Source organism: Oncorhynchus tshawytscha, linkage group LG01, assembly GCF_018296145.1.
Source record: "Oncorhynchus tshawytscha isolate Ot180627B linkage group LG01, Otsh_v2.0, whole genome shotgun sequence".
NCBI lineage: Eukaryota > Metazoa > Chordata > Actinopteri > Salmoniformes > Salmonidae > Oncorhynchus > Oncorhynchus tshawytscha.
In genome coordinates, this window is record NC_056429.1 from 85,729,926 (window position 1) to 85,853,522 (window position 123,597).

At 42.4% G+C, this 123,597-nt stretch overlaps 1 protein-coding gene across 1 annotated transcript; it reads right to left on the reverse strand.

Annotated features, from left to right (window-relative positions):
- Positions 1–10,022: 10,022 nt before the first annotated feature.
- On the reverse strand, positions 10,023–121,167 carry LOC112261244 (protein shisa-9B-like). The gene is made up of 4 exons (XM_042328436.1): positions 120,111–121,167; positions 119,172–119,278; positions 40,816–40,941; positions 10,023–12,510 (listed from the first exon to the last, which is right to left on the reverse strand). The coding sequence occupies exons 1-4, from the start codon at positions 120,626–120,628 to the stop codon at positions 11,066–11,068; spliced, it is 2,196 nt and encodes a 731-aa protein (XP_042184370.1). The 5' UTR covers positions 120,629–121,167; the 3' UTR covers positions 10,023–11,065.
- Positions 121,168–123,597: the final 2,430 nt, after the last annotated feature.

Below are 123,597 nucleotides of genomic sequence, written 5' to 3' on the forward strand. Positions count from 1 at the left end.
GATGGCAGGGACGGACTATCTCCAGACTGTCTAGAATGCTATCTACACTGACTGACCTTGGCTTTAGGCGAGGAGGGAAGGCTCGAGAACTATAGGGCCTCTCTACCAGTGTCAAGAAGAGATAGAACATTTAGGAAACGCTGATGTCATTTTCAGTTTATAACCTGTGGAAAAATGTGTATGAAGCAGTACTCTCTTGAATTAAACTCTGTTACCTGACTTTTAAGACCGGGGCTCTGTCCTTTCTTATAAAAATATAGGGTCTTACAAGCCCTTCGAATGCATTGACAGAGTAATGAATTCTGATTGTGAAATAATACAGAGGAATTTAGAATTCCTTTAACAACCGGTCAATCCAAAACTAAACAACTCAAGTCAAAACATAAACTAAACAACTCCAGTCAATCTATAAACTAAACAACTCCAGTCAATCCATAAACTAAACAACTCCAGTCAATCTATAAACTAAACCGTTCCAGTCAATACATAAACTAAACAACTCCAGTCAATCTATAAACTAAACAACTCCAGTTAATCCATAAACTAAACAACTCCAGTCAATCAAAAAACTAAACCAACTCCAGTCAATCCAAAAACTAAACAACTCCAGTCAATCTATAAACTAAACAACTCCAGTCAATCTATAAACTAAACAACTCCAGTTAATCCAAAAACTAAACAACTCCAGTCAATCAAAAAACTAAACCAACTCCAGTCAATCCAAAAACTAAACAACTCCAGTCAATACATAAACTAAACAACTCCAGTCAATCCATAAACTAAACAACTCCAGTCAATCCATAAACTAAACAACTCCAGTCAATCTATAAACTAAACAACTCCAGTCAATCCATAAACTGAACAACTCCAGTCAATACATAAACTAAACAACTCCAGTCAATACATAAACTAAACAATTCCATTCAATACATTAATTCAACAACTCCAGTCAATCCATAAACTAAACAACTCCAGTCAATCCATAAACTAAACAACTCCAGTCAATCCATAAACTGAACAACTCCAGTCAATCCATAAACTGAACAACTCCAGTCAATACATAAACTAAACAACTCCAGTCAATCCAAAAACTAAACAACTCCAGTCAATACATAAACTAAACAACTCCAGTCAATCTATAAACTAAACAATTCCATTCAATACATTAATTCAACAACTCCAGTCAATCCATAAACTAAACAACTCCAGTCAATCCATAAACTAAACAACTCCAGTCAATCCATAAACTAAACAACTCCAGTCAGTCCATAGCCTGAACAACTCCAGTCAATCCATTAACTAAACAACTCAGGTCAATCCAAAAACTAAACAAGACAAATTCATAGCAACACAATGTAATATATTATCAGACAAAACTTTGCTATATTTATTTTTTACATCTATATATAATGAACTAGTACCCATAAATACAGGTATCCAATAACCGAATCTCACAAATCATATGTCAGGACCGAAAACAGTGGGACAACACTGTATTCTTATAGCTACTGCACAAACAAGAGTAGGGGATAGGGTCTACAATCAAATATGCTTGACTAATAATCACTCATACTATGCAGTGTTCAGTCAAATGTATAAATATACACATAATTAGTTGGACATCATTTTTATGATTGCATGATTACACTTCAGCTGATCTAATCAATGGAGAATCAACATTAGTATTTTAGAAAGCATATTGATCCATCCATGGGAACTGTATCCATTGGCCCTTGATAGAGTTCAACCCCCAGAAAAAGAACACACACAGATTGTATGGGTTTGATATTATTCCATTGATTCTGATATCAGATAAGAACTTTTATTAAAACACACCTTAATCAGATGGAAGAGAAACTGCAGATGTTTGATATCTTCACCCTCGTCATGTGTATGTACAAGATTTAGTTGAGTTTTTAATAGAAGGTCAAATAACACAAAATCAACAGGGTGACATAGTAGACAAAAACATGATTCAATGTTCCATAGTTTCAATGACAGGGTGGAACAGAATGGTTTCACAATAATTGCTAACATCCTCGCCTGGTATGATTATTTACAGATAAACTATAGTTGTGTGAACAAGAGCAATACAGAAGGGGATACACTTCCCATTTCTGAGTATAAGACCTGGATTCAACCCCTATCGCTGAAGTTCCGTGTTGTAGCCCAATTGACATTTAAAGGCAATGGTCTCGCATTAGCAGAGACTGCATTCATGGAAAACACTGCATATGTCGGCTCAATTGGAAATTACTTAAACATTTCTAGCGCCATACACTGCTGTTATGTTTTAGGCTGGGTCGATGTGGCCGCCTATACAAACTGTACAACCAAAGCATACAAACATAACTTTATAATCAGATCAGGTTTAATCTCATCAGGTTTGTATAACTTATTGATTGAATAGGAAAGTCCTCATCCCCCTATACCGGGTTTCCAAGATTAGCTTTTGAGTTTCTCCCTGTTACAGCAGGCAGCTTTCACCAGTTCTCTCTCTCTCTCTCTCTCTCTCTCTTTCTCTCTCTCTCTCTCTCTCTCTCTCTCTCTCTCTCTCTCTCTCTCTCTCTCTCTCTCTCGACAGTCATCTCGACAGTCATCTGAGAGATGTAGGCTCTCTCTCTCCCTCCCTACCCTTCTTGTTCTCTCTCCCTCTCTCTCGCAGTCCCTCTCCCCCTAATTCTTTCCATCCCTCTCTCTAGAAAACACAGATTCCTTTCAGTCATTTCCTCTCTGAAATGATAAGTGCCAGTGCTACACGCGTCACACTGCTTGCATAGCGAGTACCACCTCCCGCCGATTCAGCTCATACATGGTTCTCACTTGGGACCTCTGCTTTGCTGACACACGTGACCACCCTCCTTGACAACGTTCCAACTGGTTGAGCCACCCAAAGGTACCAAGTGGATATCTCCATCCACAACATTTCAAGCTAGCTGTGGAGTGAGCTTACGGTACGTTCTTAACTCTGTTACACCAGATTGTAATTATATGTGTAAATAAAATCAAACCACAGAGTTAAGTTTGCCAGAGAGAGAGAGGAGAAAGGTAATTTAGCTGTAGTGTAGTTTAAGAAGAAAAGGCTTGAGATTTGACTGATATACTGTACATTATATATATATAACAAAAATCAAATATATTATACACACAAAAATGTCCAGGTTTGTCAGACAGTTCCTTAATGCAGCCTCTTTGAGTGAAAATCGATATTGTGCAGTTTTCCTCAATTGCTCCCTCAATCAGGGGTAGTTAATGTTGTGAAACCCCCTGTAACAGGATGTTGTTGTTATTAATGAGCAACACAATACTACACAATACTAAACCCTATTCATCCAGGCAGTTAATACAAGACTTCAGCTGCATGCCTGGCTGCCCTGATTGAATCTGCCAACCGGATCCTTCGATCCATTTGCCCACGTGAGGCAAGAGCAGGGCCAGGGAACCAGAGGGTCTGATTCTACTAATTAGGCCACTCACACTTTCCAGTCTTAATTTTGCTCCTTTGCAGCCTCTTTGAGTGAAAATCGATATTGTGCAGTTTTCCTCAATTGCTCCCTCAATCAGGGGTAGTTAATGTTGTGAAACCCCCTGTAACAGGATGTTGTTGTTATTAATGAGCAACACAATACTACACAATACTAAACCCTATTCATCCAGGCAGTTAATACAAGACTTCAGCTGCATGCCTGGCTGCCCTGATTGAATCTGCCAACCGGATCCTTCGATCCATTTGCCCACGTGAGGCAAGAGCAGGGCCAGGGAACCAGAGGGTCTGATTCTACTAATTAGGCCACTCACACTTTCCAGTCTTAATTTTGCTCCTTTCAGCCGAGCAGAAAACATAGATTTTTGTCAGAAGGTTAATCAGGAACTAGGCTGGGTAGGTAGGAGCTGGCTGGCTCGGTGCTCTGCTAATTTCAGATACCTGGTTTTAGAGGGGAAGAAAGGGTCAGATATGAAGACGGAGAATTAGGCTCCATTCCAATATTCGAACTGGCACACTAAGAATGAGGGAATGTATAGGTATGACCATGGATTGAAAAATGGTATGCTAGTGTGGAATGGAGTCGTGGAGTAAGGACACTCTGGCTCTCTCTACTATAATGACAATCCTGAGAAAGCAATCATTGACAAAGTAGCAGTAGCAGCAGCAGCAGCAGCAGCAGCAGCAGCAGCAGCAGCAGCAGCAGCAGCAGCAGCAGCAGTAGCAGCAGTAGTAGCAGTAGCAGTAGCAGCAGCAGCAGTAGCAGTAGCAGCAGCAGCAGTAGCAGCAGCAGCAGTAGTAGCAGTAGCAGTAGTAGTAGTGGTATACTACACTAGTAGCAGTCCAGTATCTCCTGCCCTCTCACTCTAGGAGCAGCATCAGACTGCTACATCAGAGTGAGGCCCGCTGACTGTGCTCTCATCTAACTGTGCTCTAACTGTGCTCTCATCTAACTGTGCTCTCATCTAACTGTGCTCCAACTGTGCTCTCATCTAACTGTGCTTTTGTCTAACTGTACTCTCATCTAACTGTGCTTTTGTCTAACTGTGCTCTCATCTAACTGTGCTTTTGTCTAACTGTGCTCCAACTGTGCTCTCATCTAACTGTGCTCCAACTGTGCTCTCATCTAACTGTGCTCTCATCTACCTGCCCTCTCATTAACTACAGTTCAGCATTCATAGCCCTGGGTCTGGACGCTACCCTCTCTAACTGGATTCTGGACTTCCTGACAGGCAGACCACATGCTGTGAAGATTGGCAACAACACCTGAGTCTCTATTTCCTAAAACTCCGGGGTCCGCCATGGGTGTGTCCACAGCCCTCTGCTGTACTCCCTGTTCACCCACAACTGCGTGGCTTTGCACAACACCAACTCCATCATCAGGTTTGCTGACGACACCACGGTTGTAGGCCTAACCAACAATGATGAGTCAGCCTACAGGGAGGAGGTAAGTAGACTGGCATTGTGAACAACCTCTCCTTCAACGTCAGCAAAACAAAGGAGTTGATTGTTGACTTCAGGAAGCAGAGGAGGGAAAACGCCCCGATCCACATCAAACCAACTGCAGTAGAGAGTCAGCAGTTTTAAGTTCCTCTGCGTCCACATCACCGAGGACTTGACATGTATAGGGTTCCATATCGACTGTTTTGTATAATGCTGTCTATTGTGTTTGCTATTCACCAACATGGACCACTCTTGACAAAAGTGCGCAACAGCGACTCTACTTCCTAAGGTAGCTGAATACTGCTGCACCATCGAGAGCATCACGGCCTGCATACGGTTGCATCACGGCCTGGTACGGGAATTGCTCCGTCCACGACCTCAAGGCCCTCCAGAGGGTGGTGAAGATGACCCAGTACATCATAATAATATATATAGTATTGGATTATATATTCTGCCTTCCTGTATTATACTTATAATAACATGTTTATTGTATTCTACTGAGCCATTTATATTATGTTCGTATTCTTATCTTTTAATATCTCTTATTATTGTTGCATTGTCCAGAAGGAACCTGCCAGTAAGCATTTGGTATACCATGTGTATCCCGTACAAACGACTAAAAAGAATTGATGCTGGGGAGTCAGGAAGGATGACTCTTCTCTATTAGGTTATGTTGAGTGTAGAATGCGGCTCAGACAACATACAATGAGCTCCAAAAGTATTGGAACAATGACACATTTGTTGTTGTTTTGGCTCTGTACTTCAGCACTTTGGATTTGAAATGATGCAATGACTATGAGGTTAAAGTGCAGACTGTCAACTTTAATTTTAGGGCATTTTTGAAATTGTTTAGAAATTACAGCACTTTTGTTCATAGTCCCCCCATTTTAGGGGACTAAAAGTATAGGGCCAAATCGACTTATGTGTATTAAAATAGTAACAAATTAAGCATTTGGTCCCATATTCATAGCACACAATGAGTACAGCAAGCTTGTGACTCTACATTCTTGACAAACTATAAATGAATGGTAAATAACGTATTGTGTCATTTTGGAGTCAGTTTTATTGTAAACATGAAAATAATATGTTTCTAAACACTTCTATATTAATGTGGATGCTACCATGATTACAGATAATACTGAATTAATCATAAATAATGATGAGTGATAAAGTTACAGATGCACAAATAGAGTCACATCCTTGCTGTAGTCATTGCATGCATTAAAGAATATATTTTTTACTACTTTAATATGCACTACATGACCAAACGTATGTGGACACCTGCTCGTTAAACATCTCATTCCAAAATCATGGCCATTACTAAGGGGGGAGTTGGTCCCCCCTTTGCTGCTATAACAGCCTCTACTCTTCTGGGAAGGCTTTCCATTAGATGGAATGTTGCTGTTGGGACTTGGTTCCATTCAGCCACAAGAGCATAAGTGAGGTCGGGCACTGATGTTGGGCGACTAGGCCGGGCTAGCAGTCAGCGTTCCAATTCATCCCAAAGGTGTTTGATGGGGTTGAGGTCAGGGCTCTGTGCAGGCCAGTCAATTTCTTCCACAACAAACTTGACAAACCATTTCTGTATGGACATCTCTTTGTGCACAGGGGCATTGAAACAGGAAAGGGTCTTTGTTGCCACAAAGTTGGAAGTACAGAATCGTCTAGAATGTCATTGTATGCTGTAGCGTTACGATTTCCCTTCACTGGAGCTAAGGGGCCTAGTCCGAACCATGAAAAACAACCCCAGACCATTATTTCTTTTCCACCAAACTGTACAATTGGAACTATGCATTGGGGCAGGTAGCGTTCTCCTGGCATCCGCCAAGCCCAGATTCGTCCGTCGGACTGCCAGAGGGTGAAGCGTGATTCATCACTCCAGAGAACACGTTTCCACCACTCCAGAGTCCAATGGAGGCGAGCTTTACACTCCTCCAGCCGACGCTTGGCATTGTGCATGGTGATCTTAGCCTTGTGTGTGGCTGCTCAGCCATGGAAACCCCTTTCTTGAAGCTCCCGACGAACAGTTCTTATGCTGAAATTGCTTTCAGAGGCCGATCAATTTACAGATAGTGTACTGACCTGTTGCACCCTCTACAACCACTGATATTTATTATTTTTTGACCCTGCTGGTCACCTATGAACATTTGAATATCTTGGCAATGTACTGTTATAATCTCCACCCAGCACCGCCAGAAGAGAACTGGCCACCCCTCAGAGCCTGGTTCCTCTCTAGGTTTCTTCCTATGTTCCGGCCTTTCTAGGGAGTTTTTCCTAGCCAACGTGCTTCTACATCTACATTGCTTGCTGTTTGGGGTTTTAGGCTGGGTTTCTATATAGCACTTTGTGACATCGGCTGATGTAAAAGGGCTTTATAAATACATTTGATTGATTGATCAATTGAGAGGCAGTTTGGAACTCGGTAGTGAGTGTTGCAACCGAGGACAGACGATTTTTACGCGCAACGCGCTTCAGCACCTGGCTGTCCCGTTCTACCACTTCGCGGCTGAGCCATTGTTGCTCCTAGATGTTTCCACTTCACAATAACAGCACTTACAGTTGACCTGGGCATCTCTAGCAGGACAGAAATTTGATGAACTGACTTGTTGGAATGGTGCCATCCTATGATGGTGCCACGTTGAAAGTCACTGAGCTCTTCAGTAAGGCCATTCTACTGCCAATGTTTGTCTATGGAGATTGCATGAGTGTGTACTCGATTTTATACACCTGCCAGCAACGGGTGTGGCTAAAATAGCCAAATCCATTCATTTGAATGGGTGTCCACATACTTTTGTATGTATACAGTGCCTTCGGAAAGTATTCAGACCCCTTGACTTTTTCCACACTTTGTTACATTACAGCCTTATTCAAAATGTATTAAATAAAACAAAACTCCTCAGCAATCTACACACAATATCCCATAAAGACAAAGCTTAAACAGGTTTTTAGATAGTTTTTCTAATTTATATAAAAATAAAAATAATGAAATACCTTATTTACCTAAGATTTCAGACCCTTTGCTATGAGACTAAAAACTGAGCTCAAGTGCATCCTGTTTCCATTGATCATCCTTGACATGTTCTTACAACTTGATTGGAGTCCACCTGTGGTAAATTCAATTGACTGGACATGATTTGGAAAGGTACACAACTATCTATAAAAGGTCCCACAGTTGACAGTGCATGTCACAGCAAAAACCAAGCCTTGAGGTCGAAAGAATTGTCCGTAGAGCTCAGAGGATTGTGTCGAGGCACAGATCTGGGGAAGGGTACCAAAAAATGTCTGCAGCACTGAAGGTCCCCAAGAATACAGTGCCCTCCATCATTCTTAAATGGAAGAAGTTTGGAACCACCAAGACTCTTCCTAGAGCTGGCCACCGGCCAAACTGAGCAATCACCGGGAGAAGGGCCTTGGTCAGGGAGGTTACCAAGAACCCAATGAGCTCTAGAGTTCCTCTGTGGAGATGGGAGATCCTTCCAGAATGACAATCATCTCTGCAGCACTCCACCAATCAGGCCTTTATGGTGGAGTGGCCAGACGGATTTCTTTTCTCAGTAAAAATATGCATGACAGCCTGCTTGGAGTTTTCCAAAAGGCACCTAAAGGATTCTCAGACCATGAGAAACAAGATTCTCTGGTCTGATGAAACAAACATTGAACTCTTTGGCCTGAATGCCAAGCATCACGTCTGGAGGAAACCTGGCACCAAGGTGAAGCATGGTGGTGGCAGCATCATGCTGTGGGGAAGTAGGGCTGGGAGACTAGTCAGGATCGAGGGAAAGATGAATGGAGCACAGTACTGGGAGATCCTTGATGAAAGCCTGCTCCAGAGCGCTCAGGACTTAAGACTGGGGCGAAGGTTCACCTTCCAACAGGACATATGATCCTAAGCACACAGACAAAACAATGCAGGAGTGGCTTCAGGACAAGTCTCTGAACTTGAACCTGATCGAACATCTCTGGAGAGTCCTGAAAATAGCTGTGCAGCAACCCTCCCCATCCAACCTGACAGAGCTTGAGAGGATCTGCAGAGAAGAATGAGAGAAACTCCCCAAATACAGGTGTGCCAAGCTTGTAGCGTCATACCCAAGAAGACTCAAGGCTGTAATCACTGCCAAAGGTGCTTCAACAAAGTACTGAGTAAAGAGTCTGAATACTTATGAAAAGTATTTCTAACATTTCTATAAACCTGTTTTTTTTGTCATTATGGGGTATTGGTGTAGATTGATGAGGAAAATATTTCCGAAGGCACTGTATATAGTGCACATATAAGTAGATTTGGCACAATACTCTTGGTTCCCTAAAATGAAGGGACTATGTACAAAAAGTGCTGTAATTTCTAAACGGTTCACCTGAAAATACCCTCAAATTAAAGCTGACAGTCTGCACTTTAACCTCATAGTCATTGTATCACTTCAAATCCTAAGTGCAGAGCCAAAACAACAACAATTGTGTCACTGTTCCAATACTTTTGGAGCTCACTGTATGTTCTGCTTTTTCTGCCTGGTTTCTTTGCCTACCTGCATCCCTGCCTGCTTTCTCTGCCTACCTGCATCCCTGCCTGCCCGCCTGCTTGCCTTCCAGCCTTTCTGTCCACCTACCTGCCTCCCTGCCTGCCTGCCTCCCTGCCTACCTGCCTGCCTCCCTACCTCCCTATCTGCCTGTCTCCCTGCTGCCATGAGATCAGTGTGAACTTTAAGGATGACAGTATGGGGTTCAAATTTCTGCATGACTGGATTAATTCAACTGAGTGTTGTGATAATGCACATCCTGAAAACATTTACCTGTTTTTTTATCCTGTCTTTCACAGTGGAACCACGAGCTGAGCAAAAAGGAGGAAATGAGAAAGAAAACCAACTCCCGGGATGTTTACAACCAGTACAGAGTGCTTTCTATAGGCTGCAGACTGACTATACATTCAGGTTGTATAGATTTTACTGTTCAATTTGCTTGAAGATGTCTTGTCTTCTACTTTTAGACCATTTCATATTTGGATGCCCTAGCAACAGTATTTTCCACAAACACCAGAGTGAAGTGGTCGCCAAAGTTCAAGAGGACACAGTCATACAAAAATACAAAAAGAAATAAATGTTTTTGGCACATTGTATTAATCACAATATTCTGTAGCAATAATACACATGAGGGATGACACTTCAGGGCCTCGCCAAACACCGTAGAACAGAATTGATTCAGAACCACATTTAGCTCTCTCTTTACATTTTCTTTACCTGAAGTTTGTCTTTTCTAAGAGGGATAGATAGAATGAAAGAGAGAGAAAAAGGGACATGTAAAAAGATGGCTGTATCACTACAACTGGCCATGGTCTGTAGTCACATTTTTAAATATTGGATCACAGATTCTCTGTGATTCTCTGTGTGAACAGCATTAGGACGGATGCGTTTTTCAGGAGTACAGTACTATCCTCCAGATGATGCTTTTGCCTCCTTGCCTTCGGGCCAGCAGTGATCAAGTACTGTTCTTCAAATATACAGGACAATAATCTCCAGAATGTGTTGACGACCGAGTGAGTTTCAAGGTTACAAGAGCAGAAGAAAGCCCATAATGTTCGTAGTCCAAAGCCCATAACCCATAGCCCTAAAACTGTGACCAATTAAATGGCTTTGTAAGAGAGAGCCGCTTTAATGAATGTCCTTTCCTTCCCCACAGTTTGATGTTTCCCTGCTCAATGTTTTAGCCCCAGCCATTGCGGTGTCCATAGATCTCATATTGCTTGTCGGATTTGGTAACGCAATCCATGGCAATCTCATGCTTTCTTTTGCTGTTGCTGTATTCACGGTTCACTGTAATTGGTTGATTATGTTACCATTACACAGGAGATATTATAACACACACAATGAATTGGATACTTCTGTTCGACGTTGTCATGGATATACCATCCCGCCCCCCTCTCCTGACTGAGGGTCTGTGTAGGATTGACTGACAGTCACTTGTGCAGGGATCCACTCATACTGGACGACAAATGCAAGCACACTGCCACACCACCAGGGTGCTCTGTTCTGGCCCCCACTACCAGGACACACCACAACCAGGGCCTTACACACCACCATCTCTGTCCTCTCCCGCTCTGCCTAATAGGTGACTCTGCTTTGGAGACTATCGTCCCCCTCTCCCACTCTCTCACACAGTCACCTCCGTCTTACTGTTGGTCACAAAGTAAGGCTGAGTGGGCAGGAAGTGCTGACTGTGGCTCTGGGAGCGGGACTGACTGAGCAGCTCATTGGTCTGCTCCACCGTGCACTGGGGCCTCTTGGAGCCGTAACCCTTCCTCCTACCCATCGTTTCAGTCCCGTCCCAGCCCTTCGGCCCCCTGGGGGCTGCGATGGTGTGGGAGCTGTAGGCCAGTGAGTGGTGTTGTTGCTGCTGATATTGGTGGTGTTGTTGGTGGTGAGGACCAGGAACCGTCCCGGTGTGGTGGTGAGGCCCCGGGAAAGTCCCCGTTCTAGTCATGCTGGACATGGTCATGGCTCCTGGACCTTTATTACTGAGCCTGTCACCACTGTTGCTGAGTCTTTGGGTCTTCTGTCCGTTCTGCTTGGGTGCGGTCAGCATGGTGGAGCCCTGGTAGGTGCTGGATAGGATGGGCAAACTGCTGGGCATCTCTGTGATGTAGGTGGCCACTGGCTTGGGGCCCAGGGAACCCAGGGTGCTGATGGGACTCAAAGGGTTGTTGTGCGCCATGGGGTTGTTGTGGGCCATGGGGTTGTTGTGGGCCATGGGGTTGTTGTGGGCCACGGGGTTGTTGTGGGCCATGGGGTTGTTGTGGGCCATGGAGTTGTTGTGGGCCATGGAGTTGTTGTGAGCCATGGGGTTGTTGTGGGCCATGGAGTTGTTTTGGGCCATGGGGTTGTTGTGGGCCATGGGGTTATTGTGGGCCATGGGGTTGTTGTGCGCCATGGGGTTGTTGTGGGCCATGGGGTTGTTGTGGGCCATGGGGTTGATGTGGGACATCGGCTTGATGTGGGACATAGTTTTGTTGTGGGACATGGGTTTGGTGTGGGACATGGGTTTGATGTGGGGCATGGGGTTGTTGTGGGGCATGGGGTTGTTGTGGAGCATGGAGCTGTTGTGGGGCATGGGGTTGTTGTGGGCCATAGGGTTGTTGTGGACCATGGGATTGATGTGGGGCATGGGGTTGATGTGGGGCATGGGGTTGATGTGGGGCATGGGGTTGATGTGGGGCATGGGGTTGATGTGGGGCATGGGGTTGTTGTGGGGCATGGGGTTGTTGTGGGGCATGGGGTTGTTGTGGGCCATGGGGTTGTTGTGGGCCATGGGGTTGTTGTGGGCCATGGGGTTGTTGTGGGCCATGGGGTTGTTGTGGGCCATGGGGTTATTGTAGGCCATGGGCTTGTTGTGGGCCATGGGGTTGTTGTGGGCCATGGGGTTGTTCATTGGATTGTGGGTCATGGTGGGGTTATTCATTAGGTTGTGGGACATAGCGTTGTTGGTCATGGGGTTAAGAGGTCGCATAGGGTTCATGTGTTGGAGGGGGAGGCCTCCTTTGGATGGCAGCTCCATCATCAGACGCGGTTTGTTGTAGAAGTCACCGTTGGACTTGGCCGCTGCATGGGGGTAGAGGCAGAAGCACAGGTTAGGGAAAGATGTTTCCCAGTTTATAACACAGATGGGCAACTACGGTCCTCAAGCACTTTTGGTATCCTATATACTGTAAAAGTAGAAAAAAGTATTATCTTTATTTACAAGGACAACATTATCAGTTATTTTTCAGGTTGTGCACTCACAATTACCTTCAACTCTGGTTCTTACTTGTCACGCCCTGACCTTAGAGATCCTTTAAATTCTCTGTTTGGTAGGTCAGGGTGTGACTAGGGTGGGAAATCTATGTTTATATTTCTTTGTTGGCCGAGTATGGTTCCCAATCAGAGGCAGCTGTCTATCGTTGTCTCTGATTGGGGAACATACTTAGACAGCCCTTTTCCACACCGTATCATACCGATAACAAACATATAGCATTGTTCAGATAATAAGGAATTCACATCCTTCAGCCATGTCATTCAGGTTACATTCATCACACCCACACTCTCTCTCATGCTGCATCTCAGATTATCAATAGCAAATTTTATTATGAACATTAGTTTCCTTTATCGAGTCTAAAAGAAAATATGTTTTCACTTTCACCCTGTGGGAGGAGAAACTTATATTATATTTCGATCAACCTTTCCAACGGACCTGGATTCATCCAGAAAGACTCCCCTCACGGAAAAACACATGAATTTCACGTGATCACATATGATTTTATGTGAAGTTAATGTGATAACATGTGCAAGACGTGATAACACGAACCGACACGTGACAACATTTGAGCACATGTGATAACCCAGGTGTCAAATGCAATTGAGATATTTTATCTTAAAAGGCATAATTGACATGATTCAAATTAAACAGTCATGGTCCCTGCAGGTTTTGCCTTGTTCCTGGTTTGTTCAAGGAACATCCCAATAAAGTTTTTAGGATGTTCTTAGAATGTTGTGTCATGGTCAGCTGGAAGTTTTTGTCTAGTTGCTGTGAAAATACAGTAAATACACTAGTTACTGTATCTTTACAGCTAAATTAAGGTATGAATGTTAAATGACTGTATGCTGCTGTATGCTGATTACTTGGAACTCAATCTCAGCTGGGAATTTGAATTCACAAACTCTTGGTTGCTAGATACCTGAAGTTCCTGCTGCACCACCAGATCTCTGGACATAACGGAGATTGCCTATACATAAACTACTCTTCAAAAGTTTGGGTTCACTTAGAAATGTCCTTGCTTTTGAAATAAAGCCATTTTTTGTCCATTAAAATAACATCAAATTGATCAGAAATACAGTGTAGACATTATTAATGTTGTAAATTACTATTGTAGCTGGAAACTCCTGATTTTTTCATGGAATATCTACATAAACGTACAGAGGCCCATTAACAGCAACCATCACTCCTGTGTTCCAATGTCACGTTGTGTTAGCTAATCCAAGTTTATAATTTTAAAAGCCTAATTGATCATTAGCAAACCCTTTTGCAATTATGTTAGCAGAGCTGGAAACTGTTGTCCTGATTATCGAAGCAATAAAACTATGCTTTTTTAGACTAGTTGAGTATCTGGAGCATCGGCATTTGTGTGTTCGATTACAGGCTCAAAATGGCCAGAAACAAATAACTTTTTTCTGAAACTAGTCAGTCTATTCTTGTCCTGAGAAATGCGAGAAATTGCCAAGAAACTGAAGATCTTGTACAACACTGTGTACTACACCCTTCACAGAACAGTGCGAACTGAGCAAGAGGAAAAGTACATTAGAGTGTCTAGTTTGAGAAACAGACTCCTCACAAGTCCTCAACGGGCAGCTTCATTAAATAGTACCCACAAAACATCAGTCTCAACGTCAACAGTGAAGAGGCAACTCCGGGATGCTGGCCGTTTTATATATGGAAAAACAGATAGTAAAAAATACATAAAAAGGAAGTTTGTTTTAAAGTTTTTGCCCTATATCTGAGATGTATGTATGTATTTTTATATATAGATTTTTACTTTGGCAATTTGGCAATAAACTACTTCCATATATACTTCCATTAACTTTTTAAACGGGCACCTTGCTACCTTCAGACGAGTCTTGTGAGGCTTGTGGGCATCCTAGACCAAAACAACCTCTCCATAGAGGTTGTCTTGGTGTATAGACCAAACTATTTGGACGCTACAGACAGAAGATGGCAGATCGACGGTACTGACTTCAGACGAGTCCCGTGACGCTTGGGGGGTTGTAGACGGAGAACACCATCGTGTTTGTGAGAGTCCATAGAGGGATCATAGAGGGATCATATTAGCTTGTAGGCTAATCCGTTCAGCCGCAACACACGTTTTTGTGAAAAGACCGATTTTCTCATGGTCTGACAAACAAATCAAATCAAATCAATGTTTATTTGTCACGTGCGCCGAATACAAGAGGTGTAGACCTTACAGTGAAATGCTTACTTACAGGCTCTAACCAATAGTGCAATAAGGTATTAGGTGAACAATAGGTAAGTAAAGAAATAAAACAACAGTAAAAAGACTGGATATATACAGTAGCGAGGCTTTAAAAGTAGCGAGGCTACATACAGACACCGGTTAGTCAGGCTGATTGAGGTAGTATGTACATGTAGATATGGTTAAAGTGACTATGATGAATATATGATGAACAGAGAGTAGCAGTAGCGTAAAAGAGGGGTTGGCGGGTGATGGGTGGGACACAATGCAGATAGCCCGGTTAGCCAATGTGCAGGAGCACTGGTTGGTCGGCCCAATTGAGCTAGTATGTACATGAATGTATAGTTAAAGTGACTACACATATCTGATAAACAGAGCGTAGCAGCAGTGTAAAAAGAGGGGTGGGAGGAGGCACACAATGCAAATAGTTTGGGTAGCCATTTGAGTACCTGTTCAGGGGTGTAATGGCTTGGGGGTAAAAAACTGTTGAGAAGCCTTTTTGTCCTAGACTTGGCCCTCTGGTACCGCTTGCCATGTGATAATAGAGAGAACAGTCTATGATTGGGGTGGCTGGGGTCTTTGACAATTTTTAGGGCCTTCCTCTGACACCGCCTGGTGTAGAGGTCCTGGATGGCAGGCAGCTTAGCCCCAGTGATGTACTGGGCCATACGCACTACCCTCTGTAGTGCCTTGCGGTCAGAGGCCCAGCAATTGCCGTACCAGGCAGTGACGCAACCAGTCTGGATGCTCTCGACGTTGCAGCTGTAGAACCTTTTGAGGATCTCAGGACCCATGCCAAATCATTTTAGTTTCCTGAGGGGGAATAGGCTTTGTCGTGCCCTCTTCACAACTGTCTTGGTGTGTTTGGACCATTCTAGTTTGTTGTTGATGTGGAAACCAAGGAACTTCAAGCTCAACCTGCTCCACTACAGCCCCGTTGATGAGAATGCAGGCGTGCTTGGTCCTCATTTTCCTGTAGTCCACAATCATCTCCTTAGTCTTGGTTAGGTTGAGGGATAGGTTGTTATTCTGGCACCACCTGGCCAGGTCTCTGACTTCCTCCCTATAGGCTGTCTCGTCGTTGTCGGTGATCAGGCCTACCACTGTTGTGTTGTCTGCAAACTTAATGATGGTGTTGGAGTCGTGCCTAGCCATGCAGTCGTGGGTGAACAGGGAGTACCTGAGGGGACTGAGCACGCACCCCTGGGCAGCTTCATTGATGAGGATCAACGTGGCAGATGTGTTGATACCTACCCTCACCACCTGGGGGTGGCCCGTCAGGAAGTCCAGGATCCAGTTGCAGAGGGAGGTGTTTAGTCCCAGGATCCTTAGCTTAGTGATGAGCTTTGAGGGTACAATGGTGTTGAACGCTGAGCTGTAGTCAATGAATAGCATTCTCACATAAGTGTTCCTTTTTTCCAGGTGGGAAAGGGCAGTGTGGAGTGCAATAGAGATTGCGTCATCTGTGGATCTGTTTAGACGGTATGCAAATTGGAGTGGGTCTAGGGTTTCTGGGATAATGTTTTTGATGTGAGCCATTACCGACCTTTCATAGCACTTCATGGCTACGGACGTTTGTGCTACGGGTCTGTAGTCATTTATACAGGTTGCCTTTGTGTTCTTAGGCACAGGGACTATGGTGGTCTGCTTGAAACATGTTGGTATTACAGACTCATGTTGAAAATGTCAGTGAAGACACCTGCCAGTTGGTCAGCACATGCCCGGAGAACATGTCCTGGTAATCCGTTTGGCCCCGCAGACTTGTGTATGTTGACCTGATTAAAGGTCTTACTCACGTCGGCTACGGAGAGCGTGATCACACAGTCGTCCGAAACAGTTGATGCTCTCATTGCATGCCTCAGTGTTGCTTGCCTCGAAGCGAGCATAGAAGTGATTTAGCTCATCTGGTAGGTTTGTGTCACTGGGCAGCTAGCGGCTGTGCTTCCCTTTGTAGTCTGTAATAGTTTGCAAGCCCTGCCACATAACACGAGTGTCGGAGCCGGTGTAGTATGCTTCAATATTAGCCCTGTATTGACGCTTTGCCTGTTTAATGGTTCGTCGCAGGGCATAGCAGGATTTCTTGTAAGCTTCCGGGTTAGAGTCTCGCACCCTGAAATCGGAAGCTCTACCCTTTAGCTCAGTGCGAATGTTGCCTGTAATCCATGGCTTCTGGTTGGGGTATGTACGTACAGTCACTGTGGGGACGACATCCTCAATGCACTTATTGATAAATCCAGTGACTGATGTGGTGTACTCCTCAATGCCATCGGAAGAATCCTGGAACATGTTCCAGTCTGTGATAGCAAAGCAGTCCTGTAGTTTAGCATCTGCTTCATCTGACCACTTTTTTATAGACCGGGTCACTGGTGCTTCCTGCTTTAATTTTTGCTTGTAAGCCGGAATCAGGAGGATAGAGTTGTGGTCGGATTTACCAAATGGAGGGTGAGGGAGAGCTTCGTACGCGTCTCTGTGTGTGGAGTACAGGTGATCTAGAATTTTTTTCCCTCTGGTTGCACATTTAACATGTTGATGGAAATTTGGTAGAACTGATTTAAGTTTCCCTGCATTAAAGTCTCCGACCACTAGGAGCACCGCCTCTGGGTGAGTGGTTTCCTATTTGCTCATTTCCTTTTACAGCTGACTGAGTGCGGTCTTAGTGCCAGCATCTGTCTGTGGTGGTAAATAAACAGCCACGAAAAGTATAGCTGAAAACTCTCTAAGCAAGTAGTGTGGCCTGCAATTTATCACAATATACTCTACTTCAGGCGAGCAAAATCTAGATACTTCCTTAGATTTCGTGCTGTTCTTTCTTGCCGTTGCAGCTTGTATCCCGCTAGCTGAATATCCATGTTGTCATTCAGCCACGATTCCATGAAACATAGGATATTACAGTTTTTGATGTCCCTTTGGTAGGATATTTGTGATCGTACCTCATGTAGTTTATTATCCAAGGATTGCACGTTGGCGAGTAGTATTGACAGTAATAGCAGCTTTCCCACTCGCCTTTTCCGGGTCTTGACCAGGCATCCGGCTCTTTGTCCTCTGTACCTGTGTCGCTTCCTCTTGCAAGTAATGGGGATGTCGGCCCTGTCGGGTGTTTGAAGAATGTTTTGTGCGTCTTACTTGTTGAAGAATTTTTTTTTTTCTGATCAGAGGTGAGTGATCACTCCTGATATCCTGAAGCTCTTTTTTTGCCATAAGATACAGTTGCAGAAACATTCTGTACAAAATAAGTTACAAATAACGCGAAAAAAACACATTAGCACAATTCTTCCAAGATGGCGTAGCAGTAAGTCGTCCTGTCTCGTCGTGTCCCTTGTATATATCGTATATTTTTTGTTTTTTACATATTTTTCTTCGCATATCTCTTCAAAAACATTTTGCTAAACCTAAGCTTCCAAATACTCTCCTGCAACCCGCCTCACCCAATGTAGCTATTTTTCCTAAAGTATTTATATTTACTTCGGAACCGGAACCCCTCAACTGAAGCTAGCCAGCTAACCACCAGCTATGCTAGCGGTCTTCAGCTAACCGGTCATCAGCTAAGCTAACCTTTAGCTCGGAAAGCTCTCGCCAGCTCGAACAACGCGACTCTAACCAGAGCATAACGGACCTATTTATTTTTCATCCCCGGATTCATCCCCGGATTCCCACCGCAAACGGAACATTTTTCAGCTGGATCTTCACAACTAGCTATCTAGCTAAACCGCAACCCCGGATGATTACTCCTGGCTAGCGCTTCCACCCACTTAGCGTGAAGCTAGCCCGGCCAGCGCACCTGTACTACCACCGTAGCATACTCCTGGGCTACAATACCCGGGCCCACGACAGGTCTATCGATGTCACCGCATGAAGAGGAATAAACAGACTCACCCCATCGCGACGTCCCCCAAAGGCTAACTCTCTAGCCCTCGCTATCTCCCCTGCTAATTTGGCCTGCTAAAGCTTGTCTAGCCCCGGTCCGCTAACTGCCACCTTGTTTAGCCCGGGCCTACGAACTGTTAGCTTGTTAGCACAGGCCTGCTAACCGTCTGAATCGCCGCGTCCCAAACACGCACCGGACCCATACTCACTTTCTATCTCTTTTTGATTTTTAATCTGTTTATACCTTTCCGGAAACCTGCCTCACCCAATGTGACACGGAATCGCTATTATTTTTAATTTTTAGAACACACTCAAGAACCTCCAGAAGCCAACCAGCTAACTAGCTACAAGCTATTTAGTCATTGTTAACTTTTTTTCAACCTGGATAACACTCGCCAGTCCAGCTCCCCTGCCCCATCCACCGCTGCCCCCTGGACACTGATCTCTTGGCTACATAGCTGATGCACGCTGGACTGTCCATTAATCACGGTACTCCATTCTGCTTCTTTATGTTTTATCTGTCGGCCCGTTGTCTAGTCAACGCCATTTTACCTGCTGTTGTTGTGCTAGCTGATTAGCTGTTGTCTCAGCTACTGTTTTAGCTAGCTTTCCCAATTCAACACCTGTGATTACTATATGCCTCGCTGTATGTCTCAAATGTCAATATGCCTTGTATACTGTTGCTCAGGTTAGTTATCATTGTTTTAGTTCACAATGGAGCCCCTAGTTCTACTCTTCATACCCCTGATACCTCCTTTGTCCCACCTCCCACACATGCGGTGACCTCACCCATTACAACCAGCATGTCCAGAGATACAACCTCTCTCATCATCACCCAGTGCCTGGGCTTACCTCTGCTGTACCCGCACCCCACCATACCCCTGTCTGCGCATTATGCCCTGAATATATTCTACCATGCCCAGAAACCTGCTCCTCTTATTCTCTGTCCCCAACGCTCTAGGCGACCAGTTCTGATAGCCTTTAGCCGCACCCTCATACTACTCCTTCTCTGTTCCGCGGGTGATGTGGAGGTAAACCCAGGCCCTGCATGTCCCCAGGCACCCTCATTTGTTGACTTCTGTGATCGTAAAAGCCTTGGTTTCATGCATGTCAACATCAGAAGCCTCCTCCCTAAGTTTGTTTTACTCACTGCTCTAGCACACTCTGCTAACCCTGATGTCCTTGCTGTGTCTGAATCCTGGCTCAGGAAGGCCACCAAAAATTCAGAGATTTCCATACCCAACTATAACATCTTCCGTCAAGATAGATCTGCCAAAGGGGAGGAGTTGCAGTCTACTGCAGAGATAGCCTGCAAAGTAATGTCATACTTTCCAGGTCCATACCCAAACAGTTCGAACTACTAATTTTGAAAATTACTCTCTCCAGAAATAAGTCTCTCACTGTTGCCGCCTGCTACCGACCCCCTCAGCTCCCAGCTGTGCCCTGGACACCATTTGTGAATTGATCGCCCCCATCTAGCCTCAGAGTTTGTTCTGTTAGGTGACCTAAACTGGGATATGCTTAACACCCCGCCAGTCCTACAATCTAAGCTAGATGCCCTCAATCTCACACAAATCATCAAGGAACCCACCAGGTACAACCCTAACTCTGTAAACAAGGGCACCCTCATAGACGTCATCCTGACCAACTGGCCCTCCAAATACACCTCCGCTGTCTTCAACCAGGATCTCAGCGATCACTGCCTCATTGCCTGTATCCGCTACAGAGCCGCAGTCAAACGACCACCCCTCATCACGGTCAAACGCTCCCTAAAACACTTCTGTGAGCAGGCCTTTCTAATCGACCTGGCCCGGGTATCCTGGAAGGACATTGACCTCATCCCGTCAGTTGAGGATGCCTGGTCATTCTTTAAAAGTAACTTCCTCACCATTTTAGCATTTTAGCATAAGCATGCTCCGTTCAAAAAATGCAGAACTAAGAACAGATACAGTCCTTGGTTCACCCCAGACCTGACTGCCCTCGACCAGCACAAAAACATCCTGTGGCGGACTGCAATAGTATCGAATAGTCCCCGTGATATGCAACTGTTCAGGGAAGTCCGGAACCAATACACGCAGTCAGTCAGGAAAGCTAAGGCCAGCTTCTTCAGGCAGAAGTTTGCATCCTGTAGCTCCAACTCCAAAAAGTTCTGGGACACTGAAGTCCATGGAGAACAAGAGCACCTCCTCCCAGCTGCCCACTGCACTGAGGCTAGGTAACACGGTCACCACCGATAAATCCATGATTATCGAAAACTTCAATAAGCATTTCTCAACGGCTGGCCATGCCTTCCGCCTGGCTACTCCAACCTCGGCCAAGCCTCTCCAAGTTCTCCTTTACCCAAATCCAGATAGCAGATGTTCTGAAAGAGCTGCAAAACCTGGACCCGTACAAATCAGCTGGGCTTGACAATCTGGACCCCCTATTTCTGAAACTATCCGCCGCCATTGTCGCAACCCCTATTACCAGCCTGTTCAACCTCTCTTTCATATCGTCTGAGATCCCCAAGGATTGGAAAGCTGCCGCAGTCATCCCCCTCTTCAAAGGGGGAGACACCCTGGACCCAAACTGTTACAGACCTATATCCATCCTGCCCTGCCTATCTAAGGTCTTCGAAAGCCAAGTCAACAAACAGGTCACTGACCATCTCGAATCCCACCGTACCTTCTCCGCTGTGCAATCTGGCTTCCGAGCCGGTCACGGGTGCACCTCAGCCACACTCAAGGTACTAAACAAAATCATAACCGCCATCGATAAAAGACAGTACTGTGCAGCCGTCTTCATCGACCTTGCCAAGGCTTTCGACTCTGTCAATCACCATATTCTCATCGGCAGACTCAGTAGCCTCGGTTTTTCGGATGACTGCCTTGCCTGGTTCACCAATTACTTTGCAGACAGAGTTCAGTGTGTCAAATCGGAGGGCATGCTGTCTGGTCCTCTGGCAGTCTCTATGGGGGTGCCACAGGGTTCAATTCTCGGGCTGACTCTTTTCTCTGTGTATATCAATGATGTTGCTCTTGCTGCGGGCGATTCCCTGATCCACCTCTACGCAGACGACACCGTTCTATATACTTTCGGCCCGTCATTGGACACTGTGCTATCTAACCTCCAAACAAGCTTCAATGCCATACAACACTCCTTCCGTGGCCTCCAACTGCTCTTAAACGCTAGTAAAACCAAATGCATGCTTTTCAACCGATCGCTGCCTGCACCCGCATGCCCGACTAGCATCACCACCCTGGATGGTTCCGACCTTGAATATGTGGACATCTATAAGTACCTAGGTGTCTGGCTAGACTGCAAACTCTCCTTCCAGACTCATATCAAACATCTCCAATCAAAAATCAAATCAAGAGTCGGCTTTCTATTCCGCAACAAAGCCTCCTTCACTCACGCCGCCAAGCTTACCCTAGTAAAACTGACTATCCTACCAATCCTCGACTTCGGCGATGTCATCTACAAAATGGCTTCCAACACTCTACTCAGCAAACTGGATGCAGTATATCACAGTGCCATCCGTTTTGTCACTAAAGCACCTTATACCACCCACCACTGCGACTTGTATGCTCTAGCCGGCTGGCCCTCGCTACATATTCGTCGCCAGACCCACTGGCTCCAGGTCATCTACAAGTCCATGCTAGGTAAAGCTCCGCCTTATCTCAGTTCACTGGTCACGATGGCAACACCCATCCGTAGCACGCGCTCCAGCAGGTGTATCTCACTGATCATCCCTAAAGCCAACACCTCATTTGGCCGCCTTTCGTTCCAGTACTCTGCTGCCTGTGACTGGAACGAATTGCAAAAATCGCTGAAGTTGGAGACTCTTATCTCCCTCACCAACTTCAAACATCAGCTATCTGAGCAGCTAACCGATCGCTGCAGCTGTACATAGTCTATTGGTAAATAGCCCACCCATTTTCACCTACCTCATCCCCATACTGTTTTTATTTATTTACTTTTCTGCTCTTTTGCACACCAATATCTCTACCTGTACATGACCATCTGATCATTTATCACTCCAGTGTTAATCTGCAAAATTGTAACTATTCGTCTACCTCCTCATGCCTTTTGCACACATTGTATATAGACTCCCCCTTTGTTTTCTACTGTGTTATTGGCTTGTTAATTGTTTATTCCATGTGTAACTCTGTGTTGTCTGCTCACACTGCTATGCTTTATCTTGGCCAGGTCGCAGTTGTAAATGAGAACTTGTTCTCAACTAGCCTACCTGGTTAAATAAAGGTGAAATAAAAAATTAAAAAATTAAAAAATTGGTTGGGCACCCGTAAAACTGCTGCCATTTCTTCCGGCGCCATTTTCACTGTAGTTTGGCCACCTTCCGACGTACAAGCCGCCAATGCCGGATGAGGTGGATTGAGACGCAGCCAATGCAAAAAAACAGATGTCTCTAGCTTAAAGAGACAGAATTTGATCTGGAATTTTTTATTAGGCTAACATCAACTATAGGGGTTTAAATAATACACATTGGTATTTAAGCCAATTATATTATATGACTGAGAGACTGAAAAACAGCTCTCAAGGCCATCAGCCTGTTAAACAGCCATCACTAGCACATTAGAGGCTGCTGTCTAATAACATAGAATAGGAATCACTGGCCACTTTAAGGAATGGAACACTAGTCACTTTAATAATGTTTACATATCTGGCATTACTCATCTCATATGTATATACTGTTTTCTATACTATTCTATGGTATCTTAGTCACTTAATAATGCTTACATATCTTGTATTACTCATCTCATATGTATATACTGTTTTTCTATACTATTCTACTGTATCTTAGTTCGTTCCGCTCTGACATCGCTCGTCCATATGTATATAGTCTTAATTCATTCCTACTGTACTGGGTGTATGTTGTGTAATTTGTTAGATATTACTTGTTAGATATTACTGCACTGTCGGAGCTAGAAGCACAAGCATTTCGCTACACCCGCAATAACATATGCTAATCACGTGGATGTGACCAATAACATTTGATTTGATTTGACATTTGATTTGTTGCCTCCTGTTTAAGTTTATTGTGTTGGTAATGACCTTTTTTAAAATTATAATTATTTGTTGTTAGCTACAGTATCGTCAGCATAGCCTAGCTTGACTTGCTAGAAAGTTATAGAAACAAGTTGAGGAAAAAGTAACTAAACAAAACAGATTTATTATCAAATTAAACAAAATGTCTCTCCTGGTTGCCTGGAACATACTAGTATGATTTGGCACCAGATCCAAACAGCTAAGAAGGACAAGAGAGACCTCTATGTCATCTTTCTCGACCTGGCCAATGCCTTTGGCTCAGTTCCCCATGAACTCCTCTGGGAATCCTTCAACATTTTCCACGTACCAGAACCCATCCCTACACTGGTAAAGGCCTATTTCCAAGACCTGCAATTGTGTTTCACAACACCTGACTTCACAACAACATGGCAGCGCTTGGAAGTAGGCATAATGGCAGTCTGTACAATTTCACCTCTGGCCTTCACTATGGCCATGGAAGTCATCATCAGGGCATCGAGATGGTTGGTCGGCGGTGAGAGAACTAAGGAAGGGCTCCGTCTCCCACCTATCCGAGCATACATGGATGACATGACTACACTGATCACCACTGCAGCATGCACCAGGCGGGCCCAGATGAAAATCAAGCCAAGCAAATCTCGAAACATCTCCATAGTCAAGGGACAGCTTAAAGATGTGAGGTTCTGCATTGGAGATGAACCGATACCAACGGTGTCTGAGCAACCCGTCAAGAGCCTGGGTAGATGGTACAACGAAAGCCTCCGGGATAAAGATCAAGTGCAGCAAGTAAGGCAGGACATCGCCGACGGTCTTGAGAACATCAACAAGACCCTACTGACTGGGAAGCTCAAGCTTTGGTGCCTACAGTTTGGACTTCTCCCCCGGGTAATGGGGCCACTCACTGTCTATGAGGTCCCAATAACAACAGTGGAGAAGATGGAGCGAACCATTACCTCATACGTGAAGAAATGGCTGGGTGTCCCACGATGCCTGAGTAACATCGGCCTCTATGGCAAAGGGGTCGTTGAACTACCTCTTACAACTCTAACGGATGAGTACAAGTGCTCTAAAGTAAGACTTCAGATGACATTGAAGGACTCCAAAGACCAGACCATTAGCAAGGCTGCACCTCCCCTACAAACTGGACGGAAATGGACATCATCCAAGGCTGTGCAGCAAGCAACATCAGCCCTGAGACACCAAGACATTGTGGGGAATATCCAGCATGGAAGAGGAGGCTTTGGCCTGGCAGCAAGCAAACCAACGTTCCATAAGGCAACAACATCTGAACGCAGGAAGCTGGTGGTCGAGGAGGTGCGCAGACAGGAGGAGACTGCAAGAAGTGCAAAGGCTGTCTCTCTTGCTAAACAAGGGCAATGGACACGGTGGGAAGGCCTGGAGAGGAGAAAGATCAACTGGAGTGAGCTTTGGCAAATGGAGGCAAGCAACATCAGCTTCATCATAAGAGCTGTTTATGATGTGCTTCCATCACCAAAAAACCTACATCAATGGTATGGCGAGGACCCGACCTGCCCCCTCTGCCCAGCTCCAGCGACTCTCAGGCATATAATGACAGGTTGCAAGACCAGCCTCTCACAAGGCTTCACCTGGAGTCACAATCAGGTCCGCAAGAGCCTGGCTGCAGCACTTGAGACCAAGAGGAGTGCAACCAATTCATTACCTCCAAAAACAAGCAATCCCGTCAAAACAACAACATTCATCCGTGAGGGACAGAAAAGCTCCAAGTATCCTCCTACGAAACCAGAAACTGGACACCTAGCCATGGCCCGGGACTGGGAGATGCTTGTCGATATTGGCCAGCAACTCATTTTCCCACCTGAGATGGGATTTTCCCACCTGCTTCTACCAACCTAAGGTACTCTGGTCCCCTTCACGAAAGGCTGTGTACATCATAGAGCTCACAGTCCCGTGGGAAAACTACTGTTGAAGAGGCCTATGAGCGTAAGAAACTGCATTACTGTTAGAAATATTATGAATAAATGAATAAACAATATTCTAATTTGAAATAGAACTGTAACTAAGTAAACTTATTTTATTTTATTATATCTGATTAACAATATGAGTTCATAAGAAGGGATTGTGCGACACTGACAAGGAGTAATTAAAGTTAATGAACACCATTCCAACTAGGAAGAAAGGAATGGTTTGTGGATTAAGTAAACAGATAAGGTAGTTAACCTATGGTTGAACCGACGAAACTGTGCTCTGGGGTGTTTTAGATAAGGCAGTGAGTGCATTCCTAGGTTTTCTGTTAATTAGAACTGTCAGCTAAGTGGTGACTGATAATGGTGAGGAGTCAAAAGTCAATTCAGTTGTGTTGTGTGTCCTGTGTATGTGCTAGGGGGGTCTGAATGAACTTTTAACTTTGTCCCGGTCGAGAGGAGGCGATTCTGTTCAGCAATGAAATGATGTCATGTTATTGTATATAAACTGTTGCTCGTGGTAACGTGGCAGCGCGCTCCGAGAATAAATTATGTTACCTATTATAAGACTGGTCTCCGTCTATTCTATGCAAACAAGAATCTTACAAATTCTCATAAAATAGATTAAGGGAATTCAATGAATGAAAACACATTGGTATAATTAAATTACAGTAACAGTTACACAGAGTTGGCAGCAGACACAACTCAGCGTGGCTGGAATGCAAAAGTCTGGTCAGTTGAAGTGGGATGCAGAGGATTCGTGGCTTCTTCCACCATCAGGTTGCTGAAAGAACTTGGAATCCATGGACAGGCTCTGTGGCAGACCGTCAGAGCAGTTTCTCAAGCAGCTGAAAGTGGCAGCCAGTGGATCTGGATCAAAAGGAAGGACCCTTGCCGGGCTATAACTTCATATAACTTCCCACCCCCATCTGAGAACCCAATTCAGATCCCTCCAACTTGAGGAGGGCATATGAGGTATGCGGTCAGCTGTAGGGCTGGCTCAGGGAATAGGGCGCCCCTGCCTTGCATAGTCCCGTGGGAAATCTTAATTGGGCATAGGACACAAGCTAAGGCTTGATCACCCTTTAGCTGGCCACCTTTGATGAGGGTGTTTAGTGATTAAAGGCCAAAACACCCACTGATTCGAAGGCTCACTACTGAGGATGTGTCCCAAAATTGACATCTTAACCCAGTCTAAGAAATAAACCTCCCATGCCACTCTGTCAACATCACGGCAAATCTCATGTGAGTGCATACCATCTATTGGCACAATGGACGGTTTTTAACATCTCGTCCCGTTGTTTTATGATTCTGTTTTGAATGAAAATGTCATATTTTTCAATCTCCCAACATAAATGTGATATCTGACAAGAGACTATGCTCTCCTCCATCTTGTCTTGCGTTGTGAAACCAAGGGGCTAGGATTCTGGTCTAGAAGCACAGCTTTGACTGCTCCTACAGTTTTGCGTCGGTACTGCAGTTTTAACTGACGCCTGGCCCAGAAAGACAATTTCCATACACAGCCACATAGAGAAGTCAGATTAGAAAATTCCTTACAAGACACTTTAATCATCACCTTTGTGCACAAAACATCCATTGAATTAGTCAAATAATTGTTGCTGAGGCCAATCCTATTTTGCATCCCTCACAGCCAAAGTTAGTTTTAGCATTTTATAGTCATCCAATGTCTGCCATGTTTTTGGACCTTGTGATGACGTAGTCGCTGCTTGCGCTGCTTCCTGTGTGCACTGAGTGCTAGTCCACATGTGATTTTAATATTTTTCAAATCAAATCAAATTTGAATTGTACATGCTTCCTAAACAACAGGTGTAGACTAACCTAGCGCTCCGGTACCACTTGCCATGAGGTAGTAGAGAGAACAGTCCATGACCTGGGCGGCTGGATTCCTTGACAATCTCCAGGGCCTTCCCCTGCCTGGTACAGAGGTCCTGGATGTCAGGGATGTTGGTCCCTATAAACCGTATGCAACACGGATATAGACGGACCATGAATCGGCGTATGGGAACGTAAGTAGATTGGAAAACAAAGGAAAATGCCTCACACTGCTGCTCATGCTCCCAGGTGATATTTATTTACAACGTTTCCACCTTTAGATCTTCATTAGGCAACGTGAGTAGATTACCTTGACAACAACAGGCGGACATCTAAGATACAGTCCACAGTTGTTATTATACCTCAGTGTGTGTAACCCTATCCTATGCTCTCCATCCAGTAGCGGAACAAGACTGAATGAAATTGACGAACTGTGTAATGGAATATGTCACGATGTAAATGGGGCATCATGATGAAGTCTCTCCTGCTCATGGTGTTGTTCATGCACTGCTTGATAGCAGCCAAGTCAAGCATGTTGTAGAACACAGCAACAGGTTCCTCCTTCCACTGAGTACAGACTTGCCATCTGATCCAAAACAGCCGATACTCGCTCACCTGCTGCCCGTAATGGATCCTTTCCTAGATATGGAAAGCCGTTCAGCATGAATCTGAATAATACTCATCAGAGATGTCTTGATCCATTTCTTTCCTGCTGAGTATTTTTCATTCAGATCTTGTAGCAACACTAACACAACATGTGCATCCATTCCTCTTGGTCTAGCAGATGGAAATGATGCACGCTCTCACTGTGTAGCCTACTCTCCTACTCTCTAAATTAGACTGATAAAGAACTTTTGGATTCGGTGGACTGATACAGGGGACACCGTTTTGAGATTATAATTAGAATAGATACACTAGAATGGTCCACCCTGTTAAATAATTCTGCATTGTTCGTTTCCCTTCTGTAATCAACTCACCCATTCTCCCCCATCATACTATACTTCATTTATTTCATCTGTTGTTATATGTGTGAAACTGTGGCGGTTGGTGCCATTTAAGATGAGAGAGGATGATATATTTTTTCAATGAGCATGGCCTTATTTCTATTACACCATATTGGATGACTGTCATTTATATTCCATTCACCTAGCCCAATGTAACATCGATAGGTTTAGGCTACTAAATGATGCAACATTTTTCCCTGTACCCATCATGAGGTTGCTACATCCTAGCCTACGAATGAAAGTTTATAACGTACAGTAGGTGCACAGGTTGAAAGAATTTTGAGTAATCAAGGTGACAGACAGTGACACATTCGATACCGCTTTGCACACTCATGCCTTCATCTAGCTGATCTAGGGTGTAATCATTAGTCCAACAGTTGCAAACGAGAGTCTCTATTGAACAAATTCAGGCACGTTAATCCCCGTTTTCATTCCGTTTGCTTCCGTTTAAATGTTTTTTTTCAACAGAATCGGCGCAATGAATAAACTGATCATAAGCAATGAGGCGGCAGGTGCCCTAGTGGCTACCTAACCACTAGGCTAGCTGGGGCGGCAGGTATCCTAGTGGTTAGAGCGTTGGGCCAGTAACTGAAAGGTTGCTAGATCAAATCCCTGAGCTGATAAGGTAAAGATCTGTTGTTCTCCCCCTGAACAAGGCAGTTAACCCACTGTTCCTAGGCTGTCATTGTAAAAAAGAATTTGTTCTTAACTTACTTGCCTGGATAAATAAAGGTTTAAAAAAACCAGTGTACTTTCAAACAGCCTGTTTGCATGTGTCTTGGTTGTGTGCTTAGTCTGAGGTCCTGAGCGCACTGGAGCAGGTTTTCATCAAGGATCTCTCCCTGTGTGTGCCTTCGGGAACTATTCAGACCCTTTGTTTGTTTCAACATTTTGTTAGGTTACAGCATTATTCTAAAATTGATTAAAATAATTGTTTTCCTCATCAATCTACACACAATAATTCATAATGAAAAAGGAAAAAATGGGTTTTTAGAAATACTTTACATAAGTATTTAGATGAATTACTCAGTACTTTGTTGAAGCACCTTTGGCAGTGATTACTGCCTCGAGTCTTCTTGGGTATGACGCTACAAGCTTGGCACACCTGTATTTGGGGAGTTTCTCTCATTCTTCTCTGCAGATCATCTCAAGCTCTGTCAGGTTGGATGGGGAGTGTTGCTGCACAGCTATTTTCAGGTCTTTCCAGAGATGTTCAATCAGGTTAAATTCCAGGCTCTGGCTGGGCCACTCAAGGACATTTAGAGACTTGTCCTGAAGCCACTCCTGCGTTGTCTTGGTTGTGTGCTTAGGGTCATTGTCCTGTTGGAAGGTGAACCTTCGCCCCCAGTCTGAGGTCCTGAGCGCTCTGGAGCAGGCTTTCATCAAGGATCTATCTGTATTTGCTCCATTCATCTTTGCCTCGATCCTGACTAGTCTCCCAGTCCCTGCCGCTGAAAAACATCAACACAGCATGATGCTGCCACCACCATGCTTCACCTTGGTGCCAGGTTTCTTCCAGACGTGACGCTTGGTATTCAAGCCAAAGAGTTCAATCTTGGTTTCATCAGACCAGAGAATCTTGTTTCTCATGTGCCTATTACTGACGAGTGGCTTCCATCTGGCCACTCTACCATAAAGCTCTAATTGGTGGAGTGCTGCAGAGATGGTTGTCTTTTTGGAAGGTTCTCCCATCTCCACAGAGGAACTCTAGAGCTCTGTCAGAGTGACAATCGGGTTTTTGGTCACCTCCCTGACCAAGGCCCTTCTCCCCCAGTTTGCTCAGTTTTCCCTGGCGGCCAGCTCTAGGAAGAGTCTTGGTGGTTCCAAACTTCTTCCATTTAAGAATGATGGAGGCCACTGTGTTCTTGGGGAGCTTCAATGCTGCAGAAATGTTTTGGTACCCTTCCCCATATCTCTGTCTCAGCACAATCCAGTCTCAGAGCTCTACGGACAATTCCTTCAACCTCATGGCTTGGTTTTTGCTTTTCCTTCATTCCAGGTGAAGCTGGTTGAGAGACTGCCAAGAGTGTCCAAATCAAGGCAAAGGGTGGCTACTTTGAAGAATCTCAAAATAAATATATTTTGATTTGTTTAACATTTCTTTGGTCACTACATGATTCCATATGTGGTATTTCATAGTTTTGATGTCTTCACTATTATTCTACAATGTAGAAAAATAGTAGAAATAAAGAAAAATCCTGAAATGTGTAGGTGTGTCCACATTTTTGACTGGTACTGTACAGTATGTTCTTGATTAAAAAATAAGCATCTGGTGGCCCTGCTGAGACATTAATGCACTCCAGACCAAAAGGTTTCAGGTACTACTCCCCAGAGCATTTATGCACACTTAATGTCAAGTGTCCCTGAGCTCCGCTACTTTTACGTTGGTGTTGTCAGATAATCACACAATTACTGACTTGAGTCTGGGCAACTTTCAGCAGTGCAGAAATGTATCCATGCCAATAAACATGTGTCCGATCTCTGTCTTGGCGACAAACCCGGTGGTGTAGCAAGAAATTCAGATTGCTGGAATCCCTCTTATGGAAATATCACATGATTTCACATGTGGAAGATCACATGATTTCACAGTAATGTCAAATCATGTTATAATGTGTTTTTGGAACATGTCAGATGTGATGGCGGCAGGTAGCCAATGCCCTTAAGAGCGTTAGTCCAGGAACTGAAAGATTGATGGTTCGAACCCCCAAGGTGAAAAAAATCGGTTGATGTGCCCTAAAGGACAAGGCACATAACCCAGAGTAAGTTGCTCTGGATAAGAGCATCTAGTAAAATGTGAAAAAATATTTTTGGAACACTTCACATGTGACAGTGGTACGCTGTTTAGTTAAAATATGACCCCATCTGGGATTTTAACTCATAACCACTGGATGTGAGGGAGGCTGACCTTTCTGCTGCACCACAAAGTCTGTAACATTCCTTACCTATAATTCATCTCTGCACTTAGCAACAGAGTGCTGTTTTACTCATCAGTTAATCTGATTATTCACTCAACATTGATATAATTGACTTATCTCATCAATTTGAGGGTTTTCGGTACAGTTGTCTAATGTTGGTGGGAAATATATTATTCTGTTTTAATGATACTCCTGAATCACTGTGATAAATACAATGGTTTTTCTTGAGTGTATTTTTTACTTTGAAGTCCGAAGTGTAGGAATACAGGTGACATCAGTCATTGACACAGACGTGGTGGTCTGAGTACCAGTTAGCTAACATTCCACTCTTTGCCACTCCTTGTTATTACCTTTTATACAGACATGGAGTGCAGGGAGCGGATTATCTAAAGAGACTGGTACCCAGGCTATAGACTTGGACACTGTGCTATCTAACCTCCAAACGAGCTTCAATGCCATACAACACTCCTTCCGTGGCGTCCAACTACTCTTAAACGCTAGTAAAACCAAATGCATGCTTTTCAACCGTTCGCTGCCTGCACCCGCACGCCTGACCAGCATCACCACCCTGGATGGTTCCGACCTTGAATATGTGGACATCTATAAGTACCTAGGTGTCTGGCTAGACTGTAAACTCTCCTTCCAGACTCATATCAAACATCTCCAATCGAAAATCAAATCTAGAGTCGGCTTTCTATTCCGCAACAAAGCCTCCTTCACTCACGCAGCCAAACTTACCCTAGTAAAACTGCCTATCCTACCGATCCTCGACTTCGGCGATGTCATCTACAAAATTGCCTCCAACACTCTACTCAGCAAACTGGATGCAGTTTATCACAGTGCCATCCGTTTTGTCACTAAAGCACCTTATACCAACCACCACTGCGACCTGTATGCTCTAGTCGGCTGGCCCTCGCTACATATTCGTCGCCAGACCCACTGGCTCCAGGTCATCTACAAGTCCATGCTAGGTAAAGCTCCGCCTTATCTCAGTTCACTGGTCACGATGGCAACACCCATCCGTAGCACGCGCTCCAGCAGGTGTATCTCACTGATCATCCCTAAAGCCAACACCTCATTTGGCCGCCTTTCGTTCCAGTTCTCTGCTGCCTGTGACTGGAACAAGTGGATGCAAAAATCGCTGAAGTTGGAGACTTTTATCTCCCTCACCAACTTCAAACATCTGCTATCTGAGCAGCTAACCGATCGCTGCAGCTGTACATAGTCTATCGGTAAATAGCCCACCCATTTTTACCTACCTCATCCCCATACTGTTTTTATTTATTTACTTTTCTGCTCTTTTGCACACCAATATCTCTACCTGTACATGACCATCTGATCATTTATCACTCCAGTGTTAATCTGCAAAATTGTAATTATTCGCCTACCTCCTCATGCCTTTTGCACACAATGTATATAGACTCCCCTTTTTTTTCTACTGTTACTTCCGGCGCCGACAGAGATGGCCGCCTCGCTTCGCGTTCCTAGGAAACTATGCAGTTTTTTGTTTTTTTACGTGTTATTTCTTACATTAGTACCCCAGGTCATCTTAGGTTTCATTACATACAGTCGAGAAGAACTACTGAATATAAGATCAGCGTCAACTCACCATCAGTACGACCAAGAATATGTTTTTCGCGACGCGGATCCTGTGTTCTGCCTTACAAACAGGACAACGGAGTGGATTCCATGCAGCGACCCAAAAAAACGACTCAGAAAAAGAGGGAAACGAGGCGGTCTTCTGGTCAGACTCCGGAGACGGGCACACCGTGCACCACTCCCTAGCATTCTTCCTGCCAATGTCCAGTCTCTTGACAACAAGGTTGATGAAATCCGAGCAAGGGTAGCATTCCAGAGGGACATCAGAGACTGTAACGTTCTATGCTTCACGGAAACATGGCTCACTGGAGAGACGCTATCCGAGGTGGTGCAGCCAACGGGTTTCTCCACGCATCGCGCCGACAGAAACAAACATCTTTCTGGTAAGAAGAGGGGTGGGGGCGTATGCCTTATGACTAACGTGACATGGTGTGATGAAAGAAACATACAGGAACTCAAATCCTTCTGTTCACCTGATTTAGAATTCCTCACAATCAAATGTAGACCGCATTATCTACCAAGAGAATTCTCTTCGATTATAATCACAGCCGTATATATCCCCCCAAGCAGACACATCGATGGCTCTGAACGAACTTTATTTAACTCTCTGTAAACTGGAAAGGGATTTATCCGGAGGCTGCATTCATTGTAGCTGGGGATTTTAACAAGGCTAATCTGAAAACAAGACTCCCTAAATTTTATCAGCATATCGATTGCGCAACCAGGGTGGAAAGACCTTGGATCATTGTTACTCTAACTTCCGGGACGCATATAAGGCCCTGCCCCGCCCCCCTTTCGGAAAAGCTGACCACGACTCCATTTTGTTGATCCCTGCCTACAGACAGAAACTAAAACAAGAAGCTCCCACGCTGAGGTCTGTTCAACGCTGGTCTGACCAAGCTGACTCCACACTCCAAGACTGCTTCCATCACGTGGACTGGGAGATGTTTCGTATTGCGTCAGACAACAACATTGACGAATACGCTGATTCGGTGTGCGAGTTCATTAGAACGTGCGTTGAAGATGTCGTTCCCATAGCAACGATTAAAACATTCCCTAACCAGAAACCGTGGATTGATGGCAGCATTCGTGTGAAACTGAAAGCGCGAACCACTGCTTTTAATCAGGGCAAGGTGTCTGGTGACATGACTGAATACAAACAGTGCAGCTATTCCCTCCGCAAGGCTATTAAACAAGCTAAGCGTCAGTACAGAGACAAAGTAGAATCTCAATTCAACGGCTCAGACACAAGAGGCATGTGGCAGGGTCTACAGTCAATCACGGACTACAGGAAGAAATCCAGCCCAGTCACGGACCAGGATGTCTTGCTCCCAGGCGGGCCGCCCCCAGGTGGTGAGGGTAGGCAACAACATCTCCTCGCGCCTTCAAAAGCAGTGGTTCGCGCCCATTTGACTAAATAACTTTTTTGCCCGCTTTGAGGACAATACAGTGCCACTGACACGGCCTGCAATGAAAACATGCGGTCTCTCCTTCACTGCAGCCGAGGTGAGTAAGACATTTAAACGTGTTAACCCTCGCAAGGCTGCAGGCCCAGACGGCATCCCCAGCCGCGACCTCAGAGCATGCGCAGACCAGCTGGCCGGTGTGTTTACGGACATATTCAATCAATCCCTATACCAGTCTGCTGTTCCCACATGCTTCAAGAGGGCCACCATTGTTCCTGTTCCCAAGAAAGCTAAGGTAACTGAGCTAAACGACTACCGCCCCGTAGCACTCACATCCGTCATCATGAAGTGCTTTGAGAGACTAGTCAAGGACCATATCACCTCCACCCTACCTGACACCCTAGACCCACTCCAATTTGCTTACCGCCCAAATAGGTCCACAGACGATGCAATCTCAACCACACTGCACACTGCCCTAACCCATCTGGACAAGAGGAATACCTATGTGAGAATGCTGTTCATCGACTACAGCTCGGCATTCAACACCATAGTACCCTCCAAGCTCGTCATCAAGCTCGAGACCCTGGGTCTCGACCCCGCCCTGTGCAACTGGGTACTGGACTTCCTGACGGGCCGCCCCAGGTGGTGAGGGTAGGCAACAACATCTCCTCCCCGCTGATCCTCAACACTGGGGCCCCACAAGGGTGCGTTCTGAGCCCTCTCCTGTACTCCCTGTTCACCCACGACTGCGTGGCCACGCACGCTCCAACTCAATCATCAAGTTTGCGGACGACACAACAGTGGTAGGCTTGATTACCAACAACGACGAGACGGCCTACAGGGAGGAGGTGAGGGCCCTTGGAGTGTGGTGTCAGGAAAATAACCTCACACTCAACGTCAACAAAACTAAGGAGATGATTGTGGACTTCAGGAAACAGCAGAGGGAACACCCCCTATCCACATCGATGGAACAGTAGTGGAGAGGGTAGCAAGTTTTAAGTTCCTCGGCATACACATCACAGACAAACTGAATTGGTCCACTCACACAGACAGCATCGTGAAGAAGGCGCAGCAGCGCCTCTTCAACCTCAGGAGGCTGAAGAAATTCGGTTTGTCACCAAAAGCACTCACAAACTTCTACAGATGCACAATCGAGAGCATCCTGGCGGGCTGTATCACCACCTGGTACGGCAACTGCTCCGCCCTCAACCGTAAGGCTCTCCAGAGGGTAGTGAGATCTGCACAACGCATCACCGGGGGCAAACTACCTGCCCTCCAGGACACCTACACCACCCGATGTCACAGGAAGGCCATAAAGATCATCAAGGACAACAACCACCCGAGCCACTGCCTGTTCACCCCGCTATCATCCAGAAGGCGAGTTCAATACAGGGGCATCAAAGCTGGGACCGAGAGACTGAAAAACAGCTTCTATCTCAAGGCCATCAGACTGTTAAACAGCCACCACTAACATTGAGTGGCTGCTGCCAACACACTGACTCAACTCCAGCCACTTTAATAATGGGAATTGATGGAAATTGATGTAAAATATATTACTAGCCACTTTAAACAATGCTACTTAATATAATGTTTACATACCCTACATTATTCATCTCATATGTATATGTATATACTGTACTCTATCATCTACTGCATCTTTATGTAATACATGTATCACTAGCCACTTTAAACTATGCCATTTTGTTTACATACTCTACATTACTCATCTCATATGTATATACTGTACTCGATACCATCTACTGCATCTTGCCTATGCCGTTCTGTACCATCACTCATTCATATATCTTTATGTACATATTCTTTATCCCTTTACACTTGTGTGTATAAGGTAGTAGTTTTGGAATTGTTAGGTTAGATTAGTCGTTGGTTATTACTGCATTGTCGGAACTAGAAGCACAAGCATTTCGCTACACTTGCATTAACATCTGCTAACCATGTGTATGTGACAAATACATTTGATTTGACGTGGAGTACAGGGAGTGGATTATCTAAAGAGACTGGTACCCAGGCTATAGACATGGTGGCGTAGCAGAAAGATCCGAATACCGTGAACCAAGAGGTTGTGAGTTTAAAGGTAAAGGTGAAGACACGTTGAATAATAATTTCTGTATAAATAAACATACACAATGTAGTCATGTGTACCAAATATGTGTGTTAAAAAACACTGTATGTTAAAAGCACTGTGTGTGTATCACAATGACTCACTTTTGTTTTAACATGTGAAGTGTTCCAAAAACTCGTGATTTCACATTTGAAATCATGTTTTTTTCTGTAAGGGTCCAACCCTCAATGTAACAGAGCCTTAGGTCAAACCATGTTGAATGTGTTCGCATACAGAGACTGCAGGCTACTACTACGCAGGTAAATAAATGGGGAGAATTTCAATTGGACTGGCTGATCAGGGAAACAACCATCAATTGATATGAGGATGCTTCGAGGCAGGAAAGAGATGTCTAGGTCGGCCTCAGAGGCTTCCTGTCTCCCAAGACCTGTACCCTCCAGCTAGCCTACACCACTCCAGCAGATTTCCTTGCTGAGTGCAGTCACGTTTAATTCCCCTCATTCATTTCTCTGTCGTTCATGTCAGCAAATCTCTCTTACCACTGAGAAATGTGTCCTTTTTACCGGGTGATCCACATTCCCCGGTTCAGTCATTACTCTTTATCCTTAGCGATTGAGCATCCTAGTGTGACTCTCAGGTTATGGTGGATGGCCTGTTGCTTTTCACGTCCTTGAAGATAGAGTCACTGGGGAAGTTTGCTCTGTAACTATACATCTATTTCATCACCAGCGAGCATGATGAGGCGCTGTGAACGCTGAGTTTGCCTCGCAGCTGCCTGCCTGCAAACTCAGTCAGGCGACAGGTAAATCAATCTAGCAGCAGTCAGCTCAATGGCACACATACATTCACAGGGAAAATACTCTGTCTGTAGTTGTTCTGATGAGAAACAGAACGACTATAGACAGACAGAGTAAGTACCTCGGGCACAAAAGGCCACAGACAGAAACAATTTAAATGTGGATGCTTGGCAGAGGTGGTGGGACTGTAGGGACTAAATGATGTGTCAACTTCAATTACGCTACAATACTATCTGAGAATGACAAATCAGAGATAGCCTAACTGTCGGTCTCTATGGCAAGGGGGCAGTGGAGTTGTGAGACACAAATGCATTTGCATTGCAATATAATTTGCACCAGTGAACGATAGAGATAACCAAACCTTCTTCAGGTTTAAGTTTTGGGTACAGGGTCCCTTTTATTAGTTAGATTTCCCCATGTCTGGTTTTAAAATCCAACAGTGTGACCTTATGCAGAGATTCATTTAGGGACAGTGAAGACAGATATTGATTAACAGAAGTGTGGCTTATCAGCTCTCAGATTGAGGATTCTGTAGCTACCGTTGGGAATACTATTTTATACAAACGTTATTTAACCTTTACTTAAACAGGAAGTCATATTGAGATTAACATATATTTTACAAGAGAACCCTGTACACATTACAATAACAACTGAATATTAAAACAACATGCATATGTGTAGAATACAATTCACTACAATAAAAAATTAATACAAAATAAATAAACATTAAATAAAAGCAATCACATTTAACTACATAGAGGTCCTCAATCAATCATGTAAACTGCCTGATTGGCACCAGCACATCTAACTGCAGTAAACTTTGCAGATTGTTCCACAAATTTGGGGCAAAAAAACAAAATGCAGATTTTCCCAAATCTGTGGAAACTGGAGGGATCTCTCGTGTTATCCATTCCATTGAACAGGTTTGGTAACTTGGGATTTTTATCTTAATTAATGATGTTACATACAGAGAGAGTTTCTGTCAGATTGTAAATCAATCAAAGAGAATGAAGCTCTCTTCTTAAAGACAGAGGTACATCCCACAGACTCCAATGAGTCCTAAAATTGTCCCCTGTGATAAAACGCATTGCTGAATGGTAGACTGTGTCCAAGGGTTTCAAAACAGAGGTTGCCACATGCATGTAAACAATATCACCAAAATTCAATACAGGGAGAAGCGTTGTTTGAATAATCTCTCACCTATTTTCAATACTGAGGCATGATTTATTTCTATATAATTTAAAACTATCTTGGATCTTAGCTTCTTAGTCAGATGTTCTATATGTGTTACGAAGGACAACTTGTCATCAATCCAGACACCCAGGTACTTAAATTGAGAAACAAGGTAAATTTGGGTTCAATTTATAGAGCAAATATGTAGGTCCTCAGGGTCAACATTTCATGACCTTGAGAACAGCATGAGCTTGGTTTTACTTGTATTTAACAGTAATTTAAGATCTGTAAGTTATTTCTGAATTGAATCAAAGTCAATTGAATCAAAGTCAAGTCAAGAACAACACTGTCGTTTAAGAGCCGCTTGTGATAAGTGGAATAAGGCCCGAGCAATATGGAGGAGAGAAGAAAAAATGCTCAGTGAAAGTTCAGATAAATGCAATAACACAGCTCAAATGAAGGCTCTCCCTCTCTCTCTCTATCTCAGCTGTCCTCATAGTTGTTTGTTTCCACAGTCATATCGTTGTTGTGCGTCTCCATGGTCATAACATCAGTTCATGACTCCAGAAAATGGAGATGGCCTCTTGGGACTGTGTCGCTATTGCTCTCTAAAGCAGATTAAAATAAGTGCCTCTAGAATGACAAGATTTCACTGAGGCTCTGAATACAGTGGGTGGGAGATCCTCTATTACAGAAATGAAATCAGATATCCTGGGGAGCTGGTAGGTGAAGATGAGAAGAAGAAAAAATGCTTTGAGGTGGAGGGGGATGGAGATGAGGGGAGGGGAGGAAGAAGAGGGGGAAGATAATTTGGTGGAGGAGTAGGGGGCAGGGGAGGAAGAGGAGGAGATAAACCAAATCTAATCTCTCAAAACTATTTTCCAGTATCATTGGACCTCCTCCAGTACACAGATAGCCTCATTAATACCTAGCTGGATAGATCTGGTTCACTTTATTAGTCAAACACAGGAGATATGGGCCAAATCAGTCAACATTTCCCGTTCTCAATTGTCTCAGATTGAATGGCTTGCTAGTGGTTATATAAACTGTGTGACATTCACACAAAACAGAAAAATACTTCCTCTTCTCTCTTAAAGCCCCAGCATAATGGACTGCTTTTGTGTAAACAATCACAGCAATCTGTTTCCAAGCTGAAAATTAGTCAGGGACTGAATAGTGAAGTGATGGATTGGGAATTGCTTTGAAAATTATTAGCTTTCTCCTACATTTAACATCTCAATGAGAGGTGTGAGTATTCTGCATTCCCGTGATGTTGTGTTATTCCAGAGGTAGCGACTATGATTATACAGTACAGAGAGCCAGACGGATCCCATCATTTTGTTTCTGGGGGAACTGCCTTTCGCATACTTAAGAAGAAGACTTGCTTTGCTCGTATGATATTATGGTATTAACATAACAAAATAGAGTGGACTAGACTCTATTAAGAATGTCAATGTCAAAACAAGTTGATTCTACTTTTGATTGGGACTGAGAGTTCTATATACTTTTTATTAGTCCTTTATTTGAACAGGGAAGACATATTAAGACCTAGGTTTCTTTTTCAGATATGCCCTGCACAATACAACACAAACATACACAAAATATACACATATTTACACATAAAAATACAAAAACACAGTCATTGGAAGCACAAGTTAAACATCACAAATCACCCAGAGCAACAGTTACATTTGTCCACAAATAATTCCCCGATCAACACTCTAAACTGCCCGAACGGCACCACAACATTAAGATGAAATTGATTTGGGATTTTGTTCCAGCACTACGGTGCATTAAAACTTAAAGGATATTTACTTAGCTCGGTGGAGACCCTAGGAACATCAAGAGTTAACCAATCCTGTGAACGGGTTAGGCAACTCTGGTGTCTATACAGAACTTTATGACGTAGGGTCTTGTGAACAAAAAGGGAGTCATATCTATGGGTCTTTAGCAAAGTCCAGCGAACCTTTTGATACAGGATGTAGTGATGAGTATCAAAACTGTCACCTGTAACAAAAGGAAGGGCACTATGGTTGATGACACCCATCACACCCATCGGTCTTCAGTTCCAGCGAAAGTGGGAAGTATACAGAAATCCTTCATGAAATGTTATGTGTACACAATGATAACAAATATAATTGGTATTTGATCAAGCTTAGTCATTGGGCTGTTCTGGTTGGAACAAGGCTAACTTACTCAGTGGAACCCAGGCCTCTACAGACACAAAGCAGAACAAAGCGGATTGAGCAGACACTCACCCACGAGCTTGAGAGAGGCGTACTTGTTGAGTTCCTTCCCAGGTCGTTGCTGGCTCAGAGAAGGGTAGGGGTGTGGCTGGCCCATGGTGGGACCTGGACCCCCATTGTTGTTAATCTGACCTCCTTCTGCAGAGACAAGACACAAAATGGGGTAATGTTAGATGACTTCGGTTCCAACATGGCCTCATTAGAATACGTCAAGACAGTGACATTTGTCCATTGTAGTTACACGTCACTAACACTAAAATAGTAGTTATGCCACTTGTGGTGACATATTACACACCTATGAACAGCTGTTCTCACTTTACAATACACGTCTTATATCATAACCAAGCCAGCATGGGCCAAAATAATGACCCATTGGTAATACTGATGTTTTTGTCATCTAAGTACATGACCGGTATGGTAGTAACTTTTTTCTTGTGAGATAATGACAGGAAGAAACAAAAGAGGAAGCACTAATTTGAATTCACCCTGAAACTGTACTGGAGATTGACTTTAATTGCATTTCCATCTTACTCGATTAAGCGAGGGAGAAGGAGCTGAGTGAGAGAGAGACCTAGAGAGAGAGAGAGCGATGAGAGAAAGACCGAGAGAGGTAGGGGAGAGAGAGAGACCGAAAGGGAAACCGAAATAGAGAGAGACCAAGAGAGAGACCGAGAGAGGTAGGGGAGAGAGAGAGTGCAAGAGAGACTGAAATAGAGAGAAAGAGATCGAAAGAGAGACTGAGAGAGACTGAGAGAGGTAGGGGAGAGAGAGAGAGACAGTAGAGAGAACAGAGTAAGAGGGAAAGAGGGAATGAGACAGAAAGCAGTATGGAAAGAGCTTTGTCTGTCTGATGGGAGGATTTACCCAGTCCTCATATTCATATTCCCATCCGACTCCCAGGAGCCTCGTCAAGCGCCAGTCAGAAAATCAAACAGAGACTTCTACAGAGCACTTAACACTCCGCTGGAGAGAGCAGCAGTCTTATTTACTTACGTCAGCGGTCTTATTTGCGTACGGCAGCGGCCTTATTTACGTGCAGCAGCGGTCTTATTTACGTGCAGCAGCGGTCTTATTTACGTGCAGCAGCGGTCTTATTTACATACGGCAGCGGTCTTATTTACGTGCAGCAGTGGTCCTCTATACGTGCAGCAGCGGTCTTATTTACGTGCAGCAGCGGTCTTATTTACGTGCAGCAGCGGTCCTATTTACGTGCAGCAGCGGTCTTATTTACGTGCAGCAGTGGTCCTATTTACGTGCAGCAGCGGTCTTATTTGCGTATGGCAGCGGTCCTATTTATGTGCAGCAGTGGTCTTATTTACTTATTTAACTTTTTTTATTTTTTTAAGAACAAATTCTTATTTACAATGACGGCCTACACTGGCCAAACCCGGATGATGCTGGACCTATTGTGCACCGCCCTATGGGAATCCCAATCTCGGCCAGTTGTGATACAGCCTGGATTCAAACCAGGGTGTCTGTAGTGACGCATCATGCACTGACATGCAGTACCTTAGACCGCTGCGTCACTCGGGATCCCCAAGACGCATGAGTATGTGTATGTGTGTCCATGTAAGTGCACAAGTGTGTGTTTGGAGGAGAGTGTGTGTATATGCATGTGTACAAACATCAGCCCGTCCCACCGATCTCTGCTGGCCACCCTCTTCGGATTTCTATGCACCATATATCTTTCAACTGCGCTGTGATGTTTAACATACAATTCGAATCTATCTAATTTAATAGAATCCACAGATTGCAAATTTAAAATAAATAATTTTACGAGGAGTATTCGTGTATTAGTAATTGACTGACCAGGTCTCTCCAGATCTCCTAACAGTACTATTACTAGGGTACATTTTAGATTAATGTTATGCTTTTCCAGCCATTCCTGAACCTGAGACCAGAAACAGGCTACCTGAGGGCAATACCAAAACAAATGGTCTATTGATGCTGTATCCTCACAACAAAATCTGCAGAGCTGCGATGATTGAATGCCCCAAACATTCAACATTTTGTTGGTGGCAAGAACTCTTCACAATAATTTTAGCTGAAAAGCAAGAAGTCTTGAATCTTGCGTTGTTTTATATATCAACTCACACACCATGGAATCGGTAGATCAAATATCTCTTTCCAACTATATTTCAATCTGTATGGCACAGTTGTCAACACCCTGGTCCTCATATGAAACTGGTATACTTTCCTATTTATGCTATTTTTATTCCACCGCCAGTTTTGATCCTTTATATTGGGCAGAAAGACCAGTTCCCTGCCTCCTCCCGCTGCCACCTGCCTCTTTGATTATGGGGTAATAATGTAATCAATTGGTTGTAATCTTGGATTGAGCAGACCATCCCATACAATTCTGATAAATCCATGACATAACTCTACCATTCCAATTTACAAAATAATTTAAAAACAAAATACAGTTTTCAAACTTGTTCTATAAAGTCTTCTTCACTTACGGCAGCGGTCTTATTTACTTATGAGAGCGGTCTTATTTATTCATGACAGCGGTCTTATTTACTTATGAGAGCGGCCTTATTTACTCATGACAGCGGTCTTATTTACTTATGAGAGCGGTCTTATTTATTCATGACAGCGGTCTTATTTACTTATGAGAGCGTTCTTATTTATTAATGACAGCGGTCTTATTTACTTATGAGAGTGGTCTTATTTATTCATGACAGCAGTCTTATTCACTTATGAGAGCGGCCCTATTTATTCATGACAGCGGTCTTATTTACTTACGGCATCGGTCTTATTTATTCATGGCAGCAGTCTTATTTACTGACGACAGCGGTCCTATTTAATCACAGCAGCGGTCTTATTTACTTATGACAGCGGTCCTATTTAATCACGGCAGCGGTCTTATTTACTTACGACATCGGTCCTATTTAATCACGGCAGCAGTCTTATTTACTGACGACAGCGGTCCTATTTAATCACGGCAGCGGTCTTATTTACTTATGACAGCGGTCCTATTTAATCACGGCAGCGGTCTTACTTACTTACGACATCGGTCCTATTTAATCACGGTGGCGGTCTTATTTACTTACGACAGCGGTCTTATTTATTCATGGCAGCGGTCTTATTTACTTACAGAAGTTGTTTTATTTACTCACAGAAGTTGTCTTATTTACTTACGGCTGTAAGGACCGACGCTGGAGATGAGAAGCAGGTACAGGGAGTCAACATTTAATAAGGAACAGACATGAAACAAGACAGGCACAGAATCAGCACACTGGCAAAACAACGACATTCGTCAATCAATGCAGAAGCGGGGAACAGAGATGAGGAACTGACAAATATTGGGGAGGTAATAAACGCTGATGCGCGTGACGGGGAAAGGCAGGTATGCGTACTGATGGTGGCAGGAGTGCGTATTGCAGGGGAGCCTGGCGCCGTGGAACGCCAGCGAGGGGGTGCGGCACTGTATAGGACGGTTCAATAACGACTTCCATATCCACTGTGTACCACTGTATAGGATGGTTCAATAACGACTTCCATATCCACTGTGTACCACTGTATAGGATGGTTCAATAATGACTTCCATTTCCACTTTGTACCATTGTATAGGATGGTTCAATAATGACTTCCATTTCCACTGTGTACCATTGTATAGGATGGTTCAATAATGACTTCCATTTCCACTGTGTACCACTGTATAGGATGGTTCAATAATGACTTCCATATCCACTTTGTACCACTGTATATTATGGTTCAATAATGACTTCCATTTCCACTTTGTACCATTGTATAGGATGGTTCAATAACAACTTCCATTTCCACTGTGTAACATTGTATAGGATGGTTCAATAATGACTTCCATTTCCACTGTGTACCACTGTATAGGATGGTTCAAGAATGACTTCTGGTCTGTGTCTAATCTACAGCGCAGAAAATCCAGGAGATGAACATGAATGTACACAGACGCACGCACGCACGCACGCACACACACACACACACACACACACACACACACACACACACACACACACACACACACACACACACACACACACACACACACAGAGAGAGAGAGAATCAACTGTAAGAGTGACAGCTGTCAGCCTGTCAATCAGCATGATGAATTGGCCCAGTGGAAGGCTGGGTTCAAAACAGCCTCATATGGTAAATAGGTAGTAACAGCACTACACATGGTCTATAGGTAGTAACAGTATTACACATGGTCTATAGGTAGTAACAGCACTACACATAGTCTATAGGTAGTAACAGCATTACATATGGTCTATAGGTAGTAACAGCATTACATATGGTCTATAGGTAGTAACAGCATTACATATGGTCTATAGGTAGTAACAGCATTACATATGGTCTATAGGTAGTAACAGCATTACACATAGTCTATAGGTAGTAGCAGTATTACACATAGTCTATGGGTAGTAACAGCATTACACATGGTCTATAGGTAGTAACAGTATTACATATGGTCTATAGGTAGTAAAAGCATTACATATGGTCTATAGGTAGTAACAGTATTACATATGGTCTATAGGTAGTAACAGCATTACATATGGTCTACAGGTAGTAACAGCACTACACATAGTCTATAGGTAGTAACAGCATTACATATGGTCTATAGGTAGTAACAGCATTACATATGGTCTATAGGTAGTAACAGCATTACATATGGTCTATAGGTAGTAACAGCATTACACATAGTCTATAGTTAGTAGCAGTATTACACATAGTATATGGGTAGTAACAGCATTACACATGGTCTATAGGTAGTAATAGTATTACATATGGTCTATAGGTAGTAACAGCATTACATATGGTCTATAGGTAGTAACAGTATTACATATGGTCTATAGGTAGTAACAGCATTACATATGGTCTACAGGTAGTAACAGCACTACACATAGTCTATAGGTAGTAACAGCATTACATATGGTCTATAGGTAGTAACAGCATTACATATGGTCTATAGGTAGTAACAGCATTACATATGGTCTATAGGTAGTAACAGCATTACATATGGTCTATAGGTAGTAACAGCATTACACATAGTCTATAGTTAGTAGCAGTATTACACATAGTCTATGGGTAGTAACAGCATTACACATGGTCTATAGGTAGTAATAGTATTACATATGGTCTATAGGTAGTAACAGCATTACATATGGTCTATAGGTAGTAACAGCACTACACATAGTCTATAGGTAGTAACAGCATTACATATGGTCTATAGGTAGTAGCAGTATTACATATGGTCTATAGGTAGTACCAGTATTACATATGGTCTATAGGTAGTAGCAGCACTACACATGCATATGGTCTATAGGTAGTAGCAGCACTACACATAGTCTATAGGTAGTAGCAGCACTACACATAGTCTATAGGTAGTAGCAGCACTACACATAGTCTATAGGTAGTAGCAGCACTACACATAGTCTATAGGTAGTAACAGCATTACACATGGTCTATAGGAAGTAACATCATTACATATGGTCTATAGGTAGTAACAGCACTACATATGGTCTATAGGTAGTAACAGCCTTACATATGGTCTATAGGTAGTAACAGCATTACATATGGTCTATAGGTAGTAACAGCATTACATATAGTCTATAGGTAGGAGCAGCATTACATATGGTCTATAGGTAGTAACAGCATTACATATGGTCTATAGGTAGTAACAGCATTACATATAGTCTATAGGTAGGAGCAGCATTACATATGGTCTATAGGTAGTAACAGCACGACACATGGTCTATAGGTAGGAGCAGCATTACATATGGTCTATAGGTAGTAACAGCATTACATATGGTCTATAGGTAGTAACAGCATTACATATGGTCTATAGGTAGTAACAGCACTAAACATGGTCTATAGGTAGTAGCAGCACTACACATGCATATGGTCTATAGGTAGTAGCAGTATTACATATGGTCTATAGGTAGTAGCAGCATTACATATGGTCTATAGGTAGTAACAGCATTACACATAGTCTATAGGTAGTAGCAGTATTACACATAGTCTATGGGTAGTAACAGCATTACACATGGTCTATAGGTAGTAACAGTATTACATATGGTCTATAGGTAGTAGCAGTATTACATATGGTCTATAGGTAGTAACAGCATTACACATAGTCTATAGGTAGTAACAGCATTACATATGGTCTATAGGTAGTAGCAGTATTACATATGGTCTATACGTAGTAACAGCATTACATATGGTCTATAGGTAGTAGCAGTATTACATATGGTCTATAGGTAGTAACAGCATTACATATGGTCTATAGGTAGTAGCAGTATTACATACGGTCTATAGGTAGTAACAGCACTACACATGGTCTATAGGTAGTAGCAGCACTACACATGGTCTATAGGTAGTAGCAGCACTACACATAGTCTATAGGTAGTAGCAGCACTACACATAGTCTATAGGTAGTAACAGCCTTACATATGGTCTATAGGTAGTAGCAGTATTACATACGGTCTATAGGTAGTAGCAGCACTACACATAGTCTATAGGTAGTAGCAGCACTACACATAGTCTATAGGTAGTAGCAGCACTACACATAGTCTATAGGTAGTAGCAGCACTACACATAGTCTATAGGTAGTAACAGCACTACATATGGTCTATAGGTAGTAACAGCCTTACATATGGTCTATAGGTAGTAACAGCATTACATATGGTCTATAGGTAGTAACAGCATTACATATAGTCTATAGGTAGGAGCAGCATTACATATGGTCTATAGGTAGTAACAGCATTACATATGGTCTATAGGTAGTAACAGCATTACATATAGTCTATAGGTAGGAGCAGCATTACATATGGTCTATAGGTAGTAACAGCATTACACATGGTCTATAGGTAGTAGCAGCATTACATATGGTCTATAGGTAGTAGCAGCATTACATATGGTCTATAGGTAGTAACAGCATTACATATGGTCTATAGGTAGTAACAGCACTACACATGGTCTATAGGTAGTAGCAGCACTACACATGCATATGGTCTATAGGTAGTAACAGTATTACATATGGTCTATAGGTAGTAGCAGCATTACATATGGTCTATAGGTAGTAACAGCATTACAAATGGTCTATAGGTAGTAACAGTATTACATATGGTCTATAGGTAGTAACAGCATTACATATGGTCTACAGGTAGTAACAGCACTACACATAGTCTATAGGTAGTAACAGCATTACATATGGTCTATAGGTAGTAACAGCATTACATATGGTCTATAGGTAGTAACAGCATTACATATGGTCTATAGGTAGTAACAGCATTACATATGGTCTATAGGTAGTAACAGCATTACACATAGTCTATAGGTAGTAGCAGTATTACACATAGTCTATGGGTAGTAACAGCATTACACATGGTCTATAGGTAGTAACAGTATTACATATGGTCTATAGGTAGTAACAGCATTACATATGGTCTATAGGTAGTAACAGCACTACACATAGTCTATAGGTAGTAACAGCATTACATATGGTCTATAGGTAGTAGCAGTATTACATATGGTCTATAGGTAGTAACAGCATTACATATGGTCTATAGGTAGTAACAGCATTACATATGGTCTATAGGTAGTAGCAGTATTACATATGGTCTATAGGTAGTAACAGCACTACACATAGTCTATAGGTAGTAACAGCATTACATATGGTCTATAGGTAGTAGCAGTATTACATATGGTCTATAGGTAGTAACAGCATTACATATGGTCTATAGGTAGTAGCAGTATTACATATGGTCTATAGGTAGTAACAGCATTACATATGGTCTATAGGTAGTAGCAGTATTACATACGGTCTATAGGTAGTAACAGCACTACACATGGTCTATAGGTAGTAGCAGCACTACACATAGTCTATAGGTAGTAGCAGCACTACACATAGTCTATAGGTAGTAGCAGCACTACACATAGTCTATAGGTAGTAGCAGCACTACACATAGTCTATAGGTAGTAACAGCACTACATATGGTCTATAGGTAGTAACAGCACTACATATGGTCTATAGGTAGTAACAGCCTTACATATGGTCTATAGGTAGTAACAGCATTACATATAGTCTATAGGTAGGAGCAGCATTACATATGGTCTATAGGTAGTAACAGCATTACATATGGTGTATAGGTAGTAACAGCATTACATATAGTCTATAGGTAGGAGCAGCATTACATATGGTCTATAGGTAGTAACAGCACGACACATGGTCTATATGTAGGAGCAGCATTACATATGGTCTATAGGTAGTAACAGCATTACATATGGTCTATAGGTAGTAACAGCATTACATATGGTCTATAGGTAGTAACAGCACTACACATGGTCTATAGGTAGTAGCAGCACTACACATGCATATGGTCTATAGGTAGTAACAGTATTACATATGGTCTATAGGTAGTAGCAGCATTACATATGGTCTATAGGTAGTAACAGCATTACACATGGTCTATAGGTAGTAACAGCATTACATATGGTCTATAGGTAGTAGCAGTATTACATATGGTCTATAGGTAGTAACAGCATTACACATGGTCTATAGGTAGTAACAGTATTACATATGGTCTATAGGTAGTAACAGCATTACATATGGTCTACAGGTAGTAACAGCACTACACATAGTCTATAGGTAGTAACAGCATTACATATGGTCTATAGGTAGTAACAGCATTACATATGGTCTATAGGTAGTAACAGCATTACATATGGTCTATAGGTAGTAACAGCATTACATATGGTCTATAGGTAGTAGCAATATTACATACGGTCTATAGGTAGTAACAGCATTACATATGGTCTATAGGTAGTAACAGCATTACATATGGTCTATAGGTAGTAGCAGTATTACATATGGTCTATAGGTAGTAACAGCATTACACATAGTCTATAGGTAGTAACAGCATTACATATGGTCTACAGGTAGTAGCAATATTACATACGGTCTATAGGTAGTAACAGCATTACATATGGTCTATAGGTAGTAGCAGTATTACATATGGTCTATAGGTAGTAACAGCACTATACATGGTCTATAGGTAGTAGCAGCACTACACATAGTCTATAGGTAGTAGCAGCACTACACATAGTCTATAGGTAGTAGCAGCACTACACATAGTCTATAGGTAGTAGCAGCACTACACATAGTCTATAGGTAGTAACAGCCTTACATATGGTCTATAGGTAGTAACAGCATTACATATGGTCTATAGGTAGTAACAGCATTACATATAGTCTATAGATAGGAGCAGCATTACATATGGTCTATAGGTAGTAACAGCATTACATATGGTCTATAGGTAGTAACAGCATTACATATAGTCTATAGGTAGGAGCAGCATTACATATGGTCTATAGGTAGTAACAGCACGACACATGGTCTATAGGTAGGAGCAGCATTACATATGGTCTATAGGTAGTAACAGCATTACATATGGTCTATAGGTAGTAACAGCATTACATATGGTCTATAGGTAGTAACAGCACTACACATGGTCTATAGGTAGTAGCAGCACTACACATGCATATGGTCTATAGGTAGTAGCAGCACTACACATAGTCTATAGGTAGTAGCAGCACTACACATAATCTATAGGTAGTAGCAGCACTACACATAGTCTATAGGTAGTAACAGCATTACACATGGTCTATAGGAAGTAACATCATTACATATGGTCTATAGGTAGTAACAGCACTACATATGGTCTATAGGTAGTAACAGCCTTACGTATGGTCTATAGGTAGTAACAGCATTACATATAGTCTATAAGTAGGAGCAGCATTACATATGGTCTATAGGTAGTAACAGCATTACATATTTTCTATAGGTAGTAACAGCATTACATATAGTCTATAGGTAGTAGCAGCATTACATATGGTCTATAGGTAGTAACAGCACGACACATGGTCTATAGGTAGTAGCAGCCTTACTTATGCATATGGCCGATAGGTAGTAGCAGTATTACATATGGTCTATAGGTAGTAGCAGCATTACATATGGTCTATAGGTAGTAACAGCACTACACATGGTCTATAGGTAGTAGCAGCCTTACTTATGCATATGGTCGATAGGTAGTAGCAGTATTACATATGGTCTATAGGTAGTAACAGCATTACATATGGTCTATAGGTAGTAACAGCACTACACATGGTCTATAGGTAGTAGCAGCACTACACATGCATATGGTCTATAGGTAGTAACAGTATTACATATGGTCTATAGGTAGTAGCAGCATTACATATGGTCTATAGGTAGTAACAGCATTACACATGGTCTATAGGTAGTAACAGCATTACATATGGTCTATAGGTAGTAGCAGTATTACATATGGTCTATAGGTAGTAACAGCATTACACATGGTCTATAGGTAGTAACAGTATTACATATGGTCTATAGGTAGTAACAGCATTACATATGGTCTACAGGTAGTAACAGCACTACACATAGTCTATAGGTAGTAACAGCATTACACATGGTCTATAGGTAGTAACAGCATTACATATGGTCTATAGGTAGTAACAGCATTACATATGGTCTATAGGTAGTAACAGCATTACATATGGTCTATAGGTAGTAGCAGTATTACATATGGTCTATAGGTAGTAACAGCATTACATATGGTCTATAGGTAGTAACAGCATTACATATTGTCTATAGGTAGTAGCAGTATTACATATGGTCTATAGGTAGTAACAGCATTACACATAGTCTATAGGTAGTAACAGCATTACATATGGTCTATAGGTAGTAGCAATATTACATACGGTCTATAGGTAGTAACAGCATTACATATGGTCTATAGGTAGTAGCAGTATTACATACGGTCTATAGGTAGTAACAGCACTACACATGGTCTATAGGTAGTAGCAGCACTTCACATAGTCTATAGGTAGTAGCAGCACTACACATAGTCTATAGGTAGTAGCAGCACTACACATAGTCTATAGGTAGTAGCAGCACTACACATAGTCTATAGGTAGTAATAGCCTTACATATGGTCTATAGGTAGTAACAGCATTACATATGGTCTATAGGTAGTAACAGCATTACATATAGTCTATAGATAGGAGCAGCATTACATATGGTCTATAGGTAGTAACAGCATTACATATGGTCTATAGGTAGTAACAGCATTACATATAGTCTATAGGTAGGAGCAGCATTACATATGGTCTATAGGTAGTAACAGCACGACACATGGTCTATAGGTAGTAGCAGCATTACATATGGTCTATAGGTAGTAACAGCATTACATATGGTCTATAGGTAGTAACAGCATTACATATGGTCTATAGGTAGTAACAGCACTACACATGGTCTATAGGTAGTAGCAGCACTACACATGCATATGGTCTATAGGTAGTAGCAGCACTACACATAGTCTATAGGTAGTAGCAGCACTACACATAATCTATAGGTAGTAGCAGCACTACACATAGTCTATAGGTAGTAACAGCATTACACATGGTCTATAGGAAGTAACATCATTACATATGGTCTATAGGTAGTAACAGCACTACATATGGTCTATAGGTAGTAACAGCCTTACGTATGGTCTATAGGTAGTAACAGCATTACATATAGTCTATAAGTAGAACAGCATTACATATGGTCTATAGGTAGTAACAGCATTACATATTTTCTATAGGTAGTAACAGCATTACATATAGTCTATAGGTAGTAGCAGCATTACATATGGTCTATAGGTAGTAACAGCATTACACATGGTCTATAGGTAGTAGCAGCCTTACTTATGCATATGGTCGATAGGTAGTAGCAGTATTACATATGGTCTATAGGTAGTAGCAGCATTACATATGGTCTATAGGTAGTAACAGCACTACACATGGTCTATAGTAGCAGCCTTCTTATGCATATGGGTAGTAGCAGTATTACATATGGTCTATAGGTAGTACCAGTATTACATATGGTCTATAGGTAGTAACAGCACTACATATGGTCTATAGGTAGTAACAGCATTACATATGGTCTATAGGTAGTAGCAGCACTACACATAGTCTATAGGTAGTAGCAGCACTACACATAGTCTATAGGTAGTAACAGCATTACACATGGTCTATAGGTAGTAACATCATTACATATGGTCTTTAGGTAGTAACAGCACTACATATGGTCTATAGGTAGTAACAGCATTACATATGGTCTTTAGGTAGTAACAGCACTACATATGGTCTATAGGTAGTAACAGCACTACACATGGTCTATAGGTAGTAGCAGCACTACACATGCATATGGTCTATAGGTAGTAGCAGTATTACATATGGTCTATAGGTAGTAGCAGCATTACATTTGGTCTATAGGTAGTAGCAGCATTACATATGGTCTTTAGGTAGTAGCAGCACTACATATGGTCTTTAGGTAGTAACAGCACTACACATAGTCTATAGGTAGTAGCAGCACTACACATAGTCTATAGGTAGTAGCAGCACTACACATAGTCTATAGGTAGTAGCAGCACTACACATAGTCTATAGGTAGTAACAGCACTACATATGGTCTATAGGTAGTAACAGCACTACATATGGTCTATAGGTAGTAACAGCATTACATATGGTCTATAGGTAGTAACAGCATTACATATAGTCTATAGGTAGTAGCAGTATTACATATGGTCTATAGGTAGTAGCAGCATTACACATGGTCTATAGGTAGTAACAGCATTACATATGGTCTATAGGTAGTAGCAGCATTACATATGGTCTATAGGTAGTAACAGCACTACACATGGTCTATAGTAGTAGCAGCATTACATATGGTCTATAGGTAGTAACAGCATTACATATGGTCTATAGGTAGTAACAGCATTACATATGGTCTATAGGTAGTAACAGCACTACACATGGTCTATAGGTAGTAGCAGCACTACACATGCATATGGTCTATAGGTAGTAGCAGTATTACATATGGTCTATAGGTAGTAGCAGTATTACATATGGTCTATAGGTAGTAACATCATTACACATGGTCTATAGGTAGTAACAGCATTACACATAGTCTATAGGTAGTAGCAGTATTACATATGGTCTATAGGTAGTAGCAGCATTACACATGGTCTATAGGTAGTAACAGCATTACATATGGTCTATAGGTAGTAACAGCATTACATATGGTCTAGGTAGTAACAGCACTACACATAGTCTATAGGTAGTAACAGCATTACATATGGTCTATAGGTAGTAACAGCATTACATATGGTCTATAGGTAGTAACAGCATTACATATGGTCTATAGGTAGTAACAGCATTACATATGGTCTATAGGTAGTAACAGCATTACACATAGTCTATAGGTAGTAGCAGTATTACACATAGTCTATGGGTAGTAACAGCATTACACATGGTCTATAGGTAGTAACAGTATTACATATGGTCTATAGGTAGTAACAGCATTACATATGGTCTATAGGTAGTAACAGCACTACACATAGTCTATAGGTAGTAGCAGCACTACACATAGTCTATAGGTAGTAACAGCACTACATATGGTCTATAGGTAGTAACAGCACTACATATGGTCTATAGGTAGTAACAGCCTTACATATGGTCAATAGGTAGTAACAGCATTACATATGGTCTATAGGTAGTAGCAGCATTACATATGGTCTATAGGTAGTAACAGCATTACATATGGTCTATAGGTAGTAACAGCATTACATATGGTCTATAGGTAGTAGCAGCATTACATATGGTCTATAGGTAGTAACAGCATTACACATGGTCTATAGGTAGTAGCAGCATTACATATGGTCTATAGGTAGTAACAGCATTACATATGGTCTATAGGTAGTAACAGCATTACATATGGTCTATAGGTAGTAACAGCACTACACATGGTCTATAGGTAGTAGCAGCACTACACATGCATATGGTCTATAGGTAGTAACAGTATTACATATGGTCTATAGGTAGTAGCAGCATTACATATGGTCTATAGGTAGTAACAGCATTACACATGGTCTATAGGTAGTAACAGCATTACATATGGTCTATAGGTAGTAGCAGTATTACATATGGTCTATAGGTAGTAACAGCATTACACATGGTCTATAGGTAGTAACAGTATTACATATGGTCTATAGGTAGTAACAGCATTACATATGGTCTACAGGTAGTAACAGCACTACACATGGTCTATAGGTAGTAACAGCATTACATATGGTCTATAGGTAGTAACAGCATTACATATGGTCTATAGGTAGTAACAGCATTACATATGGTCTATAGGTAGTAACAGCATTACATATGGTCTATAGGTAGTAACAGCATTACACATAGTCTATAGGTAGTAGCAGTATTACACATAGTCTATGGGTAGTAACAGCATTACACATGGTCTATAGGTAGTAACAGTATTACATATGGTCTATAGGTAGTAACAGCATTACATATGGTCTATAGGTAGTAACAGCATTACATATGGTCTATAGGTAGTAACAGCATTACATATGGTCTATAGGTAGTAGCAGTATTACATATGGTCTATAGGTAGTAACAGCATTACATATGGTCTATAGGTAGTAACAGCATTACATATGGTCTATAGGTAGTAGCAGTATTACATATGGTCTATAGGTAGTAACAGCATTACACATAGTCTATAGGTAGTAACAGCATTACATATGGTCTATAGGTAGTAGCAATATTACATACGGTCTATAGGTAGTAACAGCATTACATATGGTCTATAGGTAGTAACAGCACTACATATGGTCTATAGGTAGTAACAGCATTACATATGGTCTTTAGGTAGTAACAGCACTACATATGGTCTATAGGTAGTAGCAGCACTACACATGGTCTATAGGTAGTAGCAGCACTACACATGGTCTATAGGTAGTAGCAGCACTACACATAGTCTATAGGTAGTAACAGCATTACATATGGTCTATAGGTAGTAACAGCATTACATATGGTCTATAGGTAGTAACAGCATTACATATAGTCTATAGGTAGTAAGCAGCATTACATATGGTCTATAGGTAGTAACAGCATTACACATGGTCTATAGGTAGGAGCAGCATTACATATGGTCTATAGGTAGTAACAGCATTACATATGGTCTATAGGTAGTAACAGCACTACACATGGTCTATAGGTAGTAGCAGCACTACACATGCATATGGTCTATAGGTAGTAGCAGCACTACACATAATCTATAGGTAGTAGCAGCACTACACATAGTCTATAGGTAGTAACAGCATTACACATGGTCTATAGGTAGTAACATCATTACATATGGTCTATAGGTAGTAACAGCACTACATATGGTCTATAGGTAGTAACAGCATTACATATGGTCTAGGTAGGCATTACATATAGTCTATAGGTAGTAGCAGCATTACATATGGTCTATAGGTAGTAACAGCATTACATATGGTCTATAGGTAGTAACAGCATTACATATGGTCTATAGCAGCATTACATATGGTCTATAGGTAGTAACAGCATTACACATGGTCTATAGGTAGTAGCAGCATTACATATGGTCTATAGGTAGTAACAGCATTACATATGGTCTATAGGTAGTAACAGCATTACATATGGTCTATAGGTAGTAACAGCACTACACATGGTCTATAGGTAGTAGCAGCACTACACATGCATATGGTCTATAGGTAGTAACAGTATTACATATGGTCTATAGGTAGTAGCAGCATTACATATGGTCTATAGGTAGTAACAGCATTACACATGGTCTATAGGTAGTAACAGCATTACATATGGTCTATAGGTAGTAGCAGTATTACATATGGTCTATAGGTAGTAACAGCATTACACATGGTCTATAGGTAGTAACAGCATTACATATGGTCTATAGGTAGTAACAGCATTACATATGGTCTACAGGTAGTAACAGCACTACACATAGTCTATAGGCAGTAACAGCATTACATATGGTCTATAGGTAGTAACAGCATTACATATGGTCTATAGGTAGTAACAGCATTACATATGGTCTATAGGTAGTAACAGCATTACATATGGTCTATAGGTAGTAACAGCATTACATATGGTCTATAGGTAGTAGCAGTATTACATATGGTCTATAGGTAGTAACAGCATTACACATAGTCTATAGGTAGTAACAGCATTACATATGGTCTATAGGTAGTAACAGCATTACATATGGTCTATAGGTAGTAACAGCACTACACATAGTCTATAGGTAGTAACAGCATTACATATGGTCTATAGGTAGTAGCAGTATTACATATGGTCTATAGGTAGTAACAGCATTACATATGGTCTATAGGTAGTAACAGCATTACATATGGTCTATAGGTAGTAACAGTATTACATATGGTCTATAGGTAGTAACAGCATTACATATGGTCTATAGGTAGTAACAGCATTACATATGGTCTATAGGTAGTAGCAATATTACATACGGTCTATAGGTAGTAACAGCATTACATATGGTCTATAGGTAGTAGCAGTATTACATACGGTCTATAGGTAGTAACAGCACTACACATGGTCTATAGGTAGTAGCAGCACTACACACATAGTCTATAGGTAGTAGCAGCACTACACATAGTCTATAGGTAGTAGCAGCACTACACATAGTCTATAGGTAATAGCAGCACTACACATAGTCTATAGGTAGTAACAGCATTACATATGGTCTATAGGTAGTAACAGCATTACATATGGTCTATAGGTAGTAACAGCATTACATATGGTCTATAGGTAGTAGCAGCATTACATATGGTCTATAGGTAGTAACAGCATTACACATGGTCTATAGGTAACAGCATTACATATGGTCTATAGGTAGTAACAGCATTACATATGGTCTATAGGTAGTAACAGCACTACACATGGTCTATAGGTAGTAGCAGCACTACACATACATATGGTCTATAGGTAGTAGCAGCACTACACATGGTCTATAGGTAGTAGCAGCACTACACATGGTCTATAGGTAGTAACAGCATTACACATGGTCTATAGGTAGTAACATCATTACATATGGTCTATAGGTAGTAACAGCACTACATATGGTCTATAGGTAGTAACAGCATTACATATGGTCTATAGGTAGTAACAGCATTACATATAGTCTATAGGTAGTAGCAGCATTACATATGGTCTATAGGTAGTAACAGCATTACATATGGTCTATAGGTACTAACAGCATTACATATAGTCTATAGGTAGTAGCAGCATTACATATGGTCTATAGGTAGTAACAGCATTACACATGGTCTATAGGTAGTAACAGCATTACATATGGTCTATAGGTAGTAGCAGTATTACATATGGTCTATAGGTAGTAACAGCATTACACATAGTCTATAGGTAGTAACAGCACTACACATGGTCTATAGGTAGTAGCAGCACTACACATGCATATGGTCTATAGGTAGTAACAGTATTACATATGGTCTATAGGTAGTAGCAGCATTACATATGGTCTATAGGTAGTAACAGCATTACACATGGTCTATAGGTAGTAACAGCATTACATATGGTCTATAGGTAGTAGCAGTATTACATATGGTCTATAGGTAGTAACAGCATTACACATGGTCTATAGGTAGTAACAGTATTACATATGGTCTATAGGTAGTAACAGCATTACATATGGTCTACAGGTAGTAACAGCACTACACATAGTCTATAGGTAGTAACAGCATTACATATGGTCTATAGGTAGTAACAGCATTACATATGGTCTATAGGTAGTAACAGCATTACATATGGTCTATAGGTAGTAACAGCATTACATATGGTCTATAGGTAGTAACAGCATTACACATAGTCTATAGGTAGTAGCAGTATTACACATAGTCTATGGGTAGTAACAGCATTACACATGGTCTATAGGTAGTAACAGCATTACATATAGTCTATAGGTAGTAACAGCATTACATATGGTCTATAGGTAGTAACAGCACTACACATAGTCTATAGGTAGTAACAGCATTACATATGGTCTATAGGTAGTAGCAGTATTACATATGGTCTATAGGTAGTAACAGCATTACATATGGTCTATAGGTAGTAACAGCATTACATATGGTCTATAGGTAGTAGCAGTATTACATATGGTCTATAGGTAGTAACAGCATTACACATAGTCTATAGGTAGTAACAGCATTACATATGGTCTATAGGTAGTAGCAATATTACATACGGTCTATAGGTAGTAACAGCATTACATATGGTCTATAGGTAGTAGCAGTATTACATACGGTCTATAGGTAGTAACAGCACTACACATGGTCTATAGGTAGTAGCAGCACTACACATAGTCTATAGGTAGTAGCAGCACTACACATAGTCTATAGGTAGTAGCAGCACTACACATAGTCTATAGGTAGTAGCAGCACTACACATAGTCTATAGGTAGTAACAGCCTTACATATGGTCTATAGGTAGTAACAGCATTACATATGGTCTATAGGTAGTAACAGCATTACATATAGTCTATAGGTAGGAGCAGCATTACATATGGTCTATAGGTAGTAACAGCACGACACATGGTCTATAGGTAGGAGCAGCATTACATATGGTCTATAGGTAGTAACAGCATTACATATGGTCTATAGGTAGTAACAGCATTACATATGGTCTATAGGTAGTAACAGCACTACACATGGTCTATAGGTAGTAGCAGCACTACACATGCATATGGTCTATAGGTAGTAGCAGCACTACACATAGTCTATAGGTAGTAGCAGCACTACACATAATCTATAGGTAGTAGCAGCACTACACATAGTCTATAGGTAGTAACAGCATTACACATGGTCTATAGGAAGTAACATCATTACATATGGTCTATAGGTAGTAACAGCACTACATATGGTCTATAGGTAGTAACAGCCTTACGTATGGTCTATAGGTAGTAACAGCATTACATATAGTCTATAGGTAGGAGCAGCATTACATATGGTCTATAGGTAGTAACAGCATTACATATGGTCTATAGGTACTAACAGCATTACATATAGTCTATAGGTAGGAGCAGCATTACATATGGTCTATAGGTAGTAACAGCATTACATATGGTCTATAGGTAGGAGCAGCATTACATATGGTCTATAGGTAGTAACAGCATTACATATGGTCTATAGGTAGGAGCAGCATTACATATGGTCTATAGGTAGTAACAGCATTACACATGGTCTATAGGTAGTAGCAGCACTACACATGCATATGGTCTATAGGTAGTAGCAGTATTACATATGGTCTATAGGTAGTAGCAGCATTACATATGGTCTATAGGTAGTAACAGCATTACACATGGTCTATAGGTAGTAACAGCATTACACATAGTCTATAGGTAGTAGCAGTATTACATATGGTCTATAGGTAGTAGCAGCATTACACATGGTCTATAGGTAGTAACAGCATTACATATGGTCTATAGGTAGTAGCAGCATTACATATGGTCTATAGGTAGTAACAGCACTACACATAGTCTATAGGCAGTAACAGCATTACATATGGTCTATAGGTAGTAACAGCATTACATATGGTCTATAGGTAGTAACAGCATTACATATGGTCTATAGGTAGTAACAGCATTACATATGGTCTATAGGTAGTAACAGCATTACACATAGTCTATAGGTAGTAGCAGTATTACACATAGTCTATAGGTAGTAACAGCATTACACATGGTCTATAGGTAGTAACATTATTACATATGGTCTATAGGTAGTAACAGCATTACATATGGTCTATAGGTAGTAACAGCACTACACATAGTCTATAGGTAGTAACAGCATTACATATGGTCTATAGGTAGTAGCAGTATTACATATGGTCTATAGGTAGTAACAGCATTACATATGGTCTATAGGTAGTAACAGCATTACATATGGTCTATAGGTAGTAGCAGTATTACATATGGTCTATAGGTAGTAACAGCATTACACATAGTCTATAGGTAGTAACAGTATTACATATGGTCTATAGGTAGTAACAGCATTACACATGGTCTATAGGTAGTAGCAGCACTACACATAGTCTATAGGTAGTAGCAGCACTACACATAGTCTATAGGTAGTAGCAGCACTACACATAGTCTATAGGTAGTAGCAGCACTACACATAGTCTATAGGTAGTAACAGCATTACACATGGTCTATAGGTAGTAACATCATTACATATGGTCTTTAGGTAGTAACAGCACTACATATGGTCTATAGGTAGTAACAGCATTACATATGGTCTATAGGTAGTAGCAGTATTACATATGGTCTATAGGTAGTAACAGCATTACATATGGTCTATAGGTAGTAACAGCATTACATATTGTCTATAGGTAGTAACAGCATTACATATGGTCTATAGGTAGTAGCAGTATTACATATGGTCTATAGGTAGTAACAGCATTACACATGGTCTATAGGTAGTAACAGTATTACATCTGGTCTATAGGTAGTAACAGCATTACATATGGTCTACAGGTAGTAACAGCACTACACATAGTCTATAGGTAGTAACAGCATTACATATGGTCTATAGGTAGTAACAGCATTACATATGGTCTATAGGTAGTAACAGCATTACATATGGTCTATAGGTAGTAACAGCATTACATATGGTCTATAGGTAGTAACAGCATTACATAGTCTATAGGTAGTAGCAGTATTACACATAGTCTATGGGTAGTAACAGCATTACACATGGTCTATAGGTAGTAACAGTATTACATATGGTCTATAGGTAGTAGCAGTATTACATATGGTCTATAGGTAGTAACATCATTACACATGGTCTATAGGTAGTAACAGCATTACACATAGTCTATAGGTAGTAGCAGTATTACATATGGTCTATAGGTAGTAGCAGCATTACACATGCATATGGCCTATAGGTAGTAGCAGTATTACATATGGTCTATAGGTAGTAGCAGTATTACATATGGTCTATAGGTAGTAACATCATTACACATGGTCTATAGGTAGTAACAGCATTACACATGGTCTATAGGTAGTAGCAGTATTACATATGGTCTATAGGTAGTAGCAGCATTACATATGGTCTATAGGTAGTAGCAGTATTACATACGGTCTATAGGTAGTAACAGCACTACACATGGTCTATAGGTAGTAGCAGCACTACACATGGTCTATAGGTAGTAGTACACAGTCATTAGCAGCACTACACATAGTCTATAGGTAGTAGCAGCACTACACATAGTCTATAGGTAGTAACAGCCTTACATATGGTCTATAGGTAGTAACAGCATTACATATGGTCTATAGGTAGTAACAGCATTACATATAGTCTATAGATAGGAGCAGCATTACATATGGTCTATAGGTAGTAACAGCATTACATATGGTCTATAGGTAGTAACAGCATTACATATAGTCTATAGGTAGTAACAGCATTACATATGGTCTATAGGTAGTAACAGCACTACACATGGTCTATAGGTAGTAGCAGCACTACACATGCATATGGTCTATAGGTAGTAGCAGCACTACACATAGTCTATAGGTAGTAGCAGCACTACACATGGTCTATAGGTAGTAGCAGCACTACACATAGTCTATAGGTAGTAACAGCATTACACATGGTCTATAGGAAGTAACATCATTACATATGGTCTATAGGTAGTAACAGCACTACATATGGTCTATAGGTAGTAGCAGTATTACATATGGTCTATAGGTAGTAACAGCATTACATATGGTCTATAGGTAGTAACAGCATTACATATTGTCTATAGGTAGTAGCAGTATTACATATGGTCTATAGGTAGTAACAGCATTACACATAGTCTATAGGTAGTAACAGCACTACACATGGTCTATAGGTAGTAGCAGCACTACACATGCATATGGTCTATAGGTAGTAACAGTATTACATATGGTCTATAGGTAGTAGCAGCATTACATATGGTCTATAGGTAGTAACAGCATTACATATGGTCTATAGGTAGTAACAGCATTACATATGGTCTATAGGTAGTAACAGCATTACATATGGTCTATAGGTAGTAACAGCATTACATATGGTCTATAGGTAGTAGCAGTATTACACATGGTCTATAGGTAGTAACAGCATTACACATGGTCTATAGGTAGTAACAGTATTACATATGGTCTATAGGTAGTAACAGCATTACATATGGTCTATAGGTAGTAACAGCACTACACATGGTCTATAGGTAGTAACAGCATTACATATGGTCTATAGGTAGTAGCAGTATTACATATGGTCTATAGGTAGTAACAGCATTACATATGGTCTATAGGTAGTAACAGCATTACATATGGTCTATAGGTAGTAGCAGTATTACATATGGTCTATAGGTAGTAACAGCATTACACATAGTCTATAGGTAGTAACAGCATTACATATGGTCTATAGGTAGTAACAGCACTACACATGGTCTATAGGTAGTAGCAGCACTACACATAGTCTATAGGTAGTAGCAGCACTACACATAGTCTATAGGTAGTAGCAGCACTACACATAGTCTATAGGTAGTAGCAGCACTACACATAGTCTATAGGTAGTAACATCATTACATATGGTCTTTAGGTAGTAACAGCACTACACATGGTCTATAGGTAGTAGCAGCACTACACATAGTCTATAGGTAGTAGCAGCACTACACATAGTCTATAGGTAGTAGCAGCACTACACATAGTCTATAGGTAGTAGCAGCACTACACATAGTCTATAGGTAGTAACAGCATTACACATGGTCTATAGGTAGTAACATCATTACATATGGTCTTTAGGTAGTAACAGCACTACATATGGTCTATAGGTAGTAACAGCATTACATATGGTCTTTAGGTAGTAACAGCACTACATATGGTCTATAGGTAGTAACAGCACTACACATGGTCTATAGGTAGTAGCAGCACTACACATGCATATGGTCTATAGGTAGTAGCAGTATTACATATGGTCTATAGGTAGTAGCAGCATTACATATGGTCTATAGGTAGTAACAGCACTACACATGGTCTATAGGTAGTAGCAGCCTTACTTATGCATATGGTCGATAGGTAGTAGCAGTATTACATATGGTCTATAGGTAGTACCAGTATTACATATGGTCTATAGGTAGTAACAGCATTACATATGGTCTATAGGTAGTAGTCAGGTAGTAACAGCACTACACATGGTCTATAGGTAGTAACAGCACTACACATGGTCTATAGGTAGTAGCAGTATTACATATGGTCTATAGGTAGTAGCAGCATTACACATGGTCTATAGGTAGTAACAGCACTACATATGGTCTATAGGTAGTAACAGCATTACATATGGTCTATAGGTAGTAACAGAATTACACATAGTCTATAGGTAGTAACAGCACTACACATGGTCTATAGGTAGTAACAGCACTACACATGGTCTATAGGTAGTAACAGCACTACACATGGTCTATAGGTAGTAACAGCATTACATATGGTCTATAGGTAGTAACAGCATTACACATAGTCTATAGGTAGTAGCAGCATTACACATAGTCTATGGGTAGTAACAGCATTACACATGGTCTATAGGTAGTAACAGTATTACATATGGTCTATAGGTAGTAACAGCATTACATATGGTCTATAGGTAGTAACAGCACTACACATAGTCTATAGGTAGTAACAGCATTACATATGGTCTATAGGTAGTAGCAGTATTACATATGGTCTATAGGTAGTAACAGCATTACATATGGTCTATAGGTAGTAACAGCATTACATATGGTCTATAGGTAGTAGCAGCATTACATATGGTCTATAGGTAGTAACAGCATTACACATGGTCTATAGGTAGTAACAGCATTACATATGGTCTATAGGTAGTAACAGCACTACACATGGTCTATAGGTAGTAGCAGCACTACACATAGTCTATAGGTAGTAGCAGCACTACACATAGTCTATAGGTAGTAGCAGCACTACACATAGTCTATAGGTAGTAGCAGCACTACACATAGTCTATAGGTAGTAGCAGCACTACACATAGTCTATAGGTAGTAACATCATTACATATGGTCTTTAGGTAGTAACAGCACTACATATGGTCTATAGGTAGTAACAGCATTACATATGGTCTTTAGGTAGTAACAGCACTACACATAGTCTATAGGTAGTAGCAGCACTACACATAGTCTATAGGTAGTAACAGCATTACACATGGTCTATAGGTAGTAGCAGTATTACATATGGTCTATAGGTAGTAACAGCATTACATATGGTCTATAGGTAGTAACAGCATTACATATGGTCTATAGGTAGTAGCAGTATTACATATGGTCTATAGGTAGTAACAGCATTACATATAGTCTATAGGTAGTAACAGCATTACATATGGTCTATAGGTAGTAACAGCACTACACATGGTCTATAGGTAGTAGCAGCACTACACATAGTCTATAGGTAGTAGCAGCACTACACATGGTCTATAGGTAGTAGCAGCACTACACATAGTCTATAGGTAGTAGCAGCACTACACATAGTCTATAGGTAGTAACAGCATTACACATGGTCTATAGGTAGTAACAGCACTACACATGGTCTATAGGTAGTAGCAGCACTACACATAGTCTATAGGTAGTAGCAGCACTACACATAGTCTATAGGTAGTACACATAGTCTATAGGTAGTAGCAGCACTACACATAGTCTATAGGTAGTAACAGCATTACACATGGTCTATAGGTAGTAACATCATTACATATGGTCTTTAGGTAGTAACAGCACTACATATGGTCTATAGGTAGTAACAGCATTACATATGGTCTATAGGTAGTAGCAGCATTACATATGGTCTATAGGTAGTAACAGCACTACACATGGTCTATAGGTAGTAGCAGCACTACACATGCATATGGTCTATAGGTAGTAGCAGTATTACATATGGTCTATAGGTAGTAGCAGCATTACATATGGTCTATAGGTAGTAACAGCACTACACATGGTCTATAGGTAGTAGCAGCCTTACTTATGCATATGGCCGATAGGTAGTAGCAGTATTACATATGGTCTATAGGTAGTACCAGTATTACATATGGTCTATAGGTAGTAACAGCATTACATATGGTCTATAGGTAGTAGCAGCATTACATATGGTCTATAGGTAGTAACAGCATTACATATGGTCTATAGGTAGTAACAGCATTACATATGGTCTATAGGTAGTAACAGCACTACACATGGTCTATAGGTAGTAGCAGCACTACACATGCATATGGTCTATAGGTAGTAACAGTATTACATATGGTCTATAGGTAGTAGCAGCATTACATATGGTCTATAGGTAGTAACAGCATTACACATGGTCTATAGGTAGTAACAGCATTACATATGGTCTATAGGTAGTAGCAGTATTACATATGGTCTATAGGTAGTAACAGCATTACACATGGTCTATAGGTAGTAACAGTATTACATATGGTCTATAGGTAGTAACAGCATTACATATGGTCTACAGGTAGTAACAGCACTACACATAGTCTATAGGCAGTAACAGCATTACATATGGTCTATAGGTAGTAACAGCATTACATATGGTCTATAGGTAGTAACAGCATTACATATGGTCTATAGGTAGTAACAGCATTACATATGGTCTATAGGTAGTAACAGCATTACACATAGTCTATAGGTAGTAGCAGTATTACACATAGTCTATGGGTAGTAACAGCATTACACATGGTCTATAGGTAGTAACAGTATTACATATGGTCTATAGGTAGTAACAGCATTACATATGGTCTATAGGTAGTAACAGCACTACACATAGTCTATAGGTAGTAACAGCATTACATATGGTCTATAGGTAGTAGCAGTATTACATATGGTCTATAGGTAGTAACAGCATTACATATGGTCTATAGGTAGTAACAGCATTACATATGGTCTATAGGTAGTAGCAGTATTACATATGGTCTATAGGTAGTAACAGCATTACACATAGTCTATAGGTAGTAACAGCATTACATATGGTCTATAGGTAGTAACAGCACTACACATGGTCTATAGGTAGTAGCAGCACTACACATAGTCTATAGGTAGTAGCAGCACTACACATAGTCTATAGGTAGTAGCAGCACTACACATAGTCTATAGGTAGTAGCAGCACTACACATAGTCTATAGGTAGTAACAGCATTACACATGGTCTATAGGTAGTAACATCATTACATATGGTCTTTAGGTAGTAACAGCACTACATATGGTCTATAGGTAGTAACAGCATTACATATGGTCTTTAGGTAGTAACAGCACTACACATGGTCTATAGGTAGTAGCAGCACTACACATGCATATGGTCTATAGGTAGTAGCAGTATTACATATGGTCTATAGGTAGTAGCAGCATTACATTTGGTCTATAGGTAGTAGCAGCATTACATATGGTCTTTAGGTAGTAGCAGCATTACATATGGTCTATAGGTAGTAACAGCATTACACATAGTCTATAGGTAGTAGCAGTATTACACATAGTCTATGGGTAGTAACAGCATTACACATGGTCTATAGGTAGTAACAGTATTACATATGGTCTATAGGTAGTAACAGCATTACATATGGTCTATAGGTAGTAACAGCATTACATATGGTCTATAGGTAGTAGCAGTATTACATATGGTCTATAGGTAGTAACAGCATTACACATAGTCTATAGGTAGTAACAGCATTACATATGGTCTATAGGTAGTAACAGCACTACACATGGTCTATAGGTAGTAGCAGCACTACACATAGTCTATAGGTAGTAGCAGCACTACACATAGTCTATAGGTAGTAGCAGCACTACACATAGTCTATAGGTAGTAGCAGCACTACACATAGTCTATAGGTAGTAACAGCATTACACATGGTCTATAGGTAGTAACATCATTACATATGGTCTTTAGGTAGTAACAGCACTACATATGGTCTATAGGTAGTAACAGCATTACATATGGTCTTTAGGTAGTAACAGCACTACACATGGTCTATAGGTAGTAGCAGCACTACACATGCATATGGTCTATAGGTAGTAGCAGTATTACATATGGTCTATAGGTAGTAGCAGCATTACATTTGGTCTATAGGTAGTAGCAGCATTACATATGGTCTTTAGGTAGTAGCAGCACTACATATGGTCTTTAGGTAGTAACAGCATTACATATGGTCTATAGGTAGTAGCAGTATTACATATGTTCGATAGGTAGTAGCAGTATTACATATGGTCTATAGGTAGTAACAGCATTACATATGTTCTATAGGTAGTAGCAGCATTACACATGGTCTATAGGTAGTAACAGCATTACACATGGTCTATAGGTAGTAACAGCATTACATATGGTCTATAGGTAGTAACAGCACTACACATGGTCTATAGGTAGTAGCAGCCTTACTTATGCATATGGCCTATAGGTAGTAGCAGTATTACATATGGTCTATAGGTAGTAGCAGCATTACACATGGTCTATAGGTAGTAACATCATTACATATGGTCTATAGGTAGTAGCAGCATTACATTTGGTCTATAGGTAGTAGCAGCATTACATATGGTCTTTAGGTAGTAGCAGCACTACATATGGTCTTTAGGTAGTAACAGCATTACATATGGTCTATAGGTAGTAGCAGTATTACATATGTTCTATAGGTAGTAGCAGCATTACATATGGTCTAAAGGTAGTAACAGCATTACATATGGTCTAAAGGTAGTAACAGCATTACATATGTTCTATAGGTAGTAGCAGCATTACACATGGTCTATAGGTAGTAGCAGCATTACATATGGTCTATAGGTAGTAGCAGCATTACATATGGTCTATAGGTAGTAACAGCACTACACATGGTCTATAGGTAGTAGCAGCCCTACTTATGCATATGGCCGATAGGTAGTAGCAGTATTACATATGGTCTATAGGTAGTAACAGCATTACATATGGTCTATAGGTAGTAACAGCACTACACATGGTCTATAGGTAGTAGCAGCACTACACATGCATATGGTCTATAGGTAGTAGCAGTATTACATATGTTCAAATCAAATCAAATCAAATTTTATTTGTCACATACACATGGTTAGCAGATGTTAATGCGAGTGTAGCGAAATGCTTGTGCTTCTAGTTCCGACAATGCAGTAATAAAAAGCAAGTAATCTAACTAACAATTCCAAAAAAAAACTACTGTCTTATGCACAGTGTAAGGGGATAAAGAATATGTACATAAGGATATATGAATGAGTGATGGTACAGAGCAGCATAGGCAAGATACAGTAGATGATATCGAGTACAGTATATACGTATGAGATAAGTATGTAAACCAAGTGGCATAGTTAAAGTGGCTAGTGATACATGTATTACATAAGGATGCAGTCGATGATATAGAGTACAGTATCAACGTATGCATATGAGATGAACAATGTAGGGTAAGTAACATTATATAAGGTAGCATTGTTTAAAGTGGCTAGTGATATATTTACATCATTTCCCCATCAATTCCCATGATTAAAGTGGCTGGAGTAGAGTCAGTGTCATTGACAGTGTGTTGGCAGTAGCCACTCAATGTTAGTGGTGGCTGTTTAAAAGTCTGATGGCCTTGAGATAGAAGCTGTTTTTCAGTCTCTCGGTCCCAGCTTTGATGCACCTGTACTGACCTCGCCTTCTGGATGACAGCGGGGTGAACAGGCAGTGGCTCGGGTGGTTGATGTCCTTGATGATCTTTATGGCCTTCCTGTAGCATCGGGTGGTGTAGGTGTCCTGGAGGGCAGGTAGTTTGCCCCCGGTGATGCGTTGTGCAGACCTCACTACCCTCTGGAGAGCCTTACGGTTGAGGGCGGTGCAGTTGCCATACCAGGCGGTGATACAGCCCGCCAGGATGCTCTCGATTGTGCATCTGTAGAAGTTTGTGAGTGCTTTTGGTGACAAGCCGAATTTCTTCAGCCTCCTGAGGTTGAAGAGGTGCTGCTGCGCCTTCCTCACGATGCTGTCTGTGTGAGTGGACCAATTCAGTTTGTCTGTGATGTGTATGCCGAGGAACTTAAAACTTGCTACCCTCTCCACTACTGTTCCATCGATGTGGATAGGGGGGTGTTCCCTCTGCTGTTTCCTGAAGTCCACAATCATCTCCTTAGTTTTGTTGACGTTGAGTGTGAGGTTGTTTTCCTGACACCACACTCCGAGGGCCCTCACCTCCTCCCTGTAGGCCGTCTCGTCGTTGTTGGTAATCAAGCCTACCACTTGAGGTAGTAGCAGCATTACATATGATCTATAGGTAGTAACAGCATTACACATGGTCTATAGGTAGTAACAGCATTACATATGGTCTTTAGGTAGTAGCAGCATTACATATGGTCTTTAGGTAGTAACAGCATTACATATGGTCTATAGGTAGTAGCAGCATTACATATGGTCTATAGGTAGTAGCAGCATTACATTTGGTCTATAGGTAGTAACAGCACTACACATGGTCTATAGGTAGTAGCAGCACTACACATGCATATGGTCTATAGGTAGTAGCAGTATTACATATGGTCTATAGGTAGTAGCAGCATTACATATGGTCTATAGGTAGTAACAGCACTACACATGGTCTATAGTAGTAGCAGCCTTACTTATGCATATGGCCGATAGGTAGTAGCAGTATTACATATGGTCTATAGGTAGTAGCAGTATTACATATGGTCTATAGGTAGTAACAGCATTACATATGGTCTATAGGTAGTAGCAATATTACATACGGTCTATAGGTAGTAACAGCATTACATATGGTCTATAGGTAGTAGCAGCATTACATTTGGTCTATAGGTAGTAACAGCACTACACATGGTCTATAGGTAGTAGCAGCCTTACTTATGCATATGGCCTATAGGTAGTAGCAGTATTACATATGGTCTATAGGTAGTAGCAGCATTACACATGGTCTATAGGTAGTAACATCATTACATATGGTCTTTAGGTAGTAACAGCATTACATATGGTCTATAGGTAGTAGCAGCATTACATATGGTCTTTAGGTAGTAGCAGCACTACATATGGTCTTTAGGTAGTAACAGCATTACATATGGTCTATAGGTAGTAGCAGTATTACATATGTTCTATAGGTAGTAGCAGCATTACATATGGTCTTTAGGTAGTAACAGCATTACATATGGTCTATAGGTAGTAACAGCACTACATATGGTCTATAGGTAGTAGCAGCATTACATATGGTCTTTAGGTAGTAGCAGCACTACATATGGTCTTTAGGTAGTAGCAGCATTACATATGGTCTATAGGTAGTAGCAGCATTACATATGGTCTTTAGGTAGTAGCAGCACTACATATGGTCTTTAGGTAGTAGCAGCATTACATATGGTCTTTAGGTAGTAACAGCATTACATATGGTCTATAGGTAGTAGCAGCATTACATATGGTCTATAGGTAGTAGCAGCATTACACATGGTCTATAGGTAGTAACAGCATTACATATGGTCTATAGGTAGTAGCAGCATTACATATGGTCTTTAGGTAGTAACAGCATTACATATAGTCTATAGGTAGTAACAGCATTACATATAGTCTATAGGTAGTAACAGCATTACACATAGTCTATAGGTAGTAGCAGTATTACATATGGTCTATAGGTAGTAACAGCACTACATATGGTCTATAGGTAGTAACAGCATTACATATGGTCTATAGGTAGTAACAGCATTACATATGGTCTATAGGTAGTAACAGCATTACATATGGTCTATAGGTAGTAACAGCATTACATATAGTCTATAGGTAGTAACAGCACTACACATAGTCTATAGGTAGTAGCAGTATTACATATGGTCTATAGGTAGTAACAGCACTACATATGGTCTATAGGTAGTAACAGCATTACATATGGTCTATAGGTAGTAACAGCATTACATATGGTCTATAGGTAGTAACAGCATTACATATGGTCTATAGGTAGTAACAGCATTACATATGGTCTATAGGTAGTAACAGCATTACATATAGTCTATAGGTAGTAACAGCATTACATATGGTCTATAGGTAGTAACAGCATTACATATAGTCTATAGGTAGTAACAGCATTACATATAGTCTATAGGTAGTAACAGCATTACATATGGTCTATAGGTAGTAGCAGCATTACATATAGTCTATAGGTAGTAGCAGCATTACACATGGTCTATAGGTAGTAACAGCATTACATATGGTCTATAGGTAGTAACAGCATTACATATGGTCTATAGGTAGGAGCAGCATTACATATGGTCTATAGGTAGTAACAGCATTACATATGGTCTATAGGTAGGAGCAGCATTACATATGGTCTATAGGTAGTAACAGCATTACATATGGTCTATAGGTAGTAACAGCACTACACATGGTCTATAGGTAGTAGCAGCACTACACATGCATATGGTCTATAGGTAGTAGCAGTATTACATATGGTCTATAGGTAGTAGCAGCATTACATATGGTCTATAGGTAGTAGCAGCATTACATATGGTCTATAGGTAGTAACAGCATTACATATGGTCTATAGGTAGTAACAGCATTACATATAGTCTATAGGTAGTAACAGCATTACATATGGTCTATAGGTAGTAGCAGCATTACATATAGTCTATAGGTAGTAGCAGCATTACATATAGTCTATAGGTAGTAGCAGCATTACACATGGTCTATAGGTAGTAGCAGCATTACATATGGTCTATAGGTAGTAGCAGTATTACATATGGTCTATAGGTAGTAACAGCATTACATATGGTCTATAGGTAGTAACAGCACTACACATGGTCTATAGGTAGTAGCAGCACTACACATGCATATGGTCTATAGGTAGTAGCAGTATTACATATGGTCTATAGGTAGTAGCAGCATTACATATGGTCTATAGGTAGTAGCAGCATTACATATGGTCTATAGGTAGTAACAGCATTACACATAGTCTATTGGTAGTAGCAGTATTACATATGGTCTATAGGTAGTAGCAGCATTACATATGGTCTATAGGTAGTAGCATCATTACATATGGTCTATAGGTAGTAACAGCATTACATATGGTCTATAGGTAGTAGCAGCATTACATATGGTCTATAGGTAGTAACAGCATTACACATAGTCTATTGGTAGTAGCAGTATTACATATGGTCTGTAGGTAGTAACAGCATTACATATGGTATATAGGTAGTAGCAGCATTACATATAGTCTATAGGTAGGAGCAGAATTACATATGGTCTATAGGTAGTAACAGCACTACACATGGTCTATAGGTAGTAACAGCACTACACATGGTCTATAGGTAGTAGCAGTATTACATATGGTCTATAGGTAGTAGCAGCATTACACATGGTCTATAGGTAGTAACAGCATTACACATGGTCTATAGGTAGTAACAGCATTACACATAGTCTATAGGTAGTAACAGCATTACATATGGTCTATAGGTAGTAACAGCATTACATATGGTCTATAGGTAGTAACAGCACTACACATGGTCTATAGGTAGTAACAGCACTACACATGGTCTATAGGTAGTAACAGCACTACACATGGTCTATAGGTAGTAACAGCATTACACATGGTCTATAGGTAGTAACAGCATTACACATAGTCTATAGGTAGTAGCAGCATTACATATGGTCTATAGGTAGTAACAGCACTACACATGGTCTATAGGTAGTAACAGCATTACATATGGTCTATAGGTAGTAACAGCATTACATATGGTCTATAGGTAGTAACAGCATTACATATGGTCTATAGGTAGTAACAGCATTACATATGGTCTATAGGTAGTAACAGCATTACACATGGTCTATAGGTAGTAACAGCACTACACATGGTCTATAGGTAGTAGCAGTATTACATATGGTCTATAGGTAGTAACAGCACTACACATGGTCTATAGGTAGTAACAGCACTACACATGGTCTATAGGTAGTAGCAGTATTACATATGGTCTATAGGTAGTAACAGCATTACACATGGTCTATAGGTAGTAACAGCATTACATATGGTCTATAGGTAGTAACAGCATTACACATGGTCTATAGGTAGTAACAGCACTACACATGGTCTATAGGTAGTAGCAGTATTACATATGGTCTATAGGTAGTAACAGCACTACACATGGTCTATAGGTAGTAGCAGTATTACATATGGTCTATAGGTAGTAACAGCATTACACATGGTCTATAGGTAGTAGCAGTATTACATATGGTCTATAGGTAGTAACAGCACAGTGTATTCTACAGTGTGAGAGAATTACTGTTTGTGTCTATAGTCTATAGTCCTCCACATTGTTTGTAAATGCCATAAATCATGGCACAAATACAACAGTACTCTATCTGGACTTTTGCTTCACCTCTGCTGAAACAATCGCATTACAGTACTGACATGTACGTGTTGAAGAGACAGACAGTAGCATTACAGTACTGACATGTACGTGTTGAAGAAACAGACAGTAGCATTACAGTACTGACATGTACGTGTTGAAGAGACAGACGGTAGCATTACAGTACTGACAAGTACGTGTTGAAGAGACAGACAGTAGCATTACAGTACAGACATGTACGTGTTGAAGAGACAGACAGTAGCATTACAGTACAGAAATGTACGTGTTGAAGAGACAGACGGTAGCATTACAGTACTGACATGTACGTGTTGAAGAGACAGACAGTAGCATTACAGTACAGAAATGTACGTGTTGAAGAGACAGACGGTAGCATTACAGTACTGACATGTACAGTATCAGTCAAAAGTTTGTAGAAATCAAAAAAGTGTTAAACAAATATATTTGAGATTCTTCAAAGTAGCCACCCTTCGCCTTGATGACATCTTTCTCTCAACCAGCTTCATGAGGTAGTCACCTGGAATGCATTTCAATTAACAGGTGTGCTTTGTTTAAAGTTAATTTAGAATTTCTTTCCTTCTTAATGCGTTTGAGCCAGTCAGTTGTGTTGTGACAAGGTAGGGGTGGTATACAGAAGATAGCCCTATTTGGTAAAAGATCAAATCCATATTATGGTAAGAACAGCTCAAATAAGAAGAGAAACGATAGTCCATCATTACTTTAAGACATGAATGTCAGTCAATACGGAAATTTCAAGCACTACAGTCGCAAAAACCATCAAGTGCTATGATGAAACTGGCTCTCATGATGACCACCACAGGAATGGAAGAGCCAGAGTTACCTCTGCTGCAGAGAATAAGTTAGAGTTACCAGCCTCAGATTGCAGCCTAAATAAATGCTTCCCAGAGTTCAAGTAACAGACACATCTCAACATCTACTGTTCAGAGGAGACTATGGGAATCAGGCCTTCATGGTTGATTTTCCGCTACTGGACACCAATAATAAGAAGAGACTTGCTTGGGCCATTAGATTGGTGGAAATCTGTCCTTTTGTCACACCCTGATCTGTTTCACTGTTCTTGTGGTTGTCTCCACCCCCCACCAGGTGTCTCCCATTTTCACGTATTATTCCCTGTGTACTTATACCTGCGTTTTCTGTTGGTCTGTTGCCAGTTCGTCTTGTCAAGTCTTACCAGCATATTTTCCCGTATTCCAGTATCTCTAGTTTCTGGTTTCTAGTCCCCCCAGATTCTGACCATTCTGCCTTCCCTGACCCTGAGCCTGCCTGCCGTTCTGTCCCTGTTTGATGCTGTCTTAGATTACCAACCTCTGCCAGCCCTGACCCTGAGCCTGCCTGCCGTTCTGTCCCTGTTTGACGCTGTCTTGGATTACCAACCTCTGCCTGCCCCGGACCTGCCCCCTGATTTGTAATAAACATCTGAGATTCTAAATGTCTGCTCCTGTGTCGCATCTGGGTCTTGTCCTGAGTCGTGTTACCTTATGTCTGATGACTCCAAATGGCATGTTTTGTGAGACGCTGAGTAAGTGAACAGATGATCTCTGCATGTGTGGTTCCCACCGTGAAGCATGGAGGAGGAGGTGTGATGGTGTGTGGGGGTGCTTTGCTGGTTACACGGTCTGTGATTTATTTAGAATTCAAGATTCAAGGCACACTTAACTAGCATGGCTACCACAGGATTCTGCAGCAATACGCCATCCCATCTGGTTTGAAATTAGTGGGACTATCATTTGTTTTTCAACAAGACAATGACCTAAAACACACCTCCAGGCTGTGTAAGGGCTATTTGACAAAGAGAGTGATGAAATGCTGCATCATGACCTGGCCTCCACAATCACCCGACCTCAACCCAATTGGGATGATTCGGGATGAGTTGGATGTCAGAGTGTAGGAAAAGCAGCCAACAAGTGCTCAGCATATGTGGGAACTCCTTCAAGACTGTTGGAAAAGCATTCCTCATGAAGCTGGTTGAGAGAATGCCAAGAGTGTGAAAAGTTGTCATCAAGGCAAAGGGTGGCTACTTTGATGAAATTTAAAATCTAAAATGTTTTTGATTTGTTTAACACGTTTTTGGTTACTACATGATTCCATATGTGTTATTTCATAGTTTATGTCTTCACTATTATTCCACAATGTAGAAAATAGTAAAAAATAAATAAAAACCTTTCAATGAGTAGGTGTGTCCAAACTTGTGACTGGTACTGTACATGCTGAAGAAACAGACAGTAGCATTATAGTACGGACATGTACAGTATGTGCTGAAGAGACAGACAGTGTAGCAGCAGAACACATGTGATGCATGTAAGTGGGAGTGATATACATGTATCCCATGCTGAGTGCTTGGCATGGCTTCATATCTATCTGGATGGGCTATTCACTGTTTGTTTGGTTTGGTGTTCATGAGCCGAGTCATTATCTATATATCTTTCTAGTGGAACATGGAACATGTCCTCCTCTCCAGGATTCAGCAGCCTTTATTTTCTCCTGTTCTCACGCTTTCACTTTGTCATGACAACATGGTGTGTGTGTGTGTGTGTGTGTGTGTGTGTGTGTGTGTGTGTGTGTGTGTGTGTGTGTGTGTATGAGAGAGAGAGCTCTTTTCTGTCTTCTGCGGTGTGCATCGCCCACACATACCAACAGGCAACTGTATAGGCAACTTGATCACTCATACACAGTGCCTGCTCTCCAAGTCTTTTAATTTCCTCTGAGATGTTTGAGGTCAGTGTGAGTGATTGCAGGGCCGAATTAGTGACTTGGAGGCCCCAGGCAGAGACCAATCAGAGCCCCCCTCATGTCTATTTCACAAAATCATGGCTACTGAAAGTGGAGCTGATCGGAACCAGCTCTTTTAAGTGAATGAAGCAGAATGAAAAGGATAACTTAAAATACTTGAAATTACCTACACTAGTAAAGGTATTTGAATCACCACATAGATCAGGGCTGGGAAATAATTTTGGCTCGAGGGCCACATTGGGATTTAAAAATTTTGGGGGACTGATTTGTGACATTTTGATCAACGACTCCCGCCGAAGTCGGTCCCTCTCCTTGCTCCGGAGGTGTTCAGCATCGCTGGGTATTGTTGTAACCCGTGGTTTTGTCATTTGTACCTATGTGTGTAATTTGTGCATATTCGCTTTTATCATTGGGCCAGAGTGTTGCGTCTGGCTGTTTTCCTCGGCCTGAATAAAGTGTGCCTGTTCACTCATCTCTGCTCTCCTGCACCTGACTTCCTTCGACCAGTTGCGCACACTCTGACACAAAAGCTATTTGCCAGCCAGAAAAATGGCAGTTATTTTTAATTAAAAACGGGCTGGTTCGAGCCCTGGATGTTGATTTACTGACAGCCATGGTATATCAGACCGTATACCACGGGTTTGGCAAAACATTTATTTTTACTGATCTAATTACGATGGTAACCAGTTTATAACAGTAATAATGCACCTTGAGGGTTTGTAGTATATTGCCAATATACTGTATCTGTCATGTTTACTCCCGCTCCCCCTCTCCGGTGCTCAACGTCGCCGGTTGTTTTATTATTACGCACACCTGCCACCATCGTTACGCGCACCTGCGCTTCATGAGACTCACCTGGACTCCATCACCTTCCTGATTACCTCCCCTATATCCGTCACTCCCTTTGGTTCTTTCCTCAGGCGTTATTGTTTCTGTTCCTGTGTTTCATGTCTGTACGCTACTCGTGTTTCTTGTTTTGTTCCATGTTCGTTTATTTACTAAATTCACTCCCTGTACCTGCTTCCCAATTATTAGCGTACATGTTACAATATCTTAAGATGAACGCACTTACTGTAAGTTGCTGTGGATAAGAGCATCTGCTAAATGACAAAATTTAAATATTTTACATACAGATCTCATATTACTGTATTGAATTTAAAAACATATATCTTTTAAAATAATAAATATATATACACTAACGGTCAAAAGTTTTAGCACACCTACTCATTCAAGGGTTTTTCTTTATTTTTACTATAGCATGCAAAGATGACTCAAGTAGCAAAAGGAGTAAACCATAAAAACGGACATTACACAAGCCGGAGGTGCATATCACATTTAACAAAACAAACATTGAAATACCATTATAGAAGGTAAAGTAAAAACTGGTTCCTGCATTATTACCGGTATATATAAGGTATATCACCCAGCTTTAGTCAGTGCAAATAGTCTCTAAGGTACAGATAGTCTCTAGGTGCAGGTCTGTGTAGGGAGAGAGCTAGGGTTAGCTGTTCAGCAGTCTGATGGCCTGGTGGTAGAAACTGTCTCAGAACCTGTTGGTCTCCGGAGCCTTCTGGTTGAGGCCGGTGCAGCAGCCGAACCAGGTGGTGATGCAGCCTGTCAAGACTGCAACCAAGTTTCTATATTCATAAGGCTAATAAGAAAGTGTCAATTGAATTGAATATGGGAAAGGTGTAACTATTTAAATTTTCCTCCATGTTATGGTGAAGCCACAAAGAACACATTTTTAGATCCAAAACAGAACATTTACATTCGCCGCAGAGAGATGGGCAGTATTTCTGTTACTTGTGAGGAATTTGGTCATTTGTATTTCACCGGCCTAAACTACAGTCCAATGTATTTTGTAACAAGGTACTTGAGACCTTTTTCTACAGTGTTTCACACTTTTGTGGCCCCCGTTCATCCAATATTGGTGTGATAACAATGTCTGCTAAATTACCAAAATGTTGATATTAACACTTGCAAAGCATGCTGGGTATTATTCTAATGAGCCCTGCGTCAAAAACAAGGCCAATAATAGTATCCAGTGTTCTGTTAAAATGTTACATTTAGGTCATTTAGCAAATACTTATTCCAGAGTGATTTACAGTCAGTGGATTCAACTAAGTTAAATAAACAACCACGTATAAAAATAATAGCAAGTAAAACATTTTTAGTTACTGTTACTGAGAATGTTGTTGTAGTGAAGGTGTGTACTTGCAAATGTATTTTGGATTTCATTTTATATTAATACAATACTTTGCAAAAGTATTTTGTATCTTAGTTTGATACATTGGTCTTCAGAGTATCTTGTAACAGGATACATTTTTATGCATCTTTTCCGTATCTCTGGCTGCACACTACCTTCTCACACTGTCACCATATGTTCATCTCTTCATCATCTCTCATTAGCAAGACAGTATGTTCCCATTTAGGAGAATACAGGGAGGGGGACTCAGAGGGGGGCAAGATACAGAGCCTGTCTGCGTCGCAAATGGCACTCTATTCACTATATAGTGCACACCGTATGACCAGGGCCCGTAGGGCTCTGGTCAAAAGTAGTGCACTATATAGGGAATAGGGTGCCATTTGGGATAAAGCCTCTGCATTCAGAGCCTCCATACTGTTGCGGGACATAACCTACTTAAGTGTATTCCAATTTCAAACCACTCACATACAGAACATTCATATTCGAAGGAATGCTCTTCAAGAAGTCATTATTGTTTTGTAGGAAAATCTGTTCGGTATAGTGAAATGGTATCCTCATCATTATGGGTCAAAAAATAATCCAACATGTGCAGGGTTTTATCTATTTGCTTAGAGTGACATGATAACACATTTTCATGCTATGATACGTTGTCTGTACCTCTCATGTTATGATACGTTGTCTGTATCTCTCATGTTATGATACGTTGTCTGTACCTCTCATGCTCTGATACGTTGTCTGTACCTCTCATGTTATGATACGTTGTCTGTACCTCTCATGTTATGATACGTTGTCTGTACCTCTCATGTTATGATACGTTGTCTGTACCTCTCATGCTATGATACGTTGTCTGTACCTCTCATGTTATGATACGTTGTCTGTACCTCTCATGTTATGATATGTTATGATACGTTGTCTGTACCTCTCATGTTATGATACCTCTCATGTTATGTTGTCTGTACCTCTCATGTTATGATATGACCTCTCACGTTGTCTGTACCTCTCACGTTGTCTGTACCTCTCATGTTGATACGTTGTCTGTACCTTTCATGCTCTAATACGTTGTCTGTACCTCTCATCTGATACGTTGTCTGTACCTCTCATGCTCTGATACGTTGTCTGTACTCATGCTATCATGCTATGATACGTTGTCTGTACCTCTCATGCTATGATACGTTGTCTGTACCTCTCATGTTATGATACGTTGTCTGTACCTTTCATGCTCTAATACGTTGTTGTACCTCTCATCTGTACGTTGTCTCTCATGTTATGATACGTTGTCTGTACATCTCATGCTATGATACGTTGTCTGTACCTCTCATGCTATGATACGTTGTCTGTACCTCTCATGCTATGAATTGTGCTTGGCTCTTGTCATAATATTCCATCCCTATACTGTAGACCTCATATTGATATCCATTGTTCTATTCACTCACAATAGAACAGTCTTCCAGATGGATTCACAAACAGCAGCCCTCTCCAGTATTGTCTTTTCTGGTGAATGCAACATGGATAATGAATTTGATTCAAGTCTCAAAGGACCTTACCTAGTAATGAGGAAAACAGACATCTCATCTCTCAAAAAGGATATTTATAAATTCCAACAGGCATTTTGTTATGAAATGTACACATCCAGTGGTTTTTGTCATGCTAGGTAGTCACAAGCTTGCTCTTTGATTTTCTGTTCTAGTTTCAGGGCAGGTAGGAGACTGAACAGGAACCCCCATCTAGTCTTCCCTGTGACTAGCCTTTCTGTCTCCTCATTGACAGCCTAATCAGTCAGACAGATGGTCCACTAAACAATAGGATTGACAAAGAGCAGCTCGTTCCTCATAGTGATGGACCACCACCACAGCACCACAGCACCACGGAGACCAGAGCAACAACCTTCCAGGTCGTATTGTTTCAAGGTGTTCTCCCCAAGCCCCACAGGAAAGATCCATGGCTGTTGGGAATGTTTCTGTGAGTTTAAAGCGGGCCAGCCTGGCTGACAGTCGCCCGTTTAGTTTTCACTCTCTGGTTGTCCCTGAGTGGTCTGCTGAGAGTGTTTTTGTTTTGGCCTTATGAGTAGCTCCGTGTTACTTGAAGAGCCACCACCAGGTGAATTATATTCCCTGCATGCTCATGGTTACTGGACGGTTGTATGAGCCAGCAGCCAGCAGCCCTTCTTAGTAACAGCTGATGAAAACATTCTACACATCTCAGAGAGAGAAATGGAGGGATGAGATGTGATGAAAACATCCTCTCCCTCAGAGAGAACAACAGGCAGGGATGTGATGAAAACATCCTCAGAGAGACAAACAGGAATGAATGTGATGTGATGAAAACATCTTCAGAGAGACAGAGGAGGTGGTGATGAAACATTGTCAGAGAGACAGACAGACAGGATGTGATGTGTCTAACAAGTCACATGCAGAGCCATAGATAAAGACGGGATATTTTTCTGGTCACGTGGTCAGGAACAACTCACAGCTCTACTCTGTCTCATACTATCAAGCGGTACCATCGTGTCAGTGGTGGTCTCGTCGGCAAAACTAAGTCCGTCGCTGAAACAAAGATGGTTCTGTTGAGTTGTTCTGAGTTCTTCGAGGAAGACTCCACACCACTCTCACTTGAGTATCTTACCTAGTCCTTTTCTGATGATCAAATGTTTGCTCTTTTGTAGCTTTGGCAACTATGTGTGTGTTTTCTATACTTGTTTGCTCCTCTCCCTGTAGGGTTTACAAACGCTCCTCACCCCTTGGCTGCAACCCTTCTAATTTAGTGTACCCTAAAGAGTTCATGTGGAATTCTGGGTCTCTGGCAGCGTTTGGAAATGCTGATCTGCGGACAAGAACGCAGGGTTCATCTTAGCCTATGCTCCCTTTCAGTCCCTTGACTTTTGGCTCTGACGGAGACATGGATCACCCCAGAGAACACTGCTACTCCAGCTGACAACGTTTCTCTTATAGTCCAAGAGCATCTAGTCGTCGAGGTAGTGGCATAGGGCTACTAATTCCTCCTAACTGGAGATGTTCTCTTTTCTCCCCCTTTCATCTGCCCATCTGTTCATTTCAATTCAATGCGGTCACTGTCACTTGTCCACTCAAGCTTAACATTGTCATCTATCGCCCCCCAGCTGCCCTTGGAGAGTTCCTCAATGAGTTTGACACCTTGATAGATTCATTTATTGACGATGGCTCACCACTCTTCGTACCTGGCGACTTCAACCTCCCGACATCTGCCTTCGATTTATTTATTTCCCCTCCTTGACCTCACCTCCAACTCACAATGCAGGCAATACGCTTGAGCTCATCTTTACTAGAGGTTGTTCGCCAACTAATCTAACTACAACCCCCCTCCAGGTCTCTGATCACTGCTTTGTTTCCTTTTCTGTCTCCCTTTCCACCAACCCTAACCACTCAGCCCCAACCCAGATGGTCATGCGCCATCACAATCTTCGCTCTCTCTCTCCCACTACTTTCTCCTATCCTATCATCTATCCCTTCTGCTAAACCCTTCTCTTTATTCTGCCTCTTCGACCCTACTCTCCTCCCTGTCCGCATCCTATGACTTACACTGTCCTCTTTCCTTCCAGCTGGCTCGGCCCTCAATTCCTGCTCCATGGCTGAGTGACTCATTGTGACCTTACAGAACAGGGCTGCGGGCAGCTGAGCAAAAACTTCCGGAGCACCTACCTTTATTCCTCTGTATCCGCTGTTAACGCCACTTTCTATCACTCTAAATTCCAAGCTTCTGCCTCTAACCTTAGGAAACTCTTTTCCACCTCCTCCTACCTCAATCCTCCACCCTATCCCCCTCCCTCTTCTCTCTCTCTGCAGATGACTTTGTCAACCAAAAAGGTTGACGACATCCGCTCCTCATTCACTCAGCCTACTGAGTCCACTTGTCCCACTACCACAGAACTACCCGATGCCTTGACCTCTTTCTCCCCTCTCTCTCCAGGTCTGGTTGACCAACAACCTTCCCGCTCAACCCCATCCCCTCCTCCAGACCATCTCTGGAGACCTTCTCCCATTCCTCATCAACTCATTCCTGACCACTGGCTGCATCCCTCTGACTTCAAAATGGCCAGAGTTGCTCCCCTCCTCAAGAAACCAACACTCGACTCTTCTAACGTCAAAACATTGTAGAGCTGTATTCCTTCTTTCTTTTCTTTCCAAAACATGAGTGTGCTGTCTCTGATCAACTCTCTCATTATCTATCTTGGAATGATATTCTTGACTCTAACCAGTCAGGCTTTTAAGACGGGTCACTCAACTGAGACTGCTCTTCTCATAAAAAAAATACATAATCATTTAGTAGAATAGAAACAAGACCACTTTCGCTTGGTCACAGAGGGACAAAATCAACGTGTGCTTAAAGCTGAAGTTGTAACGAGTCATCAGGCATTTGGACGCTGGGCAGAAAATGCTCTGTCCTCAGTTATATGAAATGGTGTCAATTTTGTACTGTCACTAAGTATGATCATAATTATTTTACAGTTATAAGAAAGGTGAAATATTATAGTAAGTCATTTATAATTGTATTATTACTAAATTTAGAAGCATTTCAATAATTTCAAGCCATACTTTTGTTGAATAGGAAACAAATCATATATAATTATTATATTTTCTTATCATATTTGTACTGTGTACTTGAGCTTGTGTCCTCAAAAGTGAGTGTATCTCAGAAATGTACAAAGAAATATACAAGAAAGGTGCAATTTTTTGTCTTTCTGTCAGTATAAGCATTACCAGTTATTGTTTCTGAAAAAAATGGCGCCGGAAGAAATGTCAGCAGTTTTAAGTTCACCCAACCAATTGTGATGTCATGTGGGGTTTTTTCGCATTTTTTAAAACTTATTTTGTACATAATGTTTCTGCAACCGTATCTTACAGCAAAAAAGAGCTTCTGGACATCAGGACATCAGGACAGTGATCACTCACCTCGGTTTAGATGAAGAGCATCTGGATGTCAGGATATCAGGACAGTGATCATTCACCTCGGTTTAGATGAAGAGCTTCTGGACATCAGGATATCAGGACAGTGATCATTCACCTCGGTTTAGATGAAGAGTTCTGGACATCAGGACATCAGGACAGTGATCATTCACCTCGGTTTAGATGAAGAGCTTCTGGATGTCAGGATATCAGGACAGTGATCATTCACCTCGGTTTAGATGAAGAGCTTCTGGACATCAGGACATCAGGACAGTGATCATTCACCTCGGTTTAGATGAAGAGCTTCTGGATTTCAGGACATCAGGACAGTGATCACTCACCTCGGTTTAGATGAAGAGCTTCTGGATATCAGGATATCAGGACAGTGATCACTCACCTCGGTTTAGATGAAGAGCTTCTGGATGTCAGGACATCAGGACAGTGATCATTCACCTCGGTTTAGATGAAGAGCTTCTGCACATCAGGACAGTGATCATTCACCTCGGTTTAGATGAAGAGCTTCTGGATGTCAGGACATCAGGACAGTGATCACTCACCTCGGTTTAGATGAAGAGCTTCTGGATATCAGGATATCAGGACAGTGATCACTCACCTCGGTTTAGATGAAGAGCTTCTGGATGTCAGGACATCAGGACAGTGATCACTCACCTCAGTTTAGATGAAGAGCTTCTGGATATCAGGATATCAGGACAGTGATCACTCACCTCGGTTTAGATGAAGAGCTTCTGGATATCAGGATATCAGGACAGTGATCACTCACCTCGGTTTAGATGAAGAGCTTCTGGATATCAGGATATCAGGACAGTGATCACTCACCTCGGTTTAGATGAAGAGCTTCTGGATATCAGGATATCAGGACAGTGATCACTCACCTCGGTTTAGATGAAGAGCTTCTGGACATCAGGATATCAGGACAGTGATCACTCACCTCGGTTTAGATGAAGAGCTTCTGGATATCAGGATATCAGGACAGTGATCACTCACCTCGGTTTAGATGAAGAGCTTCTGGACATCAGGATATCAGGACAGTGATCACTCACCTCGGATCAGAAGAACATTTTTTCTTCAACAAGCAAGACGCACAGGACATTCTCCAAACACCCGACAGGGCCAACATAATCCATTATTTGCAAGAGGAAGCGACACAGGTACAGAGGACAAAGAGCCGGATGCCTGCTCAGGCGAGTAGGAAAGCTGCCGTTACCATCAATACTACTCGCCAACGTGCAATCATTGGACAATAAACTAGACGAGGTACGATCACGAATATCCTACCAACGGGACATCAAAAACTGTAATATTCTATATTTCACGGAATCGTGGCTGAATGACGACATGGATATTCAGCTAGCGGGATATACACTGCACCGGCAAGATAGAACAGCACTCCCCAGTAAGACGAGGGGGGGCAGTCTGTGCATATTTTTAAACAACAGCTGGTGCACGAAATCTAAGGAAGTCTCTAGATTTTGCTCGCCTGAAGTAGAGTATATTGTGATAAATTGCAGGCCACACTACTTGCCTAGAGAGATTTCAGCTATACTTTTCGTGGCTGTTTATTTACCACCACAGACAGATGCTGGCACTAAGACCGCACTCAGTTAGCTGTATAAGGAAATAAGCAAACAGGAAACCACTCACCCAGAGGCAGCGCACCTAGTGGCTGGAGACTTTAATGCAGGGAAACTTAAATCAGTTCTACCAAATTTCTATCAACATGTTAAATGTGCAACCAGAGGGAAAAAAATTCTAGATCACCTGTACTCCACACACAGAGACGCGTACAAAGCTCTCTCTCGCCCTTCATTTGGTAAATCAGACCACAACCCTGTCCTCCCTTTTCCTGCTTACAAGCAAAAATTTAAGCAGGAAGCACCAGTGACTCGGTCTATAAAAGAGTGATCAGATGAAGCAGATGCTAAACTACAGGACTGTTTTGCTATCACAGACTGGAACATGTTCCGGGATTCTTGCAATGGCATTGAGGAGTACACCTCATCAGTCACAGTCTTTATCAATAAGTGCATCGAGGATGTTGTCCCCACAGTGACTGTACGTACATAGCCCAACCAGAAGCCTTGGATTACAGGCAACATTCGCACTGAGCTAAAGGGTAGAGCTGCAGCTTTCAAGGTGTGGGACTCTAACCTGGAAGCTTACAAGAAATCCTGCTATGCCCTGCGACGAACCATTAAACAGGCAACGCGTCAATATAGGGCTAAGATTGAATCATACTACAACAGCTCCGACGCTCGTCTTATGTGGCAGGGCTTGCAAACTATTACAGACTACAAAAAGAAGCACAGCCGCAAGCTGCCCAGTGACACGAGCCTACCAAGCTAAATCACTTCTATGCTCGCTTCGAGGCAAGCAACACTGAGGAATGTATGAGAGCATAAGCTGTTCCGGATGACTGTTTGATAACGCTCTCCGTAGCCGATGTGAGTAAGACCTTTAAACAGGTCAACATACACAAGACTGTGGGCCAGACGGATTACCAGGACTAGTGCTCCGGGAATGTGCTGACCAACTGGCAGGTGTCTTCACTGACATTTTCAACATGTCCCTGATTGAGTCTGTAATACCAACACGTTTCAAGCAGACCACCATAGTCCCTGTGCCCAAGAACACAAAGGCAACCTGCCTAAATGACTACAGACCTGTAGCACTCACGTCCGTAGCCATGAAGTGTTTTGAAAGACTGGTAATGGCTCACATCACCAACATTATCCCAGAAACCCTAGACCCACTCCAATTAGCATACCGCCCAAAAACAGATCCACAGATGATGCAATCTCTATTGCACTCCACACTGCCCTTTCCCACCGGGACAAAAGGAACACTTATGTGAGAATGCTATTAATTGACTACAGCTCAGCGTTCAACACCATTGTACCCTCAAAGCTCATCACTAAACTAAGGATCTTGGGACTAAACACCTCCCTCTGCAACTGAATCCTGGACTTCCTGACGGGCCGCCCCCAGGTGGTGAGGGTAGGTAGCAACACATCTGCCACGCTGATCCTCAACACTGGGGCTCCCCAGGGGTGCGTGCTCAGTCCTCTCCTGTACTCCCGGTTCACCAACGACTGCATGGCCAGGCACGACTCCAACACCATCAAGTTTGCAGACGACACAACAGTGGTAGGCCTGATCACTGACAACGATGAGACAGCCTATAGGGAGGACGTTAGAGACCTGACCAGGTAGTGCCAAAATAACAACCTATCCCTCAATGTAACCAAGACTAAGGAGATGATTGTGGACTACAGGACAAGGAGGACCAGTCACACCCCCATTCTCATCGACGGGGCTTTAGTGGAGCAGGTTGAGAGCTTCAAGTTCCTTGGTATCCACATCAACAACAAACTAGAATGGTCCAAACACACCAAGACAGTTGTGAAGAGGGCACGACAAAGCCTATTCCCCCTCAGGAAACTAAAAAGATTTGGCATGGGTCCTGAGATCCTCAAAAGGTTCTACAGCTGCAACGTCGAGAGCATGATTGCATCACTGCCTGGTACGGCAATTGCTCGGCCTCTGACCGCAAGGCACTACAGAGGGTAGTGCGTACGGCCCAGTACATCACTGGGGCTAAGCTGCCTGCCATTCAGGACCTCTACACCAGGCGGTGTCAGAGGAAGGCCCTAAAAATTGTCAAAGACCACAGCCACCCCAGTCATAGACTGTTCTCTCTAATACCGCACGTTAAAACCTCTAGTGACTCCCCATCCCGCATGAGGGAGCGTAATCATCGACTGACACTAATTAGCATAACGCAATGGACATTAATATTCCTAGAAAATATTCATATTCATGAAAATCACAAGTGAAATATATTGAGACACAGTTTAGCCTTTCGTTAATCACCCTGTCATCTCAGATTTTCAAAATATGCTTTACAGCCAAAGCTAGACAAGCATTTGTGTAAGTTTATCGATAGCCTAGCATAGCATTTTGTCCAGCTAGCAGCAGGTAACTTGGTCACGGAAATCAGAAAAGCAATCAAATTAAATCGTTTACCTTTGATGAGCTTCGGAGGTTTTCACTCACGAGACTCCCAGTTAGATAGCCAATGTTCCTGTTTTCCAAAAATATTATTTTTGTAGGCGAAATAGCTCCGTCTGTTCTTCACGTTTGGCTGAGAAATCGGCCGGAAATTGCAGTCACGAAAACGCCAAAAAATATTCCAAATTAGCTCCATAATATCAACAGAAACATGGCAAACGTTGTTTATAATCAATCCTCAAGGTGTTTTTCAAATATCTATTCGATAATATATCCACCGGGACAATTGGCTTTTCAGTAGGACCGATTGGAATAATGGCTACCTCTGTATCTTACGCGAGAATCACTCTGGGAGCATCAGGTGACCAGTTGAGCAATGTAGCCGCTTACGGGTATTCTTCAACATCAATGCGTAAAACTACGTCACAATGCTGTAGACACCTTGGGGAATATGGAGAAAGAGTCATCTGGCTGATAGCCCATTCACTGCTCAATAGGGACGCATTGGAACGCAGCGCTTTCAAAACATGAGGCACTTCCGGATTGGATTTTTCTCAGGCTTTCGCCTGCAACATCAGTTCTGTTATACTCACAGACAATATTTTTACAGTTTTGGAAACGTTAGAGTGTTTTCTATCCTAAGCTGTCAATTATATGCATATTCTAGCATCTTGTCCTCACATAATATCCCGTTTACTACGGGAACGTTATTTTTCCAAAAATACCGCCCCCTAGTCACAATTAAGCGGTACCAGAGTGCCAAGTCTACGACAAAAAGGCTTCTCAACAGTTTTTACCCCCAAGCCATAAGACTCCTGAACAGGTAATCAAATGGCTACCCGGACTATTTGCATTGTGTGCCACCCCCAACGCCTCTTTTTACCCTGCTGCTCCTCTCTGTTTATCATATAGTCACTTTAACTATACATTCATGTACATACTACCTCAATTGGGCCGACCAACCAGTGCTCCCGCACATTGGCTAACCGGGCTATCTGCATTGTGTCCCACCCACCACCCGCCAAATCCTCTTTTACGCTACTGCTACTCTCTGTTCATCATATATGCATTGTCACTTTAACCATATCTACATGTACATACTACCTCAATCAGCCTGGCCAACCGGTGTCTGTATGTAGCCTCGCTACTTTTGTAGCCTCGCTACTGTATATAGCCTCTTTTTACTGTTGTTTTATTTCTTTACCTACCTATTGTTCACCTAATACCTTTGTTGCACTATTGGTTAGAGCCTGTAAGTAAGCATTTCACACGTGCACCTGTTGTATTCGGCGCACGTGTAGCAGTTTAGCTTCCGTCCCCTCGCCCGACCTGGGCTCGAACCAGGCACCCTCTGCACATCAACAACAGTCACCCACGAAGCATCGTTACCCATCGCTCCACAAAATCCGGGGCCCTTGCAGAGCAAGGGGAACAACTACTTCAGGTCTCAGAGCGAGTGACGTCACCCGATTGAAATGCGCACCACCGCTAACCACCACTAACTAGCTAGTCATTTCACATCGGTTACACACGTGACAAATAAACTTTGATTTGATTTATGGCCCTCTCAGGATAACAAATTACTTTTGTGTATGTTTATTTGGTGGAAATCTAAATTTGACATTACATTTAACAGGATGCTTTTAATTGAGAGTTAAGTACTTCAACTGAAAAAATGGATTGATTGCACAATCAGTTGACTGATTTGATGTGGGTACACAGACACGTGAGTCACTGCGGCCCCTCACAATGAATTCAGATTTGTTGTGGTTCCTTCCTAATCAAAGTTCCCCCCTCCCCATCAAAGTTGCCCACCCCTGACATAAAGTGTAGCAGTCTGGCTCCAGTGAAATGACTGGCGGTTAAACAACTTATACAGCCAGCCTCAGCATGCATGCCCTTGTGTTGTAGACCTTGGCAGGTGTGAGAGACAGAGCCAGGCAGAGCCCGTTCTCTGGGGAGGTTACTTGGCCCTGAGAAGAGAAGACGGAGTGGAGTGGTTCAATTGCCAGCAATTCTGCAGTTCCTTCCTGAGCAACAGCAGCCAGATGAGAGGCAGGTGATTATTGGTGGGGGTGGGGCTAAACACCAGTAATCACTCATCTACAGACCCACTGTTCACACGGCAACGCTGCAAACTAATCTCTTACCGGATGCAATAAACAACTCTGTAGTATTCAGAAAAAAATACGAGATTTATTTCAGAGCTATTGATCAACAAATAGTTTCTTATTACACATTTTGAGGTCCATTAACAAATCATAATCTACTCATCAATAAATGCACCAGTGAACCTACATAGGGCTCATTAACGCTGACATTGAGAACTTCGTTGTGGTGGTATCAAAACCCTAAAACTCATAGTCTCTCTCACATTAAGTTCTCTGGTAAAAACACAGAGAAATCCCAAACAAGTGAGTCAAAGGCAACCGCTCACCCATCTGTCCATGACTTAGATAATCAGACTAACCTCCTCTTCTTTAAACGGCACTGTCATTCCCTTCCTGTTCTGGCCATTTCATGTTTTCTATCCCCTTATGGACAAAAAACACAGGATTTGACGTGGAAAATCACATTATTTCATGTGAAATTTCACTTGTGAAATCATTTTAAAACATGCGTTTTTGGAACACTTCACCTGACAACAAAAATGAGTCTTCTGATACAGACAGTGCTGTTAACATAGTGTTTTCAACTTACATATTTGACCCACAACCACATTGTGTACAGTGCGTTCAGAAACTATTCAGACCCCTTGACTTTTACATATTTTGTTAGGTTACAGCCTTATTCTGAAATTGATTAAATTGTTGTTGTTTTTCTCATCAATTCACACACAATACCCCATAATGACAAAGCAAAAAACTGTTTTTTTTTGTTGCTAAGGCCAGACAAAATTCATTCACTGCTTATGGATTTTTCCCCCAGAAAGTAAGGCGAGTGAGCAAAAATATATATATATATATATATTAAGTGGATAAGGAATAACAGTACTTGACCACATTGTCCTACAGTAGGAACTTATGCAGGCTCTAGGCCTAATGTGAGCTTCAAGAGTTATATTATTCCATGCAAAAACCTACACTATTTTTCTTAAAAAGAACGCAGATGTTACAATGTAGTTATAACCATGAGAAATGAAACACAATGGGAAGTATAACTTGTGACAGTTTCTTTATTCCTGATTTAAATAAAAAAATCTGATAAAAATCAAGAATAACGATTCAACATGTAGAATCGCCTGGAAATGAAAATGTGGTCAGAAGTAATTGCACAATCACCTGCTGCTTTTTACTGTTCAACAGCACGGTCTGTTTTGCCCTTTATTTTTTGTTTATTCTGGTCTCTTGGGTGTTCATCTCTTTTTTACATTTATTGGAGCTCTCATAATGAACTGCTTTCCTTCTTGCTAACACACTGGGCACATTGGCAGGACATGTTGGAATTGTTGTTTGAGCCTCACAACCTCTTCACCCTCAAGAATATCTGGACATCCACAATGGACACACACATCTGGGAATGACACTGTAATTGGTGAGTAATACTGTGTCTCTACTTGCATTCCACAGGTTAGACCTTTGAAAGCAACTATCTGCTCGTGATATGGATTGTCTTCTTGGCAAAGCTCTGAACCACATGTAAAAATGTTCTCATCCTGCATGCGTTGGACTGATCTTTTTTAGAGAGCTTGCTTTTGGCATACAAGCACTTTGGCTTCTCACATTCAACACAGTTGATGGTCGCTCTCCCCTTTGCACTGACGATGGCAGCACTCCTCTTCACATGTTCTATATTTGGTGTCAGAGAAGGCCTATCCATGTCAGTGGTGTCCAAGCTGTACAGATCATACCATTTCTGGTACTCACATCTGTCTGCTGTCAATGTTGGATCAAGCATTTCGCTACACACGTGTATGTGACCAATAACATATGATTTGATCAGGCACAAACCTTCATTTCTTAAATTGTTCTTCTGGCAAGCGTGGAGGATTCATTAAGCAGTACCAGCATGGATCTTCTCCCTCGCAATTCTTGATCTGTGTATTTTGACATCTTGAAATGTCTGTCCTGTAATTGCTTGTACTGTTCCTTGTCAAGGCCTTTTCTGCTGAGGTCATGCATCATGTCAACATCAACTGTATCAATGATGTTTAATTGTTGTGCAATATTGGCAATTTCTTAATGTGTTGCGAGCTGATGTACTTCTACGTGTGTTCCTTTCCACTTCAGGCGCTCAAACCGACCAATCACAAGAGCTGCAACGGGATGCATACTCTTTTCAAAAGCCTCTTTCATATCTGGTTGTTTGGTGGCTGTTTCAGGTAGGCTGGTCATTGTGCCTCACTTCTTCACACACTTCTCATTGGATTCTTCCATCTTCTTCCTAGCCAGGGCTGTTCTCTCGGCAGGGTTGGCCCAGCTGTCACCTGGTGCTGTTCTAGAGGCGATAAGCATGTCAAGATCCAGTTGAACAAACAGGAGTGTGTGGCATGCTTGAACAGAGGCATATGTGGTTCTGTGGTCTGGCCCACCACCATGAATGATCAAGATTTACTTGTTGAGAAAGACACTGTAGTTCTCTCCTCTGAGAATGCTGAGATGTTCAACTGTGTGTCAAAGGGGCATGGATGGCTGGACAATCTTGTCCTTGACAGTGATATGAACCTTCCCATCATAGAATGAACTAGATGGAGATGCTGGGATATCTGGGAACAACAAGACAGATGGTACTGATGTGGTAATCATGGTCGGCAGCTGCTAGAACTGGCCCACTTTCAGGAGCAATGCTTGGATGTCTGCCTCTGTTACAGGTCCCTATAGGCTGGCCAGGTTCTCCGACAGAGATGATTGCCTTATCATCCACACATAACATTTCACATGCAAGCAAACTTTTGAATGTAGTTCCACTGTACTGCAACAAACTTTGAATCTTGATGTCCCTTTCTTATCACCTGAGACTGGACCATGAACTTGAGGTCAAACCTTCCTGTGTACTGGAGAGCAGACATGGACCATGGCTTCTTGGGTGTAAACTGCAGTCTTAGATACTGTATTGATGGGATTTTGTGTCTCCTGACCCCTCCTGTCTCAGCCTCCAGTATTTATGCTGCAGTAGTTAATGTGTCGGGGGGCTAGGGTCAGTTTGTTATATCTGGAGTACCTCTCCTGTCCTATTCGGTGTCCTGTGTGAATCTAAGTGTGCGTTCTCTAATTCTCTCTTTCTCTCTCTCTCTCTCGGAGGACCTGAGCCCTAGGACCATGCCCCAGGACTACCTGACATGATGACTCCTTGCTGTCCCCAGTCCACCTGGCCGTGCTGCTGCTCCAGTTTCAACTGACCTGAGCCCTAGGACCATGCCCCAGGACTACCTGACATGATGACTCCTTGCTGTCCCCAGTCCACCTGACCGTGCTGCTGCTCCAGTTTCAACTGTTCTGCCTTATTATTATACGACCATGCTGGTCATTTATGAACATTTGAACATCTTGGCCATGTTCTGTTATAATCTCCACCCGGCACAGCCAGAAGAGGACTGGCCACCCCACATAGCCTGGTTCCTCTCTAGGTTTCTTCCTAGGTTTTGGCCTTTCTAGGGAGTTTTTCCTAGCCACCGTGCTTCTGCACCTGCATTGCTTGCTGTTTGGGGTTTTAGGCTGGGTTTCTGTACAGCACTTTGAGATATCAGCTGATGTACGAAGGGCTATATAAATAAATTTGATTTGATTTTGATTTGATTTTAGTTTCTGGTGGAAGCCACTTTTCCACCATGTCACGCAAGTACTCAACTGAAATAGCAAAAGGTAAATACAAGTACTCCCCATGTCTGTGATCGTTGACCTGAGCTGTGTACTCGTTAAAATACTTCTGTACTTCATCCCAAAAGGGCTGGAATGAGGATTGTGGTTTGCCATTCAGCTTCCTTAAATCCAGGATCAGGTCTGGGTCATCACCATCAAGGAGGAACAAGGACACTCTCTCATCAAATAGGCCCTGTTCATCATCGTTTGTTGAACTCTTGTCATCTGTCACAAACCAATACATTTCTCTCAGGAAGTAGCTGTTCACATTGGCAGCATGTGCGTATTTGTTCAGGAATGCTTTTTGCATTGCTCTCGTGTGGTATGTTGGTATTTTGGTATTTTTTCTCAGTGTGGAGATGACAGAAGCCTGGTATCATGAACACCATTGCTAGGTGAGGACACCTTGCATGTGAATATCAGAGTCCCTAGGTAGTTAACACAGGAATACTTGTACAAAGTGAAAGTCAATGAAAGTTTCAAGTTGTCAATCCATTTCCTTCTCTGGAATCAATCTTCAGGAGAAAGTCCAGCAGAAAGAGGGGGTGGTATTGGGGCACTTTCCCCAAAGCTTGTAACAGAGTGCCGTACTGGGGGCTGACCGGTCCGCAATGATGCTCTCACAGTGTAGCATAAAACATCAGACTCTGGTGTACGTAGGGGAGTGGACTGTTGGTGACGTCTGGTAATTGCTTGATTCACCTTCTCCAAGTGGGATGCATCAGCTGCTATGGACTCTTTAGACTCAAAGCATCTTCTCTGAGAGCTAATGTGAACAAGGAATACAGGCAGTTTTAGTTGAGAGGTTTAAAACATAAAGCATACACTTACTTTTGAAAATAAACGTTTACAATTTCCTGAATAAACGGTGTGCCACAAACTTAATTGATATAGAAAAATGACAATACAATCATTAAAATACCGGCAAAGTGATTCCGGTGTGCCCAGGGCTGGGATATTGCTAATAGAAAGCTGACTGCAATGATCCCGAAGCTGATCTTGACTTAGTTTTGGTGCCTTGCGTCGTGTTTCCTGGTGTCTGTTGTAGGATCCAAGGCCTTGTGGTAATTGCAGGAATCTGTCTGGTAAGGCTAAGCTTCTCTCTTTGAACTTCTCTAGATGGGGGTCCATATACCAGAGGGCATTTGATAATTGGGTAACGAATGTACAGGCTATATGGACATGAAAAATAGGAGAAAAATTACATTTCAGCCTGATTATCAGATTATTATTATTAATACACAAATCAGCATTAACATTATTCACGTAGAATATTGCAATCTATTATACATCCTATCATATTAAATAATTATTGGAGAAAATGTTTTATGTATGAATGTATTATCAGTTCATTAATCTACTTAATTGTATAGCCTAACAAGGCTTTAACATATGAAGACAATAAAAATAAAAGGCCTATCATAGACCACCCTTTCTAGGAAAAATATGCCATTGTTAAAAAGGGCAATCATTCGAATTAGGTCAAATTAATGTAATACTGGAAAAAGTGCAATCCAATCTCGTAATTTAATGTGATGTATAGGGTAATAGAGTAGACAAAAAAATCTTATTCAAGAATGATTGCCAATAAATAATTGTAATCAACTTCAAAATGTTGATGTACAACAATGAGTTCATTACCTGCATGCATCTCTATAGCCTATAGGCGTTAACACACTTCGATTTCATCAATCATTTTGAATTTGGTTGTCCAAAATACTTGCTTGCACTGCGTCTTTGCTGATGAATTCCCTGATCTCTGGCCAGTCAATTGGTTCAATGACGTTGTTTCATCTATTAATCGATTATAATAGATCTGAAAATGATGCATTAACCATAAATTTAACTGACTGTTTGTTTATAATGAGGGACGTCCCACGTTTAACCTGGACACATACATAGTAGGAGTTTGCGCTGGCTTCAGCCATGACGGAAGAAGAGAGAAATTAAACATCAGCATGTCGCCTGCAGGTGCGAGCGTGTCACGTCCTGACCACAGAGAGCCCTTATTTCCTATGGTAGAGTAGGTCAGGGCGTGACTTTAAATAAATAAAGATGTGGAACCCAAATCACGCTGCACTTTGGTCTGAGTATGCTTCCAACGATCGTGATCGTGACAGAGCGTGTATTTCACTGTCCAATCCGAGGCTCAAACATGATCTGAGAGCGTGATCTCAGGCTATTTGGTCTCTTGCGCATTGTGGTAGCAATTCTATAGGAAGAGAGAAACTACAGATTCTTTTAAACAACACTTCATTATAAGATTTACACACTATCTGCTGACTGCCACGTATACAAAAAGGATGTGCTTCTCTGTAAAAGCTGAGAACCGACACTGTTCGTTGAGCTTTCAACTATGCACTGTTGAGTGGATGGTTGATTCTCCATTTTTGCAAAAGGCAATTAATCTAATCAAATCAAATTTTATTAGTCACATACACATGGTTAGCAGATGTTAGTGCGAGGGTAGCGAAATGCTTGTGCTTCTAGTTCCGACAATGCAGTAATAACCAACAAGTAATCTAGCTAACAATTCCAAAACTACTGCCTTATAGACACAAGTGTAAGGGGATAAAGAATATGTACATAAGATATATGAATGAGTGATGGTACAGAGCGGCATAGGCAAGATACAGTAGATGGTATTGAGTGCAGTATATACATATGAGATGAGTATGTAAACAAGGTGGCATAGTTAAAGTGGCTAGTGATACATGTATTACATAAGGATGCAGTAGATGATATAGAGTACAGTATATACGTATACATATGAGATGAATAATGTAGGGTATGTAAACATTATATTAGGTAGCATTGTTTAAAGTGGCTAGTGATATATTTTACATCATTTCCCATCAATTCCCATTATTAAAGTGGCTGGAGTTGAGTCAGTGTGTTGGCAGCAGCCACTCAATGTTAGTGGTGGCTGTTTAACAGTCTGATGGCCTTGAGATAGAAGCTGTTTTTCAGTCTCTCGGTCCCAGCTTTGATGTACCTGTACTGACCTCGCCTTCTGGATGAACAGGGGTGAACAGGCAGTGGCTCGGGTGGTTGTTGTCCTTGATGATCTTTATGGCCTTCCTGTGACATCGGGTGGTGTAGGTGTTCTGGAGGGCAGATAGTTTGCCCCCGGTGATGCGTTGTGCAGACCTCACTACCCTCTGGAGAGCCTTACGGTTGTGGGCGGAGCAGTTGCTGTACCAGGCGGTGATACAGCCCGACAGGATGCTCTCGATTGTGCATCTGTAGAAGTTGTTGTCTGTGCAGTTTTAAGATAGCATGAGGTTGATACACTGAGGGCTCAACCGTCTAACTGCATTCACAACAGCAAACACTATAATGTGCTCCTTTCTGCAAGTTTCCATACATGTGACTTCCTGTACATAGTAAAGCCATGGGATGTCACATGCTGCGGTCGCACCCAAGCGGACCTTAACTATTCACCCAGTCTTATGAATAAGTCCTACAAAGACAAGTTTGTATCAGGTTAGAAAAAACACTAGCATAGAACAAGAGACAATTCTTTAAACAGTAAAACATGGGATTGCATGACTACTTAAGTAATCTTCCATGACAGCATCAACTTGGGAAAGCCTCAAGGGAGAGAGGACAGGGCAATATAAACAAAACTCTGCATATATTGCCCAAAATATAACACATCTGATTTTTTGTTTGTTTTTTTGCGAGGTCTGGAGAAAAGTAAGGCAGGGCATCTGTTAAACAGTAATTCAACTTTGTTCGGTCTAATTTATACAAAAAATAAAAATAACTACCGCATTTCCATAAGTATTCAGACCATTCACTCAGTACTTTGTTAGAGCACCTTTGGCTGCGATTACAGCCTCGAGTCTTCTTGGGTATAATACTACAAGCTTGGCACACCTGTATTTGAGGAGTTTCTCCCATTCTTCTCTGCAGATCCTCTCAAGCTCTGTCAGGTTGGTTGGGGAGCGTTGCTGCACAGCCACTTTCAGGTCTCTCCAGAGATGTTCGAGCAGGTTCAAGTCCGGGCTCTGGCTGGGTCAATCAAGGACATTCAGACACTTGTTTCCGAAGCCACTCATGAGTTGTCTTGGCTGTGTGCTTAGGGTCATTGTCCTGTCGAAAGGTGAACGTTCACCTCAGTCTGAGGTCCTGAGTGCTCTGGAGCAGGTTTTCATCAAGGATTTCTCAGTACTTTGCTCCATTCATCTTTGCCTCAATCCTGACTAGTCTCAAAGTCTTTGCCGCTGAAAAACATTCCCACAGCATGATGCTGCCACCACCATTCTTCATCGTAGGGATGACGTGACGCTTGGCATTCAGGTCAAAGAGTTCAATCTTTCTTCAGACCAGAGAATCTTTAGGTGCTTTTGGCAAACTCCAAGAAGGCTGTCATGTGCCTTTTACTGAGTAGTGGCATCTGTCTGGCCACTCTACCATAAAAGCCTGATTGGTGGAGGGCTGCAGAGATGGTTGGCCTTCTGGAAAGTTCTCCCATCTCCACAGAGGAACTATAGAGCTCTGTCAGAGTGACCATCGGGTTCTTGGTCACCTCCCTAACCAAGGCCCCTTTCCCCCAATTGCTCAGTTTGGGCGGGCAGCCAGCTCTAAGAAGAGTCTTTGTGGTTCTAAACTTCTTCCATTTAAGAATGATGGAAGCCACTGTGTTCTTGGGGACCTTCAATGCTGGAGATATTTTTTGGTACCCTACCACAGATCTGTGCCTCGACACAATCCTGTCTGGGAACTCTACGGACAATTCCTTTGACCTCATGGCTTGGTTTTTGCTCTAGCTCTGTCAACTGTGGGATCTTATATCAGGTGTGTGCCTTTCCAAATAATGTTCAATCAATTTAATTTACCACGGGTGGACTCCAAGTTGTAGAAACAGCAAGGATGATCAATAGAAACAGGATGCACCTGAACTCAATTTTGTGTCTTATCGCAAAGGGTCTGAATACTTATGTAAATAAGTAAATAAGGTATGTTTTTTTAATGTATTTACAAACATTTCTAAAAACCTGTTTTCGCATTGTTGTTATTGAGTAGTGTGTCTAGATTGCTGAGGATTTCTATTTATTAAATCTATTTTAGAATAAGGCTGTAACGTAACAAAATGTGGAAAAAGTCGAGGTCTGAATACTTTCTGAAGGCACTGTATGTTTATTTATACAGTAATTATTATTCAACACGTCTTCACCTGGGATTTGAACTCACAAGCTCTTGGTTCATGGCATTCCAATACTTCTGCTAGGCCACCATGTCTGTGTTAATATCTGATTTCACCTGTATTCCTACACTTTAGACTTCAAAGTGAATCACAAATTTGTCAATATTTTTTTTTATAAAACTCATTAAACCAGAATAATATGCCCCACTAACATTAGACAACTATACAGAAAACCCTCAAATTGACGAGATAAGTAAAGTATATCAATTAAGTAAGAAAAACTGATAACTAAAATAGTAGTCAGATGGCACTCTGTTGCTCAGTGTAGAGATGTACTATAGGTCATGAATGTGTAGGGGACTTCAGAGAATGCTACAGACTTTGTGGTGCAGCAGAAAGATAAGCATACCCCAAATTCAGAAGTTGTGAGTTCAAATCTCTTTTTGGGGTCATATTTTGGCTGAACAGCATACCACAAACTTTTAAACCACCATACCATTTAATTACTTTCATTATAATGGGTTGGGACCATCTGAAACCATCCTGTGACTTCCTGGTAAAACAAATGTCTTGAGAACATCTGACATACATCCTAACATGGTCCTCACCCTTTCAGAAAACCACATGATTTTCGCCTGGTCACGTTTTCACATGAAATGTTACGCTGGTGTTTTTGTAAATCAGCCCAGGCAGGGTAGCCAGAGTCTTCCAGAGAGGTCTTCCCAGCATGGAGCTTAGTGTCTGTGAAAGGCAGCAGTGAAACTATAATTACCTGAAATAGAACATGATTAAGCTGCTCTATTTACAGGTTCATTTTCCATTATTGAGAGAAAATGTACTTACTGAAAAATGACATAATAAAAGACAATATACCTCATACTATTTATGGGGCTGGGGAGCTTGATGGGTCTCTGTCTGTCTGGGTTTTGCTCTAATTTCTCTCTGTGATTGGAAAGTGTCTGTCAGTTTGCTTTGCTCTAATTTCTCTGTGTTTGACGGGTTGCTGCAAAGTCTGTTGACACAGAGAGACTAGGTCAACACTCCAGCAGCAGATACCTTTCCTCTCCTACAGCTCATAAAAGATGCAGAGGCATATATTTCAGGAGGAGCAGGAGCATCCCAAATGAATGAGCAATGAGAAGGGCACATTAGCTCACCAGTGATTTCTGCCCTGCATCGGACCAGCCTATCCAGCTACATTCTAGATGGATGCTCATGATTTCTATTATAAAACTAAACATGGAACTTATTGATGATCTGAGAGATGTAGATCTGTTCAAAGAAGACATCTATACTCCCTTGGAGAAAAATGCAAGGTAGCACATACCGTAGAGAGAAAGGCTGTGTTTAGTAACCTAGTTATCTGGTACTGTTCATGAGGACACAAGCAGAATGAGTGGTAGGTTTGGGTGTGCTTCGCCTTGCAGTGTCTTGGCAACAGGGAGAAAAATATGTTGGTCCAAGACAAAGGATCTCCTGCCTAATATGAAGCAGCGCAAGGGAGGAACTACTTTGTTATGGATGGAGAAGTGGGTCGCTAGGAAACCCCATATGGAACCCCGGCCGCTCGGTTCGGCCACAATGCCTTGAAGGCTGCAGAACTAACTCAGCGCCTTCAGCAAAGAGAACTGTATGTACGGTATGCGTGTTTTCATGCATGCTTACACACACAAGCATGCGTGTACGCACACACGCACAGAGTTAAATTACAATTTTAAAATAGTTAATTATGAGATTCCAGTTAACACCTGTTAGGTAATTAATGCCAATCACTGCCTCGGGAGAAAATGATCCGCCGCCACCGTTTTACCAGCAAGACTCTCTCTCAACTCATTACCATCCACAACCTGTGGCCTTCTCATTCTGCTAGCAAATCATTTTAGAACACAAATAAACAAACACAGCCTACTGGTTGAATCAACATTGTTTCCACGTCATTTCAATGAAATTACGCTGAACCAACGTGGAATAGATGTTGACTTGACATCTGTGCCCAGGGGGAGCTGTCTGCAGAGGTCTGGGAGAAGAGAGCAGAGACAGACACTAGCGTGCTTGTTTTTCATCAGGAGGATACAGTGCCTTCAGAAAGTATTCACACCCCTAGAATCTTTCCACATTTTGTTGTGTTACTGCCTGAATTTAAAATGTATTAAATATTTTTTTGTCACTAGCCTACACACACACACACAATACCCCATAATGTCAAAGTGGAATTCTGTTTCACAAAACTTTTACAAATGTATATAAAAAATTAAAAGCTGAAATGTCAATAAGTATTCAACCATTTTGTTATGGTAAGCCTAAATACATTCAGGAGTAAAAACTTGCTTAACAAGTCACATAATAAGTTGCATGAGATTCAACCACAAAGACCAGGGAGGTTTTACAATGCTTTCCAAAGAAGGGCACCTATTTGTTGACTGGTAAAACAAAGAAAAGCAGACATTGAATATCCCTTTGAGCATGGTCCCTCTGTTTCAGTCACTCTCTCTCCAGTCTGTCCTCCCTGGTTCAGTCACTCTCTGTCCAGTTTGTCCTCTGTTTCAGTCACTCTCTGTCCAGTCTGTCCTCCCTGGTTCAGTCACTCTCTGTCCAGTCTGTCCTCCCTGGTTCAGTCACTCTCTGTCCAGTCTGTCCTCCCTGGTTCAGTCACTCTCTGTCCAGTCTGTCCTCCCTGGTTCAGTCACTCTCTGTCCAGTCTGTCCTCCCTGGTTCAGTCACTCTCTGTCCAGTCTGTCCTCTGTTTCCAGTCACTCTCTGTCCAGTCTGTCCTCCCTGGTTCAGTCACTCTCTGTCCAGTCTGTCCTCCCTGGTTCAGTCACTCTCTGTCCAGTCTGTCCTCCCTGGTTCAGTCACTCTCTGTCCAGTCTGTCCTCTGGTTCAGTCACTCTCTGTCCAGTCTGTCCTCTGTTTCAGTCACTCTCTGTCCAGTCTGTCCTCCCTGGTTCAGTCACTCTCTGTCCAGTCTGTCCTCCCTGGTTCAGTCACTCTCTGTCCAGTCTGTCCTCTGGTTCAGTCACTCTCTGTCCAGTCCGTCCTCCCTGGTTCAGTCACTCTCTGTCCAGTCTGTCCTCTGTTTCAGTCACTCTCTGTCCAGTCTGTCCTCCCTGGTTCAGTCACTCTCTGTCCAGTCTGTCCTCCCTGGTTCAGTCACTCTCTGTCCAGTCCGTCCTCCCTGGTTCAGTGACTCTCTGTCCAGTCTGTTCTCTGTTTCAGTCACTCTCTGTCCAGTCTGTCCTCCCTGGTTCAGTCACTCTCTGTCCAGTCTGTCCTCCCTGGTTCAGGCACTCTCTGTCCAGTCTGTCCTCCCTGGTTCAGTCACTCTCTGTCCAGTCTGTCCTCCCTGGTTCAGTCACTCTCTGTCCAGTCTGTCCTCCTGGTTCAGTCACTCTCTGTCCAGTCTGTCCTCCCTGGTTCAGTCACTCTCTGTCCAGTCTGTCCTCCCTGGTTCAGTCACTCTCTGTCCAGTCTGTCCTCCCTGGTTCAGTCACTCTCTGTCCAGTCTGTCCTCCCTGGTTCAGTCACTCTCTGTCCAGTCTGTCCTCCCTGGTTCAGTCACTCTCTGTCCAGTCTGTCCTCTGTTTCAGTCACTCTCTGTCCAGTCTGTCCTCCCTGGTTCAGTCACTCTCTGTCCAGTCTGTCCTCCCTGGTTCAGTCACTCTCTGTCCAGTCTGTCCTCCCTGGTTCAGTCACTCTCTGTCCAGTCTGTCCTCTGGTTCAGTCACTCTCTGTCCAGTCTGTCCTCTGGTTCAGTCACTCTCTGTCCAGTCTGTCCTCCCTGGTTCAGTCACTCTCTGTCCAGTCTGTCCTCCCTGGTTCAGTCACTCTCTGTCCAGTCTGTCCTCCCTGGTTCAGTCACTCTCTGTCCAGTCTGTCCTCCCTGGTTCAGTCACTCTCTGTCCAGTCTGTCCTCCCTGGTTCAGTCACTCTCTGTCCAGTCTGTCCTCCCTGGTTCAGGCACTCTCTGTCCAGTCTGTCCTCTGTTTCAGTCACTCTCTGTCCAGTCTGTCCTCCCTGGTTCAGTCACTCTCTGTCCAGTCTGTCCTCTCTGGTTCAGTCACTCTCTGTTCAGTCTGTCCTCCCTGGTTCAGTCACTCTCTGTCCAGTCTGTCCTCCCTGGTTCAGTCACTCTCTGTCCAGTCTGTCCTCCCTGGTTCAGTCACTCTCTGTCCAGTCTGTCCTCCCTGGTTCAGTCACTCTCTGTCCAGTCTGTCCTCCCTGGTTCAGTCACTCTCTGTCCAGTCTGTCCTCCCTGGTTCAGTCACTCTCTGTCCAGTCTGTCCTCCCTGGTTCAGTCACTCTCTGTCCAGTCTGTCCTCCCTGGTTCAGGCACTCTCTGTCCAGTCTGTCCTCTGTTTCAGTCACTATCTGTCCAGTCTGTCCTCCCTGGTTCAGTCACTATCTGTCCAGTCTGTCCTCCCTGGTTCAGTCACTCTCTGTCCAGTCTGTCCTCCCTGGTTCAGTCACTCTCTGTCGAGTCTGTCCTCCCTGGTTCAGTCACTCTCTGTCGAGTCTGTCCTCCCTGGTTCAGTCACTCTCTGTCCAGTCTGTCCTCCCTGGTTCAGTCACTCTCTGTCCAGTCTGTCCTCCCTGGTTCAGTCACTCTCTGTCCAGTCTGTCCTCTGTTTCAGTCACTCTCTGTCCAGTCTGTCCTCCCTGGTTCAGTCACTCTCTGTCCAGTCTGTCCTCTGTTTCAGTCACTCTCTGTCCAGTCTGTCCTCCCTGGTTCAGTCACTCTCTGTCCAGTCTGTCCTCCCTGGTTCAGTCACTCTCTGTCCAATCTGTCCTCCCTGGTTCAGTCACTCTCTGTCCAGTCTGTCCTCCCTGGTTCAGGCACTCTCTGTCCAGTCTGTCCTCTGTTTCAGTCACTCTCTGTCCAGTCTGTCCTCCCTGGTTCAGTCACTCTCTGTCCAGTCTGTCCTCCCTGGTTCAGTCACTCTCTGTCCAGTCTGTCCTCCCTGGTTCAGTCACTCTCTGTCCAGTGTGTCCTCCCTTGTTCAGTCACTCTCTGTCCAGTCTGTTCTCCCTGGTTCAGTCACTCTCTGTCCAGTCTGTTCTCCCTGGTTCAGTCACTCTCTGTCCAGTCTGTCCTCCCTGGTTCAGTCACTCTCTGTCCAATCTGTCCTCCCTGGTTCAGTCACTCTCTGTCCAGTCTGTCCTCTCTGTTTCAGTCAGTGGTACGTATTGCCTGCATGAGTTTAGTCTGTGCATGTTCAGACAATGGAAATGTTGAATTATGCATGTTTCACTTTGAAGAAAAGGAGATTATGAACAAATATTGCACACCTTTAAAAGTAGGGTTTGAAGGGAGTATTCTGCAGTGTGCCATACTGACAGACAGATTCAGACTTGATTGATCCCCAAGGGGAAACTTGCTGTCACGTCGCAAAGACTAACATACTGGCAAGACAGAAACAATGGCTGAGTCAAAAAGTGCCAATATGTCACAGTGCTAGATACAGTACGATGCGACAGTGTTAGATAAAGTTATCAATCACCTGTAATCATATCACACTGAATCTTGACTTGATGGCTGATCCAATAAACAGAAACTCATAACTGTTTGGTTTTCTGCATGATCCCAGACGGAGTGCACATGATCTGTGTCATCTGTGGAGATCCTGAACTGGTGCATTTGCATATATGCATTAGACAAAATACAGTGGGTGACAAAAGGGCAGAGAAAATAGCAGCATTTCCATGAGAATCACCAGGTTCACAAACACATCTACATTCTTTGAAAAAAGGGTTCCAAAAGGGTTCTGCAGCTGTCCCCATATGAGAACCCTTTTTGGTTTTAGGTAGAACCCTTTGTGGAAAGGGATCTACATGGAACCCAAAAGGGTTATATCTGGAACCAAAGGGGGTTCTTCATAGGGTTCTCCTATGGGGACAGCTGAATAACCATTTTTGGTTCTAGATAGCAAAAAAATGCTAAGAATGTATGAGCAGAGTGAAGGGAATGATAAACATGATAACAGATCATAATCATATTATCTATATATTATAACAGATCAAGCTAGGTAGAGAGATGATGATGGGTGGAGTCCATTTTTTACCAATCTAGTTAAATTTCTATCCTATGATCTCATCTATTCAACCAGATTTGATCCCTGTCTTTCTTTTGAAGGCTAAGGTCATATGGAAGTCTTTGATATTATGCATTCTATGATGTTATGAAAGCTATGACCCCTTATTGATGTAATTTGTGGGGGGACGACTCAATATTAGGAAGGTGTTCCTACTGTTCGGTATACTCAGTCTATTTGGAAGTAGTTTAGTGACCAAAAAAGGGGTTAAATATGTGTACAGAAAAAATCCTGATCTGTCAGATATAGGACAGACACTTCAAAACAAACGTCCTTTGGGTCTGTTTTGTTTGACTGTTTTTCCATGTATGTCATTTCATGTTTCTATGGTCTATTAGCAGTAAGGCCAGATTCAGTGTTTCATTGGGGATAAATAAAGGGGTCCTAAAATTACAAGTCAAATATCAAATCAAATTGTATTTGTCACATGCGCTGAATACAACAGTGAAATGCTTACTTACAAGCCCTTAACCAACAATGCAGTTAAGAAAATACCTAAAAAATAAAACAATAAATTAAGAAATACAAATCATTAAAGAGCAGCAGTAAATAACAGTAGCGCGGCTATATACAGGGGGTACCGGTACAGAGTCAATATGTCAATGTGCGGGGGCACTGGTGTCGAGGTAGTTGAGGTAATTATGTACATGCAGGTAGGGTTATTAAAGTGGCTATGCATAGATGATAACAGAGAGTAGCAGCAGCGTAGGGGGGTGCAAATAGTCTGGGTAGACATTTGATTAGCTGTTCAGAAGTCTTATGGTTTGGGGGTAGAAGCTGTTTAGAAGCCTCTTGGACCTAGTCTTGGCGCTCTGGTACCGCTTGCCATGCAGTAGCAGAGAGAACAGTCTACGACTAGGGTGGCTGGAGTCTTTGACCATTTTTTTGGCCTTCCTCTGACACCACCTGGTATACAGGTCCTGGATGGCAGGAAGCTTGGCCCTGGTGATGTACTGAGCCATACGCACTACCCTCTGTAGTGCCTTGCGGTCGGAGGCCGAGCAGTCACCATACCAGGCAGTGATGCAACCCGTCAGGATGCTCTCGATGGTGCAGATGTAAAACCTTTTGAGGATCTGAGGACCCATGCCAAATCTTTTCAGTCTCCTGAGGGGGAATAGGTTTTGTCGTGCCCTCTTCACGACTGTCTTGGTGTGCTTGGACCATGTTAGTTTGTTGGTGATGTGGACGCCAAGGAAGTTGAAGCTCTCAACCTGCTGCACTACAGCCTTGTCAATGAGAATGGGGGCATGCTCGGTCCTCCTTTTCCTGTATATATGATCCTTGGTATGACCATCTTAAAACAATTCAATACGTTAGCTTAGCAGAACCCACACCAGGCTTACATGCTGACCACACCACTCGCATTGTAAAATGTTATTCAATCATTGCACCCACACTGCTCGCGAGCGTCAACAAGCATCTACGTAGCCAGGCACTAAAATAGAACTTGGTTCTATTTGTGACGCTTGATGTGCTGAAAGTCCTGTTTCTCCCATCTCTTCATTGGTTTTTAGGAGCATATAGCCATGTGGGTGATTGAAAGATGAACTGGGGTCCACACTCCAGTCCAGTTGGTGGTGGTAATGCACCTTAAAGTTGGTTGCCAACCGCCATATAAAGTACAAAGAAGAAGAAGCCTGAAGGAGGAGAGATTACTAGAAAATAACTAGGTTTACCCTTTTATCTGTGTAGTAATTGTCTGAATAGAGGATCTTGTGCATTTCGGGTAAAATAACAACCCAATGTTTATATCCCAGGACAAAATTGGTTAGCAAGCTAGCCAACTAAATTGCCATAAATGTGTGATGCTTTTCGACATGCCCCCAAATTAATATAGTTGGTTGAGAGTTTGTTTTGATATTTCAGCCTGTGTCTTGATCACGCCTGGTGTGGGAGGACAAAATCAAGACGTGCGCGATGGCATGCGAGTGGTCTGGTCAGCATATCAGACTCTAGAAGGTTAATTGTAAAACATGTTTCCTGGCAGGTATTATCATCATACACGACTGATGAAAGAAACAACTTGTTCATTAAAAACATCAATCAAAAAGGTCACACTTCAAAACAAAGTCAAGCATAACTTACAAATAATCCCTACAATCAATGCTTCTCAAATCCATCGCAAGCTAATTATAAAAGTCTGACAAAACCAAAACCCAGAAAGCAGCAGGATTCAGTATGTGTAAACAGCAATCCTAAATAGATAGACCAGATCAGACCAGTTCAGCAGTAGACCTGTGAATGTGTCCAGCTCCGTGATGCACTTCTCACAGCCACCACATGTCCCAATTCCCTGGGCAGGGCCAGAGCCCAGGAGGCAGACAGGGAGATGTCCCCCGCCTAGAGACTTGCTGGCAGCAAGGGGCCAACACTCCATAGAGAGGTGCATTAAGAGAGAGGGAAGGTGGTGGTACATCACAAAATGTGCTCTCAGTTGGCGGTCTCCCTGCCAGTAATATGACATTGCTGGTGGCGCTAGTCAGTTAGCCAAGGGAATCTGCTGCCTGCCCCAAGGGCATGTCCTGAGGGAGTGTGTGTGTGTAAGGTTATTGCCTTGGGACATGACTGATCTGTTGCTGTGGGCACCCCACCCAAAACAGCCTGTTCGCTCTCTCAGCCAACGTGTACAGAGAGATTGTACCATAATTCGTAGGAGGTTCTGTTGGGTCAGAGATTTGAACCAACATGAAAACTCTATTGCCTTTCTTCACAATACAATTTTACAATGCCAACCTACATACAGAGGCGTTTATCAACGTAATGTAATTTTAAAGAAAGAATATTCAAATGGAATTTTCTCAGTGAAAATATGATGAAACCTCTAACAATACAAGAGATTACAGGAGATTTCCTACTGTGTAGCACAGCCACATGTTAGGGCAACTAAATACTAACTCTGGCACATGTTTGGGAAGCTAAATACTACTGCGTAGCCACATACAGATGCTAAATAGGGTTAGAATGACTCTCTCAAATTTTCCACCCTTCATTACAATATATTTTTTGACAGAGGAGAAAAATACGTATTTTGTCAATAAGACAAGTGTATTTTTCAGTATGAGCTATATCGATGTATTCCATATGCATCATAACACCGAGTCTCAATCAATAACAATTTCCCTCCTTAAGTATTAGTATAAGGTGACGTAGCTGTCAACATTACAACTTAAGACATTTCAAATCTGAGGACATCTGGAAAAAATAATTCCCTTTAGCAGATTAAACACATAATCCTAATGTTTGTGAACATCTTAATGAAATCAAATGAATTAAACAGTACAATATGATACTCACTGTAACATTTAATTAAAATTCTATGGATTCCCACCTACTCAAAAGACACAAAAGGAGGAATGCTCATATTTTTATCCCTACATATCATAATGACATAGATGTAGAGTAGATGGGCGTAGTAATACAGTACATGACCAAAAGTATGTGGACACCTGCTCGTCGAACATCTCATTCCAAAATCATGGGCATTAATATGAAGTTGGTCCCCCCTTTGCTGCTATAACAGCCTCCACTCTTTTGGGAATGCTTTCCACTAGATGTTGGAGCATTGCTGTTGGGACAGGCTTCCATTCAGCCACAAGGGCATTAGTGAGGTTGAGCACTGATGTTGGGCGATTAGGCCTGGTTCGCAGTCTGTGTTCCAATTCATCCCAAAGGTGTTCGATGGGGTTGAGGTCAGGGCTCTGTGCAGGCCAGTCAAGTTCTTCCACACCGATCTCAAAGAACCATTTCTGTATGGACCTCACTTTGTGCACGGAGGCATTGTCATGCTGAAACAGGAAAGGGTCATCTCCAAACTTTTGCCACAAAGTTGGAAGCACAGAATCGTGTGCTGTAGTGTTAAGATTTCCCTTCAATGGAACCATAAAAAAACAGCCACAGACCATTATTCCTCCTCAAACTTTACAGATGGCACTATGCATTCGGGAAGGTAGCGTTCTCCTGGCATCCACCAAACCCAGCTTCGTCCATCGGACTGCCAGATGGTGAAGCGTGATTCATCACAACAGAGAACGCATTTCCATTGCTCCAGAGTCCAATGATGGCGAGCTTTACACCACTCCAGCTGATGCTTGGCATTGCACATGGTGATCTTAGGCTTGTGTGCGGTTGTTCGACCATGGAAACCCATTTCATGAAGCTCCTGATAAAGAGTTATTGTGCTGACGTTGCTGCCAGAAGCAGGTTGGAGCTCGGTAGGGAGTGTTGCAATCGAAAACAGACAATTTTTTATGTGCTACGCTCTTCAGCACTCTGCTGTGTGTTTGTGGCTGAGCCGTTGTTGCTCTTAGACGTTTACATTATTTTTTTTACAATAACAGCACTTACAGTTGACCGGGGCAGCTCTAGCAGGCATACATTTGAAGAACTGATTTGTTGGAAAGGTGGCATCCTATGATGATGCCACGTTGAAAGTCACTGAGCTCTTCAGTAAGTCCTTTCTACTGCCAATGTTTGTCTATGGAGATCACATGGCTGTGTGCTCGATTTAACACACCTGTCAGCAAACGGTGTGGCGGAAATAGTCTAATCCACTCATTTGAAGGGGTGTCCACATACTTCAAATAAAATTTTATTGGTCACATACACACGGTTAGCAGATGTTAATGCGAGTGTAGCGAAATGTATGTGCTTCTAGTTCCGACCATGCAGTATTATCTAACAAGTAATCCAACAATCCCCAACAACTACCAATTACACACAAATCTAAAAGGGGTGAATGAGAATATGTACATGTAGCCTCCCGGGTGGCTCAGTGGTCTAAGGCAGAGATTCTGGGTTCGAGCCCAGGCTCTGTCGCAGCCGGCCGCAACCGGGAGGCCCATGGGGTAGCACACAATTGGCCCAGCGTCGTTAGGGAGGGTTTGGCCGGCAGGGATATCCTTGTCTCATCGCGCACTAGAGACTCCTGTGGTGGGCCGGGCGCAGTGCATGCTGACCAGGTCGCCCGGTGTTTCCTCCGACACATTGTTGCGGCTGGCTTCCGGGTTGAATGTGCATTGTGTCAAGACACAGGTTGGGTTGTGTTTCGGAGGATGCATGGCTCTTGACTTTCGCCTCTCCCGAGTCCGTATGGGAGTTGCAGTGATGAGACAAGACTGTAACTACTACCAATTGGGGAGAAAAAAGGGGTAATAAAAAATGTACATGTAAGTATATGGATGAGCGATGGCTGAGCGGCATAGGCAAGGTGAAATAGATGGTATACATACAGTATATGCATGTGTTATGAGTAATGTATGATATGTAAACATAAAATACAGTATATACAGTGGGGCAAAAAAGTATTTAGTCAGCCACCAATTGTGCAAGTTCTCCCACTTAAAAAGATGAGAGGCCTGTAATTTTCATCATAGGTACACTTCAACTATGACAGACAAAATTAGAAAAAAAATCCAGAAAATCACATTGTAGGATTTTTAATGAATTTATTTGCAAATTATGGTGGAAAATCAGTATTTGGTCACCTACAAACAAGAAAGATTTCTGGCTCTCACAGACCTGTAACTTCTTCTTTAAGAGGCTCTTCTGTCCTCCACTCGTTACCTGTATTAATGGCACCCGTTTGAACTTGTTATGAGTATAAAAGACACCTGTCCACAACCTCAAACAGTCACACTCCAAACTCCACTATGGCCAAGACCAAAGAGCTGTCAAAGGACACCAGAAACAAAATTGTAGACCTGCACCAGGCTGGGAAGACTGAATCTGCAATAGGTAAGCAGCTTGGTTTGAAGAAATCAACTGTGGGAGCAATTATTAGGAAATGGAAGACATACAAGACTACTGATAATCTCCCTCGATCTGGGGCTCCACGCAAGATCTCACCCCGTGGGGTCAAAATGATCACAAGAACGGTGAGCAAAAATCCCAGAACCACACGGGGGGACCTAGTGAATGACCTGCAGAGAGCTGGGACCAAAGTAACAAAGCCTACCATCAGAAACACACTATCCCGCCAGGAACTCAAATCCTGCAGTGCCAGACGTGTCCCTCTGCTTAAGCCAGTACATTTCCAGTCCCGTCTGAAGTTTACTAGAGAGCATTTGGATGATCCAGAAGAAGATTGGGAGAAGGTCATATGGTCAGATCAAACCAAAATATAACTTTTTGGTAAAAACTCAACTCGTCGTGTTTGGAGGACAAAGAATGCTGAGTTGCATCCAAAGAACGCAATACCTACTGTGAAGTATGGGGGTGGAAACATCATGCTTTGGGGCTGTTTTTCTGCAAAGGGACCAGGACGACTGATCCGTGTAAAGGAAAGAATGAATGGGGCCATGTATCTTGAGATTTTTTGTGAAAACCTCCTTCCATCAGCAAGGGCATTGAAGATGAAACGTGGCTGGGTCTTTCAGCATGACAATGATCCTAAACACACCGCCCGGGCAACGAAGGAGTGGCTTTGTAAGAAGCATTTCAAGGTCCTGGAGTGGCCTAGCTAGTCTCCAGATCTCAACCCCATAGAAAATCTTTGGAGGGAGTTGAAAATCCGTGTTGCCCAGCAACAGCCCCAAAACATCACTGCTCTAGAGGAGATCTGCATGGAGGAATGGGCCAAAATACCAGCAACAGTGTGTGAAAACCGTGAAGACTTACAGAAAACGTTTGACCTCTGTCATTGCCAACAAATGGTATATAACAAAGTATTGAGATAAGTATTTGGTCAATAACAAAAGTTTATGTTCCACCATAATTTGCAAATAAATTCATTTAAAATCCTACAATGTGATTTTCTGGATTTTTTTTCTCATTTTGTCTGTCATAGTTGAAGTGTACCTATGATGAAAATTACAGGCCTCTCTCATCTTTTTAAGTGGGAGTACTTGCACAATTGTTGGCTGACTAAATACTTTTTTGCCCCACTGTACATGTAAACATTATTAGGATGGCATTGTATGAAGTGACTAGTGATCCATTTATTAAAGTGGCCAGTGATTGGGTCTCGATGTAGGCAGCAGCCTCTGAGTTAGTGATTGCTGTTTAGCAGTCTGATGGCCTTGAGATAGAAGCTAGTTCTCAATCACTTGGTCCCAGCTTTGATGCACCTGTACTGACCTTGACTTCTGGATGGTAGTGGTGAACAGACAGTGGCTCGGGTGGTTGATGTCTTTGATGATCTTTTTGGCCTTCCTGTGACATCGGGTGTTGTAGGTGTCATGGAGGGCAGGTAGTTTACCCCCGGTGATGTGTTGTGCAGACCGCACCACCCTCTGGAGAGCCTTGCGGTTCAGATCAGGCGGTGATACAGCCCAACAGGATGCTCTGGATTGTGCATCTGTAAAAGTTTGTCAGGATGTTGGGTGACAAACCAAATTTCTTCAGCCTCCTGAGGTTGAAGAGGCGCTGTTGCGCCTTCTTCACCACACTATCTGTGTGGGTGGACCATTTGTGTGGGTGGACCATAGGCGGGTTCTTCCTCTGCTGTTTCCTAAAGTCCATGGTTCTCTCCTTTGTTTTGTTGACATTGATTTCCTGACACCACACTCCGAGTGTCCTCACCTACTCTCTGTAGGCTGCGTCGTCATCGTTTGAAATCAAGCCACCTACTGATGTGTCGTCTACAAACTTCATGATTGAGTTGGAGGCATGCATGGCCACGCAGTCGTGGGTGAACAGGGAGTACAGGAGGGGGCTGAGCACGCACCTTTGTGAGGCCCCAGTTTTGAGGTTCAGCGAAGTGGAGATGTGGTTTCCTACCTTCACCACCTGGGGGCAGCCCGTCAGAAAGTCAAGGACCCAATTGCACAGGGCGGGGTTGAGGCCCAGGGCCTTCAGCTTGATGATGAGCTTGGAGGGTACTATGGTGTTGAATATTGAGCTGTAGTCAATGAACAGCATTCTTACATAGGTATTCCTTTTGTCCAGATGGAATAGGGCAGTGTGCAGTGTGATGGTGATTGTGTTGTCTGTGGACCTGTTGGGGCGGTATGCAAACTAAAGTGGGTCTCGGGTGGCCGGTAAGGTGGAGGTGATATGATCCTTGACTAGTCTCTCAAAGCACTTCATGATGACAGAAGTGAGTGCTACGGGGCGATTGTCATTTAGTTCAGTTATCTTTTCCTTCTTGGGTACAGGAACAATGGTAGCAATCTTGAAGCATGTGGGGACAGCAGACTGGGATAGGGAGCGAATAAATATGTCCATGAACACACCAGCCAGCTGGTCTGCGCATGCTCTGATGACATGGCTGGTGATGCCATCTGGGCCAGCAGCCTTTTGAAGGTTAAAACGCTTAAAATGTTTTACTCATGTCAGCCACAGAGAGAGGGGAGGTGGCACTATATTATCCTCAAAGCGGGCAAAGAAGGTGTTTAGTTTGTCTGGAAGCGTGATGTCGGTGTCCGTGACGTGGCTGATTTTCTTTTTATAGTCTGTGAATTCCTGTAGACTCTGCCACATACTTATCGTGTCTGAGCCATTGAATTGCGACTCCACCTTGTCCCTGTACTGGCATTTCGCTTGTTTGATTGCCTTGCGGAGGGAATAACTACACTGTTTATATTCAGTCATATTCTCAGACTTCTTTCCATGGTTAAATGCGGTGGATCGTGCTCTCAGTTTTGCACGAATGCCGCCAACCATCCATGGTTTCTGGTTAGGATAGGTTTTAATAGTCACAGTGGGTACAACATCTCCAATGCACTTCTTTATAAAATGCACTCACTGAGTCAGTGTATAGGTTGATGTTGTTCTCTGAGGCTGACAGGAACACATTCCAGTGCGTGTGATCAATATATATAGTGTATAAATGTCTGATGACTCGCTACCTTGAAGACATGATAGGCTATTCACTTGCACTCAGTTCGACCCACTCCACACACACAAGTAATTACCTGTAAAACATTTGATTTGAGTCTCTGGCTGTAAATGAACCGATTAGTATTCCCCAGGGTGGTGCAAGGAGAGAGGGAAGTCTGCTGATTATACCCTACTAAGATATAGACTCCTTACAGCTTATTTTATTATTACACCATGACAACAAGATGGACAATTATACATATGAACCGAGTCATACATTAAGGCCAAGTCCAGTAATCAGTCAGATGGAGGACAATCAGGACATACATGGGACCTTCATGATAAATATCCTTAGATAGCTCTCTGAAAGTATTTCAACAGTTTGGCTATTCTACTTCCCTTACTCAACTTTGTCACTTCTGTTTTCTCGGTTTTCTACTTGACTTCTATTTCTTCCAAGGAGCAGTGAGTCCCAACCTCCCCGTGTGTCTGAATGAGCTGATTACTGTGTCTAGTCAATCAGATCCATCTGACGAGGCTGGGAGGCCCACAGCCCTAATGAACAAGGCCTAATCGATCTCCGGTGCTGCTGAGAGGACCCACATTAGGGTAATTAGCCTAAGCAAGGGCACAGGAACGAGGCCCGGGAGGAGCACGTCTGGGCCTGGGTCGGTCTGGAGATTCAAAAACATTATGAAACTCTTAGGAGGCCAATGGATTAAAAAAACATTTTGAAACTCTTAGGAGGCCAATGGAATTTCATGTTATAATTATATTTTTTATTGATTATGTTTTTTGCCTATTATAAATAATTACTTTGATGTGAACTCTTATTGTCCCCCCTAGAGTCGCTGAATATTTGTTTTATCCTTAGCTTGCTTCTGTTCCTCCACCTTGATTGGAAAATTACAATGTTCTTTCTTTTCATTTGCTTTGTGCCTCTCTGTGGCTGGTTCCTGGATGCCTGTTTGTTGCTGCTTCTGGAATGCCTCTCTGTGGCTGGTTCCTGGATGCCTGTTTGTTGCTGCTTCTGGAATGCCTGTTTGTTGCTGCTTCTGGAATGCCTGTCTGTGGCCGCTTCCTGGATGCCTGTTTGTTGCTGCTTCTGGAATGCCTGTCTGTGGCTGGCCGCTTCCTGGATGCCTGTTTGTTGCTGCTTCTGGAATGCCTGTTTGTTGCTGCTTCTGGAATGCCTGTCTGTGGCCGCTTCCCGGATGACGGTCTGTGGCCGCTTCCTGGATGACGGTCTGTGGCCGCTTCCTGGATGCCGGTCTGTGGCCGCTTCCTGGATGACGGTCTGTGGCCGCTTCCTGGATGCCGGTCTGTGGCCGCTTCCTGGATGCCTGTTTGTTGCTGCTTCCTGAATGCCTGTCTGTGGCCGCTTCCTGGATGACGGTCTGTGGCCGCTTCCTGGATGCCGGTCTGTGGCCGCTTCCTGGATGCCTGTCTGTGGCCGCTTCCTGGATGCCTGTCTGTGGCCGCTTCCTGGATGCCTGTCTGTGAAGGGGTCAGGATGGAAGAGTTGCAGATAAGAACTGACAAGTGTCTTCGGTGACGGGTGACTTAGAGGTCAGGGTGAAGTTGTACCTCTCAGCAAAACTCTGATCTGATATACCCAGCAGTAGCGTTACATTTTAGACACACTCGCACCCCCACTTGCACACATACACCACACACGTACGCAAACACGCAACACACACACACACACACACCTCTGCAGGTGATCCATTTTGGCATAATTAATAAACAGTAGATGAGGTTAGAGTACTTCTAGAGTGGAGATTGTTTTGCAGACAGAGTCTTTCTTCATGCTGTGTGGTCTCCAAGCAATTACCTATTAAATATAATAAGTGCTTAATGCATATCTGGAGATGTATAGCGGAAGATTATAACTGCTAGGCAGGTAATTATCTTTGTGAACATGAGTTGTGAATACAGATCACTGTCTCAGTCAGCCAATGGATGGAAAGCCTACCCTCCCCTCTTTCTGGGGCTCTCAATAATACATTTCTATCCTCTGTTTCTCTCAATGTCCCACCTCAAGAGTTCAGGTTGATTGACAATATGACAAAAAAAAACCTTTTTCTTTGCAATCCTACCATAAGCAGCAGTGGTTTCATATAGTTTGTATGACACTTTACCCTTCACAGATGTAAACGAGGTTAAATTCTGCCTGCAGTATGTCAACTTTTGTCACTCAAAAGATATTTAACTGTTGACATTGTCAAAGAGGATCAGTGCAGTCTTGACATGTCATCCTCTCTCCCTCTCCCCTTCTCTGTGTCTCTCTCCCACTTTATTTCCATCTCTCACTCCGTCTTTGATGCTGAAGGCTCAGAGACACAGGATTTTGAGTTCTTTAAGAATTCTAAAAAAGTATTCCGTTTTGAGATTACATTCAATTGTGATCACCAGCCCAGCGGGGGATAGGTGGGCTGCTTGGTTCAGGGGATAGGAGGGCTGCTTGGTTCAGGGGATAGGGGGCTGCTTGGTTAGGGGTGTGGGCTGCTTGGTTCAGGGGATAGGTGGGCTGCTTGGTTCAGGGGATAGGTGGGGCTGGTTCAGGGGATAGGTGGTGCTTGGTTCAGGGGATAGGTGGGCTGCTTGGTTCAGGGGATAGGTGGGCTGCTTGGTTCAGGGGATAGGTGGGCTGCTTGGTTCAGGGGATAGGTGGGCTTGGTTCAGGGGATAGGTGGGCTTGGTTCAGGGGATAGGTGGGCTGCTTGGTTCAGGGGATAGGAGGGCTGCTTGGTTCAGGGGATATGAGGGCTGCTTGGTTCAGGGGATAGGGCTGGGTTCTAGGAGGGCTGCTTGGTTCAGGGGATAGGAGGGCTGCTTGGTTCAGGGGAGGGCTGCTTGGTTAGGAGGGCTGCTTGGTTCAGGGGATAGGAGGGCTGCTTGGTTCAGGGGATAGGAGGGCTGCTTGGTTCAGGGGATAGGAGGGCTGCTTGGTTCAGGAGATAGGAGGGCTGCTTTGTTCAGGGGATTGGAGGGCTGCTTTGTTCAGGGGATTGGAGGGCTGCTTTGTTCAGGGGATTGGAGGGCTGCTTGGTTCAGGACTAAACTGTAGCAGAGGCCCCAGTCTTCATGGGGTCTAACATAATGAGATCTGAGCTCTGACGTATTAGCTACTTGTTGATGTGTTCTGTGAGACATCTCCCATGTGCGATACATGGTAAATGTTTTTTTACACATTAAAACATCCCACATGCTGTCAAAACAAAACGATGTTAGGAACAAAACTCTTGTTCTAGTCTTGTCTTAAACTTATACTAAGAGGTGCTTGGAGAAAATTATTGGGGGAGAAAGTAGCTAATCCCAAGCTGTTATCCGCCATTGCCCTGTAGAAACAGGGATTGTTATGAGTATCAGCCATACAAACTGCCCTGGGCATTTTTCTCCAAAGCTGGGCGAGGACACCTAAGATGGGATCTATTGATGTTGCCAGTAACAGGGCAATCTGGCCATAAGCTATAATCAATAGATGGTCTGCTCTAAAAATAGAATGTGATCAACAAGAGATGTACACAGTCGAACTTTGAACAGTAGTGTGTTTCACCTCAATCGGCATCTCACAAGATTTAGCTTCTCCCTTTAATTTATCTTCAAGACAAATACTGTAATACATCCACACTCCACATGAACCGCACCACTTTTACCCCCCACCCCATCATCCCTCCATCCATACCTCTTTCTATGATAAATCCGTCTCATGGCTGATGGAGACCTCTAAACCAATATGGGGCCTCTCTGGGGATCTAATAAGATCACAGGGGTTAATAACATTCCACATGGTTACCCACAAGCCCTAAGACTAAATGGTTCAGGGAGCAGGGTTCCACATTGCTAATAATCACTATTTCCCCAGCCAGGACTCCCAGGTATTGAGTTGAGCACACCTCCACCCTCCTCTCTTTTGCCCTCAGAATAGCCCCAATTAGTTGGGTCATGGACTCTACAGGGTGTCGAATGCGTTCCACAGGGATGCTGGCCCATGTTGACTCCAATACTTCCCACAGTTGAGTCAAGTTGGCTGGATGTCCTTTGGGTGGTGGACCATTCTTGATATATCCGGGAAACTGTTCAGAGTGAAAATCCCAGCAGCGTTGCAGTTCTTAACACAAACTTACTACCATACCCTGTTCAAAGGCACTTCAATCTTTTGTCTTGCCCGTTCGTTCACCCTCTAAATGGCACATACACACAATCCATGTCTCAATTGTTTCAAGGCTTAAAAATCCTACTTTAACCTGTCTCCTCTCCTTCATCTACACTGATTGAAGTGGATTTAACAACTTACATCAATAACGGATTATAACTTTCACATTGATTCACCTGGTCAGTCTATGTCATGGAAAGAGTAGGAGTTCCTAATGTTTTATACACTCAGTGTACAGTCATTTTTTAAACAGGAAAGATCCCTTGACGCTGAAACTTTCATTGCCAGGTAGACCTGGTACATCTGCCTCTTCGAAGCATCAGTGGCAGTTATTTATAGATATAAATCGATGACAGCAGAAACTAGCATCCCAGAAGACATTGGAGACAAAGGGCCCTACTTTAAAGTGATTAGAATGAGAGCTGTTAGGAGCCCAGTACCGTCACACCGGATGATAAGGTGTGTCAGTCTGATTGTGTTTGATAGAATCAAGAAAATAGGACAAATTCCACTAACAACAGCACTGTCAGCTACACTCATGGTCTCAGTCAGTATGTCTTAAAATACATCCTTTCAAGTAGGAGGGGGCTTAGATGTGCCACTTGCTTTGTGTTGGGATCATTTTTAAATGTTTAGGTCGAAACACATCCAGTCACAAACTGGGGTGATATAATCATACTGGAATCAGAATCAGTAGTACAACAGCATGAGATGTGTATTAAATACTCCAGATTAAGACTCTTCTGTGTTTCTGAGTTGGTTGATCTGTGTTAAAATACAAAGCCCATAACTGTGGTTGCAGCCCACGGGACGCAACAGAAATAGATGCCATTCACACTGCTGTGTTCTCTCTCCTCTTCTCTCTCTTTTTTTATTTCTCTCTCTCCCTCCTTTTTACACATCTTGAATCATGTAGGCATGGGACAAAAATAAAAGTGAATTATCACTGGATTTACAAAGCAGAAAGCAGTTTGTTTCCCTCCACATGAATACATGTGATTATAAAATAAATGCCACATTTGAAACAAATAAACCTGGTTTTGATACAAGGGCTACAGCCTATACCGTTAAAGAGACCAAATGCTTAATTGAGAGTCTGTGTACAATATGCAACCTGCCCACATTATGTTTGCTATTGTCTGTTTGGGGCCTCCATGACCAACCCTTCAGTCCACAACCATACCACCAAAAACCTCTGCCTATAGGGGCCGAAAGTGTGAAACTTACGGAGGTTGTTGGCCCTTGTGTCATAGTTCTGTGCGTGCATGGCGAGGGTGTCCTCTCCTTGGAACTGCTCACCTGGACAACCGACCTGTAACACACTCTGGACAGCCCTGTGTGAGAAAGATAGAAAAAGAGAGAGAGATTGCCATTTATCCAGATGTAAGAAATAGCCAGACAGACAATGAAAAATATGTCCTATGAAGAACCGTGCATAACGCTTGATTTCAACGCTGCACAGTTGTGTGCACAGGGCACCTAGTTCAAGATGATCACATAATATAAAATATTGCATCTCTGCTTCCATATAAAGCAACATTTTCATATGATTTTTAAAATGTAACTGTTTGATTGAGTGAGCGGGTTCCACATTCCTTAGAAAAATATAAAACTCAGTGAATAAGTAAGACATTTTCATAAAGAAGACGAATAGGAGCTATTGATTCATTGTTAGAGAAAGGTCTCCAAATAAAGGAATAGCCTGCGCATGTTGCGGAGAGGAGAGCATGTGGCTATCCACTGCAAGAGACACACGCCCCCGCGCTCTCTGCGAATGAATCAGGCAGGCAGCCCACACAGGTGATGACATTATGCAATCTAGTCCAATTAATAAACTGTCGATGACAGCTACTTTCTACCCATTGAAGAAGCGTGTATTGTGCGCGTAAAAGTCATTGATTGGTTTATATGTATTATAATGTTAACAAAAAACAAGTCTAGATGATATCCTAGCTTTCTTATTTCAGCGACAACGCTATTAGAATGAGTTAGCCTATCGTAGTTTGCCAATATAAACCTGGCAAGCGTGAGGCTAGAACCCAGGAGTCAAATATTATTGTGGCGCGCGCTCTAGCCTACATGTGAGCACCAAGCAAGCTCCTTGAAAACATGCACAACAAAGAAGATCGCGGCACGCTCAACGGTAGCAGGACCCCAGAAACCCACCTAGTCATATTCTCTCTCTGCGGTCGGTGCGCCTTTTCCAGGCCGAGTTTGGTGAATATCCCAACAAGTGCCATGATAGCCACTACTCCACAGATGATATACACGATTAAATTAGTTTTATCTTTGGTGGGGTCGTGCCGAAGGTCGTTTTTCTTAAACGGGGTTTGACCTGTCATCATCCACACCGGAGTGTCGTAGTTTTTACATGTGCTCTGATCCAACCGCGAGGTCTTGTAGGAGCAGCAGAACCGAAAGCCACAGGTGCCGCAGCAGTACAGATAATCGCCCGTTTTACAAACGAACGGCGGGTCCCACTGGCCCATCACATCGTAATACCCCCGGCACCTGTCCTCCGTGTGCGGGGGCTCCGAGAAGCTTGCACCCTCGTCCTCCCTGGATCCGTTGCACGTCGTCATCATGACAAAGCCCTCCAGTTGTCCTGGTTCTCCGTCCGCCTTGCAGACCAGCGCCATAACTTTGACCAACAAGTAACCCAGTATAAAGTATTTGCCCCTCATTGTGCTGTCCTTCCACCACTTCCTTTCAGCTTCTCTAGCGCATGTAAGAAGAGACTCGAAGAAGAAGAGCGCACAGTCTTGGTATTATAAAAGTCCAGAAACATATATCCAATTTAGAGAACACTACCATCCGTGTTGGTGAGAGTTTTCACGAATGTTCTCGTCATCCATGAAGGTATAGAAAATCATTCGGTTATTTTTTCAAAATAAAACGTTGAATGTATATAGATATTGTCCTCAGAATTGTTCCTCAGAGCACAATCTCTCTACAGGTGTTCTTAGAAAATTTTCTCCATGACGTTATCAAAACTAAGCTACTTCAATTTTCAAACCCATCAGCGCGGTTGCAGGCATGGGAGTCGGTGGAGATAGAACTGCACAAGCTATTTGAGCGCGGGTGAGCAAATCAGACCTGAGATGGGAGAGAGCATGGTGCGCAAAGCGAGTAGGGGAGGAGGCATTCCGACGAAGAGAGAGAGAGAGATTCATGTATTGTTAAACAATGACGGTGAATCTGTGACAGCCCAAAACGCACATGAGGAAATATGGGTCGAGTTGTGCTGCCGAGCAATTCATTTTTTTCTCATAATTTGTGCACGGACAAAATATGGTCACGGATGCAGACATTCCGGTTATGGTAACTTCCAAATGAGATTAGAGAGAGCGTTATAGGGTGGTTGTTTTGCCAGCATGAGTAGCATAGGCTACACAAGAAAAAAATTGGGTAGGCTAATGAAATTAAGTTGGTTATATACTTCTATTCACTGGACTGAATAATGGTCCACACATACAATGGTGTCGTTCCAAGCACAGTGTCGTCATACCCAGAGACGTTTTTATATTCATCACTAAATGCTATTTTCTATGCCTGAAAAAAGTTCTGCCGATGTAGTCTTTTTCCTTTAGGAATTCATTCCCTTATATTATATGTAATGCATATTTACCGTATGCTATCACATTCCACGCAATGTCTTAAACCTGATCTGATCTGAGCTCACCTCATCTTTAAAAAAAATACTGTGCAGAACCATGGATAGGTCTATATTAGGGCAAATTAGCGTCTTTCTGGTCGAGCTGTCCATGGTGCTGAAATTATTTTGCTCAACAAGTCGCGCTGTCCATGGACCTGATTGCCAACTCCCGAACACTAAACCAGGCTAAATAAGTCGATGGGAGAAACCGACAGAGCTGGGGGAGACAGAAATAGCGTGTGCAAGAGCTAGTTTAGAATTATAATGAAGAAGTTCATACATGCTCTCGTGGTGATTGCCATTGGGATACATGCGGAGAAAGTCAAGATACATCCGCAGATGTAACTACTGCTGCTAAACAAAAATGATGGTTAGTCCTATCTGGGGTCGTGGGACATCCCTACCCTAACCTTAGCCTTAACCCATAGAAGGTCATACCAAGGATCATTTTGCTATTTTATTTAACGTTTTAACTCCTTAAAGTATTACAAATATAGTTCTTTTTTCTGAAGTCAGATTTTGCAGTTCTGACTTAACAGTTGTTTTGGGTGTGGCACAAATCATGCTTCATTGACAGCATGGTCAATGTTAAATGTTTATAATTTTAAGATAGGAATATAGACCCTTAACCTTAGACTTGGGATCACACAGCCATTCCACTGAATAGCAGGCTAATGATTGTTTTGCAATGCTTGCAGTTAGCCACTGATTCATTCCAAACCACTCAATGTTGAATTTGCGATTTCCAACTTGTTGTGTAATGTTTATGTCCAATGGTCAATGTGCACCAATACGTTTTATTTATAATTTCTCTTAATTATTTCTCTTCATATGACAAGGATTATATAGGATTTGCCACTAGACTGTCGACTTGATTAATGATGATGACTGCTAGCTATGATTTTGAAAGTATGATGTTGACATGATCAGTCCAATCAAAGCTACTGTATATATAATGTATTTGATGTCATTTTATCTTTGTCCAATGACCTTGAAACTTCTTGGATGGGCACTTCTAATGTAACTCTATGACAACACCCAAGGGGCTTGAATTTTTGAGCTCTACACTTAGACTAGGCAGTGACGTAGTGTCCCCATGAGTGACAGAACACTGAGGCAATCACGGCACAACGCTCCGTATTTTCTGCTGGCTTGCCACAGCACCACAGAAAGTACTGAGCTAGACTGAAACACCTGCCTTTTGGAGCTGCCTTACTCAAGAAAACAAAAAAGAGACTGTTTGTATGCGGCTTTATTAAATCAATTATATATATATATTACATCGTTTTTGAAAACTGATATGTGACACATACACTGGGGCTAATAATAATTAATTTTGTCTGTCATAGTTGAAGTGTACCTATGATGAAAATTACAGGCCTCTCTCATCTTTTTAAGTGGGAGAACTTGAACAATTGGTGGCTGACTAAATAATGTTTTGCCCCACTGTATTAATGCCAAAATAACATGCAAAACAGACCAGCTCCAAAAAATATATAATTATTTACATTTTTGCTAAAAATGTGGGGCTCAAACAGGTGGAGCTCTGCCCCACGTGCCCTGAATGACGGGTCGCCACTGTCTGAAAGATATAAGAAAGATCAGGAAACATTTTCTACATGTATTTAATGTCTAAACCAGGGGAGGGGTTCTACAAAGCTATATGGAATTGTTTTAAGAATGTCATACAAAGGATCAATTTGCTATTTGATTTAGAATTTTAAGACCCCTTGAAGTATCAAAAATATATGTTCTGTAGCCCATACAAAAGAATTGAATCTTACCTACATTACAAAAAAAAAACAGAGGGGTTTTTATTTTTACGTTTTTTAAAGAAACCATTCTTTTTTTTTTGTTAAGCCCAAACTGTTTGGACTTGTGAGGCTACAGACAGAAATCGAGTCTCACCTTTACACAGAGGGGTCATATTAGTGTTAAGCCCAAACTGTTTGGACGCTACAGACAGAAATCGGCAGATCGGCTGTACCGACTTCAGAC

Coding starts and splice junctions, on each gene's coding strand:
- LOC112261244 (XM_042328436.1), bottom strand. CDS start 120,628: ATGAGGGGCAAATACTTTATACTGGGTTACTTGTTGGTCAAAGTTATG. Junction 40,942..119,171: donor CACAAGGGCCAACAACCTCC/GTAAGTTTCACA, acceptor TTGTCTCTGCAG/AAGGAGGTCAGATTAACAAC. Junction 12,511..40,815: donor CGCCTCTCTCAAGCTCGTGG/GTGAGTGTCTGC, acceptor ACCCCCATGCAG/CGGCCAAGTCCAACGGTGAC.